General features: G+C 36.3%; 1 protein-coding gene across 4 annotated transcripts; it reads left to right on the top strand.

The window, feature by feature from the left end:
* The first annotated feature begins 33,778 nt into the window (after positions 1-33,778).
* GNAI1 (G protein subunit alpha i1) lies at positions 33,779-119,408 on the top strand. 4 transcript variants are annotated; one of them, XM_078342095.1, is made up of 9 exons: positions 34,888-61,306; positions 61,391-61,459; positions 89,118-89,160; positions 89,257-89,398; positions 99,362-99,519; positions 103,000-103,128; positions 111,245-111,374; positions 112,726-112,879; positions 117,327-119,408. In XM_078342095.1, the coding sequence occupies exons 3-9, from the start codon at positions 89,156-89,158 to the stop codon at positions 117,515-117,517; spliced, it is 909 nt and encodes a 302-aa protein (XP_078198221.1). In that variant the 5' UTR covers positions 34,888-61,306; positions 61,391-61,459; positions 89,118-89,155; the 3' UTR covers positions 117,518-119,408. The 4 variants fall into 4 exon arrangements, with proteins under 4 accessions (XP_002751707.1, XP_078198221.1, XP_078198220.1 ...); XM_002751661.6 differs by lacking the exons at positions 34,888-61,306; positions 61,391-61,459 and adding an exon at positions 33,779-34,205; XM_078342094.1 differs by lacking the exon at positions 61,391-61,459 and having other exon boundaries at positions 34,888-34,988.
* The last annotated feature ends 24,771 nt before the right edge of the window (positions 119,409-144,179 follow it).

Here is a 144,179-nt window from a genome sequence, read left to right as displayed (position 1 = left end):
CTTCCCTTCAAAGTAGTATACTTTAATTATTCTTTCTTTCTAATGCTGCTGTATTCATTGTCTATTGCTGCTGAAAGAATGACTCCAAAGCTTAGGTACTTAGAACGACAATGAATTCTGTGGGTCAAGAATTCAGAAGCAGCTTAGTTTGGTGGTTCTGGCTTGGAATCTCTCATCAAATGCTAGTCAAGATGTTGGCTTGGGTTGTAAGTTACCTGAAGGCTTGACAGGGGCTAGAGGATATTTTCCCAAGTTGCCTCACTTGTTTGAGGTGTGTTGTTGGCAGGCGGCCTCAGTTCCTTCCCACAGGAGTCTATCCATGGGCTGCTTCAGCGTCTTCATAATATGGTGCCTGGCTTCCCTCAAAGGGAGCACTCCAAGAAACAGCAAGGCAGAAGCATGATATCTTCCATGACCTAGGCTCAGAATTCATATACTGTCATTAAAAAAAAAGAAAACACAGTTTAAAAAGAATATATTTCACATGTCATATAACTTACCCATTTTAGATGTATACTTTAATGGTGTTTAGCATATTCACATATGTGCACAACCATCAACACAGTCAATATTAGAGCATTTCCATCACCTGAAAAAGAAACCCCATATCCTTTAGCTATCACCACTATAAACCCCTATCATCTGGCACCCAACCCTAAGTAACCACTCTACTACTTTCTGTCTCCATAGGTTTTCCTGTTACAGACTTTCACATAGATAGAATATGTTTTTATGTGGACTTGTGGACTGGCTTCTTTCACTTAGCACAATGTTTTCACAGCTAATCCCAGTTGTAGCTTGTGTCATACTTCATTTGTTTTTATAACAAAATGATATTTCATTTTATAAGCATACTACATTTTATGTATCCTTTCATCCACTGACAGACATTTTGGCTACTGTGAATAATGCTGCTATAAATATTCATGTACAAGGGTGAGCATGGTGGCTTATGCCGGTAACCTCAGCACTTTGGGAGGCTGAGGCAAGAAGATCGCTTGAGCCCAGGAGTTCGAGACCAGTCTGGACAGCATATTGAAAACCCAACTCTACACAAAATAATAAAAGATTAGTGGGATGTGGTGGTATGCACCTGTAGTCCCAGCTACTCTAGAAGCTAAGGTGGGAGGACTGCTTGAGCCCACCTTTTTGAGACAAGAACTTACTCATCACCCAGGCTGCAAGTGAGCCAAAATCATACCACTGCACTCCAGCCTGAGTGACAGTGAGTCCCTGTCTCAAACAAATGAAAATTCATGTATAACTTTTCATGAGGACATATGTTTTCATTTATCTTGCATAAACACATAGAAATGGAAGTACTGGTAATTCTATGTTTAATCATTAGAGGAAATGCCAGACAGTTTTCTAATGTGACTGGACAATTTTACATGCCCATCAGCAATTTATGAGGATTCCAATTTCTGTACATTCTTAGCAACACTTGTTATTATCTGACTTTTTAAACATGGTCATCCTAGTGGGTGTGAAGTGGCATCTTTCTGTGGTTTTGTTTTGTTTTTTTCTGATGACTAATGAGGTTGAGTAACTTTTCATTTGCTTATTGGCTGTTTGTATGTGTTCCTTGGAGAAATGTGTATTCAGGTACTTTGTCCATTTCTTAACTGGTTTATTTGTCTTTTATTGTTAAGCTGTAAGAGTTCTTTAAATATTCTATATAAAAGTTCCTTATCAATATTATTTGCATACATTTTCTCCCATTCTGTGGTTTGTCTTTTTAAATTCTTGATAGTGTCCTTTGAAGCATAAAGCTTATGAAGTCCAGTTTGGCAATTTTTTCTTTTCTTGCTTATACTTTTGGTGTCATATTGAAAAATCCAAGGTCATGAGACTTACTGTTTTGTTTTCTTCTAATAGTTTTAACTTCTACATTTAAATCTTTTATATATAATATCTTGAATTAATTTTGCATATGGTAGGAAGCATATGTCCAACTTCATTCTTTTGCCTATGACCATCTAGTTGTCCCAGCACCATTTGTTGAAAATGGCATTTTTCCCCATTGAATGTTCTTGGTACTCTTGTCAAAAACTTATTGACTGTGGATATATAGGTTTATTTCTGGACTCTCAATTCTATTCCATTAGTCTATATGTCTATTCTTGTGCCAGTAGCACACTGTTTAATTACCATTGCTTTGTGATGAGTTTTGAAATTGGAAAGTGCAAATCTGCTTACTTTGCTCTTCATACTTCATTTTTTAATTATTTTGGCTATTCTGCATTTCTTGCAATTTCCTATGAGATTTAGAATCAGTTTGTCAATTTCTGCAAAAAGTTTGTTGTTATTCTGTTTAAAATTGCGTTGATTCTGTTGATAAGTTTGGGAAGTACTGCTATCTTAAAAATACTGCTATCTTAATAAATAAATAATTGCTATCTTAACAATGAATAATAATGAATTATGAACATTCATTGTCATTCTTATTATATATCCAAATAATGCATAATTCAAGAATCCAAACAATAAATAAACCTTGCAACCCATAAGTTTAGATTTTTAAAAAATTTTTTCACTATATTTAATAGTTTTCAAAGTATACATTTAGCACTTCTTTTACTTATTTCTAAGAATATTTTTTGTATTAGAGTAATTGGAATTATTTTCTCAATTTCATTTCCAGGTGGTTAATTCCTAGTATATAGAAATAAAATAGATCTTTTTATATTAATCTTCTATACTACAACCTTATTTATTATTTGCTCTTGTAAACTTGTGATAGTTTTTAATGGGTTTCTTAGGATTTTCCATATATATGCAACATCATGTCATCTGCAAAGAGAACTAGTTTTAATTCTTCCTTTCCAATATGGATGTTTTTTTTTCTTGCCTACTTGCCATGGCTTGAATCTCTAGTGTGATATTGCCTTAAAGTGGTAAGAGCAAACACCCTTTCTTGTTATTTTGCATGATGTTGACTATGAGATTTTCGTAGATGCCGTTTATCTGGTTTAGGAAATTGTCTCTGTCAAGAATACTTGACTGGAGCTGTCCATTCTCCTGATCCACTGTGGACAGGTTGCATTCCAGGCAAGCTGCACAGCAGTTGTTCTGGTATTTCCCTTCATTGTCATTCTTAAAATTTTACTGACATTTTTCTAGAATTTATCTTTTTTTTTTTTTTTTTTGCTGAACGCTACCTCTGTCTCTCTTAATTTACTTCCTTATTTGTTCAAGTATATCCTCCACTAACTTCCCATGAATTAGTAACTGACGTATGTTTCTACATTTCTAAAAACAACCTTATTCTCATTTTTTATTGATAATTTGGCTGACTATAAAATAATTCATCAAATATCATTTTCATTAAGAATTTTGAAGACACTGCTCCAAGGTCTTCTATCACTCATTATAGCTTTTGAGAAGGCTGATACAATTCTGATTTCCTGTCTCTTGTAGGTGACCTTTGTTATTTTCTCTGGAAGCTTTTCCTTTATACTTGTTATTTTGAAATGTAATATTTTATGTGATTTGTGAGGTCTTCAATCATTTTTCATGGGCCACTTGTGCTGGACACTTTCAATTTGGAGATTTATGTCTTTCTAAAAATTGTTTTTTTATAGTTCTTGATAATCTATTTTACTTTCTCTTTTCTCTATATATTTTGTATAAAATAGTTCCTGAACTACATGAATTTTTTTCTCTTTCTTTTCTATATTTCCTATTTTCATATTTTTGCATATCTGTATTTGCATGTGTGTGCATTAACTTTTGGTCCTTGGCTTTATGTATCTTTTTATTATGTTATTTATTTCTATCATAGTTTTGTTCTTTTTTACTTTCCATAGCATTCTACTCTTGTAATATCTCATTGAGAATATTAGCTTATTTTCAAATTAAAAAAAATTTCCTGTATTATCAGTTTTCAATGGGTGTCTTTGTTTTTATATTTGTTATAGTAACTCCTTGTTATTACTTTATTGTTTTAATATTGTTTTAGTGAGGTTTGCAGAGGAAGAAAAATGTGTGATCAGTCACTTTTTTTTTTTTAATGTACTGGGTTAAATAGTATCCCCCTATAATACCTGTCTTCTCAGAACCCATGAATGTGGTCTTATCTGGAAATTGCAGAGGTAATCAACTTAAAATTACATCATACTAGAGTAGAGTGAACTCTAAATATAGTATGACTGGTGCCATTATAAAAAGAGGGTAGGTCAGGCACAGTGGCTCATGCGTGTAATCCCTTTGGGAGGCCTAGGCAGGTTGATCACTTGAGTCCAGGAGTTTGAGACTAGTCTGAGCAACTTAGGGAAACCCTGTCTCTACTGGAAATAACAACAACAACAACAAAAAATCAGCCAGGCCAGGGCATGGTGGCATGCATCTATAGTCTCAGCTACTGAGGAGGCTGAGACAGGAGGACTGCTTCAGCCCAGGAGGTTGAGGGTACAGTAAGGTGTGATCACATCACTGTGCTCCAGAGCCTAGGTGGCAGAGCAAGTCCCTATCAGGAGAAGAAGAAAAAGAGGATGGAGAAGAAGGAAGAAGAAGAGGGTGGCAGCAAAGAGGAGGGATATTGGGACACAGAGATACATACCCACACAGAAGAAAAGGAAGGAATGTGAAGACAGAGGCAGAGATTGGAGTGATATGTGTATAAGCCAAGAGACACCAAAGATGGCCAGCAATCACCAGAAGCTAGAATAGACAAAGAACGATCCTGCCCTAGAGCCTCAGAGGAGACATGGCCCTGCTGACATCTTGTTTCAGGCTCCTATCCCCAAGAACTATGAGAAAATAACTTCCTGTTGTTATAAGTCACCTGGTTTCTATACTTTGTTAAGGTAGTCTTAGGAAACAAATACACTCTTCCTCATTAAAGATGGATGTAGAATTTGGCAGACACAGAAGTATTCACTTGCTTTTTAAAACATTGTCTCAGATTAGTTCTTTTCAAACCTTCCTTTTTTTGAGAAACAGAAATTAAGACAATCTAGAGTCTAGCACCTCTTCCCTATAATCATTACCAATGTTGTAAAAGTTTGTCTGTCCCGCCCTGTTCAGTAGTTTCTCCTGGCCTCTCAGTTCAAGCAACACTAGCAATATTTTCCACCCAATGATACGTGAGTAGAATCTAACAGTTCTTCCTATGGTGCTAATTGAAAATAAAGTTATAGTTTTATATATTTAACTAATTGGAAATGTAGCTAATGACTACTTTGCATATAAAATTTTGGGGTCTGGGCAGTTTGATGGCTTTTTTTTCTAAATCAGATTGGCATTCATTTTTCTTTTATGTCTAAGAATTTGTTCAGCTTTGCTACTAATTTACTTAAATATTTTTATTTCGAGACTAGTGAGAGATAGAAGGAAACATAGAAAACAAAAAAAAGAAGAAAGCCAAAAAAGAAAGTTTAAGAAAGAAATACTCAACTCTCTAGCAAATGCCACATAATCCGAGTTAAATATTATCTAGAAACTGTTTTACGTGGAGGGAATTAATGTCATCTTTGGTGTCTTAAATGCTGTGAGAGGCCAAATTGCAGTAGGCTAATGATGGCATTGGAAGTGAGGAAACAGAAATGTGTAGAGTGCTCTACTCTATCAAGAAGTTTTGTTTCAAAAGGAAGGGAGCAGGGGCAGTTATAATGTTTTCAGAACACAAGTGACCAAGTGTTTATACTCAAAAGAAAGTGTCTGAAAGAGCCGGTAGAGCTGAGGAAGTTGAAAATACAGGACAAAGGGAAAGAGAGAGATAAGATAAAGAGTTGTAGCAGTAGCAATAGAGTTAGCTGATAAAAAGGAAGAGGGGAGAGAGAAAGAAGATTGGTAGAGAGATTTTCTTGAGTAAGAGGGTGTACAAATATCCAGAGAACAACAACAATTAGCATCAGCTTTGGACATAAATACAGCCCCTGAGGCTAGAAAGAGAAATAACTGATGTGGATGCAGCTTTGTTTTCATAGAGTTAAGTGAGAAGGGACAGGAAATTGAGAACTCTTGACTTTCTGTGCAATTAGAAGGCAAAATCAGGTGCTGAGTGCATTTATAGAAAGAAACTAAATTAGCTAAAATTCTTATTTTACCTCGAAGTCAAAGTAGGAATAAAATGACAAAATAAGCAAGTGCTCTTAGAGCTCTCTTTAAAACAACGTGGAAAGAGAATCATTGAGTAACATCCAGTGTCCTAAACACATGCTTCTTAGTAGGCCATTAACAGAATTTATGGATTTCACACAGCCCATCCATCTTTTATTTTTAGCTCATTTACAAAACAATAAATGACAGGTACAGACTGTGGTTTCAGATGCTAAAAGACTGGTAGGTTCTGCTATTTTATCTCTGAAGGCTGTAAGTATCCTGTTTTGGTTGGAAAAAAATAGTGCTTCCTCTAAAAGACATCCACTGAGGATGTGGCTTTTTGAGGCACAGTTTTACTTTTATTTGCCTAAGTGCTTATTCTTCAGAATGTAAGAAAAAGCTGCATGGAAATTACATTTGACTTCATCTTGTCACACTGTCTTATTTCAAACAAAAAATACAAGATGTAGCTCCTGTAGATAAAAGTTCTGACATAAATTTCTAAATTCAGTAAAATACAGATAAGTTACTTACTGAAGTATTTTATATCAAACTGCTTATTTAGAAAAGAAAGTGCTTTCATCAGCTAAGCATATAATTTATTCAATCCTCCCAATTAAAGGAATGCATTCATAATGAACATGGCACAAATGTTTGCTAGAATAGCAAGAGACACACAGAATAAGACGCTTGTTTACACACAAAAAATGTATAGAGATATTTGTAAAACACAAACATTCCAGGAAGAATTGAAAAAGTCCTTTTGTAAGTATTGCTGTTTGTATTTCTTCTTGCTTTTACTATGTATGTAAGCATATTCTAGACAAAAAGAAAGAGTAATGGCACAGGTGCAATTTTTGTATTCAGCTTCGGCACAGCTACTTGTAGCTGGTTCTGTTTCCAAGTGATATCACACAGTAATCGGTATGAGCCAATCCAAACTTGAATAACAACTCCTGTCTATTTCTAGCAGGTTAATCAATCCTATCATTATGCTGAACTACATTGTGATGCTTTTCTTCCTGTCCATTGGGTTAATATGAAAGAGCAGAGTTGCGTTAAATGCAGTATCTGGCTGGGTTTGGTGGCTCACACCTGTTATCCCAGCACTTTCGGAGGACAAGGTGTGTGGATCACCTGGGGTCAAGAGTTTGAGACCAGCCTGGCCAACCTGGTGAAACTTTGTTCCTACTAAAAACTAAAAAAATTAGCCGGGCTTGGTGGCAGGTACCTGTAATCCCAGCTACTCAAGAGGCTGAGGCAGGAGAATTGCTTAAACCTGGAAGGTGGAGGTTGCAGTGAGCCAAGATTACGCCACTGTACTCCAGCCTGGATGACAGAGTGACTCTCTCTCAAAAAAAAAAAAAAGTGGTATCTGTCTTTTTGGTTTTTGTTTTTTCTACCAGTGGTTATTTTTGAATGCATTTTAGTTCTGCAAATTATAGCACAATGTCAGGATCAAGAATGTTAAGGTAAGATGAAAAATACAGAATCATGGAAATGATTTTAGTCACACTTAAAGACTTTTATTGTACTTACGCAAATAAGACTGCTTTAACTCAAAAATCAAATAGAAATTGAGCATTCTGATTACCATCAAAAGAGAAGAACTGAGTATTTTAAGTGCCCATATTCTTAAAACAGCAGGGTAATATCAAGGCATTTCGATGTTTACCGGGAGGTGGAAGAAACAGTGTCGGCTGAAAGATCTTATATAATGCATTCCACATATTAATTGATAATAAAACATTACATTCATGATATTTTATAATTTTCATTTTATATTAGATTTATTGTTTTTCTTTAAAAAGAAACTATAACAAGTTATTTTTTTCTTTAAAAAGAAACTATAACAAGTTATTTTTACACAATAGAAATTTTCTTTTAAGTATGTAATTATAAAACCAAGTGGAAAGTAACAAATATTTATCATAATATATTACATAGTTTGTAACCATACAAAAGTACATACACATTGGATATCAATAATGTTATTGTTGTTGAATTCTTAACTACTTTCCATGTTTAAAAGTAGTTTCACACACATGGTATGCAAACTGAGTTTTGTGTTCACAGCCAAGAAACCTAGACAAGCCATAAATGTGTCACTTATGTTGATTAACACAATTGTACATACCTAAATACCTGGCAATAATGCACATAAAATTATTAACTTACTGGTTTGTAATAATTTGGGTACACTCTCAGTTTTTAAAACAGGAAGCTCATTTTGGTGGTCCTGCATTCCTGGGCAATGCTGGACCCACTGATTACTCCTAAGAGCACATCAGTATATACTACCAAGAGTATTTATCAAAATTTGTATGTTTTGATACATTCATAAAACATTCCAAATTATTAGCATTTTGGTTTGTCTTCTAGAGCCTTCTTATTCAAATATGTTCTCTGAATCAGCAGTATCTACCACTTTTGGGAGCTTGTCAAAAATACACAATCTCAGGCCCCACCTCAGCCTTGCTGAATTGTGATTTACATTTGAACAAGATCCCCAGCACAGGTGATTTGTGTGCACATTAAGAGTTTGAGCAGAGCAAAGCAGAGCAGAGCAAGGAATTTAAAACCTAGTATATTGGAAGGTTTAAAGGTCTCAGGTGGTGTAGAAAATAAATACATTTCAAGGAAAGGTATCCCAAATCATATTCAACTTTACTTTTTCACATCTTAAATTCTCTTTAGAATCCATATGTTGCAATTTGGCCATTGAACTGAGTCAGTTAAATGAACAGGCACAGTTCAGAATTTTGTAGAAATAAGAAACTATATTATAAAGCACTGCAGTTTAGAAAATTGTTTTGAAAATAGAAAAAGATATGAAAGGATATTAGCAATATGTTTTCTGGTTAATTTTTTCAGCATTTTAAATCACAATTTCAAGAATATTCAATATGTCACTGAATCAAAGGCAAAAATTTCTAAATAATGAAGTGATTGAGTACTCCATTCACTTTCTTTGCTGGAGTTGAAAAGATTTCCAAATCTAAAGAAGCTGTAATTCAGTGGAAAGTACACAGGACTTGGTCCTGTTTCAACAATTGTCTAAACTTATGTGCTGGAAGTTTTCCTACCATCAGATACTGAGTTCTCTATAAACATTCTTTGAATTAATGAATTAGTGAGAAATCAGAGACAAAGACTATATTTTCTAGAATATACTGTAACAGGAAAAGATAGAAGGCAATATCCCAAAGGAAGATATATTCAAAATATTTTTGATTGTTTATTAATCCAAAGAGCCAATTTGTTATTTTAAAATAAGAATTGCATTATCAAGAAGAAAGCATACTCATATTTGTTAATCAGCACATTTTCTTGCTGGGGAAAATATATGTCAGAAACAATGTTACAATCAGAAAGTTACTGTGAAACCAAAACATTATATGAATGATTATAATGGCTAGTGAAAAACTGATATATAGCTTTTTGCCTAAGATTATACTAAACCCACAGAATAGATGCTTGAGTTCAGGGCACCTCTTCATCAGTTATAGAGATATTTTGTTACTATTTGCCCTCTGATTCTTGTTGTTTTTTTCTTTAGGAAAAAATGCTTGAAATGAAAGCAAGAATGGATTAAAGGAGGCCAATTAGGACCCAATTGCCACTGTGTGTGTGTGTGTGTGTGTGTGTGTGTATACAAGTGACCTTGAGTACAAATTTGGCTTGGACAAGCTTCATTTACTCCATTTAGAATTTGTCCAGGATTTTTTATTTTTATCAAAGTATTTGTATTCATATTTGCATTAAAATAATCAGAGATGAGTTTATTAGATCTACTCTTTGTATTCTCGGCTTCTGTAAGGCATATGGTTATATCTTTAAAACAATATGCAATAACTGCCTATCTTTTCTAGAATCTTTCCATATTTAGTAAAACTAGCATCTCCCTTCCAGACAGCATATAGTATGCTCACTGAGAAAACCAACCACGCTTGGAAGTGAGTGGCTAGGACATTCAACTCTGCAGTTTCAGGTGGTGATGGGAGAAGTTTTGAAGCCACAGCCTCTACCAGATGCTTGGTAACTAGCCAGCTCTGTCATAGCAAATGCCACAGTGCAGATGATGCATGAAGATACCAGTCAACAGTCAGCAGGGTGAACAGGAAATATGGCAAATGAAAGGCTAGCTATACATGATATTTCTACTGTATGATGTAGAGACTACTTTATAATCTCTTGCTATAGTAGTTTTGTCATTTATTGTAAATCTATAATTTTATTTTATTGTTTGGTAAAGCTTTTTTTAGTTTGCAATAGCTTTTGGTAGCAATGAACTCAAAACATAAAAAGCAAGTCTTATAGTTTACATATTTGACTCTCCAAATCTTATGTGGAAATTTGACTCACAATGATAGAAGTGGGGCCTAGTGAAAGATGTTTGGGTCTTGAGGGCAGATCCATTATGAATGGCTTGTTGCGCTCCTCATGGTAATAAATGAGTTCTCACTCTATTAGTTCCCAGGAAAGCTGGTTGTTAAAAAGAGCCTGGCACCTCCTTGCCGTTGATTCCTCTCTTGCCACGGGATCTCTACACAGCAGCACTGCTCTGCCTTTCAGTATGACTGCAAGCCGTCTGAGGCCCTCATCAGAAGCAGATGCTGGCGTCAGGCTTCTTGTACAGCCTGCAGAACTATAAGCCAAATAAACTTCTTTTCTTTGTAAATTATGCAATCTCAGGTATTCCTTTATAGCAACACAAATAGACTAAGACAACAATTGTTTAATAAAAAATTTAGTACTGATACCTGTAGTTCCAGCTACTCAGGAGGCTGAGGCAGGAGGATCACTTGAACTCCCAGGAGACATGAGCTATGCTTATGCCATTTCACTCCAGCCTGGGCAACAGAACACACACACACATACACACACACACACACACACACACACACACACACACAATTTCTACTGAACATCCATTTCCACTTTTAAAACACGTGAGTAATATAAACTTGCATAAAAAAAGTCTATCAATGATTACCATTCGCCGTAGGGACCACAGCAAAGTCAGTAGTCATTAGAAAACCAGAAAATACAAATCACTGAGAAATCATCAATATCTATTTAAAAGTCAATCATTATTTTAAGAAGAATGTTTCCAATGACAACAATTTAATACCTGTGGCTGTTACATTCCATTTTTAAAAGCATGCATTTTTATTTACAACAAATGAGTGTTCTTCTAAATAATGTATTTTCAATCCCAATTTTTAGGCACATATGGAAAGTAAAGCAAATAACTCTGACACCAGTTTTATATAAGTGTAATTATATGCTTCAAAGAAATTTCGTTAGTTGAATCCAATAATGCTTAAGAATTTTTTTCCAGCCAATTCATGAAATCAAAATCAAATCAATAAAAAATTTTAGAGAAGGTGAATATTTGCCATTTACAACAAGATATAAACGTAAATCAGTTTAAAAGTCCAACATTTAAGGTACATTTAGATACATTAAGATCCAGTTTTTAAAGGTTCATTTTTACAGCTATAATATGAGTATAAATTTTGGTGGAGCCAGGTTCACTGCAACTGGACAATGTTGCAGCTAAGAAAATTATTGTATTAACAGGCCATGCCACATTAACACTAATGCTCCGTAATGAATCACCCCCAAATTCAACAGTTTAAAACATTTATCTTCATGGCTGTGTGATGACCAGCTAATATCTGAATCAATAAGCAAGAGTGAGATGATGGTAGCTCAGAGGAGGACAAGAGTAAGGACTTGGGTGGTAGTGGGAAGTAATTGAATTTAAATATATGGGTAGGCTGCGCATCAGACTGTAGCAGCTGAGTCCATTGATCTGAGCTCCATTCAGCTGACATGATAGTCCATGTGTTTGTCTTTCTTCTCATGGTACCAGTGCTCTAGACCAGGACCTGTTCTTCTCATGGCGATAGCAAAGGCTTAAGAGAGCAAGAACAGTTACTGAAGACTTCTTTAAGCCTAGGCTCAGAAATATCAATAGCACACTGTCACATCTGTCTATATGCCACTAGCCAAAATAAACCAAGGGATGGGGAAGTACAATCTGCTTAGGATGCCAAGGGTGTGGATACAAAGAAGGATGCAAAGACTTGAGCTAATCTAGTTCAATCTACAAATTCCTCAGGCAACAATGAGCTCAAAAGCAGACATATACTGTATTTGGGGCCAGGTGCTGTGGCTCATGCCTGTAATTCCAGCTCTTTGGGAGGCTGAGGCAGGAGAATTGCTTGAACCTGGGAGGCGGAGGTTGCAGTAAGCCAAGATTGTGCCATTGGGTGCCAGCCTGGGCCACAAGAGTGAAACTCTGTCTCAAAGGAAAAAAAAAAAAAAGACATGTAAAGTATTTGGAAGTGGTTGTGGTAGACACATAATTAATTGTAAACTGAAAAAGTACAATGTTCTATAATTAACAGAGAATGTAGGTGTCAAAACTTACACATTTTTATATGTTTACAGAGTAGGTAAAGTACAAAATTTTTGTGATAAAGCTGATCTTAAGTAAGTTGTAACATACCTCAGCGTGGCAGTACATGCTTTTTCCCTTTGCTCCTCATCATCAATAGGAGTTTAAGAAATATTTGAGACTTGGAAGAATTAGTTTGTACAACAACCTAAAAGGCCTACAGTGAATTGAACTTCTTTAAAAAAAATGCGAAGTCTCTAAATTTTGGCTCATTTTGTTTAAAAGTAAATTTGGAAATCTTTAATAAAAATGTTCTGCAAATAGAGCAACAAAAAAAACTGCAGCTTTTTAGGCTTATGGAAAAGTAAAATGGAAAACAATGCTTAAAACAGAAATGTATCTGTATAAGCAAGGTAAAGACTGAATAAATCAAGAAATGAGAGCACAAATGATGTACATAATTTTGGAATACTATAATTATACTTGAAATACTTAAACTTGTGGGATGAACTTTTTGGTGCAGATCTTTTTAACAGATTAATTTATAATTTCTACTAAAATTGAATAAAACACCTATAGATTTAAACTTGGTGAAACAAAAAAGAATAAAAAAAGAACAATTATTTGACAAGTTATTTTCTTATGAAATACATATCAAAGAAAGGTTTTTCAAATGCAGACAATAAGATAAAGCCTGCCAAAATATCTAGGTTGAAATATTTGTACATTTGAATGACAAAAAAAAATAGCCTCAGTTTAGAAAAATTTGCTCAGGTCTTACTGGGCATCTTACCTCTGAAAAGAGAATATCTGTTGTTTTTTGTTTGTTTGTTTTGTTTTTGAGAGAGTCACGCTCTGTCACCCAGACTAGAATGCAGTGGCGAGATCTTGGCTCACTGCAACCTCTGCTTCCTGAGTTCAATCAATTCTCTTGCCTCAGCCTCCCAAGTAGCTGGAATTACAGGCACCCACCACCATGCCCAGCTAACTTTTGTATTTTTAGTAGGGGTTTCCCCATATTGGCCAGGGTTGTCTCGCACTCCTATCTGCCCACTTCAGCCTACTAAAGTGCTGGGATTATAGGCATGAGCCACCATGCCTGGCTAAGAGAATAGTTGCTTAACTCCAAATATAATGGTCCATATAGAACTTCAACCTAAATTGTCAAAAATTCCAAATTAATTAGCTGTAAGATAAAACTTTGAAGAAGATTATAGGCAATTTTATAAAAACTGAAAATAAACAGTTTTAAAAAATAAATCATTAAGAAAAATTTCAGTGGCATTATATATAGAAACATATAACAAACTGCTTAAAGAACATGAATAGTTGGCCAGGTGCAGTGGCTCATGCCTGTAATCCCAGTACTTGGGGAGGCCAAGGTGGGCAGATTGCTTGAGGTCAGGCATTGGAGACCAGCCTGGCCAACATGGTGAAACCACATATCTATTAAAAATACAAAAATTAGCCGCGCATGGTAGCAGGAGCCTGTAATCCCAGCTACTCTGAAGACTGAGGCAGGAGAGCCACTTGAACCCGGGAGGTGGAGGTTCCAGTGAGCCAAGATTGCACCATTGCAATCCAGCCTGTGTGACAAGAGCGAAACTCCATCTCAAAAGAAAAAAAAAAAAAAGAAAGAAGAAAGAAAAGAGAAAATATGAATAGTTTTCAAGAACAATTATTCTGCTTATATTTTTAATATTAATATAAATCAGCAAAGTCAATGTTAAAATTTTTGCTTTATGAACATGGACACATGCCACTTTTCATTTTTAGAAATTATTTTACAGTTTCAGCATAATTTTATGTAAAGAGAGAAATATTTAAAAATACATAATTTCTGGGGAGGCCTCTTTCACACTCATACATTTCCTAGATCGAGATTTAAATAAATGGTCAAACCTGTATTTCGGTAGGCTAGGCATAACATAATAGTAGCAAAAACTGCACAGATGGTAGTTGTCAGAGAGAAATGTAGATAGAGTTTATGATTTTTAAGTAAAATCAACAGGGTATGATGTAGACAACGCTACGTTTTACATGTTGATGTGTGGAACTAGTTGTTTAGTAGAAGGTGTTGATTGTCATCGGATGAAAATTTAAAAGGAGGCAGGAAGAGGTACAGTTTGGACAGAAACCAGTTTTCCAGCCGAGAGATTCAAGAGACATTGACACATAGGTCTGAAGCCCACAGAAGTCAGCTATTGATATAAATTGAACATACAGCATCTTCTAAATAACCATATGTAAGGGTTAATATTGAGTGTCAACTTAATTGAATTAAAGAATGCAAAGTATTGTTCCTTAGGGTGTCTGTGAGGGTGTTGCCAAAAGAGATGAACATTTGACTCAGTGGACCAGGAGAGGCAGACCCATCCTCATTCTGGGTGAGCACCATCTAATCAGCTGCCAGTGTAAAAGCAGACCTGAAAAGACCAAACTTGCTGAGTCTTCTGGCCTCAGTTTTTCTCCTGTGTTGGATGCTTCCTGCCCTTGAACATCAGCCTCCAAGTTCTTCAGCTTTTAGACTCTTGGACTTACACCAATGACTTGCCAGGTGCTCTCAGGCCTTCAGTTCACTGTCAGCTTCCCTGCTTTCCAGGTTTTAGGACTCGGCCTGGCTTCCTGACTCCTCAGCTTTCAGACAGCCTATTGTGGGACTTCACCTTGTGATCTTGTGGGTCAATTCTCCTAATAAACTCCCCTTCATATATTCATCTATCCTATTCTGTCCCTTTAGAAAACTCTGACTAATACACTTTTCAAAGGCATTTCTCTTATCAAATGTACAGAGTTCAATTCATTGAAATCTCTGAATGTAATTATTTTAGGTGTTTTGAAAAAATATTAGGTAAAAGATAATATATTCTGTATTTGCCTTGTTATGATAGACTGGTAACAAGTTAATAAACAAGAAAGAAAAAATACTCACTACACATTTGTTATCTGTGATATCAAGGCAAATCAATGAAGCCCTCAGTAAGATAATATAGAGAAAGGCAATTTTATAATTCCATTTACCCAGCAAACATAATGTATAATTCAACTAAACAATAATTCCACTGAAATTTAGCACACGGATGAAATTAAAAATTAATATATTTGCATTTTATATTGATTTATTACTCATGAGAAAACTATGTTGTCATTTACACTACATACATTTAAATCCAAGCTTATATAATACACCAGTTGAAAATGTATAGATACTACAGATAAACTAAAGCAATCTGGAATTTTTAACATTTAAAAAAGACTGTTTCAAATTTGTCACATGGTTCACTTTGTAATCATCCGATAGATTTAGCAAAGCATTAGATAGTGCTTTAGTACAAACTAGGTTATTCATTTGCATCATCTTATAATTACTAAATCCATGTTTTTGTGTTTTGTGTTTTTAAGATATTTTGAGATCGTATTCAGTTATTTAAATCTTGAAATGAAATTCTCTGTGTGTGCATATGTGTATATTTTGAAAAATCTTTGTGGAAAATATGTTGTAGAATTTTGCAGTAATATAACATCTAAATTTATAGGATAGGAATTGGTAGTTCTAAGACATCTCATTACATCTGAAGAACTCTTTTTTTTTTTTTTTTTTTTGAGACTGAGTCTTGCTCTGTCACCAGGCTGGAGTGCAGTGGCGCAATCCTGGCTCACTGCAACCTGCGCCTCCTGGGTTCACGCCATATTTCCACCTCAGCCTCTCGAGTAGCTGGGACCACAGGCGTGTGCCACCACACCCGGCTAATTTTTGTATTTTTAGTAGAGATGGGGTTTCACTATATTGGCCAGGATGGTCTCAATTTCTTGACCTAGTGATCCGCCCACCTGGGCCTCCCAAAGTGCTGGGATTACAGGCGTGAGCCACCGCCCGGCCTAAATACCTCTTTTTTTTGGAGACATTTAGATATTTAGTCTGACTAGATATCAGTAAGTGTAGGTAATCAAGTGCTTCACAGATAACTAAAAATAAAACAGAAAAACGAGCTAAATGGAAACAGAATCAACTGGATTCTAACAATTGTTAGAAAGCTAATTCTAAAATTAACATGAGGCTTTATTTTCCTGAACCTTTGAAAATATGTCAGTCATACTACTTGATGAACTCATCTTTCATGCCTTGAAAAATAACACATTCATTATAACATTAGAATACATCAGAAACATCCGCTCTTTGCTCCTGATGAGGACATCCCTTTTCCCACCCTACCCCCAGCTACCTGTTACCCAAGTTTTTGTCTTACTTTATATTTACCTCTCCTTTTCCTTTAATTCTTAGGTGGTGCACACCAGACCTTATTGTTCACTGAGAAAAATGACTACAGGGAAACTTACTCACATTTCCTGAAGCAAATCTATTTATTTTCTCCACCATTCCTTCTCATACAAAAGAACTAAACTGTGCTATCAAATCTACCCTCAACAGCATACAGATATTCTCTATTATTTCTATGTTAAAAATCCCTTCCCTAATCCCATATTTCCCCTAGTTATTGGCCTATATTTTATTACTTTCCTCAGCAAAAATTCTTGATTTAGTTGCCTGACTTACTGTTTTCAACTCCATTTGTCTAATTCATCCATCAAACTACACATATTTGATTTTATTCTCGTTTCCACTAACTTTATTCTTTTCAAGGTCACCAACTACTTCAGAGTTGCCAATTTCAATAGGAAATTCTGTGTTTAGCCTATTTGGTAATGCTGTTCTTCCAAAAACTTCTCTCCTGGATTCCTGGATCTAATAGTTTCAGACTTTTCTCCCTACCTTATTATGTGCTCAGACTCAGTCTCTAATTTGCATCCTCCTGCTACTTCTGATTCAAAATTTAGCTTTCTCTCCTCTTTACTGTCCACATCTTCTTCCTAGTTGTCCCTGTCTTTCCTGTGGCTGTAGATGGCATTGTTGTGCTCCCATGTTCCAAATCTCATTCTGAGGTCAGATCTATCTCCTTGGTCTGAATATTAGACTCAGGTGTTCAACTGCCTGACATCTTCTCTTAGATTCCTAATGGGGTTGAAATGTACAACCATAGCTGATTATTCTATTGATCTATTCCTCTGCCTGTTAAAAAAAATGGCTCTGCCAGTTAGTTAAAAAATATATATATTGTATATATATATATATATTAAATATGTATATGTATTGTATATATATACAATATGTGTATATATATATGTGTGTGTGTGCGTATACATGCGTGCGCGCACACACACACACACACACACACACACTTGATTCCTCTCTGTTCCACACCACCATCCCTGATTGATGCCCAATTGACCCTCAGGTACTATTGGTTCTAACTCTGAACTGCCACTTCCCTAATTGTAAGTTATCTTCCTATGTTTTCTAAAATACTGCAAGAACTTTATAACTGTAATCTCTGCTTTCATTATCAATTTTTCTATTCTCCAAATTGTGGAAACAGTGATCTTTTAAAATAAACCAGATTACAACCACTCTCTGTTTAACCTCCTGTAATGGTTCTTATTGTGTCTTTTCACAATCAAGTCCCTAATTCCTCTGCAAACATAGGTCTTCTGTATCCTCTCTTGCTTACACTCCATGCTTCAGTCCCCTGGCCTCCGCTCTGCTCCTCTAGTGTCCACCTTACATTTTTCTACTTGAAGAGCTCTTCTCTCCATCCCTACCCATCAACAGGCTTGTTCTCATGAAAACATCCATTAGATTTCAACTCAAACATCCCCTTCGTGTAAGATTTAAAGTGGGCTCTTCCTACTGTTCTTTATCTTCTCACCCTGGCTATTTTGCTCTACACTTATCACCATCTGAAAGCGCCCTATTTGTTTTCTTGTTTACCATGGATTATTTAAACGTCCACTTGGGTTGATGCTCTGGAACAACAGGAGCATTGTCACTTCAGATGTTCCTAGACCTAGACCACTGCTCACCCTGTATAGCATTTGAGAAGTAATTGCTAAATACATAGACAATTAAATAAATAGTTTCTATAGCATATTTGTTATATACAAAGGGCCAAGGATTTTGAAATTAGATGACATCACAATCTAACTCAAACTAAGTGGTCCAATACCCTCAACTCTCTAGAAAATCTGGAAAACATTAATAATCCATGGAGACACAGAACAATAGCACGGCCGAAAAGAATAAAAGTAAAACAAATATATTAAGTTGGGAGGGACATGTTATTTTCCTTTTCTGAGAAATTACAAAGAATTGCATATATAACTACAGAAATCTTAGAATATATTTATGAGAAAAATAATCAAGAATACATAAAATCCCCTCATTTGGTTAGGACCTCAGTAAATATTTTATTATATAATTTTCAGATTTTCCCATGGAGATCTATACAGTTACTGAACTCTTGAAATGTGTTTAGTGCAAATGAAGAGCTGACTTTTTATCAACCTAAAATTAAAATTGAAGCAATATAAAATATTTCTTCCAGTAAACACTACTTTATTGTTTAGTACGACTCTATTTCACTTTAATTACTGAAAATAAAATGTGTGAATTAAGACACAAAACATATGCTGGATTTTCTTTTTCTTTCTCTCTCTCTCTCTCTTTTTTTTTTTTTTTGAGATGGAATCTCACTCTGTCGCCCAGGCTAGAGTGCAGTGGCACGATCTTGGCTCACTGCAACACCCACCTCCCGAGATCAAGCAATTCTCATGCCTCAGCCTCCTCAGTAGCTGGGACTATAGGCACCTGCCACTATGCCCAGCTAATTTTTGTATTTTTGTTTGTTTGTTTGTTTTTGAGAGAGAGTCTAGCTCTGTCATTCAGCTGGAGTACAATGGCACAATCTTGGCTCACTGCAACCTCTGCCTCCTGGGTTCAAGCAATTCTCCTGACTCAACCTCCTTAGTAGCTGGGATTACAAGCACTCACCACCACACCTGGCTAATTTTTGTACTTTTAATAGAGATGAGGTTTCATCATGCTGGTTGAAACTCCTGACCTCAAGTGATCTGCTTGCCTCAGCCTCCCAAAGTGCTGGGATTACAGGCTTGAGTCACCAAGCCCAGCCCATATGATGGATTCTGAAAAGACTTAATTTTTTAAAAAAAAGAAAAATATTTTACTAATAAATTTTTGATGAATAACATGTTAAAATGATAACATTTTGGATGTAACGGCCTAAACATATTTTTAAAATAAATTTAATCTTTATTTTTATTTTTTCTGTGTGCCTATCAGAAAATGTAAACTACATATGTAGCTTGCATTTCCACAGAATAGCCCTTCTACACTTACAGATATATGTACACACATATATAGGTATTTTATAAAATAACTTTTTAAAATAAACTACTTCCTTGACTTGGCTTTATAGTAACATATTCCTTTAAGTCAATAAATACAGACGTTTATCTAGCCTTTTTGTGTAATTGCTTAGTATTTCACTGTGTGGAATATTAGAGCCATTCTTAGTGTTTAGATGGTTTCTAAATTTTCATTTTTTTATATAATGCTAGGAGAAATGTATTAAGTGAAACTTTTACTGGTGATGGATAGTTATAAGGACCAAGTATCTCTATGTTGAATTTTAAAAGAATTGGAGAAGGGCATGGCAAATTTTTAGAAAGTAATTTTTATAAAGCATATAAAAGTATATAAACTTATGTAATCTATAAAAGCATATACTTTAGACCAGGCACGGTGGCTCAGGCCTGTAATTCCAGCATTTTAGCAGGCCAAGGTGGGTGGATCACAAGGTCAGAAGTTCAAGACAAGCCTCGCCAACATAGTAAAACCCCATCTCTACTAAAAATACAAAAATTAGCCAGGTGTGGTGGCATGCACCTGTAGTCCCAGCTACTCAGGAGGCTGAAGCAGGAGAATCAATTGAACCCAGGAGGCGGAGGTTGCAGTGAGCAGAGATCACGCCATTGCACTCCAACCTGGGTGACAGAGAGCAACCTCATCTCAAAAAAAAGAAAAGTATGAACTTTGTATACAGTTGTAGCTTGGTATCTACAGAGGATTGGTCCCAGCAACCCCCAGTATACCAAAATTCACAGATGCTCAAGTCCTTAATGTCAAATGGCTTAGTATTTACATATAACCTAGGCACATCTTCCTATACACTTTAAATCATCTCTAGATTATTTACAACACCTAATAGAAGGTCTACAGCATCACTTCCTTTGCATGGATTCAACATAGTACTTGGTGCCTAGCAAATTCAAGTTTTCCTTTGGAACATTGCAGAATTGTTTTTTCCAAATTTTTTTTATTCAGGTTGGTTAAATCCACAGATGTGGAACCCACCGCTATGGAGAGCCAAATGTACTTTTATAAAATATGATCATTGTATACAGAGTACATAATATATCTTATAAAGATTTCCATGAACAATTAAAATATTTAAATGCTAAAACATTTATAATTTTCTTAAAAAATACATTCTACGACTATTTCACCTCCCTGAAAACATCTTACAATTTTTGATGAAATACTGCTATTTTAAACAATAGAATACAAGCCCTTCGATATAAGGGACTGAAATATCTGGTCTATTTCTGTTATTTCTGCCTGTCTTTGAAGAGATGCTTTGAGTACAATCTCAGATGACAAAAAGTCAAAAGACTGGTATTCTAGGAGCCCCCCTGAGAAAGTGTGTGTCCTCTCTGGGGTAATATCACCCATCTAGGCTCTCGTGAAGGGTTTGCAAAGGAAATGGAATTGTTCTCAGGCCAATTCAGAGAGGTCTTTACCTTCTGAGAGCCAACCTGTTAGAACCATTCCAAGTAGCCAGAATCTATAATAATGTTGTTTCCAGAGAATGATAATACACTCCACGTTAGAGGAAATAAACAGAGTAGGATTGTCTTGATTTTCCAAGTATTTTGAGTACTTGACCTTGAGTATTGACCATTTGCTCAATATTTCAGTGTTCTATGAATTACATATTCTTAGTGTCCCAGGCCACTATTAGGTTCCTAGACAGCCAAATATTCAAGTTTAATATAGAGATTATTAGAAATACAGAAAAAATTATTTTATAATATATGAAAAAAACTACCATATTTACTAGTCCTAGAAAATCTTTTAGAGTTTGAACTAGTTACGCTACTTACCTTATACATAAAATCATACGACTTTCCTGGGTAAGAGCATTCAGTTTAGTCTTTTTCTTTTTCTTTCTTTTTTGAGACAGAGTTTTGCTGTTGTTACCCAGACTGGAATGCAATGGCACGATCTCGGCTCACTGCAACCTCCGCCTTCTGGGTTCAAGCAATTCTCCTGCCTCAGCCTCCTGAGTAGCTGGGACTACAGGCGCGCACCACCATGCCCAGCTAATTTTTGTATTTTTAGTAGAGACAGGGTTTCACCTTGTTGACCAGGATGGTCTCGATCTCTTGACCTGGTGATCCTCCCACCTCGGCCTCCCAAAGTGCTGGGATTATAGGCGTGAGCCACCGCGCCCGGCCAGTTTAGTCTTTTTCATTTGTTTGTTTCATCAATAAGGGCTTTGCCTTCTATTTCCTACACTGGAATTTACTATCATTTCATTCAATTTATATAGACAATAGTGGGACCTAAACATATTTTGATTTCTCACAGTTACAAATTTTATATAACTAGGTTGGAAATTCAGGTAGAAGGGGCTCCTCTCTACATAATCTCTGTAGTGTCACAGAAGCATCCAGAAGGTCTGTCTGCTTCCAGCCCTGCCATGTATTGATTATGCATCCAAGGACCTGCCACTAAATCTTTCTGGAAGTTAATTTCCTCATCTATAGTATGAGGAAAATAAATCCTGTGCTACCCACCTCACAAGACAGCAATGAGAATCAAGTAGGGTAAAACATACAAATACATTTTGGAAAAAAAAAAGAGAGAGATACCATTTCTGGAAACCTAGAACAACTTTAACAGTAATAACAATAACAAATCCTCGTTTTGTAACTACTTCTTATATTAGCAATCTTATGACTGCAATCAATAGAAATCAACTCAAACTAGCTTAAAAGGAGGCAAAAAGTGGAGAGAGGATTGCAGTATAGGGATTCAATAGCATCCTGGTGTCTGGAACTAGGAGCACATCAAGATCTCAGGAAAGAACTGGAACCAGTTACCTTTCCTCTCTTGTATTTGTTATCTGAAACGTTATTTCTAATATCTAAAGATATATTTATTCTGCTTATCCTTGAATAAAAATGTGGCTGCTTGCACATGCAGAGCATGTATTTTACAGATTCAGCCACTTCGAGACACAATCTCTATTTAATTTCCAAATACAAATTCCCTGGGATCTGGTTATATTTCAATTGTGTGCCCACCTTTAGTTATATATTGTGATGATGATCAAGAATAAGATGTTTAAAATGGCTGTTGGGTGAATACTGCTCTTCTCCAATGCATTAGAGACCTTTGATTTGTTTTATTTTTCCTCCAGAAAAAAAGGTTGTTGAATCCTTTAGGTATAAAATCCCTTAGGTACCCACTATTAAAAAATCCCTTAGGTATCCACTAATATAAGAATATATTAGGTATCCACTAATATAAAATCCCCTAGGTATCCACTGTTCCTTCTAACTTTCCAAAGCATTTTCACATGTGAATGAAATGAGAAAATGTATTATCTTAACAGATAGAAACAGAATTTCTCTGAGGGATGGAACTATTTTTGTTGAAAGGGGGAAAAAAAGATACTTCGGTAAGCCATTTGAAAGAGAAGAGAGACATCTGGAGGGCATAGGTGCCAGCTGAGTCCCAATAATAAAAGAGCTGCTTAGGGTGCTCCAGTTTAGGAAATGAAAGCCATTGGAATTTGCTCCTAAGAGGACTGGGGAAACAAAAGAAAGGAAGGAGGAGACCAGGAGGCATAGAGTCCAAGAAATGTGGCGCATCAAAGCGGCGTGGGGCAAGGAACTTGTAAAAATCTTCCAAGGGGTACAGTGGCCCCCATCCCTGCAGCTTTACAACCCCCAGCCTACACAAACTCTTTGAGAAGAAAAATATTCAAGATGGGATTTTTAGTTGTTTTTATGCAATTTAAATTATTTGTTCATTCTGTGGACGTTATCAGAAGTAAGAGAGACAGAGAGAGAGAGAGAGAGAGTGAGTGTGTGTGTGTGTCTAAATTAAGCATGTCTGGCCTGAACAGTGTGGAACAGAGAGAATGTGTGTTAAAGCAGAAGTGGAGGCAGAGCAAACACCACCCAAGATGTCAAGGGCAGGGAGGGAGCAGCTGCCTTTGGGTTATAAATGCATTATCTCCTATGCTCCCTCCAACAACTTGCCAAGTAATTAAAACAGATATCATTACTGTTTGACAGATAAGCAAACTGAAAACAATCATTTACACAATGTCTTACAGCAAATTGGTCTTGGAACAGAATGAAAATCTGTATGTCTTGTCACTGGACTCGTGTTAACTGCATTGAACTGCCTTCAAATGCTATGATAGAAACAGAACAATGGTAGCATACCTTAGTGGCAGGAATCAAGAAGACATTTCTTTAAATGAAATGCTTTCAATGCTTTTAGTGAATCCACCAAGATTACCTTTTAGTTATTCTTCCATTCATTTAATAGATATGTGTTGAATTCTTGCTCTCCAATTAGCATTATGATAGGTGATAGCCTTTTGCTTTTGAATAAGAATCATTTGACCAAAGTGAGTCTTATGAAAGAAAAAAGGAATGAGAGGACCATGAAATTCACAGCATCCTGAGTAGTTTTTAAAAACTTTTTTAAAATTTCTGGTTCTTTTTGAAATTGCAGTGACACAAAGTCTGATCTAGTTTCAGCACTAGAAGTAACTAATTTTGAATCCACAACTAACCATATTAATCCTCATCCACTGATAGTGTATAACTGAATGGTATAGCACTTTAGAAAACAGCTTGGTAGGCCTGGCACCACAGCTCACACCTGTAATCCCAGCACTTTGGGAGGCTGAGGTGGACGGATCACCTGAGGTCAGAAGTTTGACACCAAACTGGCCAACATGGCAAAACCCCATCACTACTAAAAGTACAAAACTTAGCTGGGTATGATGGTGGGTGCCTGTGATTTCAGCTACTCAGGAGGCTGAGGCAGGAGTATCGCTTGAACCTGGGAGGCGGAGGTTGCAGTGAGCTAAGATCAGCCACTGCACTTTACTCCAGTCTGGGTGAGAGAGTAAGACTCCATCTCAAAAAAAAGAAAAAAGAAAAAAAGAAAACAGCTTGATAGTTTCTCCAAAAGTTAAATACACAATTAACATATAACCCAGGAAAATCATTTTAAATACTCCTAAGATTAAGAAATGCCTGGAAAGTGCTTTGCCAGCCCAAACACTCTCCCTCATCCAAAAGTCCCCAAGGAGAAGGCTATGTTCTGAATGTCTGTGTCCCTGCAAACTTTGTATGTTTGACCTAATCCCCAATTAGTATTATGAGGGTAGGCCTTTGGGAGGGGATTAAGTGATGAACGCAGAGCCTCATTCATGGAGTAGTTCCTTACAAAAGAGGCCTGGGAAACCTGTTTGTCCCTTCCACCATGAGAGGACACACAGAAGCCATCATCTATGAGGAACAAGCCCTTGCCACATTTGCTGGCATCTTGATCTTATACTTTCAAGCCTCCAGAACTATAAGCAATAAATTTCTGTTGTATGTAAGTTTCTCAGTCTAAGGTATTTGTTATAGCAGCCAGAGTGGACTAACACAGAACTGTTTAGAAAAGGGGCGGGAGCACTTTGTGAATTAAAGCACCACTCTAGCAATAGCTGTGCAGCCTCAGATCTCCAAAGAAGCGCCTCGGTAAAAGAACAAGGTTGAATTTACAGCTGAAGTTTGAGAGCTAAGCAGCACTTTTTAATTAACACAAATTAAAAACTGGTGGGCCAGTATGCTCAGGCTTGCTTGTGGAAAAACAATGTTTAGCTCAGCCAGGTCCCAAACCCATTGACCCATCCAGGTGCATTGAAGGGAAAAGACAAGCTCCTGCAGAGGTTCTGTCTACACGATGGAGGCTGGAAACAGATATGCAAGCAAAGCATGGAGAGCAGAACATTGCTTTTAAGATAAAACACAGTGTTCTGAGGCTCATTCCATGTCTGAAACTTCTGCCTGTTGAGTTTTTAATGTATCTTCTTCAGTGTTAGAGTAACAGTGAGCTGGGAATAAAGCAGGTAAGGATAAGCCAGGCATGGGAGAGGTGACCAAAGATTTTCTTTCAATGCGTACACTTTCCCCAGTCACTTTTCTCAAAGATTTAGGATCTGATCTTGAGTACTTGGCTGACTGAGCCTCCATTTCGCATGATCTTGTAGTTGGGTATATGGAAGATCTGGATAATTTCATGTCCTAAAGCTCCTCCTGTGTATTTTTTCCCCCATTTAATGGCCCTGAATTCTTTTTTTTTTTTCTGAGATAGGGTCTCACTCTGTAAACGGAAGTGAAGTGCAGTGGTGCAATTACAGCTCACTGCAGCCTCGACCTCCCAGGCTCAAGCAGTCCTCCCACCTCAGCCTCCCAGGTAGCTGGGACCATAGGTGCATGCCACCATGCCGGGTTCATTTTTAACGTTTTTGTAGAGACAGGGTCTCACTATGTTGCCCAGGCTGGCCTTGAACTACTGGGCTAAAGGGATCCTCCTGCCTTGGCCTCACAAAGTGCTGGCACTACAGGTATGAGCCAATGCACCTGGCCCCTGAACTCTTATACAGAGATAATTTCTTAAAAACTGAAAACATATTTTATTCCTTTTGGCCCCTAATCCATATGTGGCCTAATAAACTACTGATATTCAACAAATGTTTGCTAAACCCTTTAATACCATTATTTGGAATAATATTGCCACTGATAGTAATTAGAACAGAAAAACACTGAGTGCTTCCCTGAATCCCTTTGGCCTGCCTCCTACTCCCAGTCCTCTATCAGCCCTTCTGCTGCAGTTCCTGCAGAGCTGAACAAGAGACACACATGTCAGCCTCACAGCTTAAACAAAGAGCTACAGTTAAAGAAAAACAGCTGAGCCAGCAGGAAGCATAAACAGAGGGGGAGGTGTCAAGATGGCTATTTTTAAAGCTGATGTAGTAAATAAACCCATAGGCCTTAATAAAGCCAGGTAGCTCTTTTCTTGAGAAGTTGGCCTATGCTCTAAACTTGTCCCAAGGTTTGCTTGATCCTCTTAGAACAGCATATTTGAAATTTGGTAAGGGCAAACAAACACTGGGGCAGGGGAAGACACGTTCTCATTCTTAGGTTTTTTTCTCACAAAGACAAATAGGAAGCTTGAGAACCACGAAAACACAAGGCAGATAAAGAATCCCAAAATATGTACAAAATGTTATTGTTGTCTATCAAGATACAGATGGATGCATCATGAATTTGATAGTGATTCCTCCCCTTTGGATCTTATCTGCATCTCTCCTGCTGGTCCTCAAAGTCCTGAATTGTCCCTGTCACCTTAATCTCTTTCTCTTTCCTATTTTGCTCTTACTCTTGGATCTGACAAAACAGAAAGAAAAATGCTGTATAACTATGAGCATATGATGTGCCTGGAACTGTGTTGTGAGTTATTTTAATCAACACAACACTTCTAATTTCTCCAGTGTTGAAGAGGAAACTGAGGCTTGCAAATTGCAATGCAGAATAAATTCCCACCACCTGAATTGCCTGCATAGCTCTATAGGATCTGGCTCCTGCTTACTTTTCGGCCCTAACATCCCTGGTCTCCTACTGTAACCGGGTTTTCTTGGGGTGTTGGTGAGGCACAGCTCCCCTGAGAGAATGCTGTGGGTTCTTGGTCTCCAGCCTCTTAAAGAATAAGTGATGGGACCACTGCAGGTACACTGTAGGCTCGTACAAGTAAATATCAGACCCAAGAAGTGTTGCAGAAAGATGATTTTATTTAGGTAGAGAAAAGAGAAGGAAAGGAGAAGAAGAGAAGGATTTCCACGAAGAGTGTGGAAGGGGATTCCAGAGGGGAAAATCCGGCCAGGTGTGTGGATACGGAATTTTATCCTGTGAGGAACCCCCACCTTCTCCAAGACCCTGGGCCAATGAAAGGAGTTACTCAGAACTTCCACTGGAGTGATTGACTTTTAGTTTCTTCCCGAGCCAGTGAAATTCAAACATAAACCATTAAATCTCCCGGAGGGAGAAAGATGGGAGAAGGGCATGGTGCTGGGAAATTCTTGCCCTTAAAACTACGCCCCCTTGTGGACCCAGAAAGAGAACACATTCCCTCACTACCTCTCTTGTCCCCACTTCAGTCAAACTAACCTTTGAGTTTCTTGATCATGTCAACTTCCATTCTACCCTAGGAGCCTTGCCCTTGCCCTCACCAATGAAAGACACTGGAATCCTCTTCCTCCAACCATGGTTCCTTCTAGTCATCTGGTTCTCTGCTCAAATGTGTCACCCCATTAGAGTAATCTTCATAAACATTCAGTTCAAAGTACCTAATTTTTCCTTCAGAGTGACTCCTTGTTGTGGCCATGGAGTGCACCATTCAGATGACCCTTCAAGGGAGCACAGTTGGCTGACAATCTCTAACTGCCCCATCTTTAAATCCACTGCAGTGTTCACACATAGGCCTGAGGCTCTCTCTTTCGAGACCTGAGCCTATAACAGAGAAGGGTAAGGGCACTAAAGCCAGCCCACTTTACCACTTCTGCCCAGTGCAGGACTCCTCTAATGAACAATATTTGCTCAGGACTGCGTTGTGGGGCAGAGATCTCATCGGTTGGCCAAGACTTTCTTCAACCTGCATAAGAACCTGTCCCAAATTCCCTCTTTCCTTATCTCCTTGTCCAGATGTCAGAGCTGCATCACATTCAAAGTGCTCCCCGGTTACTCCTGCTCCCACTCTCTCTTACCCTTCACAGGCACTTCTCCCAGTCTCTTGTTTGTCTAATTCTGTCTTGATGTCTGCTTCTCAGGAGACCTGAACTGGTGTACTCTCTTATAAAACAGTGTTTCATTACTTGCATAGCATTTATAGCTGTTTTTATTTTATCCAATTAAACTGATCCACTTACATATGTATTTAATGTCTCCCTCCTACTACTGCCACCATCTCCCCCTCAATGTAATCTGTCTTATTCATCACCTTATTCCCAGTGCTGAGAACAGTACCTGGCTTGTAATTGTTCTTCAGTTAATATTGTAGAATGAATGTATGAATACATTTAGAAGGCTAGATTTATATTCCAGATCCATCACCTCCTCTTTATTCAGTTACTGTGGGTTTTACTATTCTAATTTTTGGACATAAAACAGTAAGCAAGAAAGACAAAGTCTCTGCCATTTTGAATTTATATTCAAGGGAGGGAAGACAGGTAATAAACACATAATCATGAACATATATATGCTATGTGATAAGAGATATAAAGATATTATAGTGTGTAATAAGGGAATAAAAAATGGTTGTTGAGTAGTTAGGAAAGCTAACTCCCTGATAAGATGACATTTAAACAGAGATTTGAATGAAATAAGACAGTGAGTCAAGCAGATACCTGGCTCAAGAGTGTTCCAGGCCAGGGGAATATAAATGGAGGTATTTACGTTGGAGTGTGTTTGGAAAGTTCAAAGAACAGTCTGGAGGTCAGTGAGGCTGAACCACAGACAACAAGGTGAATGGCAGAAAACACTATGGGGAGGCACATGGTATGAAAGGTAAGTCCTTATATGCCATCATAAGGAAATTAGATGGGATTTTCCTCTAAGTGAGATAAAAAGTGAGTGGATAGTTTTCCCTGACATTTTAAAGGATGTATCAGGCTACTAGGTGGGGAACAGTAAGAGATAAAGGTAGAAGTAGAGGGAGCAGAAAGCAGGTTATTTAATATTTCATAAATATCTCTAGTGTCTGTCAGTAAATATGGTGATATTTGGTCAAATGCTGATTATACTTGAAGGCAAAGTTAGTAAGATTTCCTAACAGATTGAATAAATGAGGTTTGTGGGCAAGGAAATAATCTAGAATGACTATTTGGCCTGAGCAAACAGAAAGGTGGAGTTGTTGATTACTGTGTTTTCCTCTGGTTGAGCTCAGCGGAACTGGTATAGTCATGGATAGGCAGAGTAGATATAACTAGATGTGAGGTTTCTCCTGTTGAATACAATAGTAGGAGTGTTTTGAGGATATTGCAAAAGAATCATTATCCTTTTAGAAGATGGGATATAAGTTGCATAAGGAGAGACATTAGCACATGAAGGGCAAGATAGAAAGAGAAAAGGCATCTGGTCAGTAGATGGAAGGTCTCTGTGGGGCTGAAGAATGAAGGACAATGAAAGGGTCTGAAGTGGTGGTCAGAAAGTGGGGTGGCCCTATTTTTTCCTTTGCACCACAACTGTATTAGTCTGTTCTTATGCTGCTAATAAAGATACCCAAGACTGGGTAATTTTTAAAGAAAAAAGTCTTAATTGACTCACAGTTCAGGATGGCTATGGAGGCTTCAGAATCATGGCGGAAGGCAAAGGAGGAGCAAAGTCACATCTTACATGGCAGCAGGCAAGAAAGCTTATGCAGGAAAACTCCTACTTATAAAACCATTAGATGTCATCAGACATATTCACTACCATGAGAACAGTATAAGGAAATTTGACCCCATGATTCAATTATCTCCACCTGGTCCCACCCTTGACATGTGGGCATTATTACAATTCAACATGAGATTTGGATGGATACACAGCAAAACCATATCAATAGCAATCTCTTTTTCTCCCTTGAAAAATAAGAGGAGTGGTGAATGAAATGAAACAAATCCTATACCTACCTCTCCAACTACCATCCCATGTATCTACCCCTCTCCATGGTTAAGATTCTTGAAAAAGTCTTATTCAGCGTTTGCCTTCTCTGTGGTTCCTTCTTAATTTCCTACGGTAAGGCTCCCATTCACAACACAACAAGGTAAATTTTTGTTTGCTGCAGATTTCTTTCAACACCACCTTGAAGCTAGCTAAAAAAGTCATTCCTTTCGATAAATGACATCTCTTCAGTCATTTGTATCTTCTCATTCCTACATTAAATACCCCCAGTTTCTTCAATTATTCCTTATGACATCGTTTGGAGCTACTTTTAAATGTCAGGCTCTCAGCTGAATGTGTTCTAATTTATCTCTTAACGTATGTCTCTAACTCTCTTGATATATAATGTTCAGTATTATTCAGAAATAAGAAGAAATGAAGTACTAGTGGATGCTACACAGATGAACCCTGAAAACTTTATGCTAAGTAAAGAAGTCAGTCACAAAATACTATATTCTATATGATTCCTTTTATATAAAATGTCAGAATAGGCAAATCTAAAGAGACAGAAATTAGATTGGTGGTTGTCTAGGACTGGGGAAAGATAAATGATTGGGGATGATGGCTAAGGAACGTAGAGCTTCTTTTTGTGGTGATGAAAACATTCTACAATTAATTGTAGTAATGGTTGTACAAATCTGTGAATATTATAGTAAAAGCCACTGAAGTGCACACTTTCAATAGGCGAATTCTATGGTATATGACTTACATCCCAAAAAAGCTATTAAAAGCAAACATGATACTGAAAAGAAAACGCAGTACTTTCAAGCAGAGTGCTTTAACCTCTATCATTTCTATTTCACTCTGTATAAAACAGAAGTAAATAATATCTGCTTCACCTCCATGACGAGGTTGTTGAATCACATTTTGCGACCCAATAATTATGTAAGTCATTAGCTTGAGTGACTCTCGCCAGCTTGTATTTGGATTACTAACACAATTCACCGGCTGATAACCCATTTGTTTTACATGTAGAGGTAAGAAGGTTTTTTAATTTTTTTGTTTTTTAACATCTGTTACCCAACTCAGGAAAGAATGTAAGGAGCACTTAGTACCGACTGTATCAAGTCCAACTCTTCACCTTAGCATTTAAAGCTGTCTTCCAACTCTGTCCCATACATCTTATCAATCTTTACCCCAACTTTGACCCACACATCCTATCGTTCTTTACAGCCAAACTACTTTCAATGCTAAAACCATCGTTTTCTCTTTCATGTATCTTGCACATTAACTGTTTAGCTGGTTATTCCCCTCAAACAAAATATACCCTATTACGGCCTGAATGTTTGTGTGTCTCTAAAGCCCTAACCTCCTGAATGTTTGTGTGTCTCTAAAGACACACAAACTCCAAATAGGTATTTGGAGTTGGAACCTTTGGGAGGTTAGATTTGGATGAGGTCTTGAAAGTGGGTCCTTTAAGATGGGGCCTTTATAAGAAGACGAGGAGAAACCAGAATGCTTTTGAGCTCTCTCTCTCTCTCTCTGCCATGTGAGGACACAGCAAGAAGGAGGCCATCTGCAAGGCAGCAGGAGAACCCTCACTGGGGAACTGAATCAGCTGGCACCTTAATCTTAGGTTTACCAGCCTCCAGAACTGTGAAAAATATATTCCTATTGTTTCCGCCACTCAGTCTATGGTATTTTTAGGGCAGCCTGAACTGACTAATATATACTTCTTGAAACTCCCCACCAATATCCTGTTATCACTTGCTTCAAATGTTTCTTGAAAACATTCTTATCTTAAATGCTCTCCCCATACTGATCAGTTCATTACTCTTCATCCTCTTAGGAATTTGGCTACATATAAATCTAATTTGTTGGTCTTATTTGTTTCTGTATCAGATTTAACTCACCTATTCGACTAACTTCAAAGGACAGAAAATAATGTCACCTATTTGACAAACTTCTATTACACCTTCATTTCCCTTAAACACAAGTTTTATAGACATTTCTACCAAAATTCAGGCCCCACTGCTTCTTCTTTTGCTAACCTGTTTTTTTCATGCTCTGTCTGGTCCAAACTTAATAGGAAACACTCATCATAAAAAATAATCCAGAATGGCTTGTGTTGAAATTTGATTTCCTAAAGTTTAATTCCGGAGTTCTGATACACATTCGCATTTAGAGTGCCAAGAATTACAGTGTAGAAGGTGACTAAGTACATTTAAAGATTGTTCCTTTTTGTTGTTATATTACAAAAGGTTATAGTTGAGGCAGATCTTGAAATTGCATCTCATCAGCCCAGCAGGTGTGACTCTCTTAGGAGAACAGGAAAAGACTTGTCCCATAAGGAGGCAACTCACAGTCTCTGCTAGCTCACCAGCCTGGTCTAAGTGTCTTACTCAAAGCCATTCTGCCTGTATCATCAGTTCAGCCTCACCTTGGAAAACTCAAGCTCAGTTTTCCCATATGATTTTTAGAGACTAAGATTTCCAGATGAAAACCAGGGAGGCTTTCCCAATTTTTAATTCATCAAGAAAGATGTTTTTCCTTGCTACCAGCCCTATTTTCTAATCAGTTAACGCTTCCTGTGATGTCTGTAGAGGAAAGGTGTAGTGCAATTGACAGGAAGAGATGAGATCTTAAGCCTCTGCTCATTCATTCGGTGCTGAGTAGAATGCCTCCCGCAGGCCCCAAGAACTTATTTCCACAGACCAGTTAGAGCCAGAAGGATGGGGAGCTAGCACCATAGATCCACTCCTCATTTCATGGGCAAAGAAGCTAAGGCCTGTAAAAATGACTTGCCCTATGGTACAGGAGTTACAAATACAGTCATAAATATTGGCTCAAAATTTGGCATAGAATCTTATGTGCTGCTCTAGAGATCTGCTACGACGTGGATTGGCTTGTGTTGGGGTGTTTTATTGCTCTTGTCATTTAAAAATACTTTTTGATACTTAGTCTCCCATTTTTTCAGGTTCCGAGGAAATCCTTCAAAATGGGTTCTTGCGGAAAAACGTGAGAATGGGAGGAAGGAGGGAGGGCTAGAAGGAAAGAAAGAGAAGCAAAAGCTAGGAAGAAAGTTGACCTTGGTGCCCTTTCCCAATCCCCTCCCCCTACTTTTCTGTTCTCCACTGTGCCCATCTCTGGTTTCACCAAGCTCCATTCCCTCCCCAGCTCTCTGTTTCCCACGGCCCTGAACATCAGCCTACAGGGGTTTGCATTCTGAAAACCCTTGCATGGCTGCCGGCGCTGGGCGTGCTCAAACGCCCAGGACTAGCTTTTTTCGGCAACTTCGGCAGCTCTCCCACCCCCACCCAAAGGGGCAGGTACGCACAGCTCCCTCGGTGTGAGTAAACGGAAAGAAATTAGCCCACTCCCGCCCAGGGCAGGAGGCCACAGCCCCGCCGGGCAGTGCCGTGCTCCGGGGAGGCTGCCAGGGGGCGCCGGCCCCTCGGGGGTGGCGCGGCGCCGGGGTCCAGGGCCAGGAGGGCGCGCGCACCCCTCCGAGGGGGCGCTGTCCCAGGGCACGTGCGCGGGCGCGCGCCCTGGGAGTGGTCGCGGGGTGGCGGGAGGGGCGGGCAGGGGCGGGGCCGCGGCGGCGCGCGGAGGCCGAGCTCGGCTGGGCTTGGCGAGGCTGCGGCGCGGCCACCGGCTGGAGGGCAGCAGCTGCTGTACCCAGAGCTTCAAAACCCCAAATCCGGGACTTGGGGGCGCTGAAACGGGCCTGAAGCGCAGCCCAGCGGTGAGGAACAGCCGCCCATAACTGTCTGTCCCTCCGCGGACGGCGTCGCCCTCGACTACGCTTAGGAAGTGGTGGGGGTGGCTTGGCCCCCGTCGGGAGGCGTTCGAACGCCCGCTCTGAGAAAGAAAGGATTCCCCTGTGCTTGGAGCCCGCACCGGGCGCAGAGGGAGCGGCGACAGGCTCTCGCTCTCGGCACCATGGGCTGCACGCTGAGCGCCGAGGACAAGGCGGCGGTGGAGCGGAGTAAGATGATCGACCGCAACCTCCGCGAGGACGGAGAGAAGGCTGCGCGCGAGGTCAAGCTGCTGCTGCTCGGTAAGGGCGGCCGGGTCGGGGGCCCGGGGGTTGGCGGGGGACCCGGCGCGGCGCTCCGCGGTGACCGCTGAGCGGCCCTCAGCGTTTGGAAACCCGGAGGGAAAGGGAGGAAGCGCCTGAGGAGGCTTCGGAGCGGGAACTGTGTCGGGCGGTGCGGAGCCGAGGCGGGTCCTCCTCTCCGGGTGTCCGACCTCCCTCCGCCCCAGCGGGCGCGTCACTTCACTCGGTTGCTTTCGCGCGACCCAGAGATGAGCCCAGGCGTGGGTCCGAGGCGGCGGTCTCGTGGAAACCCTTTGCTTTGAAGTTTAGCTCAGCCTTATGAAGATGAAGGGGCATTCGTGGCTAGAAAATAAAAGCATCCCCGCGCCCCCAACCCCCTCCAGGAAAACCCTCCTTCTAACGAGGTGTAGGCTGTGTTTCGACTCTGGTTTTCCTTTGCCCAGAGTGCCACGTTTGGTGAAATCGTTGCATCTTTTGTGGGGCCTCTGAGATGGGGCTGAAATGCCTTTCCTGTTAACTTCCTATGGCGACTCCCTAAGTGGTCAAGGAGCACTGATTACATTCACCCTGGGCTGAGGAAAGAGGCTGCGCTGAATGCTTGATTTTTCTTGCTGTGGGGACATGGAAGCCACCCAAGTGGGGTTGGGAAGCTTTGCTTTAGTAGTAGGCAAGGCAGATAGATACTCGAGTGATGAAAACCGCTGTGAAAAGAGCGAGAGGGTCACGCCAGACAACAGGGCTCTGCCTCCGCTGCCACGGTTTCAGATGAATGAGATTTGCCAGGTACACGCCAGGCTTTTTATTTGTTCTTAGCACTGTTCGGTTCGTGAAACGTTACGTGGAGGTCTTTTCCAAATGTTTGACGGGAAGAAACTAAAAAAGAGTAAACCAGGATTTCCACTGAGGGAAGCATTAGGAAAATATTCGCAGGTTAAGATTTGTGAGTTAGGGTTTTCTTTTGTTTGCATGTTTTCTTCTCACACTCTAGGTATTTAGGTAGATGAAAGGTTTCTCAGAATCTTCATTTGCATTTCCAAGGACTGCTTTTATTTTTATACCAGTTATAAAAAAAACTAGAAATGTTGCACAAACCTGTTTTTCAGTAAGCTTCTGTTTCATTGGTTTAATGACTGCAGAAAAAATGGTGGGGTTTTTTTCTCCAATACTAGTAGGCTTGGGAGCAGCAAAGTTGGCATGACTAAAAGTAATAATGATCTGAGTCATTTTGCAAGTAAACTGTGAAATAACTTTGCATTTTAAAGACCTGGGTGAGTTTCACCCTCTCGCCCCCAACATAAATCTTTCTCAGTTAATACTGTCTGCCTAAGTTTTTGCATTAATAAGAAATACTGTGTTTTGAGGAGATTAGTGTATCTGCTCCTCTTGTGAATTGAATGTGAGATAGATATGAAATAAAAGAAGAATTAAAAAGTTCTTGCAGTTTTTGCACTCCTGGTGTGATATATTATTTCAGCGTATTTCTGCGTGACTCAGTTTGAGCCAACCATCCACCATGTTTAAAGCAATTGAAAAATGAATCCTCTGGTGGTGGTGTTTTGGCCTTTAATTAGATGACTGTTAGGGATGCACTAGAATAAAGGTCCCAGGAGTAGGCTTTTGCTTATGTTCAGTAGTGATCAGTGTGTCTTAACCTTAGCCCACTTGGCATTTAGGGTTGGGTAATTCTTTGTCGTGCAGGCTGTTTTTGTGCATTGTAGGATGTTCAGCAGCATCTTTGGCCTCCACTCATTAAATGCCGGTAGCAGCCTCCCAATTTGTGAGCCCCAAAAGTGTTTCCTTCAGGACATAATGCCTGAAGTCCTCTGGGGGCAAAATATAGCCTTAGTTAAGGACCACTGTTCTAGTTAAATATAATTGAATGTGTAATATAGAACCAAAAGTTGAATCTTTACAGTCATCGTAGTGAGTTCAAGAAAAGATGTAGCAGAGACCTCGTTTTCTGAAGAAATTATGGATCTCTTACATCTCTCTACCAGAACTAGTGCTGTTAGAAATATTTCAGAATGATTTGTAGAAATCCTGAGGTGATTGAATTCTTTCGGCTCTCTTTTCTAGCTTTGATCTTTCGTTTTTCCCTGCCTCTCTCTTCTCTGTGGAAATCCTGGCTGTCTTGCTGGCCCAGCACTCTCCTCTGTCTTATCCCCATTCTACTCTACCCTTTTGCCTAGAGTTCCAGCACCCTAGTCCTGTAAACAGAATGCTGGGTTACTTATTCCAGAAATTCAATTCTTGGAATGTTTGAAAACATTGTTTTCCTAATTTGACTTTAGTCATGAATTGTGACCTCTGGGTTTTTTTTTTTTTTTTAATGTTTAAAGCATATGTATAAGCAGCTCAGTGAAATAATTCCATGTAAAACACAGCAACAGAATCAAGTAGAAATGTAAAATCGTTTCTAGGTAACGTATAATCAGTGTCACAGCCATTTACATCAGATCTTCCTCTTCAGTTATTCTGTTTTTCTCATTGAATTATGTTTTTAAAATTTAAGGCATGAAATCCCTAAGGTACTTTTAAGATAGTCTGTTAAATAGATTATATTAAATTTTTTTTTTGTAAGGAATGTATTGTCATTTTAGACAGCTGGGCTGAGAAATTTGGATATAAGACTTGCACACTATTAGTAAAGATTTTGGCACTGAATGTCTACATGATTTAAATCAGAGGTATTTCATTATACTGAGCAGTGAATTAGGCCTTAAAAAAAGAGGACCTAGTCTAATCATTGACCTTAAGGAAATTAGGCCAGAGTTTGGGTTGTCTTTTAGGTTTAGTTTTTATGCTTATTAGGATGATAGTACTTAATGGAGAAACTTAAAGAAGTAAGTAATAATGAAAGATTTTGAAAGTATATGTCTAATTGTTGGGGAAATTATTTTTTATTGTTATATCTTTGATATAACAATATCAAATAAATGTTTTAATTTATCACCCTTGTAAGGGGAGTGAGATTAAACTTATGCTATATTTCAGTAAGTAACTATAGTGTACTACTGGTACTTACTAAATATTTTATGTGTTTTGAGGATATACGAGATGATATACTAATAAGATGATCATGAATTAATTTTCTGTTCCAAAGCTTTTAGCAGTATTCTCCTTTATTCCACCTCACTATCCTTCCTTCCGCTTCACTCACCCACATATACAAAAATCCACAGCCTTATCTGTCCTCCTTTAGCTTGGTTTAAATATTACAGGTTTGGGGGAAAATGAGCTGAGGGATTGGATTTCTTCTGTTTGGTGGAAATTTTTTTATTGCTACCACCAGCCAGTTCTTTGGGATGCTACGTCATTAATCTTCACTCTTTTTGAACTTGCCCTGGGACTTCCCTAGTTGAGAAATTTTGGTGTGCAGGACTTTTGATATTTCATTGGTTGTCTTTCTTAGAATGGGTTTAGGATGTTAGATGTCAAAAAAGCCCATTTCCTTGACTAAATGGACTTGATATTTCCGCATGGGTTGTGTGCTTCTCTCTCATGGTCTCCCTTGTATTAGCAGTTACTTTAATAAGCCACAGGTGGTATAAAAGTATGTTTTGGAAGTGCTGATTTTTTCTTTATCTTCTCTTTTTCATTTTCATGTTCATAGTTCAAGTCCTCCTCTGCCTCTGGCAGCCTGATTCCAGTAGGCTTTCCTGCTTCTTGTCTTTCCCTCTAGCCTGTTCTTTCTACTGTACGTACCATGCTGTTTCCTTGCTCAAAAACCTTTGTTGACTTTTCCATTTCCTGCAGAATAAAATCTTTTAGACTTGGCTTCCCTCTGCCCTTATACTTTTTCCTCAGGGCACTCTTCTCCTCCAAACAGAAACTGTTGGCATATGTTAAAGCATATTTGCACTTGGTTTCTTGTGTTGTTTAGCCTTCTGCCCAGCCTGTTCTACTGCTGTGAGCAGTTTTAAAGGCAGAATCTTTGTAGATTTTCTTTGAATTCCTAACAACCCTTTCATTTTACCACGTGTAAAATGACTTCTTAATTATGTAAAATTATTATCTTGCTGGAGTGTAAACATTATACTCTTCCATTTTTCACTATCAATGAGAGCAAATAACTGCCCAGCCAAATTATATAAATAAAAAAGGAATAGCGAATTATGTTATGACCACAGTGAATACATGGCATCTAAAATCAAATTGTTTGGTTTAAGATTTTTTCCCTCATATTTATAAGAGCTTTTCAGTCATTGTATTTGATAAATTAAAGTTCAGAAAATGATAATGGATATTTATTGGAGGAGGGTCTGCTGTGATGCAGTTATGGCACTTTGCCCTACAGATTCTGTTTTTGTAAAGGTAGATCTCATTTTCTGATTATCATTTTTGGCCCCAATTTCTAATGCGTAAAAAAGTATAACTCTTGTTAAATGTATCAGTGGTAGGAAATATGCCTATCTTAAAGAATTTAATAGATATTACTGAAACCTAAAAAAGACTGCTGTAATTTTTTAAATGAAATTTGTGTATCCAACCACAATCTTAATTTTTATTTTGTTATATGTTTCTAACTGCCTTGGAAAATTCTATGCACAACAGATTCACATGGAAGAACTGAATGTATTTGGCTGTGTTTATCGCAGATTTTTTGGTCACATGTTGTGGCATGCAGTTAACCAATGTATAACTCCTTAGAGTAACACATTGGTGAAGTTCAGATCCCAGACCCCATTTGAGTCTTAAGAACTAAGTTCAGCTCTACCTAATCTTTTAGTGCTCAGACTGCCTTCTGTCATGACTCGTTAAGGCCAATTAAAAACCTTAATGGAAATAGGGCAAAAATAATTTTTAAATGAATGTTCATTACCACAAACTTAGTGACTTAATGCAAAATTTATTGTCATACAGATCTGGAGGTCAGAAGTCAGAGAAGGGTTTCCACTGGGCTAAAGTCAGAATGTCGATGTGGCTTCTTTTCTTCTGGAGATTCTAGAGGAGAATCCATTCCCTTGCTTTTTTCAACCTCTACAGAGACTGTCTGCTTTCATTGGCTGGTGGTGCCTTCTCCGTCTCAAAGCCAGAAATAGCTTGGTGGACTCTTTCTCATGTGGCATCACTTTGCTGCCTCCTCTTTTCACTCATAAGGACGCTTGTAATTGTGTTGGGCCTGTCCACATAATCCAAGTTAATAGCCCCATCTCAAGAACACATCTGCAAAATTCCTTTTGCCCCATGAGGTGACATATTCACAGGTTTCACGGATTGGAACATGCTTATCTTTGGAAACTGTTATTTTGCCTACCATAGTCTGCCCTCTGGCTCCCAAAAGTTCATGTCCATCCTGCATGCAAAATGCATTCACCCTCTCCCAACATCTCCAAAAGTCTCAACCTAATATTGCCACAACTGATTCCAAAAATCTCAACCCAGAATGGGTGAGATTCTGGGTGTAATCCATAGTGCAACAAAATTTCTCTCTGTTTGTGGACCTGAGAAACTAGCAAATAAGTTATCTGCTCCCAGAATATGGTGGGTCAGGCATAGATTATCATTAAATGCATTACTTTTGAGCACTTTCAAAAAACTCCTTTAAATTTCAAGGACTGGGGATAGTTCTGTGTGACTCTTTGCTCCATCCTCTGGGTACTGAACTTCCCTGCTCTTGGAGTCATCCTTTTCTAATGAAGGGTGGTAGCACCTGTATGCTGCTAATGACTTTTATCAGCCTGTTTCTTGCCCGTGGAATTAGGGTTGTCTGACAGTATTATTTTATTTAATATTCTTTGACTTCACTTTTTTCCTCTCCCATTTTACTGTAACCAGCAAGAAAAACCAAACCAAAACAAACAAAAAATGGCCACATCCTCAACACTTGGCTTGGAAATCTCTTCATCTTAATGTCCAGGTTCATAGCTTAAAAGGTCTGCTTTCCACATACTGGACTTAATTCAACTAAGTTTTCTGCCTGTATATAACAAGGATCCCCCTTCCTCTAGTTTCTAATAACATGTTTCACCTTTCTTCCCGTCCAGGTCCTCATCAGCAAATTTAAAGTCCGTGCATCTAGCAGTAGTATATTTATGATAATTTACATATGTTCTAAGATGATACATGTTTTGTCTGCCATGCTCCTCACTTCCTTCTGAGCCCACACTGGGAGAGGCATTAGCATCATATTTCTACTAACAGTATGTCAAGGCCACCTAGGCTTTTTCTATCATGCTTCTCAAAATTCTTTCAGCCTCTGCTCATTGTCCATTTTTGCATGTTGGGGTATTTGTTATAACAGCACCCCACTTCCTATTAACTTCATTGGTATCTCATGTATAACTTTAGAGAGTGCAAAATGATTGTAATTTTACATTCTCCAGTCCTTGATAATTTATGTGACTATCATGGTAACACTAAAAACACCAGTTTTTTACATGTCATACTGAAGCCACGATGTTACTCAAGTCATAATGGGAAAGAATAAAGCTTTTCTTTGCCTCCTCTTTATTGAAGTTTTTTCTGATCATCCAGTCTAAATTAGTCTTCCTTCCTCTCCCTTCCTAATAGCACCATAATAAAATCATCTTGTACTTTTATTTTTTATTGTCTATTGCCTTTCTCTATGGCATTGGCCCCATCAGAGCGTGAATCTCATCAGATTTATCACCTGATGGGATGGCACATAGTAGCCATTTCATAAATGTTGGTTAAATGAATGGATAAACTATTGAACATTAATTTTGACTAGTTTTCCTTTAAAGGTAAAAATTGATACATGTTCTTTGTGTCTTGGTTATTCTGAGTGAATTTTGGCTCAATATATATCTTGCTGGTTTAATGTAACTAAAACCTACTGCATTATTCCTAACACAGTTCCAAAATAAATTAATTTGGGGGACCATATTCTTGTTGAGTGATCAGAAAAATATGACTCTTGGTAAATTAAGTAGTAGAGTGAAATACGATTTTCCTATTTGTATATTCTTGGTATTTTGTTTTTAACGGTATTGTTGCATTGCCATATTATTTTGCTGCTTTGTTTAAAATATTGCTATGAGGCATTTAATATATACTCACAACTGTATATTTTACATAGGATGATGTGAATCTGGTAACCTCAGCTTTCAGGAGCCAGCAGACTGCTCAGAAGCTCACCACCAATCTGTTATGTCTTGGTTGTTCTTATGTGATGAGAATGATCACTGGTAACATTTGTAAAGTGTGTTCTATGCTTTTGGTGTCAAGTTATGCTTTAGCTTTACCAGACCCTTAAGAGAATTTAAGGAAATAAAATATATCATAAAAATAATTCCTCATAACATCAAGTGGGGAAGAAAAAGAATAAAATAGATACTAGGCAGGGGAGGTGAGTATCAATATTGGGACTTCATTGTTGATCTTGCTGGGTGGAGGTGGAGGTAGCCTGCGTCTCAGAAATTACTTTGGTTATAAATCTGTCAATTCCCTTCATGTATTTCTGAGCGTACCATTTAACCCTGATTGGCTGTAAGCTCTGTGTTGTATGGAAACTTATAGTTTAGAAAAGATTTTACTATCTATGAATTCAATTTTCTAACATTCTCCATGTCTAAGGAATTTTTTTTCCCCTCCAGGGTTTATTTAGTTCTGTAGAAAGACTCTACAGATAGGAAAGGGTAGTTGACTTAGAACTCTGGTGGTAAAAGGTTTCCCGTGAGACCTTGGACAAGTCATTCAAATTTTTTAAGCTTCGGTTTTTTCTTCTGTGAATGCTGGGTAATAAATGTATCTACTTCATAGGGTTAGGGACAAAGTAAGCTAATATATCTGAAGTACTTAGAATACTACATGGTACATGCATTCTTAATAATTATAGGCTGTTATTATAAATACTTTAATCAGCCCTCCTTGAAGTTTCATCCATGTATGGTCACAGACATTAAATTCTTTTTATTGGCTTTTCTTAGCAAGGGTGTGTGTGTATGTGTGTGTGTGTGTGTGCGCGCGCGCATGCATATATATATATATACACACTATATATTCACTACATGTATATATGTGTGTATATATATACATATATATATATAGAGAGAGAGAGAGAGAGAGAGAGAGACACAGAGAGAGTGAAGACCTTGAGAAATAGAAATTCAGTTTTAAACATTAAAAATTTCTAATTCCACCATAACTTCCTTGAGGGACTTGGATTTCTGTTAACAGCCTCCTCACTGAGACTAGAGTGGGCAAAAATATCTGTGCTGTGTTAAGAATTTTATAGAGAATGTATTTTAAGTAATCAGAAGACTTTACAAATGTTGTAAAAGTAATATTCACTTCATTTTATTATCTACTTTTAGAATTAGTGCAGTGGTTTCTTGTAAACGTTTTAAAAAAAATAAAGCTGTTTGTGTAAATTATGAAACATTGAGTTTATTAGTTTTATCTTTTAAAAGATGGTGCCATTTCTTAGACGAGTTTATGACAACTTCCCACAAAATATAAAATCTTTCTAAAACTTTCTGTACTCAAAGAGATTCCTATTAGAACTCTGGGATTATAATGGATTTACTTTTAGGAGAAGCATCTCTTGAAAAGTGGTGGTAACCTTGATAGAGAAACAGTGAATCATTGAATCTATGATAGTATTTGTGCCTTGTAATAAATTGTGAAAAGAGTTCCTTAAAACTTACGTCTTGAATTGTATGGAACTCCTCCTGGTACTCTTGCTTTACTAGAGTACAGTCCAGAATTTTTTTTAGTAATTAAGCTATATTATATGTCTTTCTTGTTTGGCATACCTTGACATCCTGTTCTGAAGGCTTACTAATTTTGTTCTTCGTGGTATTTAATAGGGATAGAACTTGTAAGTAGACTGATAGTTAAAATCAATATAATATAGTAGGAGTTAAAAGAAAACTGCCTTCTTATATGGTTCTGAAGTTAATCTAATTTCAAGAATTACATTTATCAGTATAGCTTAAAATTAGTCCGTGTATAGTAGCTCACTTAAGTTTTCACAAACTGAGCCCATTGATGCAATCAGCAATCAGATCAAGAAATGTATGCAAGGTATATTTTGTTACTATAAAAAGTAATGCTGAGCAGTAAAGTTGCTGGAACTGTAAGATGGTGCTCCTCTAAATCAAGGCCAGCAGAGTGCACTTGCCTCCATCCATTCATCCTCTCTTGCCTTCAGCACCTTTTTCCATCCACTTGATTTTAGCATCTTCACACTGCTTCACCAGGACTCCTGTGTCCTGGTCTGCAGTCATGCCAAGCATTAAAAGTGATAAAATCCAAGTAATAAACCCTTTAAGTAATTTTTAATCTATTTTTTTATTTTAAACTTTTCAGAACATTCAGAAAAATATGCAGCATTCTAATTTTTCCTTGTTCACTTTCCAGTCACTCTTTAAATTACTTTTCACTTTAAATTATTGACTTTTTGATTGATACAGAAGTATTGAGTAATAGTCATGTAACAATATCAATCTATATATATTTTTAAAGAGGTAATGTGTCTGTTCCCTTTTCTCCTTCTGGAGTTCCTTTTATATGAAGGTTGAGCTTCTCGTTTGAACTTCTTTGTAACTTCTTTCTGGTTTTTATCTTTTTTGCTACTTACACTTTTTCTAGGTTCATTTCATCTGTTCTACTTTATTTTCTGGCTTTCTCAAAGACATTTTCATTGTACTGAACTTACTTCACAGTCTGAAAAACTATTTTTTTCAGTTCTTTAGCTTCAGCTATTTGTGGTGTCTTAACTCTGTCTCACGGTAAATTGTGTCCTCTTGTAATTTTTCATTTGTGAGCATATATTAAGCAGTATATTATCTGTGTGAATCCTGTATACTCTGGGTTGGCTCTAGTTTTCCTTTCAATCTTATAGATGCTATGGCCCTCTTATTCTGTTTTTCTCAGGCAGCCCTTTCCTGGAGAGCCGGTACAAGGTAGCCAGGTTCTTACCTGTTTTGAGTGCTTTGCCTTCTCTGGTTATCTCGAGCATCAGGAAAATTATATCTTGTATCCGTTCCTCAGACATCCCATAGTGGGGGAAAGGTCAGCTCAGGCATTCCCTCTGCTTAGCCACACTTCATCATGCTGCTTGGATGTATTGCTGCCTGGGAGATTTTCTTAACCCGAACAGGCCCCCCTGCCTGTAGCAATTTCTTCATCTTTTCTGACATACAATTCACCTCTGGTACTTTGGCCCAGAGAGGAGATTAAGATATGGGTCTGATTCTGCCTCTCTTTTCCTGATCTGCCTTCTGCCATTGCTCCTCACTGAATGCCCTGTAGCTCTCAAGCTTGCAGGCTCTGCCATGGGATGCCTGGGAAAGGAAACCACTTGTACTCTTCCATTTTTGTCTGGGTGACACCAGTGTGTCTGCCTCTTCTCCCATTCTTGATAATGCAAAAGAGAATAAAACAGTTTAATAATTTTCAAAAATTTTTCATATTACATTCTCTATTGTGTCTGGCTCAGAAGTTAGGTTTTTTTTTTTTCCCCCATCAGTTATTCCTGCTGTATGTCCTTGCTGCACTCCATGTGCTGACCTTATTTTTTCAGAGCTCCTTCTTTTTAAAGTTAAACTTTATGCATAGAAACAATTTTGAATCTTTCAAAATGCAGATTCTTATTGAGTAAGTCTGGGATAGGGCCTGAGATTGTGCATTTCTCACAGGCTCCCAGGGGTGCTTGTATTGCTGAGCCACACTCCAGTCCATCTCAGAGTTCTAGAGGAGGTGATCTTCTCTGTTTTTTTTTTTTCATTTATCCATTTTATAAGCATTTTTCAAGTCTTATCTGGCCTTGCCACATTCATGAAACCTATCACTTTATTAGTAAACTATTTAAAACAATACCTTGTACAAAGTAAACACTTATCATGTTTTAGATATTGACATGTACATGCACACACATATATCTATCACACTTAATATTACTGCTGTTCTGTAAACCTCTAATGTTGATTTAGAACCTTGTTTTAGTAGTGCATTTTGAGAGAAACCATTTGGTATCATCTTACATGGAAACATCCACTTCCTTAGGAATGACCAAAAACTATAATTAGTGATAATGAATCTTTTATGATTTGGTAAGAGTTCTTTAAGTGTAGTTTTTTTTGATGATATTATTCAGATCTGGCTGATAGAGCCCTGATAATAATGTTTTCCTCTGGTAATATTTGTGATGAGATTCCTTTGTCATGAATAAGTAAAGGACAGTTGCTGCTGCTGGCTGAATGTTTGTATTTCCCCAAAATTCACATGTTGAAACCCTAACCCCCAATGTGATAGTATTTGGAGATGGAGCTTTTGGGAGGTAATTAAGGTTAGATTAGGTCATGAGGGCTGGTCCTTCATGATAAGATTAGTATCCTTATTTAAAAAAAAAAAAAGACCCAGGAGCTCTCTTGCATGTACCAAGAAATGGCCATATGCAACAAAACTCGGTGAGCGCCCTCACCAAGAACCAGACCATTCTGGCCCCCTCATACGATTTCCGGCTTCTTGACCTATGAGAAATAAATGTTATTTAAGCCACCCAGTATATAGTTTTCTGTTATAGCAGGCTTCACTGACTGAGACAGTTGCAAATTCTGATTAAGTTGCTAGTCATTGGACTTGAAATAATCATGCTGCTTTATTATCACTTCAGCTGTTCTAATTTGTAGGTGATGCATACAACATGATTTCCATTGCTTTTAAAAGGAATTCTGATCTTAGAAAACTGCCCTTCATGTTTAGTGATATGATAAATAATTGCAAAATAAGAACTATTTTGTGATTAAACAGCATGTGTTCTATAGTTTATGCTTTCATCATAGTATCATTTACTGGTTGGGCTTAGTTGAAGTTATGACCTCTGGTTCTTATGAAACGTGTAAATTCATTCAACAAACATTTATAGAATGCCAGTTCTGTGGTCTACATTTTCTAAATATATGAGAATGGAAGGCTTTGGGAAGCTGATATATTAAGGTACATAGCAAATTCTTGGAGCATTTCACCGTTAGGTAAAACAATATATTTTTCATCGTTGTTGTTTAGTTACAAGTTTAAACATAAAAACTGGGCTGTGGATTCTTTCTCTCTCTTGTTTGTCTTAGCATGCCTTTGTAGTAAATCATCTTAACTATGTTAGATGAATGCAGTTTATAGGTCAGGTTGAATTTTATTGCTTTTTGTCAAAAACTATTTCAGGCTTTCAGGGCTAAGCAGTAAGTAAATGGACTCCACAGTAATTTATACTGTGCACATGGTGATGCTTAGAATTTTAGAACTAATTTTCTGGAAGGTCTTCAACTGACAAATGTCCATTGTAGACTTAGCAGTCCCATCTGAAACTGTAATTTAAAAAGTAACTAGCATAGAAAAAGTGATTCTGAAAAATATAAAACTCTTAAAGAGATCTTAATAGTGGCCCCCTTCGGAGAATCAGTAGGACTTAGACTTTATAATTCATAGACTTGTGTAGATTTTGAATTGTATTTGGGTATATGTGGATGTTTATGTCCATAGGTGAAAAATATGTTATTTTAAAATTAAAAAAGCAAAACAAAAAAACTTAGAAAATTAGAGCATCTGAATAAGTTTGTCAGAGAAGCAACTTTTAAAAGATACAAGCCAAAAACCATTTTGAAGAATTTCTAGAATGGGTTCATATTCATGGAGAAATAAGTTGAGAATCGAACTTTAATGTTTTAGAATTGAATAGTCTAGAAATGATACACTATAAAGGTTTCTGTGTATTTCCTATCAGTTAGGATTAGCCATTTAGATTTATGATGGTTTTAATAACTATTGTGTGAATGTTTACAACTAATACCTCCAGTTTGTTTGATAGAACTTTTGAAGTAAAATATAGTTATAACTTTCTTATAATGAATCTCCTACATATTTTGAGGTGTTCAGTCTTGAGACTGATATGTGATATTATTAATAGTAATGTAGTCTGAATATCCTTTTTTTTTTTTTTTTGAGACGGAGTCTTAGCTCTGTCGCCAGGCTGGGGTGCAGTGGTTCAATCTTGGCTCACTATAACCTCTGCCTCCTGGGTTCAAGTGACTCTTCTGCCTCAGCCTCCTGAGTAGCTGGGACCACAGGTACGTGCCACCACCCCCGGCTAATTTTTTTGTATTTTTAGTAGAGATGGGTTTTCACCGTGTTGGCCAGGATGGTCTCGATCTCTTGACCTTGTGATCCACCCGCCTCAGCCTCCCAGAGTGCTGGGATTACAGGTGTGAGCCACTACACCTGGCCTGATTTTTGTATTTTTAGTAGAGATGGGGTTCCACCATGGCCAGGATGGTCTCGATCTCTTGACATGGTCATCCACCTGCCTCAGCCTCCCAAAGTCCTGGGATTAGAGGCGCGAGCCACCATGCCCAGCCTGAATATTCTTAATTATATGGAGTATCAGTGTAGGAAGAAAATATAGACATCGCTCTCTTGTTCTAGTATTTAATTATTTTCTAATGCTGCAAAGTATTACAGCTATACTGTAGACATTTAGGAAAGCAAACATTTTAGTTAATTTCTTTTCTCTATACATTTTAAATGGTTGATGTTGTCTTGCAAATGTAACTTTGCACTTTTTCTGGCTAAATATTTATCATTAAACATTTTCTGTAAATCCCACCTATAGTGGCTACATATGTTTTATAGATACTGCATAATTTATTTAATCACACTAATGTTGATAATTGAAGTCTCTCAGTTTTACAGTCATGTACTGTGCTGGAACTATCATTTTATGTATATATCATTGGCTACATTCCTGATTATTTCCTTAAATTACTGGGTTAAAAGTTTTGAACCATTTTAAGGTTTATGGTATGCATATTTAGATTATTTTCCTTCTAAATGGTCCAGTTTCTATCCCTACAGGAGACACGTGAGGCTGCTGTGCTGCTTTGTTTCACCTTACCCTCATCAGCATTGAGTGTTCCTGTAATTATCTGTACTAACTTGATGGGTAAAAATGGCTTCCCACTGTTACTTTAATCTGAAATTTTGGATTTGCTGAGGGGTCCTGTTTTGTAATACTTTGCATGTTTGTATATTCCCCCCTCCCTGTGTACTTTTTGATTTTGTTACTTTTTGACCTAGATAGCTTGTTTTGCTTCATGTTAATGAGAGGATTTAGAATGCCTTAAATTGTTGGCCCATATATCTATTCCTTGAGTGGTTTTAATAAGGCATTTTAAAATTCACTTAATTTTATGTGCCTTCAGGATATACATCCTAAAGTAGAGAATAATTTGTTAAACAAGAAGAAAAAATGGAAAGTAAAATAGAAAAGATTGATTCATTCATGTTAGCATTGAAGACCTACATACTCTAAACAAAGTGGGACCAAACAGCATACAATCTGTATCCCCCATGTTTATATGGAACTGCAGATTACAATGAGATGCCTTGCATACCCATCAGAACCAGACAATACCAAATGTTGACTTGACAGCTTTAATATACTATGGGTTGGTAGCATCAGTTGGTAAAACAGTTTGGGTAAAGCTTTGTCAATACTTAGTAAAGATATGCGTACCTTTGAATCAATAATCCCACTCCTAGGTATGGATTCCAGAGAGAGTTGTACATGTCCCAGGAAAAATATTTACTACAACATTGTTAGTAATAGCAAAATTTTGAGGTAACTAAATTGTTAATCATCGTGAGTGAATAAATATGTGAGCAGTAATGAATAAATAAATGAGGGTATATATATATAAAGTGAAATGCTATGTTAGGACCATGCAAATGAAATACTATACAGAGAAAGTGAATGTATGATAAATCTCAGTGACAATGCTAAATATGCACTTTGTAAAGTGATATGCTTTATGACGCATTCGTATAAAGTTAAATCCTCAGAACTATACCATATGTTTATAGGTACAAACATACATATGAAAAGTGTAAAGAAATGCAGGGAGAGGATAAACATCAAATTCAGAGGGTTGGTTACTTCTGAGGAGGCAGAGAGGGAAGTGAATCAGGAGGATGCATCTAGGGTACTGCAGTGTTTAATTCTCAAGCCGGATGCTAGACACACAGATGTTTATTATCTTATTTTCTAGATATTTTTATATGACCGAAATATTTCATAAATAAACAGAACTTTTGTTATTGTAGGATCCATCTCAATTTTGGCATACTTCCTGTGATTTCACATCCCGTTCTTTCCCAAGCCTTGTTTACTCCTCATTGCATTGCATTGTCCATCCATCATCCTCCTTTTTTCCATTTTTACACAAGTTCCTCTTTTGTAATGTCCTCCTACCTGGTCTTCCTCTCTACATGCTTCCCGCCCTTTAGTCTCTATCAGTCCTCCAGAATGACAGCTTTGATCGTATCAGTAATTGGCCAGAAGTCATTAGTAGTTCTGGTTATTTACAGAATATCTTTCTCTTTATTAGCATGGACTTCAGAAGCCTCTGTGGTGTAGCCTCCACCCTGCATTTCCATACTTCCCATGATTCTCCCTTGCCACAGTCAGAGAACTTCTCCTGCTTTCCCATCTTGATATTGTTGGTTATGTTGTACCTCTTTCTGGGAGTGCACTTCCACCCTTAACCGTTTCTAGATCTGTCCAGGCATGTTCATGAGCAGAGCTGGAGAGAGCTTTTCTCAAAGTTGAATAATATCTGGATTCTTAATAAAACAATTCTTACAGATTTCTAATATTGATTTAAATATATTGCAAAATCACTTCAATATATAAAACTATGAAAACATATAATTAGGTATAAAAATGTTTCTCACTTCTAGATAACCACAAAGCTAGAAAAAATTACACACAAAACCACAAACCAATAGAGTTCTCATTAACATGACTTACTCTGTATTGGTTGTGATGTCAATCAGCCATAAACTGCTTTTGCATGTGGCATGCCTACTATGAAATGCCACAAGATGTCTCAATTCTTTCCTCCTCTTTCTTTAATTGCAAAGTCCTCATTCCTGGGTGCTCCCGCCTCCAGTGGAATAAATGCCTCAATGAAGCATCATCATGAATGAAAAGGCTTAGTAGTGTTCCCCACCAAGTGCCTGTATTTGTACCTGAAAAAAAAATCTGTTTCTTTCAAACTGCCTAAGTGCAGATTCATTTGATAAATATTAAATTCGCTACTGTCTGCTATGAACTGTGTCAAAGGTTGTGTGGATCCGAACATCTGTCAAACATGGATCCTGCCCTCAAGGAGTTTAGTGGCAAAAGAAGCAAAGGACACATTGTTTAGGAAGGGATAAATGCTTGGGGGTGTGATTTGAACTTGTCCAGGGAGGCATCTGAATTTCAGGTTCGGAGCTGTGAATGCATAGCCATTGAGCTATTAAAGGGCACAGGCAAGAATATGAAGTTGACATGTTTATTTTTAATTTTTTTCACTTTGTTCTCCTTTCATGGACTCTTTTCATTTTTTAAATGTACTTTATTTCCTTCAGTTTTCTAGAACTGAGTTAGATAGTATTATCTCATGTTACAAAGCAGGAAATTTTTGACAGATAAAGAATTTGCCCAAGACGTACTGCTAGTAAGTGGCCAGGCTGGGTGTTGTCTCCTTGTGTACTGCCTCTCAGTCCTCTGTTAGGCCTTCTGTTCTTATTTCATGTGCACATCTGCAATTATGCAATTAAATTGTATTTTTCCTTCTGTTAGGGAGACAGGGCCTGGTCAAAATGTCTGTTGAATAAATTAATGAACAATTATATCTTATGATGAAATAATTAATAACTACAACACCATTATTAACTGATATACCCAACAGGTGTTTAAATTAGATCATTTAAAAGACTAAGCCTTCCATGTCCATTGAAAGAGGTCAGTGTTCTGTTTTTACAGAAAGGGGTTAAAGAAATCAACTTAAGGACATAATCTGGGGTTATATTCAGTCTCAGTTCTTCTTCCTACATTATTTATGTCTAAATATTTCAAATGAAAAGTAAAATTTATTTTTAAAAACCTGAGGCAATTAAATATCCTGAATCTTTGACGAGAAAAGTGAATTATACCTAATATACTGTATTTACCGAAGAATGTAGACTTTTATGTTTTAGAAAGGTTTTTTTTTTTAACATCAGTTACTTTCCCATTAACCAAAGTCACTAAAATATTACATTCGTGTTAACGTATCACAATGTAAAAATATTCCTCTCATTCATGATAGGAATAGAGATTCCCAAAGGGTAGTTAAGTTAATCAAGCTTGTCATGTCAGAGATTGTCTTCAAGAAAAATCAACGTGTTCGTTTTAACTTTGTATTCTTTTTCTTTCCATTAATATAGCTATAATATAGTTTTACATCCTTGGTTTTGATTACACAATGTGTCTTAAAAATCGGTAAGCTCTAGTTAATGCTTGTATTTTTATATTAACTTTAAAGTATTTTTAAGCATTGATTTGTCTAATTGTCAAATTGGAAGTAAAACTATTTACAGTTCTAAAAGTTAACTTGGAATAATGTCGGAGGTACTTTTTCTCTGTTACAGTAGGACAAAAACAGTGAGGTGGTTAATAAACAAGACACAGGTGGCTGAGGTAGGATGCATATTCCATCTGACATGCTAAAATAGTGAAACTATACAAGAGAGTGTTTCTGGTGAGTTTATTTTGGGTACTTGTATTAGTTAATGGCCTTAACATTCTGAAACATGGCCCTAAAATACTTTTTTCCTGAAGTCATCAAGAAGGTTTACATCTTTTGTGCCATAGTCAAGAAGGAGAAAATAAATTTAGGTAACACAAAGCGATATTTTTTTTTCTTGCACTTCAGTGATTACATAGTTTTCTTATAATCTTAGTATCTTCTGTAACTTCTGTTTCCTTGAGTATAACTCCTAGAAATATTTCAGGCAGACAATTTACATACATTTCTATTGAAATCAGGCTTACATAGTCATTGAGCTGATTTCTTTTTTGTTTTTTTTTGAGAGTATCTCACTCTCGTCAGGCTAGAGTGCAGTGATGTGATATCGGCTCACGGCAACCTCTGCCTCCCAGGTTCAAGTGATTCTCCTGCCTCAGCCTCCCAAGTAGCTGGGACTATAGGCACCTGCCACTATGCCCAGCTAATTTTTGTATTTTTAGGAGAGACTGGGTTTCACTATGTTGGCTGGGATGGTTTTGATTTCTTGACCTCATGATCTGCCTGCCTCAGCCTTCCAAAGTGTTGGGATTACAGGAGTGAGCCACTGAGCCCCGCCTGATTATTTTTTAAATTAATTAATTAATTATTTTTGAGAGGGCCTTGTTCTGTTACCCAGGTTGGAGTGCAGAGACATGATCTGGGCTCACTGCATCCTCAACTTCTCAGGCTCAAGTGATCCTCTTGCCTCAGCCTCCTAAGTAGCTGGGACTATAGGCACTTACCACACCCAGCTAAATTTTGTATTTTTTGTAAAGACAGGGTTTCACCATATTGCTCAGCCTGGCCTCAAACTCCTGTACTCAAGTAGTCTGCTCGCCTTGGCCTTCCAAAGTGTTGGGATTACAGGCATGAGCCACTGTGCATGGCCACTGAGCTGATTTTTTTGTGTGAAAAGAAATAGAAGATATACTTTTATTTTCATTGTTATTTTATGGTTATAATATCTTGTGTTTAATCTCGTTTGTAAACATTTTGTTAATGGTGTATTTTTAAGCTTCTGTGTGAACTTGGTGAATTTCACACAGTTGGCGTAGTTATGAAAAACTAGGATTAAATTTGGTGCACAGGAATTTTAGAAATAAAGCCCTAATTCCCCCCAAGTTCTTGGTGGGTTTGCTCTGGAAAGGGTGGCAGGAATGAGGTGACAACATGATATTTGAACACTGTGTATACATTAATTTCCAGACTGAGGTTATCTAGGGCTACCAGTTTTTATTTGGGTGTTTCTTACAGAAACAAGCCTCTAGCATACTTTATATTATTTACTACAGTAACTTTATTTAGGTTCATTGCTGACAAATAACAGTTTAACTTTTACATCATCTTTTAGAATTTGTTCTTTATATTAAAGGAAATGATGTGTACATTTTATATTTAAGAGAAAATATAATATTTTCCTGAAAATGGTATTTACATTTGCAAGAAATTGGTTTTGATTATTGTCACTGGAGCTTTGGACTCAGCAATAGCTTTCTGGGCTGTGTTCCAGAATTATATGAGAGCTGTAATTGTGAAAGACTTGGATTTACAATTTACTAGGTTATAGATAAAATATTTTGTAAAATAAATTATTTTTCTATAAAATATGGTTTCAATGAGATATATTACCACAGGAAAGTTACCTATTACATATTCAGAAAAAAAACATACATTGTTTATTTTTTCATTATAACCTCCTTTTGAATTTAAGTGTAAATGTATTGTTTGCTATAAATGTATTTCTAACTGAAGTGATTTTTCAAGATTACTGACTCAATATGTGGGATTATGCAATTTTTGAAGTATTGAGCTCTTCTTGGTAAAAGAAAAAGTTTAATACTTTTTATATTCTCCTTATGTGAAGGAAGTTGATACTAATCAAACCCAGGAATTATTTTGTTATTTGGATATTTTAATCAACATTGAATTGTTTTTTTCTTATGTAAAAAGTAAACGCAGTCATTGATACATTATCAACTTCAGTAATATCTAATTCTGTATTTCTATCCAATAGTACATATGTAGTGCACAAAAATGATTTCTCTGGGTCTCTGTAAGATCTATAATATTAAATAAAATTTTAGTGATTTCAGTTAGGTAGTTAGAGGTTATGTTTTTATTTATTCTGAAATAAAGTGATTTCATCAGGATTAAACAAAACTTCTATGTGCTTAACCTTCTTTAAATATATTTTATGTAGTCTAGTTTTCAAGACTTTGTACTCTTTGTCATTAAGGTGTCAAAGTCAATGAGTAGGCTGGTGCCTTTATTATTGAAGATCAGTGATTATAATTGAAGTTTTGAAATTTTAAGTAGCAGTGGCATTCCAGGAGGAATGATAGCAGAGTTGTGCAGTTAGATGTTTAAGAAAAAAATATACTCAGTATGTCACTGAGCAGGCTATTAGAAAGCTGCCAGGCACAGTGGCTCACACCTTAATCCAAGCACTTTGGGAGGCTGAGGCGGGCAGATCACAAGGTCAGGAGTTCGAGACCACCGTGGCCAATACGTTGAAACCCCATCCCTACTAAAAATAGAAAAAAAATAGCCAGGCATGGTGGTGTGCACCTATAGTCCCAGCTACTCGGGAGGCTGAGGGAGAAGAATCACTTGAACCTGGGAGGAAAAAGTTGCAGTGAGTTGAGATGACGCCACTGTATTCTAGCCTGGGTGACAGAGCGGGACTCTGTCACACACACACACACACACACACACACACACAAACACACACACACACACAGAGAGAGAGAGAGAGAAAGAAAGCTAATGTACATATCAACAAGCAAGTCGTCTCTCTTCCCTGTGAAATTAAAAAACTAAGAGCTGTTAGAGCAGGCATTAGTTTTCTGAGGATGCATTGTTCATTTGCATAATCTCACTTTTCCAGTTCTAAAAAATATGTTATACTCATTAGACATTTATTGTGTGCTTATCATGTACCATGTGTCCTGTTAAAAGAAATGAAAGAAACTATGGAAAGAAAAGGTTCTTATACTCTGGATGTAGCAGTGAATAAGAAATTTAAGATTTCCTTTTGCAAGGTGAATCAAACTCCTCCAGTGTATGTTATGTTATGTCATGTCATATCTACCCTAATAAAGCTTTTTTTTTTCTTTTTGAGATGGTGTCTTGCTGAGTTACCTAGGCTAGAGTGCAGTGGGTGCAGCCATAGCTCACTCTAACTTCAAACACCTGACTCAAGTGATCCTCCTGTCTCAGCCTCACAAGTAGCTGGGACTACAGGTGCATGCCACCACTCCCAGCCATGTTTTTTTTATTTTTTACTTTGTAGCGATGGTGTCTTGCTCTGTTACCCAAGTTGGTCTTGAACTCCTGGCCTCAAGTGATCTTCTCATTGCAGCCTTCCAAAGTCATGGAATTACAGGAGTGAGCTACCGTGCCCAGGTGAAGGAGGGCTTTTGAGTACTGAAATGAGTCATTGCTTTCTAATTCTGTAAACTTTTTAGCAGACTGTATGTTTTAGAGCAGGTTTAGGTTCACAGTACTATTGAGCAGAGAAGGTACAGAGATTTCCCATTTATCCCAGCCCCCACATATGCATAGATGCCTCCATTATCAACATCTTCCACCAGAGTAGTGGATTTGTTAACAATGGGTGAACCTACAGTGACACATCGTCTTTCAAAGTCCATAGTTTTACAATAGGGTTTACTCCTGGTGTTATACATTCTGTGGGTTTGGAAAAAGGCATAATTACATATCCAACATTATAGAATCACACATAGTAGATTCACTGCCCTGAAAATTCTCTGTGCTTCTCCTATTTATTCTCCCTCCCACCTTATGCTAAGCAACCACTGATCTTTCTTTTTACTGTCTCCATAGTTTTCTCTTTTTCAGAATGTCATATAGTTGAAATCATGTAGTATGTAGCCTTTTCAGATTAGCCTTTTACACTTAGTAACATGCACTTAAGTTTCCTCCATGTCATAGCTTGATTATTTATTTTTAGAGCTGAATAATAGTCCATTGTTTGAATGCATCACAGTTTATCTATTCACCTACTGAATAATATCTTAGTTTGTTCAAATTATGGTAATTATGAATAAAGCTACTGTAAACATTCATGTGTAGATATTTATCTGGACATGTTTTAAATCCTTTTGTGCAAAAATGGACAAAATTTCTGGATAGTATGCTAAGAGTAAGTTTAATTTTGTAAGAAAGTACCATACTGTATTCCAAAAAGGCTATAACATTTTGCATTTGCAAAGTGAAAGTTCCTGTTGCTCCACATTCTCACCAGCATTTGGTGGTGTCGGTGTTCTGGATTTTGGCCGTTCTAATAAGTGTGTAGTGGTATCTTATTGATACTTCAATTTGCATTTTCTTTATGACATATGTGAAGCATGTGTGTGTGTGTGTGTGTGTGTGTGTGTGAGACACAGTCTCACTCTGTCACCCAGGCTGGAATGCAGTGGCATGATCTCAGATCACTGCAGCCTCTGTCTTCTGGGTTTAAGCAATTCGCCTGCCTCAGCCTCCAGGGTAGCTGGGATTACAGGTGCGCACCAGCATGCCCAGCTAATTTTTTTTTTATTTTTAGTAGAGATGGGGTTTCACTGTCTTGACCATGCTGGTGTCGAACTCCTGACCTTATGTAATTTGCCTGCCTTGGTCTCCCACAATGCTGGGATTACAGGCGTGAGCCACTGTGCCCAGCCCTGAAACATCTTTTTATATGCTAATTTTCTGTCTGCATATCTTCTTTGGTGAGGTGTCAAGGTTTTTAGCCCATTTTTAAATTAAGTTGTTTTTTTAGTGTTGAGTTTTAAGAGTTCTTTATGTATTTTGTGTTTTTAAAAATACGTATTAGTTTTTGAACTGAAAAATAAAACCTTTGTGTATTTTGGATAATAGTCCTATTATCACAGTGTATTTGGCATGTTTTTCCCAGTCTTGTCTGTTCATTCTCTTGATAGTGTTTTTCAAAAAATATAAGTTTTTTATTTTAATGAGGTCTAGCTTGTTCATTCTTTCATGGATAGTTTGCCTTTGGTATTATATCTAAGTCATCACCAAACCCAAGGTGATGGAGATTTTCTCCTTTTATGTTCTTGGAGTTTTGTAATTTTGCATTTTACATTTAGATCTATGATCCATTTGATTTAATTTTTGTAAAGGATGTAAGGTCTGTGGCTAGGTTATTATTTTTTTTTTTTGCATGTGAATATCCGGTTCCATCACCATTTGTTGAAAAGACTGCCTTTTCTCCATTGTCAAGTATTGCCTTTACTCCTTTGTCAAACATCAGTTGACTTCATTTATGTGGATCTGTTTCTGGGTTCGTTGTTCTGGTACATTGATCAATCTCTCTGTTCTTTCACCACTGCTGTACTGTGTTGATTATGATGGGCTTATAGTAAGTCTTAAGAACAAGTAGTGTCAGTATTCCAACTTGGTTCTTCTCCTTCAGTATTGTATTGGTTACTCTGGATCTTTTCTCATATACAGTTTAGAATCATTTTGTTGATACCTACAAAATAATTTGCTGTCTAATTCCATAACTCTTAATGAGGTTTTTGTTTGCTTATTGAGTATTCTAATATTTAGCAGCGTTTCCACATATTTATGAAATTCTTGTTTTCTAAAGGGTAACTAGTATGGTTTGGCTCTGTCCCCACCCAAATCTTACCTTGAATTGTAATTCCCATAGTCTTCACATGGGAGGGAACTGGTGGAAGGTAATTTAATCATAGGGGCCGTTACCCTCATGCTGTTCTCACGATCATGATTTCTCATGAGATCTGATGCTTTTATAAGGGGACTTTCTCCCTTTAACTCACTTACTTCTCTTCCTGCTGCCATGAAGAAGGATGTGTTTGCCTCCCCTTCTGCCATGATTGTGTTTCCTAAGGCCTCCCCAGCCATGCTGAACTATGAGTCAATTAAACCTCTTTCCTTTATAAATTACCCAGTCTCAGGTATGTCTTTATTAACAGCATGAGAACAAACTAATACAGTGACCTTTAAATAAATAGTCACAGTATAAATGGCACAGTATCACTTGTTTTCTCAGTTTGCACCACACTATTCATGCCAGACTCAGGAAATCCATACCTTTCAAATTTCTCCCAGTTCATCCTGGGATATGTAGGAAGGACCTTTCAGCTATAATCTTTGACCTGTGGCCCTTGGATTCCACATGAACTCTTACCATTTTCTTCTTTTATCACTATGACTCACAGTGGCAATGTCTTCTAAAGCTGTTGATGTTAGAGGTGGCATAGTTTCTGCCATTGCCCACCACCCACCACAAACATGCTGATACTGCTGATGCCCAGGTTGAGTTTGCTGTGTCTATCTTGTGGCCTCGAAGTGTTCCTTGTGATGTTCTCCATGTCAAGCTGAGAGTACCATCCTGGACTACATAGTAAATGTATCTTATGCTGCTGGCTCAAGTCCTGGTGGCTTGTGCTCTCACAGTCCCACAGAGACTTTTGTGAAACAGTTCATTGTGGGATTTACTTGCTTGTTTATTTGCAGTGCCCTTATGCCCTATTTCAGTCCAAGTCCAGATGGACTGGTCTAAGTGACACCATACTCAGAAACACCGATCTGAGACTTGTGCTTTGTTTTTAAGCCAGGCTGTGTGGATTGATACCTTCTACCCCCACCTTGAGAGATGTCTAGAAAAGCCTAATTTCTATGTAAGCAAGCATATCTAAAGTTTAGTCAGTACTCTTATTGGCTCATAGCAGACACTTGAGATATTTAAGTTTACTGTCATCTTTTTTTAAAAATTATGATTGATGCATAATAATTGAATGTAATTATAGGTTACATCATGATGTTTTAATACATGTATACATTGTGTATATGATCAAATCAGGGTAATTAGCATACCCACAAATTTAAACATTTTTTATTTCTTTGTGCTGAGAACATTCAGCAAAATATTCTTTGTTTCCTTTTTGGATGGCGGAGAATCTTTAGTTGTGGTTCTCTCCAGGTAGATTTTCTTGATTTCACTTTTTTGTATTATACTAAAAGAGTCTAGTGTTCAAGCAGGCTGAATTTAGTTTGAATCTCAGCTTCCTTGCTGGTGGTGTGATTGTGACACATTTCCATATTTCTGAGGAACTCAATCTCCTTATCTGTGATATTGACAGAAAACACATCTCATAGGGATGTGTGAGGACTGCAGATATATGTTAAGTGTACTGGGCACGTGCTATATACTCTTTATGTGGTAGTAATGTTGACCTCTCTGAGTTGGTTGTATCACTTATTTGCTGTCAGTAAATAAAGGAATCCCTCTTGTTACTTGGCGTCATAGGTCTGTACTCAGAGGCAACTCTATAGCACATCAGTTCCCTTAAGCCTCTCTGGGAAGATGTCTGCTGCTTCTGTAAATAGTACACCAACACTCTACAAGTGACTTTTGCATACTCTAGGTAGCCTCTCTTCTAAGTTAGTTTATTTTAGACAGTTTTTTTCTTAAAAATGCAGTAGTCAGAAGAGTGTAGATTAAAAAAACAAACAAAAACATCTCATGGAGCCCAGCTTCTCTGTAAATTTTTTGGACCTCATTTTGGTTACTAGAAAAAATGGAAATAATGAGACAAGTGATCTTTTAAGAACTTTTTTGGATTTAAAAAATCCATTATTCTGTAAGAGAATATCTGTTATGCTCAATTTTGTATTTTGGGCAGGTGGCTTCCATATATCTAGGATGTATTCTGGCATTTCCGGTGTGGAATTATCAAGTAAGCATCCAGGAGAAATACAGTATAAGTCAAAGTTTGGAAGTTGACCAGACAGCTTACAGCCCCTTTTGGTTTTAGTCTGCAAAGATTTTCATCACATTTTAAAAGTGAATACTTGCTATTCATTTGCGAATCAAATTCTTCATTTTAAGCTATTTGCCGATGGATCATCTGTAGTGATTTTGTCAATGGTAACTTTTAAGAAGAATATTATTTTGAATTGTTATAGCCCATTATATTCTTCAGGCCATTATAAAAATCTGTTTTATTAAGGAGAATATTTTGGTAAAACAATTTGAGTATTTCCTAAGGAAGACAAAAAGTATATTTGTATATTCTTTTGATTTAATTCCATTATTTAGTAATAGTTCTAATTTTTAGAAAAAAAATTGTACGATATCTTTCAGTCTTCTCCAGAACACCAAATTTCCACAAATCAAGTGGCTCCCTAGTTAATCACATCTAATAAGTGCTGAATGAAAGTATGTTAACAGACTTTCAAAATGTAGTACCCTTTTGATTCTTTAATATGCTAATGTGAATTGCGAATCCTCAAAAAGAACGTAGAGTATACACCTATTAAGCTATGTAGTTTAGTATCCAAAGAACACATATCGGGATTGTTCACAATATTAGTGTTCCAAGGATACAGTTTGTGAGAAGCTCATTATATAGTACTTTGTAGTTTATAAAGTACTGTTGCATTATTACCTTATTTGTTTCTGACAACCCTTTTAGGTGTTTTGTGGGTCCAGGTACATGAGCATCTGAGAAATTGTTGCTACATGTTGAAGGCACATACTTATTTTACTTGGAAATTAATTTGTGTTAAGAAGGAAATTAGAATGTTAAATCAGCAACAATATGTTGTTTTGATAAGCATTTGAGGAGTTAATTGAGTACAGCTCTGGTGATTACCGAGAAATCTGTTAGAGGACGTTGACACAAAGAATGAGAGTTTAAAAATGTCAGCTATTTTACCTCTGGGCATGCTAGTGAAATTTTCCACCCAATTATGTTTGTGTCAACAACAAAGAATTTCTTTAAATGTCATATATTTTTAGTAGTGCATTATGGCTGTGCAGCATAAGCTCTCTTAGTTTTTATTAAATTTAAATATGTTAACCTATAATGTTATTGTTAATGCTGTACTTGTTTCTAAAGTGGGTGCTCTGCCATTCAAAATACTCTGAATCATAGACTGATAGGAAGTTGAGTCCAAAGAGATTTTTTTTTAGCACCTCATGCTTTATCCTCCTCTTCATAAAGCTGAAATTACCCCTGAAACTACTGGATCATGGAATTATACAGTATGATTGAAAGTCACCGGAAAGGTGCTCAATTTTTTATTTACTGGTAGATGCTTATACAGTGCTTACCATTTGCCACCCTATGTCCTAAAGGATCTATAAATATCAGGTTATTTAATTAATAGTTATTGAGTGTCTGTGCTGTGGTCTGAATGATTGGGTCCCTCCAAAATTCTATGTTGAAGCCCTATGATGGCATTTGGAGGTGGGGCATTGGGGAGGTAATTGGGTTGGAGTGAGGTCACAGAAGGGAGTCCTCTTGATGGGATTGGTGACCTTATAAGGGGATGAAGGGACCAGAGTTCTCTACCATGTGAGGATTCAGCAAGAAAGTGGCTGCCTGTAAACCAAGAAGAGGGCCCTCACCAAGAACCTGACCATGCTGGCAATTTGATCTCAGACTTCTAGCCTCCAGAACTGAGAAATAAGTGCTTGTTGTTTAGGCCGCCCAGTCTGTGATACTCTATTATAGCAACCCAGACTAAGATAGTCTGCTCCTGTGCCAGGTATTTAGCCTGGTATTTAAAGCATTTTATGAAATTCTGCAACACCTTACTGAAGAAGTTTGTATTATTTTACTCCGTTTTTAGATGAGGAAACAGATACTCTTCTAGAAATCTCCTGCTTCTCAAACTGAAGGTACACAGCTGTATGGCAAGGTAAATACAAGCAATAGGAAAAGAACTATCCTACAGCTTTAGGATTTGGCTTTGTTGTTGCATGAACAAAATCAGCTGAATTCTTTTCAGCTTTATGTTTTCAAAGAGAAAGTTATTCTTGGAGCTTACCAGTTCAGTATCGATGGAAAATCTCTCTACCTACAAAGAAACCGTTTGTTCCTGGGTTGAATGAATACTTTGAACAACACCTTGAGGTTGGGGATAGATGATTAAGATGCATACCTGAGATAAGTAATAAAATGGTCCTTATTTAGCCACACACTAGGATTTGGTTTTGAGACATCCTGTGGGAAGAGATTTAAGAAAATTGAGGTGGCCTTCAGTGAAGAGAAACAGTAAAGAAGAATGGAAGTATGTGGGTGAAATTGGTAGGTTTCTGCTCTTCACTGTTTGATGTTAATCTTGTTCTTGTCTTCCCACAAAATCTGTAAAGTGTTTGCTTTAAGAAATGATTGTAAAACTGGATTGTTTTAAGGAACGCGGCCAAGTACTGACAATAGCTTCAAGGAAGACTTAGAGGACTTGCTGAGACATCCAAGAGTGGCTGACATGTCTGGGTTTCATCTATCTATCTGGGACTCGTGTTTATTTCCTCTGGCAGTGTGTGTTGGTTCTCTTTTATATAGCATCTGAAGGTTTTACATGTTTGGAATACAGAATGGTCCCTATCCCCCAGAACCCCTCAATATTTTATTTAAGCTACATAATTTTAATTTTGTAGTCATCTTTATCATACACCTCAGCATGCATACTACTAGCCCTTCTGTAGGTAGACTCATACCTGTTTACGAAATGCAGTGTGTTCTGAATGGTAGTGAGTTCTTAACACCTTGCTTGATCTCTACATGTCCTTTTCATAAGATGGTCTGTTCTTATTAGATTCTCCATCACTCCAGTGTGTCTTCAGTGTACTCTTGACTGTTGGGACATTAATTATATTCAACTGAAATTCACTTATGTAACTACTTAGCTCAAACCAGTAACACATATTTGAGAAACTGAACTTTTTGAGTCCAAGTTCTGTATTTTGCATTAATTTAAACATGTGAAGATAGTTTTAGCCCATTTTTGTTGAATTTTTAGATATTTGGAGACAATAGTTTTCCTTTTGTCTTTGTGCCTACTTCATAGTCAATGTGTGAATTCTGTAGCATATAATCCACATGTTGATACTGACTTTTTAATCAATCTTTGAATAGAATTGTCCCACCAGATACAAACCTACCTAAATGAACTAGAAACCAGCCTTGTATTCTTGTATTGAACATAAGAATACCATGGGCATATTGTAACAGTATCACTGAAATTAGACTACTCTAGGCTTCAGATATACTTCATGCCTTTTTTCCTGTATCTAATAGTCTTATCAAAATAGAACTGATCTTTTATAGTGAACCTATGTTACTTTGTCATATTGTGCTTTCTTTTTCTTTTTTTGGGGGTGTGGGTGGGGGGGATGGAGTCTCGCTCTGTCACCAGGCTGGAGTGCAGTGGCGTGATCTTGGCACACTGTGACTTCCACCTCCTGGATTCAAGCGATTCTCCTGCCTCAGCATCCCCAGTAGCTGGGACTACAGGCAGGTGCCACCATGCCCAGCTCATTATTTTACTTTTAGTAGGGACAGGGTTTCACGATGTTGTCCAGGATGGTCTTCATCTCTTGACCTTGTGATCTGCCCGCCTCAGCCTCCCAAAGTGTTGTGATTACATGCCTCAGGCCACTGCACCTGGCTACTTTCTATTTGAGTACTCACATTTTATCTTTTAATGAGTCGCCTTCATAATTGGCAGAAGTTGACTCTAGACTTTACCGAATTTTCTCACTCTTTCAATTTAGGGCATTTGTCCATCTCTGTTTTTCTCTAACATCCTCCATGATTTCCCAAATATCCTTTGATGAGTTTACAAAGATACCAGTCATTGGAGAAGCAAAAACGATGATTTAATAATAGCTGGTTGACATCTCAGAGCATTAGTATACCACTTATTTCTTTACTTGACCTGTTTAATAGCGATGGAGAAGCATCGGGAAAAAAGATATATAAAAAGTTAGAAAATAAACCTATGAGAAAAAAGCTAAAATGGCATTATTTGTCTCCAAAAAAGACAAAGCTCAGACTTTATATGTGAGGATGTATTGTAAAGGCCAGCTGTTTTGCGCGTTCCACCAAGACCAAACTGAAGGAAATTGATTTAAGCCATATTATTCAAGGATTTGTATTGAGTATTAATAGGAGTTTTATGATTCTGAATATTGTTTATTTCTGGAGTGACTTTTTGGTAGAAGTTGTGATTTTTTCCTCCTCTTAAATCTCTAAAAATAACATCAATTTTCATCTCTCAGTAATGTTGTACAGTGTTCCCAAAGGCTAAAAGAGATACTAGTGACCTTTCAAGTCCTTTCTAGCTCAGTGACTTTGTCTTTTCACAGATCTCACCCCATATCTAGAGATCTGTTGCATTAGAGTCACTTTTGTTCTTTCTTTGTTATTTAAAGAGCTGTTAACATTCCATCATGAATCTGCTAATGCAGAGGTGACCCTGCAGTTTAATAAAATATTCTCCATGTAAAAATAAAGATCCACTTTATATGTTTATGTAAAATATAAATACTTTATATGGTATTTCTGTTATTTAAAAAACATGAGCTATTTGATAAATATTATTATTATTATTTTTTGAGACAGAGTTTCGCTCTTGTTACCCACGCTGGAGTGCAATGGCGTGATCTCGGCTCACCGCAACCTCTGCCTCCTGGGTTCAAGCAATTCTCCTGCCTCAGCCTCCCGAGTAGCTGGGACTACAGGCACACGCCACCATGCCCAGCTAATGTTTTTTTTTTTTAGTAGAGACGGTGTTTTACCTTGTTGACCAGGATGGTCTCGATCTCTTGACCTCGTGATCCACCCGCCTTGGTCTCCCAAAGTGCTGGGATTATAGGCGTAAGCCACTGTGCCCGGCCGATAAATATTATTTTTAAAGACAGTGTTTATTTGCAGTTTACCTTCAGAGTTCTGGCAGATATTAATTGAACATGCTATGCATTTATTTTTATTTTTTAATTCAAATACCATAATTTTATGGTTAACATACTCTGTAACTAGAAGTAGTTTTTAGTATAATACTTTCTTTTTTTTTTTTTGAGACAGAATTTTGCTCGTTACCCAAGCTGGAGTGCAATGGCGCCATCTCGGCTCACCGTAACCTCGGCCTCCTGGGTTCAGGCAATTCTCCTGCCTCAGCCTCCTGAGCAGCTGGGACTACAGGCACGCACCACCATGCCCAGCTAATTTTTTGTGTTTTTATATAGAGATGGGATTTCACCATGTTGACCAGGATGGTCTTGATCTGTTGACCTCGTGATCCACCCGCCTCAGCTCCCAAAGTGCTGGGATTACAGGTAGTATAATACTTTTTAAAAATTAGATTATCAAAAGAACAAATGCTATTTGAGAATATATCTCTCAAAATTTCTGATTTGGAAATAAATCATAGATAAAAAATCAAGGTAAGGCCAGGCGTGGTGGCTCATGCCTGTAATCACAGCACTTTGGGAGGTTGAGATGGGTGGATCACAGGGTCAGGAGTTCGAGAACAGCCTGGCCAATATGGTGAAACCCCTTCTCAATTAAAAATACAAAAATTAGCTGGGCATGGTGGTGCACACCTCTAGTCCCAGCTTCTCGGGAAGCTAGGGCAGGAAAATTGCTTGAACCTGGGAGGGGTAGGTTGCAGTGAGCCGAGATCACACCGCTGCACTCCAACCTGGCAACAGAGCGAGACTTCATCTAAAAAAACAAGTAAATATGAATATGTAAAATATTTTAATAGCAGTTACTGCACCATTTAGACAGTATCATCCCATTTGACCTTTGTTACTTTCTCTTCTTTGAGAATTAAAGATAGGGAGGGTAAATTAATATAAAACCTTGGACTCCTGGATTTCAGCTTACAAGTAGAGATTTTGGGCAATTTACTTAATCTTTGTTTGTTAAACCTCAGTTTTACCATTTATAATCTAGCATGGTAATGGCATACTAATTGTTTAGATTGCTGGAAAAATAAATGCAGAATTCTAAGAATAGTGCTTGTCACATAGAGCTATAAAGATTATTATTTTTATACATTAACAACAACAGATTACAGTTTACTAACTGCCTTTCACTAGGCATTGTGCTAAGCAATGAGCATGTAAGGACAAAAATATTCCATTCTTGCATTGGGGAATCTTTCATCCTTGTATTGGAAACATAGATAGAAACAAGTAATTGTGATATGAGTGATCATAGACATGCAATCTTCAAGAAAGTGGAGTTGGATTTGATCATGGGAGAAAACAGAATTTCAAAATTATTTAAAAAAACAGAGGGGGTTACTATTTCTTTAGATTGTTCTCCTGTTAGCAAAATAGATTGATACGTTATTCTTACAAGTAATCACAAAATAGAAATAAACAATTTTCCTTTGCTTGAATTTAAATGATTGTGTTTAGAAGACAGTTGAAATGGAGAGCCTCTCTGTTCAATTTACATACTGATATTTATTCTAAGTTGATTTTAGGATTACTTATAGTGAATTTATAGTCAAATGTTGTTTATTTAACTCTACATGTGATAATTAATTTTTGTCCCTTAAAATGACATGGGTGCTTTGACAATATCTATATTTATATTTTCCGTTTCATTCCCCCACCCCTCACTAATACTGCTGTCATAGAGTGGGGATGACATGTGACAAACGAATCTTCTACATATAATGCTTTATAAAATACATGTGTATATCTGTGGTTCTTAAAAGTGATTTACTCCAGTTTCCCAAACAGGTTCCAGGTGCTCTTCCCTTTTCAGTCTTTAGGTTTAAAGTTGACAAGATGTATAAAGCACTTTTGTCATTTAAGGCTTATTTGGCATGATTAGGGTATATTAGCTAAGATGTCAGACAGCCTGTGAGAGCTGATGAGGTGACTGTCATCATTATAAGTAATAGCCAGTGAGAGTGAGTGGGTTAATGTCTTGCTATTTCCTGGTAGTGAAAAGCAGGTAGTTAGAAACTGAGGTCACCTGAGCAGCGTTGGTGGTTTCATAGACTTCTTAGAATTGGGAAGAAACTTGGAGTTGCCCCTTCAGACTCATAGCTAAGGTAAGAATGACCTTTTTCTGCATTTCTGACTAATGGACATCCAGACTCGAACACTGCACATGCATGCATGGAAGAAAGACAAGAAAGTTTTTCCTTGGAATGCTCAGCATTCTGTAGAATGTAGATATTTGTAGCGTCTGTAGTTTATAGCAGGAGGCATATGCAGTTAGATTCACTTTTTTTATGCTTAAGATGGGGTGGTCAGTGTCCACAAAAGTGAAGATGGAGTCAGCTGTCTGACAGAAGAAAAGGTTTTCCTATTTTGCTTGCCTGGAGTAGTAGCTCCCATCCTGTCAGACCCAATGTCCACTTTTGTAATATAATTTTGATGTCCCCTGTAATATTCTGCAACATTTGTAGATTATAGTAACCTATTTTTACATATTTACTAAAAGCTAGTATAATATACCCAACTGCAATATATTAGAGAAATAAAAGTGATTTATACCATGTTTTTCAGTATGTAAATGCTGAGCCACAACTGTAAGTCTTTATAAAAGTTGGATACTTATTTCCATATACAGAATCGTTTATAGTTTACTGTACATGCAAATGGAAATAGATGTGCCCTTGAGAATATGACTTGCAGAAATGGTGTTCAACTTTACTGAAATTTCCAAATGACAAGGATTACAGTCGTCTCTCTTTTATGCAGTAGTTGCATTGCTGGAAAAAGTCAAAACATGTTAAAATCAGGCAAAAAAGTCTTTGTACTTATGTGGGAAATTGAGCTAGGTTGTAGAATCAGATATTATAAAGTTTTGTTTTGTTTTTTTCACCAACAGAATACAGGTTATTGGAAAATTGTGCAGGACATGGGAACTATTGATGAGATTTTTCTGTATATCACAGTAGTATACCCAGCCACACCAATGACCAAAAATGCTCCCACAAATTCCCCTTGAACTGTTCTATAGTAGCACCATCCTTTTGAGTGTCATTGCCCTTAGCCGACTCCATGAGAACTTCAGCCTGCAAGTTGAAGCCCTAGGAACTGCCTCAGACTAGAGAATATACAAGAAAAACTGCATTTGACAGGTGCTCTAAAAATCTCTAGTCATGTACTACTCCCCGCCTTTTTTTTTTTTTAACCAATTTGCTAGGTTTTTAAAAGATTACTGTGAAATTTATTAGAAATAGGCCCCCCATGCATACAAAGGGCCATAACTAGAACATCAGATTCACTTAAAAATTCTGACAAAATATACATAATATGCACCATTTAAATTATTTTTAAGTGTACGATTCAGTGGCATTAACTACAGTCACATTGTTATTCAGCCATCACCAGTGTTCATCTCTGGAACTTCTTCATCATCCCAAATCAAAACTCTGTACCAATTAAATAAGAAATCCTCATTGTTTCAGTCCCAGTTTCTGACAACCACTATTCTACCTTTCTAAAAATTTACCCTACTGGTTTGTTTTATTACAGGTTTTTTTTTTTTTTGATGATGTGAGATTGACTTTTATCTTATAAGACCTATATATCATTTTCTGTTTCTCAAATGTTGCTTGTTCTGTTCCTTAAATGTAAATAATAAGATTCTTATTACTCTCTTTCTGCACTTCTGTCCCTGATTCTTTTGATTTTGTCATAATCTATGATTTTCCTCTTTAAAATGTTCTTAGACTTAAAATAAGGAGGAGAACCATGCCTTGCGAGATGACAGTTGTACTTAGATTCCATATTCTACACATGGCTTTTGTGGTAGTTTTCCATCCACTTGCCCCTGTTCTCTTTAATGAAGTTCTGTCACGACTGTTAAAAGGCCTAAAACCTTTTAACATTTGCAAGTTGGAGTCTTACAGGCTAAAATTTCCTCCTGAAGGAATCTTTTTCTATTTTTTATCATTTTAAAGTAATCGACATGTATCATTCTCTCATATCAAACACCACCCCATCTGTTAGGTAAAATCTTCAGACATCTGTTTTATATAAAATCACTAGTCTTTCAGCAAATTGTGTATTCAGAAATGCTATACAGTAGAAGAGGAGGTAGAGTGTAGATTCCATTTAGGAACAGTTTGCTCTTAGCAAGTAACTAGGTGTTAGTCATTATTTCAGAATGACTTCATGGGAGAGAAGTCAGTGAAAGTGTCTATAATCAGGTTTTTAAATATTATTCCCAAATTTTCTTTTGACTGTTGATTACCAAATTTTAATATTAAAGACAGTTTTACTGAGAGATAATTCACAAAAATTATTTAAAGTATAATATATATTTCCATAATTTTTAAGTATATGCATAATGTTGTACAGCTATTACCATAATCAATTTTGGAATATTTGTATTACTACCAAAAAGTTTCATGACCTTTAGTAGTCACTTTTCATTTCCCCCAAAATCCACACCCTTACTCAACTACTGGTCTACTTTCTGTCTCTAGATTTGACATATATGGACATTTCATATAAATGGAATCGTATAATATGATCTTTGGCTTCTTTCACTGAACGTAATAATGTTCATAAGGTTCTTCTGTTTTGTCACATATATCAGTACTTCGTTCTTTTTATAGCTGAATAATTCCTTTGTAATTTTGTTTATCTCTTCATCAGTTGATGGACAGTTGTCTTGTTTCCACCATTTTGCTTTTATGAAGAATGCTGCTATAAACATTCATGTATAACTTTTTGCATGTGAGTATATTTTATTTTTCTGGTGTATATATGTAGGATTGAGTGTTTAACTTTTTAAATAAATGTCAGAGTGTTTTCCAAAGTGGCCGTACCATTTACGTTCTTATCAGCAGTGTATGAAGATTCCATAATTCTTCCACATTTCACCAATACCTGTATTGTTTAACTTTTCTATTATGGTCATCTTAGTGAGTGTGAGGTAGTACCTTTATTGTGGTTTTGATTTGCATTTCCCTATGAATAATGTTTTTGAACATCTTTTCATGTTTATTAACCTCTATTAACTCTGAAAACTTAAGTGTATGAAATTCCTAATGAAAGCCATATTAGTCTGTTCTTGCACTGCTATCAAGAAATTCCTGAGACTGGGTAGTTTATAAAGAAAAGAGTTTTTTTTAAAAATTGCATTTTAAGTTTTGAGGTACATGTGAAGAACATGCAAGATAGTTGCATAGGCACACACGTGGCAGTGTGATTTGCTGCCTTCCTCCCCATCACCTATATCTGGGATTTCTCCCCATACTATCTCTCCCCAACTCCCCACCCACTGCTGTCCCTCCCCTATTTCCCTCCAACAGACCCCAGTGTGTAGTGTTTCCCTCCCTGTGTCCATGTGTTCTCATTGTTCAACACCCACCTATGAGTGAGAACATGCGGTGTTTGATTTTCTGCTCTTGTGTCAGTTTGCTGAGAATGATGATCTCCAGGTTCATCCATGTCCCTACAAAGGACACGAGCTCATCATATTTGATGGCTGCATAATATTCCATGGTGTATATGTGCCACATTTTCCCTGTCCAGTCTATCATCGATGGGCATTTGGGTTGGTTCCAGGTCTTTGCTAATGTAAACTGTGCTGCAGTGAACATTCGTGTGCATGTGTCCTTATAGTAAAACGATTTATAATCCTTTGGATATATACCCAGTAATGGGATTGCTGGGTCAAATGGAATAAGAAAAGAGTTTTAACTGGCTCGCAGATCTGCAGGCTGTACAAGAAGCATGGCTGGGGAGGCCTCAGGAAACTTTCAGTTGTGGTAGAATGTGAAGGGGAAGGAGGCACATCCTACATGACTGGAGCAGGAGGAACAGAGAGTGGAGGAGGTGCCTATGTGCTTATAAGCACCCACATCTCAGATAACTCAATATCACCAGAACAGCCCCAAAGGGGAAATCTACCACCATGATACAGTCACCTTCCATCAGCTCCCCTTCTGATATTAGGGATTACAATTTGTCATGAGATTTGGGTGGGGACAGAGACCCAAACCATATCAGAAGCTCTAACCTGGCAGTTAGATCCATTGATGAGGATGGATCAAAGGGACATACCGTATTTTCATTAATTCTAAGATAAGCATTTTTCACATTTGACATCACTAAAATCAGTGCATTTTACACTAAATATATTGTGCCTTTGGTAAAGACAGTTTGGAAAAAGAAAATTCATTGACAGTTAAGAGATTTATTACTCCTCGTTCTGTAGTCCTAGAGCAACTGATTCAACTAGAAACTAAAGTATATTGTTAAATTAGGACCAAATAGTTTCTACTCTTACAGTTCATCAGATTAAAGTTATAGTGTGAAATCTCTTTACCCCCATAAGCCTTTTCTGATTAGTATTTACTTGCCAACTTATTTGATGTATTATTTATCCTCATTAAAAAATAATTCCCTATTTCCTTGTAAAAATTTATTAATTAAAAATTTATTAAATTATTAATCTTAGCTCTACTTCACACACATTGACACACAGAGACCCAAAGTTTAGTTCTTCTTTATAAACTTTAGGTCTCTGTGTGTCAATGTGCGTGAAGTAGAGCAGGGATTTAGTGAAAGCTACACCATTTATCATTGTTAGACGCTTGCTTGTCTGGCAAAGCCAGCTGACGCAGAAAAATATTGAAGGTTTTTCTTGTATTGATCTCCACTGGACTTTGACCCTTCCAGAAACTGGCTATGGCCAGAATGTATGAACTCAGTGTCATCTTTTATTATTGATGCTTATTTTAATTTACATCTTGATGTGAAATGGCATCTGGTGAAACTATGTGCTTCCTATAGTATTACTGAAAACTAAGGTGCAGGGGGCAACAATTCCATTGACAGATGATGTAGTTTTATAGATTCTGGCATCAGATTATTAGGTTATATCTTTTCCAGAACCAAATTTGCTTCTGTATAACTTCTGTTTTTGATCTTAAGTTTCAGTATCTTGATTACATAGTATAACTTCTCTTAAATATGAGGGCTCTTCAGTTGTTTATCAGACATCTTATTTTCACTAGTCTATTTTCCTTCTAAGCATTCCTTCCTCCCTCCGCTTTTCTTCAAATGAAATAGATTGTTTTGTAAACCACATTTCTGTATATAATCCTATTTGTGTGTCCCTCTGGAAAAATGTCTTTAAAAATGGTATTTGAAAAGCTAGTGGTCCAATGAGGTATACTAGGGCTGTAGTTCTTGTACTTTTAGGATTAAATGAACTGGTACACAGTTTATTTGTATCAGCTTTTCTGTAATCTTTTACTGTCATATTCTTGTAATCTGATTGAGCTTTCTAGAATCAGGACCCACCTCGTATTTAACTTTGACTAGATTGCCTAACATTGTCATGGCTATGTGGATTAAATAGATAATTTTGAAAGATTTCTATGGCTAGAAAATAGTTGGAGGTTTGTAAAAAGAAATGAGGCTGAAAGGCCTTTGGATCCAGTCCTGGAAATGCCTGGAATGCCATGCTAAGAAGTTTGCATTTAAGAGTTGTTACAGGCCAGGTGCGGTGGCTCACGCCTGTAATCGCAGCACTTTGGGAGGCTGAGGCGGATGGATCATGAAGTCAAGGGATCGAGACCATCCTGGTCAACATGGTAAAACCCCGTCTCTACTAAAAATACAAAAATTAGCTGGGCATGGTGGCGCGTGCCTGTAATCCCAGATACTCAGGAGGCTGAGGCAGGAGAATTACCTGAACCCAGGAGGCGGAGGTTGCGGTGAGCCAAGATTGCGCCATTGCACTCCAGCCTGGGTAACAAGCGCGAAACTCTGTCTCAAAAAAAAAAAAAAAAAAAAAATTACAGATTTAAACATTTTAGAAAAATAGTTCTGTAAGGAGTATGCAATTTTGGAGATAAAGGTAGTTAAGTTTTGAATATGTAAATATGCAGAAGGAAGTTTCCTCTGTCTGATGGTATCAGATTTTGTCCGTCAGACCAACCTGTCTTAAGGGGAACTTCTAAAAAACAAATTGCAACCATACCTTGCATATTTATTTTAGTCAAAAACATACACTTTTATTCAGGAATCTTCTGATGTAGAGTCATGACCTTTTTTTTCCTTGAAGTATTGTTCAGTTATCTTTTTCACATAACCAAAATGGACCCTTTATTTCCAGTTACTGTTTCTTTCAAGTGAGAATTTAAAGATACCTGAAGAATCCTTCCAGATTGTAAAATTCTTTTTCTTCCTGACTTAACAATTGTCTCACCTTTACCTGTTCAGCAGCATTTTTTAGCAGCTTACCTTACTTATTTTCTTTCCATGACATCTAGTTTTCAGGAGGAAAACCAAAACAAAAATTGTAAATGTTTTATCTTGCTTGTTTATTTGCATGTTAAAAGTTTTTTAAAACTTAAAGATGAAACAGAGGTTAGAGGAAAGGAAGGATTAGGTTTATGGAGTGTGACAGAGACTGACAGTTATTCCCCAATATCTAGTATCTTTCAGTATCTGTTTTCTGGGCACATGGCCACAGTGACTATATTTCCCAGCATTACTTCAAGGAAAATGAGGCCAGAAGACAAGCTTCTGGCTATGGGGATGTGAGTGGAAGTGACACCATGATGGGTACCATTTTTGGGTTGTGCCCTTAAGGTGAAAGCGCACTTCCTCCACTTCCCCTACTTATTTTCTACCCCCTGCTGACTGCAGGGTTCACGTACAGGTGGGATCATGGACATGTATCTTATATCTGAGATGGAAGCCATGTCATGCAGATGGCAGCGCTAGAGTATAATGTCTTTTATATATTGTCTAAATATACTTTTAAACTATGCTTAACCTGTTGCTTATGTATAATAAGATTACAGTAATGGTTTTGAACTATAGCTTAGATGTCAAGTAAAAAAAAATTATTTTACCTTATTCTGTACACAGCCTACCTCCTGCTGAGCCGCTATATTCTGATAAGTACAGAAAAACTACAGAATGCCCCAAAATTGCAAAATGCTTGAGCCTTAGTCCTGTCTGATAATTTAAAGAGTCCATTTATGTAGTGTTCAGATAAAAATGTTTCATCACTTGCCATGCTCCACTCCTGCTCTGCTCCCTAATTGGTGTGGGGGACAGCAGGTGGGTGGGAAGGGAGGGAAGAGTGGCTTAATGAAGCAGGAACTGTCTGATCCCATAGATATGATGTTCTCTGTCTCCCTGGTCTCATAGGTGATGGCTTCCACCTAGGTATTCCTGGCATCACAATTGAAATCTTTGGTGCAGTAACTCATGGCTTCCTTAAAGCTTGCTTGCTTAAAGCTTACCTGCTTGAGCTCCCTCTAAGGACAGTCCTCAGTCTTTCACTAAGTCTTAGTTGTCTCTCTTACTGCTGTATTGGTCCATGTAGCATCCTAGTGTCTGTCAACTCAGTTACCACACTCTCTGAAAAGTGGAGGTGCCTTGGTTGTGAAAAGTCAACCCCAGAGGCTCTCCTGCCCAGATGTGGTATGGTCATTTTTAGGGCACATGTTGATAAGGGGCTCAACTTGGGAGAAAGTGTGGGGAAGGAATTGAGGTAGGGGTTATCAAGAAACTTTTGAGTGTTAGAAGTAATTTGCTTTGACTGGGATGTGAGATTTATGTATATGAGTGATGAGATGAGAAGATGGGTAGATGTAAAGGAAATTAAAGAAGATGATTTTATTCATCTTTAACCATAGAGATACAATTTTTCCTAAATAAATTGCATAATTTTGATTTAGTGTAAAAATGTGGAAATTACAGAAATATTCAAGAAGTAAAATCACATTACTTCGATATAAACACTTTTTTTTCTCTCAGAGATCATTGTTCTGAGTTTTAATTTTTTTATTTTTTAAAAAACACTTCTTCAGTATATTTCTTCTCATGTACTTGTCTTGTATGAATAAACATATGTCTTTATATATAGCTCTAAAATACACTATATATACTTATTTCCCTCTATGAAATTGTTTTTGTATCTTTTGCTGTTACTGTTTTTCAGAATATTGGTATTCTTGTCAATTAGTGTTCATTGCGTTTTAAAGAAAACTATAGTTTGATACTCATTAATTATGAATATTTTTTTCGTGTTCTGTAGTTTCCCTTTCCATTTATGATGTTAATTTTTTTTCAAGTAGGTTTTGGGGCTTTTTATTTTATGTATTAGGTCTACATGTTTATATATTTGTTTGTATATTCAAATCTAGCTTGCTTTTAAAAAATTTGTCAGTGCAAATTTTTCAGGCTCTTGCATCACATAAACTAAACCTGACTATGGCTTAAAAAAGGCAGATGTTTATTTCTCCCATGTCACAAGTCTAAAGTTAAATAGTCCTGAGGCACTCTACCCCATGTGGTCATTCAGGGATCCAAGTACTAGTAGTCAGTCATTGATTCTTCACCACTGTGCACCTGTAATAAAAGAAGAAGCTAAAGAAGCAAAAAGTATTATTTTCATTAAACCTTGAGTCATAAAAATACACCTCTTTAATATTCCATGTGACCAAATGGAAAATACATTTACAGTACTTCTGTATACCAAAGCCTGATGGTTGGTTATTGTGAGGGAAAACAGTTGTATGAGTGTTTGAGTTGTGAACTGAACTAGTTCTTTTCTTGGAAAACCATTTTTAATTGATAGACAAACTACAGTTAGTCCAACTTGGGATTTCGCTGAGTTAGTCATTCACTTCAAGGAAAATAGCTGTGACAGTGTTTGTTGTCAGCAATAAAATTTGAACTTTCAAGCCAAATAAAATTTTAAAAATAAAAGTATTTAAAAACTTATTCTTGCTACTGGTATCTTGATGTGTTTACAAGACTGAAATCCTTTTCTGATGAGATTATGGGTAATTCTGAAAAGGAAATTTAAAAATATATGCTTGTATATTTATGTGTGTGTATATATATGTACAAAAATAATGAAATGTGTCCTGCAAAACTTAGTGAACTGATTTCTAAGTCAAATATGGGCAAAAGATTCATCCAAGTACAAGATAGACTGATGGAGCTAATGTACAGGCATACCTTGTTTCATTGTTCTTCTCTTGATATTAATTTGCAGATAATTGCCTTTTTTAATTAACTAATTTATTTTTTAAAAAATTGAAGGTTTGTGGCAACCCTGCATCCAGCAAGTCTGTCAACATCATTTTTCTAATATATGTGGTCATTTGTATCTCTGTGTCACATTTTGGTAGTTCTCACAATATCTCAAATGTCACACGCCTCTAAGTTTAAGTCAAAAGCTAGAAATGATTAAGCTTAGTGAGGAAGGCATGTCCAAAGATGAGATAGGCTGAATGCTAGTCCTCTTACACCAAACATTTAGCCAAGTTTTAAAGGAAAAGTTCTTGGAGGAAATTAAAAGGGCTACTGCAGTGAACACACAAATGATAAAGTGAAACAGCCTTATTGCTGTTTCGGAGAAAGTTTTAGTGGTCTGGATAGAAGATCAAACTAGGCACAATATTCCCTTAAGCCAAAGCCTAGGCCAGAGCAAGGCCCTAATTCTTCAGTTCTGTGAAGGTTGAGAGAAGTGAAGAAGCTGCAGAAGAAAAGTTGGAAGCCATTATAGCAGAGGTTGGTTCATGAGGTTGAAGGAAAGAAGCCAACTCCGTAAGATAAAAGTGCAAGGTAAAGCAGCAAGTGCTGACGTAGAAGCTGTAGCAGGTTATCTGGAAGATATAGCTAAGATCATTGATGAAGATGTCTATGCTGAACAACAGATTTTCAATGTAGTCAAAACAGCCTACTATTTGAAGAAAATCCCGTCTAAGACATTCACAGCTAGAGAAAAGTCTCTAGCCTTTCTCTCAGAAAAGACACTGAAAAGTCAGTGTCTGGCTTTAGAGCTACAAAGGACAAGCTTATTCTCTTTTCAGGGGCTAATGCAGGTGGTGACTGTCGAAGTCAGTGCTCATTTAGCATTCTAAATATCATAGGGCCCTTAAGAATTATAATAAATCTTGGGTAGGCACAGTGACTCATGCCTGTGTTGCCAGAAATTTGGGAGGCTGAGGCAGGCAGATCACCTGAGGTCAGGAGTTTGAGACCAGCCTGGCCAATGTGGTGAAACACTATCCCTACTAAAAATACAAAAATTAGCTGTGTGGTGGCATACACCTGTAATCCCAGCTACTCAGGAGGCTGAGGCAGGAGAATCACTTGAACCCAGGAGGCTGAGGCTGCAGTGAGCTAAGATCACACCACTGCACCCCAGCCTGGGTGACAAAGGGAAACTCTGTCTCAAAAAAAAAAAAAATACTAAGTCTACTATGTCTGTGCTGTTAATAGAAGAACAAAAGCATGGATGACAGCACATCTTTTTAGAGCATGGTTTTCCTAGTATCTTAAGCACAGTGTTGAGACCTTACTGCTCAGATATAAAGATTCTTTTCAATATATTACTGCTCATTTACAATGCACCACATTATCTAAGAGCACTGATGGAGATGTACAGGAAATTATTGTTGCTGTTGCTGTTTTTAGGGACCAGGTCTTGCTCTGTTACCAGGACAGAGTGCTGTGGCATGGTTATAGTTAACCTCAGCCTTGAACTCCTGAGCTCAGGTGATTCTTCCTCCTCAGCCTCCCAAGCAGCTAGGACCACAAATGCCTGGCCAGTGTTTTTTATTGTTATTTTTTAGTAGAGTTGGGTGTCTTATTATGTTAGTCCAGGTTGGTCTTGAACTCATGGCCTCGAGCTATTCTCCTGCCTTGGCTTCCCAAGGGGATTATAGGTGTGAGCCACTGTGCCCAGCCTAATGTTTTTATCCCTTCTAACACAGAATTTGTTCTGCAGCTAATGATCAAGAAGTAATTTCAACTTTCATGTATTATTATGTAAGAAACACATTTTGTGAGGCTATAGCTGCCATTAGGTGCTGATTCCTTTAATAGATCTGGGTAAATTGAAAAGCTTATGAACAGGATTAATCATTCAAATGTTTTCATGCCATGAAAAACATTTGTAATTCATGAGAAGAGACCAGAATATTAACATTAACAGGAATTTGAAAGAATATCTGGGTTCATTCTAACTCTCATGGATGACTGAGGGGTTTAGGACTCTGGCAGAGGAAGGAGCTGCAGTTGTGGTGGAAATAACAAAAGAATTAGAATTAGAAGTGGAGTCTGAAGATGTGAACGATTTGCTGCAGTCTTATGATAAAACTTTAAGGAAGGAGAGTTGCTTCTCATGGATCAACAAAGAAAATGGTTTCTTGAGATGGAGTCTTTTCCTGGTGAAGATGCTATGAACATTGTTGAAATGACATCAAAGGATTTAGAATCTTACATAAACAGTTGATAAAGGAGTGGCAGGGTTTTAGAGGTTTGGATCCAATTTTGAAAGAAGTTCAGCTGCTGTGGGTAAAGTGTTATTCAAAGAGCATCACATGCTGCAGAAAAATCTTTCTTGTAATGCAGCAGACTTCGTTACATTATTTTAAGAAATTGACATAGCCACCTCAACTTTCACCGACACTAGCCTGATCAGTTGGCAGCCATCACCATGGAGGCAGGACCCTTCTACAGCAGAAGCTCATGACTCACTGAAGGCTCAAATGATTGTTAACATGTTTTAGCAATAATGTATTTTTTATTAAAGTATGTACACTTTTTAGACATCATGCTATTGCACAGTTAATACAGACCATGGTAGAGTGTGAACCTAATTTTTATATGCACTGGGAAACCAAAAAATTCATGTGAATTGATTTATTGTAATATTCTCTTTACTGCAGTGGTTTTGAATAGAACCTATAATATCTCTGAGGTATGCCCGTACAAAAATAGGAAAACTTCATAGAAATGGTTTCAGATTCTACACTGTAATCAAACTTAAGAAGTTACTCCTTCTTAAATTATGGCATAGAGTAAGACTATCCATAATTATATTTAAATGCTGTTGAATGCTCTTCCCTTTTCTAACTAAATTATGTGAAAATAGATTTTCTTCATAGATTTCAAGCAAAGTATAATATATTACAATATATTAAATGCAGAAGTTAATATGAGAATCCAGCTGCCTTTTAATGTGCTATTTGCAGAAATGCAAAACAGTGCTACTTGTCTTACTATTTTGGGGAGGGATGGGAAAATAGAATGATTTCATTTAAATTGTGTATCTGTTTTTAATAACTAGCAACTTAATGACTATGTATGATCATTAATCAAGAAAAAAAGGAGGTGACCTTTATTTTCTTTTTCTTCCTTATTGGCTCTCAATCTTTAGCATGAATCGGAATCACTTGGCGGGATTGTTAAAACACAGATTACTGGACCACTTACCTCCAGAGTTTCTGATTCAGTAAATGCTGGATGGGGCCTGAGATGTCTATTTCTAACAAAATTCCCAGATGATACAAATACTGCTATCATAGCTTCAGAGCCACTGTTCTACTTACTACTTTGGTTCATTAGGCAGACTTGTTTTACCTGCCATTTGGGAAGGAAAAAACAATACTAGAATTTTAAATAGACATGTAGTTCAGGTATAAAGATGCTGAAAGCGTAGTGTCCTTAGTTGCCAGAAATTTGAGAATTAATGAAAAATTAAGCAGAACACTTTGTCAGGAATTATTCAGTGTCTAAGACTTTTCTCTACATACAAGCTAACAATTTACTATACCACTATTTCATAGATGCTGTGAAAAGACATGAAATTCCTGGTTTAGAGACAAATAAATAACTTTAATAGAGCATTATGCCAGAGAATCAGCTTTGGTGGTGATTTACCAAGCCAGCCCATAAGGGCAACATGAACAGTGCCAGGTGATAGGTGCACAAGCAATGGGTTGTATTACAGTAGAGGAACCGTGGCCTTAGGGATTGCAGTTTTTAAAAAATACGTCAGTCTGTCTGTCCTTTGTCTCAAAGGATGCAATACCTTTTTTATACTGGACAGTAAACCTGTGTTCTGCTGCAGAGGGATACTGGACAGTAAACCTATGTTCTGCTGCAGAGGGATACAATATCTGTATCTTGTTGTCTCTACAAATATTTTTGAAAAGATAGGAATAGTTCCCCCATAACTCTGCTCACAAATGTGAGAGAGGCCAATGGAGAATTGTAGCTTGGCATAAGAAATGTTGAAAAAGTTTGTATATGTTAATTATTTGCCAGTCCTTAATAGAAAACAGCTGAGCAAAAACATGAGAGCAATTAGATTTGAGCTTTAGACAAAGTGTAGTGTATGATTTCCTGATGAAGAAAAATACCCTCCTCTTGTATGGTTCTAAATTATTTTCATACATGTGTATGTATAATTGTCATAGGAAGTAAAATTTCTTACCCTTATAGGTCTTACATGAACTATAAAGCATTCTTATGAAGTGTGTGCATGTGTGTGTAAAGTTTAAATGTGAAATTAGTATGAGAAATAATGGGATGTTAGCCACAATAAATTGCACTTGCAATATAATTCTTTTGATTTAGCATACCTCTTCTGCAATGGGCTGTATAATGACAAATTTTCCCACATCTTTTTCTACCTAAAATTCTGTAACTTTCTTTTGTGCCACATACAGTGTTTGTTTATTTGCACTTGGTGCAAATGTATCATTAACCTCCTTTGTTTTTCACTCATTAGCTCAAGATGATTAAAGTATGAGTACTTGGTAGAGGGGCTGTCCAAACTCTTTGGGTTGATGTGACAGAAAGCAACCTCATACCTGGCTCTCATAGCTGGGAAATCAAGGTTGATTTGTCTGCAGTTATCACTAGAGCTCAGGTTTCCTACTTTGCTCAGGTCAGTCCAGTTGAGCTGTGTCTACTTTAACTCTCAAAAGTTCCTACTTGGAAGATAGATTATATGTTCTCCCTGACTGTGGCTTCATTTAATGGTTGAAACAGTACAATAAGGCTTCTCATGTCCTGGTCTTCATTCAGTGCTGCTCCCCTCTGTTTTCGTCCCATCCTTTAACGGCATCCTCCATTATGTGATCATCAAAAATGGCTTTTGTGGACCAGATTTCACATCATCTTTTCAGTGCTGTGATCTTTCTTGATAACTTTACATAAAAGGAAAGGGAAAGAATCTGGCTCATTCCTTTGTGGGAGGGAAAAAAAATCACTGTATCTTAAGTGATTGTTTTATAAGTTTTATATGTATTTTGCATGTATATATCTTATATTAATTTGTAAAATATTTTGATTGTTGGTTGGCATAAGATCTATAAGCATAGGGAATTTTATTCGTAATGACACCACGCTGATGGGCCAGAAAAACATGACCCTTCTTCTTTGATCAATTGGGTGATTGACAGTCAAACCAGATAGAGTGGTGGATGGAAAGGTCCCTCTAGCACAGTATTTGACATTTGCTTAAGTGTCTTAGGGACTTACAAACACAAACTCAAATAAAGACCTTGAAACTCTGTGACCACCTTCAAACATATGGTGTGATCAGAGTGACTTTAGAGTTTATTTTATCACTATACAAATAAAAATACTGTATTACAAATTTTTTGCAGAAAACTTATAGACACCTGAAAATATGCCTGTAGCCTCCGGTCCTCCACACTTGCTCATTAAGTGGGTGTGTAGATTGAAATTTTAGAAACATTTTGTCTGTCAGTTCAGTTAGCTGAATGGTCTGTTTGACGGGGATCTCAGAAAAGAGCCTTCAGTGTTGCACACAATTCTTTTGTCCTGCCTTTCTAGGGTAGCTTTGTGTGTGCATTCATTCATTTTTTTTAACCACATAAATGTATTCTTTCATGATTCTGCAGCTAAATTTAAAAATCAAAGTGTCAGCAGGGTTGGCTGCTTCTTTGATATATAAAAATCACAGATATTTACAGTTTACAAGGTGATGTTTTAGTACATGGGTACATAAATAATAAGGCATTAACATATCCATCACCGTACATACATACCATTTTCTGTGGTAAAAACATTTAAGATCTACTCTGTTAGCAATTTTCAAGCATACAATATGTTGTTATTAACTGTTGTCACCATGATGCGCAGAGGATCTCTGCAATTTATTCATCCTAACTAAAACTTTGTATCCTTTGACCCCATCTTCCTTCCTCCCCTTCAATTCCGCCAACTAATCCCCCTGGTAATCACAGTTCTATGTTGTTTCTGAGTTTGACTTTTTTAGATTCTACATGTACCTGTATAAGCGAGATTATGTGGTGTTTGTCCAGGTTTACCCATGTTATTACAAATGATAGGATTTCTTTTTTAAGGGTGAATAGTATTTCATTGTGTATATATACACATTTTCTTTATTCATCCCTTGACAATTTAGATTGATTTAATAAGTTGGCTATTGTGAATAATGCTACTGTGAACATACCTTGTCAGTATACTGATTTCATTTCCTTTATGTACATACATTCTTACTCATTATAATTGTATGATGCCTATCTCAGAAGTGTATGGCTCAGTGTATAGTTTTATATGGAGTTAAGATTGGGGAAAATGGGTCATTTTGAAGGTCTAGATTTTGGATTTTAATGTTTACAGTCATAATTAAATTATTCCTTTATCCTAGAATGTCAGATATCTATTTCCCATATATATGTAAATATTTATTTAAATATAAGTTCAGAGCTTCCTAGAACGAAATATAAAAGATTTTTAGTTAACTGCTCCTGTTGGGGAATGATAATTAAAAACAAAATCTTTTCCCAACCCAGAAAATAGCAGAGAAAGAAAATACTTTCATTATTAAATAAGCATTAAACCATATTGTGATGTACATCGGCTAAGAGATTGTAAAGACAAAAGAAGACCCTTACCCCTTTATAAACTGAAGCCTATTCAACCCATTACATGATAAACAGTATGTCTTCAAGTAAGAGGACTTCAGTTTTTGTCACGCACGGTTTACCATACCTTTACTATGGTAATTGGAATGACCATCATGTTAGCTAATTGGCCTTATTCATAGGTGAAAATGAAACAATGAAACTTCTATCTTTAGAACAGTAGGTAGTTTTGCATCTTGGAGCGAGCAAGGTGCCCATGGAAGTCTAGTTCCTACCCTGCCATGCAAACTGGGAGATAGGGATGCTATCTCCCTTGATATTTACATTTCAAAGAGATGGCTCCTAGGTCCTTGAGAAAGACATTCCTGAGTCATAAAGCTGGCAAAAGGCCTATTTAGTTTTCAAAAGAATATATTATATACATTTCAAAGAGAGGGAGAAGTATTTCCAATTACAATTTACTAAAGTAAATGCTCTAAGAAAAAGGGAGGGAAATATTTTTCCTTTCAACAGGGAGAATTGAACATTTTATTTTTAATTTATATTTGCCCTTGCACCCACTTTATCTGCTTCTCACTTACATATAAGGACCTTGATCTTGTTAATCTTACAGTAGCATTATAATAAACAGAATGGATTTTAAATGCATTTGTAATTTAGTTTTATTTCATTTGCAACTAAATTATAGTTTAGTTTTATTCAGTGTTAACATTTTAAATTGTTAAATTCAACAGAAATATTAGGATTTCATAAACAGAGAGTAGTGGTATGAGGACTGCAGCATAAGATAACTTGGCTAAATACCCATGTTGTAGTTAAACAGCCTGTGATGTTGGGTACCCTCCATCCTTTAAGCCAGCAAATAAATAATATAAATGTGACCCTAAGCAAAAAGTTGACTAAATGATTTTTTTCTTTGAAAGAAAAAAAAAAAAGATGCTTGTTTCTGAGATCAGAAGTGTGTTTTGTTTGTTTTGTTTTAAATATTGCCAGCAGATAAAACTAAAATTTCCTGTGCTACCCCCGGCCAAATCAGAGGCGGACATTGTTTGACTGTCATATCGATAGTGCTAATTATATAACTTTGTTTAGGCAATTAGAATCTAACAAAGGGTTACCTTAGATCGATTGGTTTTTCGTTTTTTGCTCTTCCTCCCACCTTTTTCTTATTGTGACTTGATGCATTTTTCTTTTCTGGATCTTGCTGGTAGGCTGCTGTATGTTTAAGACCCCAAACTACTGGTGAGTTCTCTCCCTGGTGTTCCTGTGGTGGTGCTCCTTTGCCCTCAGCACAGTCTTATTTGCTGGGCTCCATATTTTCTCTCAGAGATGCAGTTTTTCGTTAGCCACTTCCTCCTTAAAGGAGACCCGCAGGCGGAGGACGGAGTGGGGAGAACTCCTCTGTGTCCCTGTTACCAGTGGGGAATCCAGTGCATCTGCAGCAACCTCATTTCTTGCCTCCTCAGAAGAAAGAATTGGGCCAAGGGGCATAAGGTAGAAGGAGGGACTGAACAATTTTTAGAGCAGTAAGGAAAGTTTATTAAAAAGCTTTAGAGCAGGAACAAAAGGAAGGAATGTACACCTGGAAGAGGTCCAAGCAGGTGACTTGAAAGGCTCTTGTGCAGTCTGACCTTTTGGCTTGGGGTTTTATACATTGGTGCACTTTCGGGGTCTTGTGTCCCTTCTCCCCTGTTTCTTCCTTTGGGGTGGGCTGTTCATACACAGTGGCCTCCTAGTGCTTGGGACAGGAGGCTGGGCAGTGTGTTTACTGGTGTTGTACACATGCATACTTGTAGCCAGTGAGAGAGAGCGGGGCATCGGGAAGACGCTCCCAGTTTCTCCAATCTCTTGTGCCCAGGTCCTTGACCTCTGTTACCTCAGGAATGAGGAAAGGGCCCCGGAGGCGTGCTGAGCTTACCTTTTGAATAAATACCGTGGACCCAAAGAGTTTAGTAGAGAAGCGATTAGGCAGAGAGAGTCAGAGAGAGAGGAGAGAGAGCTCCCATGCTGCTATGGGAGGGGATCCAAGGGAGGAATCCGTATGGGTAAAGAGCAGTGGGGGGCACCGGTTTAACTTTGGAGTTATTCCCACCCCATTCATGTTCTCGTCCAATGAGAGGAGTTTTTTCAAACTTTCCTTGGAGTGATTATCTTTGACTTTGATACTGGATTGGCGGCTACAGAGCCTCCTCCTCCTCCCAGAGCTTTCCGCTTTTCAAACAAAGGAGCACACCTGGATTTTCCACCTAGCCCGCACACAGGAAAGTCACAAAGAAGTCTAGGATAAAGGCGTGGCTCTAGGAAGCTCCCGCCTTTGAAACCACGCCCCTTGTGGACTCCGGATGGTAAGTTTTTTTCCTTAACACAGTCCCTCATGTTCACTTGAGACGCTCTTCCCTTACCAGTCTAGCATTCCTAGAGGAAGGTCATATACCAGTTAAACTCCTCCATTTTGACTCTTAATGTGCATACTTGAGCTCGCTCACCCGTCTCCTGAGATCTTAGTGAGAAGATGCTGATGACTGTAAGGCCAATTGCCTAGGGAGGTCAGACACACCCACCTCTGCACTCAGCACCAGACTCTGCACTCAGCACCTAGCTCTGCCGCATGACTCCACTGGAAGGGTCTGACTGATGCAACCCTGGCCGGCTCTGGCACTGGAAAACCCGCCCAACAACCCGCCAACCAATAGCGGCCCGCCTTGTCCCAATCCCGCTCCCCTGGAGCCAATCAGAGCACCCAGCTGTTACTCGGTCCTCATAGCCATAAAAACCCCACGCCCCAGGAAGTCAGCGTGACTTTTCCGGCCCCTTGTGTCAGACCGCAGAACCTCGCCCAGGAGCCGATTAAATTTCTTTATTTCAATAACTGGCCTCAGTTGCCTCATTCTAATTGCCTCATTCAAACCTTACAATGACCAGTTGCAGGTTTTTTCTGTCTGTGGGGAGACTGCCTCTCCCTTTCACTGGCTGTGACCAATTACTATTTTAGAGAGACAGTTAACCTCCTGACCATCACCTGATGGTCTCCTGACATGCCTGGTCAGGAGGAGCCACGTCCTGCCCTGCTCATGCCAGACTAGCTAGCTACTGTAACATCACAACTTTGGCTTTATAGCCACTGGCCAACCATAACCATGGCACACACATTCTCAGCCTTCTGAGTCACATTTTCTCGTCTAAACTCTCATTCACTCCACAGTGATTAGCTTATTGACAGTTCCTTTGTGGGCCTCTTAGTCACCTTGACCAGTGAGGACTTGTGACTACAAGTGGTCACGCACTTTGATCTTTCTTGACTGACACATGTTACAGATTTCTGTTTCTTCTTGAAATTGCTCTTGGTAGATGGGAGCACTTTTCATCCCACTCTGGATTTAAGTGAAAAGTAACAGCAACTTAACTGAATACTGCTGGAAAAAATTTACCCCCAACCCCATTTTTTCCTTTACAATATTGCTTCCTGCTGAAGACATCTGCACAAGGTTAGCAAGAATTATGGGCAGAAATATAGTTATAATTCAGCATTAATCAGGCTGTACTTTGACCCACTTCCTTGTAACTGAACATCACATAACAGTTATTTGCATCCCCATTCTTCCTGTAGATAGTATTTCTGGCCTTAGATTGGATCTCTGATGTTAGAATCGTGAGGCTTTTTTGTAAGAGTTATTTAAGTAGATCCTGAATTTCAGGTTAACAACTGAGGCCACCCAGTTTAAATACACTCACAGAAGAACCAAATCAGCCTGAGAATTTCTTGATCTCCTTGTGCTATGACTTTACCCTGCATTTGTTGACCAGTCAACGTTCTGTACACTTCAGCCCACTCCAAAACCCTTAAAAACTGTAGCCCCAAACTTCTCAGGCAGGTGGATTTGAGGTTTCCTGCATCTCTCTTTGGTGGCCCTACTACCATTAAACCTCTTTCCCTGCTGCAGCCCAGGGTCTCAGCATGTTGACTTGGCATGCACATCAGGCAATGATGTGCAGCATTACACTACCAGCCTCCCAGAAGTAACTGTGCTGTCTGAGATTTGAAGAGAACAGCTATTTACTCTTTCCTGTATACTGTATGGAGAAAATACCACTGTTCAGAATGTTGAAACCCTAACCACGTGGCATTTGTAATTTTCCTGTTAGGAGACTCTGTATGAAAGTGAGAGTTGAAAACTAATTATGTAAATTGCTAAGCTTGGAAAGGTTTTTGCAAAATTTCTGCCTGCAGCTATCTATTCCACAAAGAGTAATTTGTGACTAGTAAAGAAAGTACAAATCCAGTTAATAAGACTGCCATCCCCACTCTTTAATGTTAAAGAAATTTCAGGATTTTTTGAACCACAAACCATTGACTGGATGTGCAATGCAAAGTAAGCTAAGTGTCCCATGTCACCATTTATTTGAAGGGATAAAAAGTGAATTAGAATGTAGAGATAATGTCTAACATCAGGAAAATTTGTTTTTTTCTTGTTAAGGTCTAAACATTCTCATTTGTACATATTAACTGGAAACGATCTCATTCTTTACTATTTCTGATTTTCTTTCTTTTGTGGATCTCAAAACTCACGAGCTTACATCACTTGAACCTTTTTCTGGGCTTTTGAGTTGTTTTACTAATGGAATGGACCATTAGTGAAATAGGTGGCTATTCATCAAAGCTCACTATACCTGTGGAATCACCACCCCCATGTCTGAATCCTGAGACCTAGAGTGTCCCATCATCACAGCATGGCAGCTGCTGACTCAACTTGCAGTACTCTAGAAACCCAGAGTGGTTTCTTAAAGACAGCCCTGCGGGAAACTGCCTAGGTTGTATTACTTGTGTGGGTGGCCCCTGGATTAGAGAAATGTGTGAGCTAGGATGCCTGCAATTTTGCTTTTCATGGAGCCAAGCACGCTGTTGTTGATTAATAAATAATGGGTTGTTTATCTTGGAATTGTTTTTATTGGCAGATACCCTGAAAGATTCAAAGGCTGTCTGTAAATGAAGAATGCCTTTATTGTTTATTCAGTGCCTGCTTTTCTATTCAGTGTGAGGGTATTTTGGGAAAATTTCTTGAATATCAAACCACAAGTAAAATTTAGGAAGTTTTATTCTAAGATTTTCAAATAGGCCATTTAATTATGACCTCTTTTCAGATGCCTCTGATGATTTGTGTGTGTGTGTGTGTGTGTGTGTTTATGTGTGTGTGTATCTGTGTGTCTGTCTGTCTGAAGAGGGAAAGAGCTAAAGGGAAAGATGAAGCCCAGAATTTGACCATCTATTGTATCAGTCAGAAATAGCTTAAATAAATTCAAGTACATTTCTGGTTGGTTGATTTTGTGTATAGCACAAACTAGCTTCTGAGAATTCAAATACAAACATGTGCAAAGTGAGAGGCAGCAGGAGTCCCATGCAGAGTGGATAAGGAGATGTTGACAAAGGAGATAAGTTTGATAGTTGATAGAGAATCACCAGGGTGGCAAGACCAGAGCAAATTGCATTTTGACAGGGGAAACAGTGTTTGAAGATGTGTGGCATGAGTAGCAATGGGTGTTTCTGGAACTGTAAGTTGTTCGGTAATGCTGAACATAAAACTCTGTAGGAATGACCCAGGGAAAATGGGAATATGGAGCCTAAAGTGAAATGAAAATGTAATGAAAATCCTGGCCCCCGTCTCTCAAATAGTCATAAATTCCTCCAGGATATTGTAGTATTGGCCAAAGAGTATGTGAAGCCAAATGATAGACTTGTCATATCTTCCATGTCTTGTGTCTTGTGCTCCATGTTCTCAATATCCAGCAATCAAGGGAGGGAAGCCTGACAAATATCTGAACCACTTTGGTATAAAGATAGCAGCGGTTGTTAAGTAGAAAGGGTGTTTAAGAAGGCCCTGATTTTATAAGTGGTCATTTCCTTAGTAGTATTTTCATGTTAGGATAGCATAGCACTAGGAACTCAAATCATGAGGAGACCCTGTATATATAGAGAGTGAAGAAGAGTTTTGAGAATGGCTCCTGCTATATGACTTACACGACAATGAAGATGAAAAAACACTTTTTATTTTATTTTTTTGTACAGCACAACATTGAATCCTCAGTGTTAGCAAATCATGTTGGTTCTGTATTAGGCTTTTAATAATGGTGATCGAACACATATTGCATGAGACATAGTTATTTGAACATCTGATATTTTAAAATAGTTTTTCATGTGGCTTCCTTGTGCCACTGTTGCCTATTTCACAAGAGCCAAGGTTAAAATTAAGATAATTGGTCAGACAGGTAAAACATCTTCCAGTGGGGAGCAGATTCTTAAACAAAACAAATTTATACAGGTTTAACTTAGAGAGGACTGAATTTTTTTTTAATGCTTTAGAGAACACATACAAACCACCGTAGAAGCATGATTTTTCCATTGGGTTTATTGATTTGAATAAGTATATGAAATAATAAGTAGAGCAGACTTATTTCCCAGAACTTTTCTGTGTTTGGAAACCAGTGAAGCTCATTGTATTTGTTTTAAAATAAATTTTATTTTGTATATTTAAAGTATACAACATGATGTTACAAAATACATATCAATATGGTTACTATAGTGAGACAAATTAACATAACATAACATTATTTTATAGGGTTACCTGTTTGTTGCCTGTGGCTAGAACAGCTGTCATCTCTTTTAGCAAAAATCCTGAGTATATACAGTATTACTAACTACAACATGAGATCATATCTCATGTTGTATGTTGGATCTTGATACTTATCCTACATATTTACTGCCTTTTATCTCATTTTTAGTATAAAAATTCAGCTCTAAAAGATAGACACACAAAAAGACTGGGTGTGTGTATGTTGAGAGTTGAATAATACTTAAGTGATTATGATGAAGTTAGAAATCTTTTATGTTTTATTTTTTTAGGCGCTGGTGAATCTGGTAAGAGTACAATTGTGAAGCAGATGAAGTAAGTAGATTTAAACATTAAATTTGCTGTTTATGTTTAAGTGTACCCTTCTACCAAAGGTAGTAAATTTTTTTTTTTTTCCTTTTGTCTCGTTAGAATTATCCACGAAGCTGGTTATTCAGAAGAGGAGTGTAAACAATACAAAGCAGTGGTTTACAGTAACACCATCCAGTCAATTATTGCTATCATCAGGGCTATGGGGAGGTTGAAGATAGACTTTGGTGACTCAGCCCGGGCGGTAAGTTATTAAATTTTTTGGAGCAGACCTGATGAGTAAACAGAATAACTTGTATGCTAATACCGTACTACGTAACATAGTCTTGTCAACTATCAGGACCATTTTATAAAAGGAGTCAAAAGGATAGAAGTGAGTGAAATCAGGAGCATTAGAAGTGAGTGAAATAAAACTATACAGGATTGTGTAATCTCTCCTTTATGCTTTCCTTATCCATTAGATAATTTGGACAACTGAATGTAATCACCACAGTGTCTTCTGCATAGCATGCTGTGTTGGGTATTCCTGTATTCCCATAACAATTTTTGGTACTGAGTGAACTGCTTACACTGGCCCTCTTCAAAATCTGTTTCTGTAATTTGGAATATTCAAGTGATCTAGTTATTTGTATTCATGCCTAAACTGAAAAGCAATTTAATCTTGAATAATGAAAACAAAATAAAAGTTTGCTTATCTTTAGAATAGGAAAATATCGGCTATTAAAAACCTCGTATCAGAATTTGAGATCTAAAAGAGATTTTTGGAGACAATCTAGTTCTAACTCTTTATTTTGCCAAGAAAGAAACTAGCACCCAGGAAATTACATGATACAGAGATTGCCATACAGCTCAAGGTAACCAAGGCATTATGCCTATGCCTCCTCATGTGGCCTAATAACTTGTTTGAGTTGGATTGGAAGCAGCCCAGCTCCAATCCATAAGGTACTTTTTTTTGCTTTTTTCCTCTCATCTTCTGTTTGATTATTTAATCTATTTATTTCTAGTAGTTATATTATTTTTACTAGTATCTATCTTTGTATTTCTGTGTGTTCAGTATACGTGCTGTCTCTCTAATAATACTATGAAGATTTTGTGTATAGAGACTATAGATTTTTCTTTTTTTCTTAATATCTGCTAGATTTTATTTTTTAAACATGAAGGTTCAATTCATGATTAATAGCGAAGAAAAATAAATGAAAGCAACATTAGGGAATACATATTGGAAAAATCTGTAAAAATAAGTCTAGTTTTTAAAATGTTACTTTAAAAATTCTCTTAGTAATATTAATTTCTGTTTTTTAAACTTTTTTAAAAGGTTAGTGTCAATTAAACTTTTCAAGTAGATTTCAATATTTTAAATAATTTATACATTGATCATTTATTCATTCGGCAGACTGAACTCAGAAAGCATTTGCTGAATGAATAAATGATAAATGCATAAATTACAGAGTGATTTTTAAGCAACATATATGATCAAATCTTATTTCAGAAAAGATATTTTAAAAGAACATAATAAATTATTATTGAAAATAATATTGAAATCTACTTAGAAATGCTAATCATACTAAGCCTTTTTAATCTTTGTTTAAAATAGACTGTACAGTAGGGAACCACTCTTAAATTAAGCAAAAAGAATTCTTGAATATTGTACCTTACACCAATTCCAATTATAGTAATTTAAATCTTTTACCAAAGTCACATATACAGCATTCTGCATTTGGATCTTTTATGTGCTTATAAAAGAAAAAAGTGTTGTAGCCTCTATTTTAGGAGATCATGAAGGGTCAATACAAACAACTTTTCATGAGTTCTTTTTATTTTCAAGTTTTTCTTTCAAGGAATGTTTTCATTTTGTCTTTCTTTTTTTAAACATGACTTGGGCATAGTTTCAAGACTGGAAATAACTACTCTCAAGCTCTTTTTTTTTTTTTAAACCACCGTTTTGATGCTTTGGAATCTTTGGACCTGCTTTACTCATGTTTGTTTCACTATTGCTGGTTTGACCCACCCTTTTTAGACCCTCTCTAGCGATACTTCAATAACTGTCTTCTTCCTACCTTCAGATTATTACTTCTGTTTGCTTTAGCCATCATCATTAACTCATTCACACAAATGCCTCATGTCCTCCCATTGCTTCTCGTTGGTCTACTCCATGATTTGTGTTGCCTGTCTTTACATAAGCTTTCAAAACTATGGGGCTTTTGCAGTAGTACTGAGGAATACAAAGATGAATTAAACATGGCCTAGACATGAGGAAGGGACATTGAGTGTTGAAACATGAATAAGGGTTTTCTAGGCAAAAACAGAAAAAGCATTCTAGGAATAAGAAACAGTATATTATTATTATTTTATTTATTTATTTTTTGAGACAGAGCATCAGTCTCTAGCCCAGGCTGGAGTACAGTGGTACAATCTCAGCTCACTGCAACCTCTGCTTTCCGGGTTCAAGCAATTCTCATCCCTCAGCTCCCAAGTAGCTGGGACCGTGGACATGTGCTACCACACCTGGCTTATTTTTGTATTTTTAGTAGAGATGAGGTTTTACTGTGTTGGCCATGCTGGTCTTGAGCTCCTGGCCTTAAGTGATCAGCCCGCCTCCCAAAGTACTGGGATTACAGGTGTGAGCCACTGTGCCCAGCCACGAACAGTACATTCAAAAGAAGTCTGAATGTATTTCTGTTTCTGGAACTCTAACCCTGAGTTGAAGGATAACTGGATACTGAAGTTTGATAAGGACCACAGGTTTGCTTTCCAAAGAAAAGCAACATGAATTACCTGTCTCCTAACCATTCAGCAGTGTCTGTTGTACCATAGTCTCACCAACTTAGATGTTATCAACATTTCAATTTTTAACATCTGATAAATGAGCAGTATTATCTTTTTCTAGTTTTTCTGATTTTTAATGAATCTGAGAATTATTTTAAAACATTTTGTTCATTTGTATTTCGTCTATGAACTCTTAGTTTTACTCATTTCTGTTCAATTACTTTTCACATTGATTCTTTTTAAGTATTAAGAATATTAACCCTTCTTTGCCTCTTGCAAACACTTTGCCTAGCATATTTCTTTTAATTTTTGAAATAGTACTTATTATAGAACTGTTAAGATTTTTTACAGTCGATTCTGACTTCTGTATTGTGTGTCTTATTAGAATGGCATTCTTAACCTTATAATTTTTTTATTTTCTCTTATTTTTTTAGAACGTTTGTAGTTTTATTCTTTGTACTTCTCTATCTCTTCACACACCTTTAAGTGTTATTTGTGTTTGTTGCTAGCTAAGATCTAAGTATATTTTACAATGTGATCGTCTTTTGCCTAACAGTCATTTATTCAATATTAAATAATCAGTCTATTTCTCAAGTGACTTCAAGTGGCTACCCTTATTATTAAATTGGGTATGTTTCTGGACTCCAGTTTTTATTTCTATTGATGTATTCTTTTTCCCCACATCTGTCACTTACTAAGCTATTTAACCTCCTAAGCTTGTTGCCTTATAATACAGGGAAAATAATGGTAACATCTATGTTGTAGGGCTTTGAAGAATAATGACATTATGAATATTAAACACTTACCACATGCCTTGGTCATAATACATGGCCAGTAAATGTCTGTTGCTGCTATTGTTGTCTTTTGCTTTTTTTGTTTGTTTTTTGAGGTAGAGTTTTGGTCTTGTTGCCCAGGCTGGAGTGCAGTGGCATGATCTTGGCTTACTTCAGCCTCTGCCTCCTGGTTCAAGCGATTCTCCTGCCTCAGGCTCCCTAGTAGCTGGGATTACAGGTATGCGCCACCATGCCTGGCTGATTTTTCATATTTTTAATAGAGATTGGGTTTTATCATGTGGGCCAGGCTGGTCTCGAATTCTGGAATCTCAGGTGATCCATCTGCCTTGACCTCCCAAAGTGCTGGGATTATAGGTGTGAGCCACGGCACCCAACCTTGTTATTACACTACTGTTATTCTTGTGAGAATCACATTATTTTAATTTCCATGGTTTCGTGGATTAATTGGCATCTGATTGAGTAAATGCACCCCATTTCATTCTGTTGTTCTTTTACCAGGTATCAAGGCCATCATGATTTCTCTCCCAGATGGACTTGAGAGCCAATTTAATTCTCCCACAACCCTGTTGAAATACAATAAACCAAAACAGCTTGTTGATTTGGTTGGGATTACATCTTAGTATTTAGGTTGATTTGGGAAGAATTGAGTAAGAAGATGTAAAATCTTAAGAAGTGGTGACTAATTTCCTGTGGTTTGCTTCATATTTGGTAGTTACCAGATTTGCAAACCTGATTACACACTAGTTATTTAAAATGAGAAGAAACAAAATTGTTTCAAGGCTGGCATAAGGCAATCACATTTTATGCCTAATATCATTCCAGAATGTTCACAGAATGAGGATAGTCTATCTGTGAATGATAATATATTGATAATTTTAGGTGATTATGTTTCTAATGAAGTAAAATTTTAGATGCTTTACATAGGGGCCTTTTAGACTTTTTAGGCACTGGTCACATAGAGGAGTGTTGCTCAAAATGTGATTCATGGACCAGTGCCTATTTACAAGCGTGTGCACAAAATGGATATACAATATAAGCATTGAATTTATAGCAATTGACAGACTAATATATGTGTTAACTTGAGTAGTTTTAAAAACACAAATTTATATTTTGTATGTTATTTAATTTTATTTTTCTACTAGTATTATGAAATAGATTGGAAACAAATGAAAATGAAATAAAGCATGACACTGGTTGTTCATTACAGTTTGAGAAGCACTTATTTAGAATACTTAAGGCTATAAGGGGTAGGAAACCTTATCTTAAATTGACTTAAATAACTTTCTCCCCCCAAGCCTCATATATGCTCCTGCATAATGGCCATTTTTCTGTTCCAACAATTTTGTTATTTACTTTCATTAGTTAGTTTGTCCATGTCTGTCTGCCAGATTTGCTAGATTGTTTTTTAGAAAGGTTGTATCAGTTTACCTTCCTCGCAGCAATTTTTGGAATGCCTTTTCTTAGCACTCTGGGCAGCCAAAATTTAGGAGTTTTGTATTTAAAAAATCTTTGCTAATTTGTTGGTAGTAACTCATGTATTGCTTTAATTTGAATTTTTCATTTTTAATTTCGTTGAACAGTTTTCCATGTCTATTGATTATATTTTTATTTTCTCTACGTGGCTTTTGCACTTTATTCATTCACTTGGAATCTTGTGTTTTGATGATCTATTTGCTTTTTATATGTACATACATACTGACCCTTTGTCCACTAATAAAAATGTTTAGTAAGTCCCATTTTACTTAACTGCCATTAATGTTAACAGTATATTTAAAAATATTTTTTATCTTCTTGTTACTTCTTCTTTTGTGTTTAAATGTAGAGCATCCTCTCTCAACAAAAGATTTACCAAATATTGATTCTCTTTTTTAAAGCAAGAGGAATTTCAAGGGAGTGAATTTTAATATTTGTTTATGCTTTTGATTTTGAATCTGTCTGAAGCATGTTTTGTTATATTTATGGAGTAAGGATGTACATTATTTTATTTCTCTTCAGTCGGCTATCTAATTATCACCAGTGTTACTGGATTAATTGTATCTTTTCTGACTGATTTATCTTACCACATTTATCATGTAATGAGTTCAGATTTGGGATCCTTTTACCCTATGGATCTGCCTTCATAGTAAACTGTTCTACATTGTAGGCTTTTAATACCTGATAATATCATCTCTGTGCTCCTAGTCTTTTTCAAAATGCTCCTGGTTACTTTTACTTGCTTTTTCCACATGAATGTTTGAATTATTTATAGAAGTAGTCTGGTTTATGTTTGAAAACTAACATGAAGAAACTTACAATTTTGTTTTGATTCTGAGAAATACTAATAAATATGTGGCAAATCATATTAGCTACCACTTGAAATAAATGTGTGCTTCTAGCACAGTGTTTTCCTACTCTCCTTTCACTTATCCTACATTCCTTATCGCTTTTGACAAGTTCTCTTGTCAATACAAAGAACACTTAAATGCAGTATTTCTCCATTTTACCAATTTGAAAAAATGTATCTATACATGTATAAGATAAATATGTATATGTTTATTGATAATCCCCCTTCTTGACTTAATGAAACCCATACTTCATGCTAAATTCACTGCAATTAGTCAAAAATTTTCATCTCTGCATTTTAGTTAAAATTTAACTTTTTACTTTAGGCTTTTCCCCCCTTATAATAATTCTTATGGGGAAAAAAGAAAAATGACTTCCTATTACATTGCCTTAAGTCATTCTTACTTTGATTACATTTGTGCTTTTAGGAAGAAAATGTATTTTACATTTATCTATTCCTTAAAGCAACTCTTTTAACAACTGAGATTGGTGCCTTGTGCTGTGGAGTGATGAATCCACTAAAGTTCTTATGATTTCCTTAAGGGTATGCTAACTTTGGTAAGAGCAATGTAGCTAACTTAAATGTATAGGAGTTATATACTGCATATTATAGAAATATAGTAGATAAAACATATAAGTTCACATTGTATGTGGTAGTATCATTGGCTAATGTTATTAATGAAATAAACTAAACCACTGAAACAGAATTTCCATACATATGTTAATTATGACATAAATATATATTATCACTATGACCAAAATTTCAAAGGTATCACTATTTTTAACCCTCTTTACCATATTATTTAGCTCCTATTTTAGAAAGGCCTGCTGATGTTTTTAAATTTAAACTCTTAATCTCATACATAAATTCTGTCTGCTGTATTACATTAGTTATCTGACCTTTGCTTTAAAACCTCAGTCTCTCATTCCCCTTCCCTCTTTTGTTTTTTAGGTGGCTTTGATTGTTAAAAAAAAAAATGCTCTTATTGAGATGAAATCTGATGTCTTTTGCTCTAAGAATGCTCCTTTTTCTGCCCTGTGCCTAAACATGAACTCTGTTCTTTCTTACCATTTGATTATGTCAGGTGCCAGCCATCATGCTCCCTCAAAGTCTTCTCCTCCCATCCTAGGCGGACTCTTCTGAATTTTCATAAAGTGGGTGACAGCTTTAAATGAAACGTGTAGTCACTAAATAAGTACAGCATGCTAGATATTCCCTGACCCCTGCTTGGAATGAGGACTTATTATTTGTCTCTTGACAAAATAGTGTTTCATAGCTCCTTTCTGAGTTCTCAGAGCACATAGTTGTATGAACTGGAATTTACATTCTCTAGATCGTCTTATTTTTATTTGGCTCTTAGTAATTTTAAAATATTTTAGCTTTGCTACATCCAAAGAGTTTTTCTGTCAAATAATTGCCTGGCAAATAATGTTTCTTTCTTTTCAACACCACAAAGACTTCCCATAAACTGCTTCATTAACCTGTAATTCTTCTGACCAAACTCCAGTCTTAAGTAATCCCTATTCATTTTCTACCCTGTATCACACTATTTTGGTACACTTACATTTATGTTTATAATGTTAAGTAATTTTCTTTCTCATAAATTTTGCAAAGACTTCATTCCATTGCAAGATAAAATCATTGTCATCATTCTGTGTTTTTAAAATTTATCCTGTTTTAGATAATGACCACTGATGAACCAGTATATCACCTGTATGATTGGGTGACTAGCCATGGAACTTTAAATAAGTTGCTTCACCTCTTTGTGCCTTGGGTTCATTTTATGCAGAAGATTAGGTAGAATAATTTCAGCAGTGTTTTCCTGCTCAGATTTATTGCCTAAAAGTTCATCTACAGACACACCTGAATGTCCTGGTAATGATGTGGAAATGAATAATCTCAGTAAGTTTTTTTTAAAGAAAAGAGGCTTAAAAAATTATTTGAGCTTTACAACTTGATGTTATGAGATACAAATAGATAATAAAATGGCTACTACAGTGGAGCAAATTAACATATCCATCATATCACATAATTACTTTTTTTTGACGAGCAGTTAAAACCTATTTAATGAAAATCTCTAATACAGTACATTTTAATTAGCTATAGTCCTCATTATTGTACTTTAGTCTCTACTCTCTAGACTTTGTCATCCTGCATATCTGCTACTTTGTATCCTTTGAATATATCTCCCTATTTTCCCTTTATCCTCCCTCCTCTCTTCCCCCACCCCATAACCATAACTACTGGTTTGTTCTCTTTGTATATTTGACCTTGACTTACTTTTGTTTCTGTGGGTTTTGTTTTTTTTGTTTGTTTTTTTTGGTGGGGGATGTGGGGGAGACCTGGAGGCCATTATGCTTAGTAAAATGAGCCAGAAACAGAAAGAAAAATATTGCATCATCTCACTTATATGTGGAATTGTGAAAAAGAAACTTTTTTTTTAATGCCACAGAAAGAATCCAGTTTATAATTACAGCTTCCAGAGTTTCTTATGTCTTTTCTTCAGACCTATTCCTGGAAAGTTTGAAAAGAATGTGATCTTATGCCCCATACTGGAAGGCATTAGTCTTTTTTTTGTCACAAAACTTTATTGAAATTGAATCAAGACATCATAATGAAAGCTCATTTAAAAACCTACTTAAGCGAAAAGTACTTTCCTAAAATAGGTTATGTTTGATGTAATTTAATAAATAAAAATGATCAGATTCAGAAATTTCTTATATATAGGTAATAATTTGGGTAATTGAATAATTGTTTACTGGAATTATGCTAATGGTGCTAAGAATGACTTCAAACCATGTTATGTGAGGTTTATTAAAGATATCATGCACGTGTTGCTTGCTTGCATGCGTTACTCTTGTGATTTGCTAAAAAGGGAAGCATATGCTTGAATAATATGTTCTCATGCTGAGAGACTTAATTATTTTTCATGATGGGTTCCAGCTGAAAATAAAATGTTTCACAAATTGGCAACAGCATGAATGTATATTGTCAGCTAGTACACTCTGCTAGCCTGTGTCACCAGATGCTGCTTCCCTTCTATACCCCTTATAATAATGTGTGCCATCACTTTATAAGCATCTGCTACAGAACTTTGGAAGAATTTGCCTTGAGACAAATTAGGAATTGTCCACCCAGTTAAGTTTAAGCTACACATCTCAAGTTACAGAGAATCTCTGTGAAGAAAGAAGCTTCATATCTGAGTTTTTTGTTTATTGTTTTTTTTTTAAATTAACTATGTTATTACTTGGAAACTAGAGTTATATTATCCAGTGTGGTAGCTACTATCCGCATGTGGCTATTGAGTCCTTAAAATGTATCTACTGTGGTTTTGTAATATGTATGAAAACTGTGAAATATAATAATTGTATATTTATTACATATAAATGAATTGATATTTTTATACATAGGTTATGTATATTATTAAAAATCATTTCAACTAGGTTTTAAAAAAAGCTTTTTTAAAAAAATGTAGCTATTAGAAAAGGTAGATTGTATTAGTGGCGCACATTATATTTCTCTTGGACCACACACTGAGTTAAGAGTAGTTGATTACTTGTGGATCAGAATAACCAAATATGAGTAGCCTCAAATTTTAAGCAAAGTTTAATTAACTTTATATAAAGTATCTTTTCATTTAGAAATTTTTACATACTGTGCTCTGTGTATATCATGAGTATTTCTACTCCAAAGCTGTAATTATTTTGTTTTCTATGCCTGGATTAACAAAACATCTGCCCCCAACTTCTGCCCCATTGATTTTAATGCATCTATTCTTGAAGATCTCCTGAAAATCTCAGACCATTATATGAAACAAGGCTTCTGGTCTTGCCCACTCCACATTCATATCCCTCTTCTCTGAATTTATTTTTGCAACTACAAAGTATGTAAGAAAGCTAACACTTAATTCATGTATCTCTAATCTTTAAAAGCTGTGTTTCTTAGTTTAGAAACATTTTGAGGAGGGAGGATAGGTTCTTCTTCTGTTTTCCCTAAAATGATCATCTTAAATACACAACAAACTACTAGTGGATAATTGGTTAATGTCCCTTTTATGAGCTGGAACCTTAGTCATTCTTTCAGCTTCCTGGCACCCTGACAGATACTACTAACACTACAAAACATAGGTGTATGATATATGATTATCTTTTGGTCAAGCCAATTTTTAAGTGGTGCCTTAGAGAACGAAAAGTGCTGACACTTTAATAAAAACCAAGGAACTTAACTTTTGCCTTGTTTTAAAAACTCTGTAATGGTCTGCTTTGTACTTTTTATCTCTAACATATCCCTTTTTACTTAAAAAAAATGGCCTTTGAATGTTCAGGATGATGCGCGCCAACTCTTTGTGCTAGCTGGAGCTGCTGAAGAAGGCTTTATGACTGCAGAACTTGCTGGAGTTATAAAGAGATTGTGGAAAGATAGTGGTGTACAAGCCTGTTTCAACAGATCCCGAGAGTACCAGCTCAATGATTCTGCAGCATAGTAAGTAATCATAACTTCAGAACTAAACTTTCATGAATAATTACTTGCAAATCAAATATACCTCCAAGTCAATTTTATTGCAGAATTGGCTAACACATTCTTGTACAACTCAGGTTATTCAAGATGACAGTATTTTAAAACTTTTTCTGTCTATGTGTGGTGTGTGTGTGTGGATAGATAGATAGCAATGGTATTTCCTATATGTTCAATAGTGTCTCGAGACTCACACTATGTAACTCTAATTGAAACATGCAGAATGGTCAAGAAAGTAATTGGAACTCTGAATTGGGTTGTATTTCTAATTTACTTTGAGCTATCTTAATGAGAGTGTAACTGATTTGAGTTCTTTTCATTGTGCTAGTAGTGCTGAGAAGCGTTAGTTGTTCAATGACAGGTACTGTGAGTAGTGATTTTTTGAAGGCGTGCAAGGTGACTCCAAGATATTTTTCACTAAGTAGAATAGCTCTGTATATGAAAATTGTCAGTTGTGTGTGTGCCCTGTTGTATTTGATACTGTTTCTAGCTATTTAAGTACAGTTTTTTGGAAGAAAAATCTGCCCTGATTTTTGAGGTGGTAGCCCCAGAAAGTTTGCAAAGCAAGTTGTGATAAAAGCTAATCAGGGGGACTGGGTGAGGTGGCTGCTCATTGCTTGTAATCCCAGCACTTTGGGAGGACAAGATGGGCAGAACACTTGAGAAGTTCAAGGCCAGCCTGGGCAACTTAGTGAGACCCTCATCTCTACAAAAAATACAAAAATTAGCCAGGCATGGTGGTGCACACCTGTGGTCCCATATGTTGTGTGATTTAGTGTGTTTATTTAAGAAATAATGAATATTTTATCACTGACATCAATCTTTATAACCTGTATAAAAAAAATCTACATTTTAACATTTTACACTAATACATTAACCATATATATTATGCAGTTTGTACATGTATATATAACATATACATATAGAATATGTATCATATTGCAAATAGTATCATACCCTATGCAAAGAGATATTCCTTGACACACTGAGTTGGTCCTTGCTTTCCAGTTTTAGATACTCCTAATGCAATGTACTTTTTCTTCAGCTTTATATTTATTCTGAGATTATTTTATTTCTTTTTATGTTGTGAATATTTGATTGTTTTCTGTCTCTGCCATGATGTTGTAAATTCAGTAATGTGTTTTTACCTAATATTGTATTCCCATAGCCTGACACAGTCATCACTCAATATGATCTTGTTTAATAGTGAATGAATTAATAAACCAGACATCACAGAAGCTAGAAGACCAATTAGAAAGATCACTTAGAAGAAGAGCACAGCTCTTAGACCATATTTGCTTTGATACCGCCAGCATCTGCAAAGGTTTAAATGGGAATCACTATTATGAGAAGATTGCTTTGAGTTGAGCTCACCAGAAGGAGCTCTTTAATAATTATGGGGTGCTACTTGGGAATGACAGATTGAAGTTCTCTTTCTTACCATGTGGAGAAACTTCCAGACGCTCTCAGTCTCTTGTCCAAGACCTTCTGTCCTGTGCACACTACTTGGACATGAGTTAACAAAAACGTAGGCCAGGCACGGTGGCTAATGCCCTTTAATCCCAGCATTTTGGGAGGCTGAGGTGAGAGGATCAGTTGAGTTCAGGAATTCCAGACCAGCCTGGGCAACATACTGAGACCTTGTCTCTACAAAAAGTAAAAAAAAAATTAGCCAGGCATGCTGGCCCATGCCTGTAGTCCTAGCTACTTGAGAGGCTGAGGCAGGAGTATCGCCCAACCCCAGAAGGTTGAGGCTGTAGTGAGCCATGACTCTGTCACTGCATTCCAGCCTGGGCAACAGAGCAAGACCATGTCTCAAAGAAAAAAAATTAAAATTACAAAATGAAAAATATGTTGTTTTGGTTTTTCATTATTATATTTCTAGTGGTTGTGACCTTAAGATGGCACTAATGTGGCTGATTTTTAGGAATGAAGAAAGTCGTAGAAAAACATTTTTCTCTGAAGTGATTAGAGGGTATCTTGATTTATGAGTTCTTGACTAGGGATGGTAAGATGTAGTCAAATTGCCCGTTAGGACTGAGTAGCCACCAGTTCACCTTTATATTTGTAATCATTTAAAACAGAGTTTCTCACAGTGCCTGCTTTTCTTCTTTGTCTTACTGAAATATTATTTTTAGAGATTTTTTGAACTGTAGCAGTTTTGAGCAAAGAAATCTGTGAGTAGTCAGAGTACATTTTAAGTAAGAATAGCTCATCATTTTAAAGAGACAGTAAAATCTTGCTATGGCTTGTTTGATTTGTTAAATTGGATTTTCTTAGAGTAAACATTTGGAATTAAAAGCACAGAGAAAGTACTGGAGGATTATCAACCATGTGAAAATAAGATTCTCTTAAATTCAGCAAATAGAATACAGATAACTCAAGCTGTCATCTCTCTATGTATTGTAGTATAATGAGCACATACATGCACTTAACTGTCTAAAACATATTTTTATTTCTACGTTATCAGTCACCTTACAGCTCTCATAATAAAAATGCTGTAATGATACTCTGTATATATTCAGCTGACCTTAGGATTCATTCCAAACTCCTTATTTAAGGTTCTGTGTAGCTTACGAGTGGCCTTACTCTCCAAGAAAGAGTAAGGAGTTCCCTGTTCCCATCTCCATACAGATTTACAGCTTCTGCTGGGGCAATGTCATTCCTTTTTGCCCATCCCATTATTTACATTTCTGTTTACACCTCTTACTATCCATGAATCCTTCTTTAATCACCTAGGTCCACATTAATCTCTCCATATTGCACTTTCTGTGAATTACTGACTGTACCATACAATTTGACAAAAAATTAACTTATTCTCTTCATTGAATAGTATGATACCACTACATTCTTATACCACAACATATATAGCACCAGTGGCAGAAAGTATTACATGAGTTACTGAAATGTGTATTGACTTTCAGAGCAGTAAAGGAGTATGTGCTGTTTTCCTGTATGTAAGTTAAGACTGGTTGAAAAGAAACTCTTATTCAGCCTTTGGGTAGAGTTTTCATCACTACTTGCTCCAAAATTAAGATTTAAAAAATCTTCAATAAAAAAGAGTGACATCTGGATCATAAACACAGTGCTATATCCAAAAAGTGTGATAAGGAATCTAAGAAACAGACTTACAGTGTGTATTCGTTTTTTGTTTTTTTTTTTAAGCTAGTCTCTTTTCTTTGAATTACTAATAACTGTCTCTAAGAAATAAAGTACACATTTAAAAAATACTAAAAGAGCTTCATGGTTGCAGAGGGGTAAACAGTTTTATTTTCATTGGAGTTATATGAGATACAAACTTAAACTGGTTTATGTCTTTACCCAGAAATTTTACACCTTATTGGTTTGAGATTATTCCATGTATTGAAATGTGTTTTAATTTTTGTTTTGGTTTATCTTTATTGGCTGTATTTACTATTAACATGTTGTTTTGTTTAATGTTTTCAGCTATTTGAATGACTTGGACAGAATAGCTCAACCAAATTATATCCCGACTCAACAAGATGTTCTTAGAACTAGAGTGAAAACTACAGGAATTGTTGAAACCCATTTTACTTTCAAAGATCTTCATTTTAAGTGAGTAGCTTTGAAACATATGATTTCTAAATTTAGATATAAAACATACTGCTTTAGAAATAAAAGGTATTTTAAAAACACCATAAAAACCCTAGAAGAAAAACTAGCCAGAATCATTCAGGACATAGGCATAGGCAAGGACTTCATGACTAAAATACCAAAAACATTGCCAACAAAAGCCAAAATAGACAAATGAGACCTAATTAAACTCCAGAGCTTCTATACAGCAAAAGAAACAATCATTAGTGTGAACTGGCAACCAACAGAATGGGAAAAAATTTTTGCAATCTACCCATCTGACAAAGGGCTAATATCCAGAATCTACAAAGAACTAAAACAGATTTACAAGAAAAAAAAAACCAAACCCATCCAAAAGTGGGGGAAGGATATGAACAGACACTTTTCAAAAGAAGACATTTATGAGGCCAACAAACATATGAAAAAATGCTCATCATCACTGATTATTAAAGAAATGCAAATCAATACCACATTGAGATACCACCTCATGCCAGTTAGAATGATGACCATTAAAAAAATCTGGAGACAACAGATGCTGGAGAGGATGTGGAGAAATAGGAACACTTTACACTGTTGGTGTGAGTGTAAACTAGTTCAACCATTGTGGAAGACAGTGTGGCGCTTCCTCAAGGACCTAGAAATAGAAATTCCATTTGACCCATCAATCCCATATACCCAAAGGATTATATATCATTCTATTATAAAGGCACATGCACACATATGTTCATTGCAGCACTGTTTATAATAGCAAAGACTTTGAACTGACCCAAATGCCCGTTGACGATAGACTGGACAAGGAAAATGTGGCACATACACATCGTGGCATACTATACAGCCATAAAAAACGCTGAGGTCGTGCCCTTTATATGGACATGGATGAATCTGGAAACCATTATTCTCAGCAAACTGACACAAGAACAGAAAAACGAACACCACATGTTCTCACTCATAGGCAGTTGTTGAACAATGAGAACGCAAGGACACAGGGAGGAGAGCATCACACACTGGAGTCTGTTGGTGGGGCCAAGGGAGGGATAGCACAGTGGGATATGGGTGGGAAGGTCAGGGAGGGATAACATGGAAAAATGCCAGATGTAGGTGATGGGTGGATGGAGGCAGCAAACCACATTGCCATGTATGTACCTATGCAACAATCCTGCATGATCTGCACATGTACCCCAGAACCTAAGGTACAATAAAAACAATAAATAAAAGGTATAATAAAAGTTTACAGCATTTTACAGTTGGTAATTACAGTTAGAAAAAAAACTTTCTTCAGATTATTGGACCAAAGAATTTTGGGGTAAAAGAAGTCAAAGCAATCCTGAGAGGAATATTTTTATTTAATAAAAACTAGCCAGGCAAATTCCTTTATGCCTGTAGTTTTTACAGTGACTCAAAGTAGTTTTCGGTTTTTGTTTCTAAACAGAAAAATCTGCTCTAATATACTGTGTTTCCATTAAGTGTTGCCATCTATTTTTAGGTAAAAAGAGAGCAAGTTTTATGGATAGCATAAATACTTATTTATGGAAATGTTAAGAAAAAAGAGCACCTTTAAAATTTTTTTCATGAAAAGTTTTCTTTCATGGAACATATCTTTCCTATGAAGAAGCCAGTTTATGCACTATTTCATGATGAGAAATATTCATTTAATTTAAGGTGTACTGAATATCAGCTTAATGAGGTCTGTGCAGAAAAGCACTGAGTTGTAGCCTTTATAAATGCAAGGGGTCTTGGAGTGCATGTTCTAGTTCCCTCATTTTATGATGAACCAGGTTCAGGAAGGTTTAGTAAAATATCACATTCAAATTTACAAAACTGCTTTTCTTTTTTTCCATTAAATAACAGTTTCCAAGGTATGAGGAAAGTTGTTGGACTTAAACACGACTGAATATAATGTTTTCATTTGCTGATTCTTGTTTTATCTCTACAGCCGTCATGGTCAGTTACTTTAATCTGTTTCCCTTCCAGGTCATCTGCTAGTGATTACTATAACTTTCTTCTAAAATGCTGCACTTATGCATTTTATTGTTCACTCAAACAAAATTGCCTAAATTAAGTGTATACTGTTATTTGTCATTTCTTAAAGTAATAATTAAATCGTGGAAAAAGAAATTATGTAGCCCGTGTAAAGATACATACGTTAATAACCTCACAGGATGATCTACTGAAACAAAACTTCTGTATTTTTCATAGAAATCTAAGACCACTGTAGTGTTACTTGATGTGAAAAAATTCCAATTAAAAAATGTAGATGTTTCTTTTTTGCTTCTTAGTATTATTTGTTTCAGTACATTGAATCTAAATAAAGAGGTTGGCAGAAGTTCTTTTTTTAAATCTGCTAGTTTTTTATAATTCACATTCATTTAAAATGTCACATGTCCTAAGTGCCAGTGAGTGTTCAGTTGAAGGAACACCAAGCACAAAGCCCTTGATCAGCGTTGGGAGGCCCATCTGAAGTCAATGCCTAATTTTTATGAATTCGCTAGTAAATAGTCCTGGAAATGAAAATAACAAAAATGCTAGAATGAAATGAATGGTAACAGGATTTTGTTATTGTTGTTCTTTTAAGTTTAACGGGTAGGGATTTTTCTGTTTGTTTTTAACCCAACAAGGTTAAGGTTGATTTTAAGGAAGATTGCCACTTCAGTCATGGGCATCAGTTAGATCCCATCTCACAGCTGCAGAGCTTTATAGATACATTGACCCAAATTGAGCACACTCCAGTTGTCATCACAGAAAATTGATTAGAAAGGTGTTTATGATCTGTTTTTCAAGGAAAATTTTACTATTTTATGTTTTTCTAAATTTCAGCTTTTAAATACAATGATTAGATAAATCATTTATCAGTTTGTGAATTTTTTAAAGATTATGTTTAGTGGAGGTTATTGGTTTCTTGGTAGAAATTTACTCTTTACAAGACTGTGTATATATCTTCTTAACCCAACTCCATCCCCACAATACCAAGAAGAATTTTTTTTAAAAAAGATTACAAAAGCAAAAATAACAATAAACAGCTATGTCATTCTAATGTTTGCTGAAAAGTAATTTATCTGCATTTGGTTTGCAAACGGAGTGTCCCATATCTTTACTGAAATTATTTTGTCTTTTTTTTTCATTAAAAATTATATGGTTCAACATAATCATTCTAAATAAATCTTTATGAATTATGGATTAGGCTTTGCTTCAGTTAACTCTATTGCTCTGAAATGGTCATGATATTAAAGCAAAATTTCTAAAATCATCTTGGAAAAAAGGTTTCTTGTGAAAACAAATATTATCAATGCACCTCATAAAGAAAGCTCACTGTTACAATTAGTGAGCACTGTTAAATTATATGCAATGATACTTCTGATTGCTTCCATTAGTATTTTAAATTTAATACTCTTGTTACTATCACTTGTCACTGATATATTAGTAGTTCATGTAATTGAATTTACCAGACAACTAAAGCTTTATTTCAGTTTTTCAGGCTACTTCTCCTGAAAAAACAAACATTGACCTGCTTTCTTAAACAAAGATCTAGGTCATAATTAATTTATCTGGCAACATTAGCTTTGTGCTTTATTGCATGCTGTGGTTTTGCATATGCTTTCCCCTTCCCCCTTTTCATTTTTTCTAAGAAAAGCCCTTGGTGGACATTTTATGCTGCTGTCATTAACTCTTACTGAAAGCATTTACTTTCTTTTAGTCTGTACATTACTATTTCTATAATATCAAATAAACAAACTCAGTACTCTGATTTCAGGTAATCAGATATGTCTGATCTGGAGAATATTGTCATTTTATCTTAAAACTGTAAGAAGTCATTTTATTGACAAAGAAATTTACTATTAGATTGGGCCTTACAACTTTTTTTTTTAACTTGGTATACCCTAGATTCTGATTTTGGTTTTGCTCACTTTGTTTTAAATATTATGTTCTAAGGCAAACTGAAATTATGTTCAGGTAATGGCTTAAGTAGTCTCCCCTTATTTGAGCATACGGTCAAGAACCCCCTTGAATGCTTGCAACTGCTGAGTTACCGAACCCTACATACACCATGTTTCTTCATAGGCATGCATACCTATGATAAAGTTTATAAATTCTGCAGAGTAAGAGACTTACAACTAATACTAAAATAGAACAATCATAGCAACATACGATAATTAAAAGTGATGTGAATGTGGTCTCGCTGTCTCAAAATACTGTAATATTTTTGGACCTTGGTTGACCACAGGTAACTGAAACTGCAGAGAGTGAAATCAGGAATAAGTGGGAACTACTGTATTTCTAACCAATATTATCTCAGGAGAAAATGTGTGGAGTTGGAGATAGGAAGTAAAGATTCTAGATCTAGGTTCCCCTAATAAGTATTTGGGTAAACCTGGTTAAGCTTCTTAACAGGCTATTACAGTTTTGCTCTGTGTTAGAGGCTTAAAAATAAAATGAGTTATTGCCTATGAAAAATGATGTATAAGTGAGAACTATTCTCTAAATGATAATAAGTGGCAGTGGCAAATGTTAAACTCAGTTATTTGGTACTTAAGGCAGTCTGACTATATAAAATTCACTTTTCATCTTGGTCAGGTGCACTCTTAAACATTTATTTCTGAACCATACTTTCCACTTCCAGCCTAGGTTTTCAAACTTGTCATTTCAACATTCAGCAAATACTGGGATTCAGTAAAGTTGACACTCAGCATTATCCTTCTAGAAGGTTCATTTATCGTACTCCATTTAAGCTTCTTGGTTGAGGTTGATGTAATTTAGTTGCTGTTTTCATTTGCTGACTTAAAGATAAACACAGGTTTGTCAGGAACCTTAGATAAACTTTGTCTTATTTTGGATTTTGAATTCTGTTAATTACTATCATTGCTACCATATGGTTTCAACTTTGCTTTTTATAGGTTAAATGAGCCTCAGATGAGTGAGAGCAGAAATGCGTTTAGAATAATTCTACTGGGAATACTTGAGTATGGTCATCTTGTGGTTTTTTGGTGCTCTTCATATTGTAATCATTTGTTTAATTTTAACTGCTGAGTAAAATTTCAGTTTCACATTGAAAATATTATTGGTATTAACAAATTCAAAATGAGGCAATACAGCATCATCATTTAAGAATTCTTATTATCCCTATATCTAGGTATTTATGGCCAGTGTCTATGTAGATTATTTTGCTTTAATTAAAGAATCAGCAATTTCATTTTTATTTTTATTTTTTTTGCCAGATATAGAGTTAAAGCATTCTTTCTACCCTAAAATTATGAGATAAATTTCTATTTCATTTCTGTATTACTATAAATGTGTTATGGATTTTGGAATACAACATCCAGTTTATGAGTTTGATATCTGTATATGGTTAGCTAGCTTTGTACCAGTTGGTTTTGGTGACAGGGGTGTTAAATGCTAGTCTGAGGCATAAATCAGCACATCTCAGCATGTCCAACATCTCCTACCACTCCACCCTTCATAATCCCTAAGAAAACTCAAATTCATTTCCTATGTGATGTTGGTTTAAACTCTCATCATTTCATATGAGAGAGAACATGCTATATTTTTGCTCTTTTTTAATAGAAGTTCAGGACTTAACAGTATATAAAATAAGATATTTCTAATATAGGTGTAGAGGAATGAATAATGCGTGTACATTTTTATCTACCATTATATGGAAAACTATAGTAGTGATAAAATTTAGTGTTTCCTCTGGTTGTTACCTTCATTTAGCTCTCTCTGAATTCCAAAACACTTTAGTAGTTTGATCATTTGTAATATCAGTTCTTAGTCATTGTTGCTTCTGGATTAATTAATTGGCTTGGGAATTAATTGATTTTCAAAATGATGGTGCCCAGACTAGTAACATCTGACTCCTAATATTCTGAATCACACCAAAGTTTGCGAACCACTAGCTTAGACTTCGAGTTCTTTCCATGACCGTTCTCTGCCTATCATCTCATGTCCTCCTTCCCTGTGTGTGTCTGGTTCCATTTTGCTTATAGTTCATTTTTTAGTTTATCTCTTCCACTCTCATTTTACTATAAGCAGGAAAGAGGAAACTGCAGCCTTCTATACTTTGTTTGCAAATATCCTCAGCTAAATGTTGAAGTTCATTGCTTAGAAGTTGCACCTTCCACCCAGCACTGGAATACAGTTCAGCCAGCTGTTTGCCGCTTTATTGCAAGGACTGTCTTTCCTGTAGTATATAATAACATGTTTTCATTTCCTTCTGAGGACTCATTAAAAGTTCCTTTAACATTCATATATCTACCAACATTCTGTCCACAATGATATGTATATTCTCGAAGACAACAGAAGCTTCTTTCCACTTGTATTTCCATCTGAGCTCTTACGTTTTTCTCCCAATTTCTACCAGCAATCTTTTCAAGACAGTCTAGTTTTCCTGTCTGTCAAATGCTTAAATTTTCTTCCACCTCCTACATATTACCCAATTCTAAAGTCATTTCCATGTTTTTAGGTATTTGTTAGAGTAGCACCTCACCCTCAGTGCTAAAAGTTGTAATCAGTCAGTATTTGCCAGAAAAGCAGATCCATTAGGTTATGTAGAGTGATTGAGGCCTGTTAAATTATTGAGGACAGTCTCCATTACTTAAAGTTAACTGATTATAGATGTTAACCATTTCTATAAAATACCTTCACAGCAACATCTGAAGTGTTTGATTAAATAAAACCTGGATAAATGTATGATGGTGTAGCCAAGTTAACACACAGAACTATACCATCACAGAGAGAAAATGCAAGCTAGGGTCATTTGGGTTGTTATTTATATCTGTTATTGGATGGACAGGGTATATGTAACATCTAACCAGAGAAGTTATCTAAGATATGCTATCTTTTCAGTCGAGTTATTTTCAAATTGTGTTCCTGGGCATTTTAGAAAGCGGTAACCCAATTTAAATCATTTTAATTTACTATCATTTATTTTGTTCTTGTTAGATCTTTATTACCAGCTATGCTTTTTACATCTTAACTCTTTGATTTATTTTGTGGTAGAAACATTTTGTTATATTGCTTACCTGAATTTAATGAACAATTTACCAGCTAAACCAAAAGAATGAAGCCCACTTAAATGATGATAAAAGTAACAAGACTAGTTGATGTACTCAGATTTGGTTTATAGGCCAGTACTGCTCTGTAGGGAAAATTCTTTTTGCCTGGGAATTAAATAGGAACTATTTTAATTAGTGCACCATCTAGATAAATGGAGCCTTTAAAAATGTACCAGTTCGCATAGTGTTTTCATTATATAAGTGGTTATTTCTAGGTTGCATAATGTAGTCTATGCAAATTTTAACTTTTGCTTAGCTTTATAAAGTCTTACAAGAGAAAAAGAATAGACTATTGTCTTTATATTGTTTGATTTTGCTGCTACTTTGTTCACTAACCTACAGTGGTTCACTATTGTATGTTGTATAAAAATTGAGGTTTTTTTTTTAATTCTAAATGTTAAGGCCATTCAATAGGATCACTCATTTATTTTATATTTCAGTTCTCTCATTTTGTAATGTATCATGATTTTACTTTTTATGCAAACCTGTTTTACCCTATCTGAATTTTATTTGCTTGCCCTACATTTTCTTACCTGGAATGATTTCTTCTTTACATCAAAGCACTGCTTATTACTTCTGAGCCAAAAGGACATATTGTAGTAGGAGGAGAGAAGGTCTCTGTTCTCTGCCTTCACTGTTCCGTGACTGTGGCAAATGGAATATTTACTCTTTGATCTCTGCATTCCCCAGTTGCTTCATGTGACTTCTCAGTGTTTACACTTAGTGCAGTCCATTCATTTGTGTTTGCTTTAATGTTCTAAGTGTTCTCATGTGTGTTAATGTCTAGTTTTTTTTTTTTTTGAGGGTATTTTTGTTTTTGTTTTTGTTTCAGAGATACCCTCCCTTCAATCAAAAACTTTAAAAACCAGTAGTTCCTTTTCCCCTTTTGAGAAGTCCAGTTTGTGACATTGTTTTCCTCCCATAAAGTCCTTCTCTCCTTCCTTTCATCACACATTTCCACAACTATTTGGAGCTTTTTTGTTAACATTAAAGAACTCCTTGGAGCTTTTTGAACATTTAATGTGATGTCAACTCGTTTCTTCTCTTAACAGAATGTTTGATGTGGGAGGTCAGCGATCTGAGCGGAAGAAGTGGATTCATTGCTTCGAAGGAGTGACAGCGATCATCTTCTGTGTAGCACTGAGTGACTATGACCTGGTTCTAGCTGAAGATGAAGAAATGGCAAGTAGAACTACTTTAAGAGTTGAGCTTGAAACATGAAGAGCTGAAGATGCTGCCAAGAATTTTTCTGAGAAAAATTCTTAAGAAATTCTTTCTAATGTCTATAATAATTTTAAAGGACAGGGTCTTTCCTCTAACTTTTCTATTTGTGTAATGAAAGAGAAATACTAGAGAAGCACAGGTGGATCTTGAGGAAAAGGAAAACATGGAGAGTCAATGTCACTTGAACCCTGTAAGCTTAAGGATGCATTTCTGTATCTAATATCTATGTAACAAATGGAAATATAGTTATATAGTAGTCCAAGGTTTCCTTTTCTTAATTTGTTACTTCTGTTAGTTTAGTAAATCTTTAATATATATTATGCTTTGTTGCTGCCCTGTAAGTTTTAGATATGTTTCAATGTACCATCAACATGGGGAAATGATTTTAAATAGAAATGTGTAAAACTTTGTCATTTTAAGTTAACTTTACTACATAGTGGGGAAAAAGGAGTAGAAATGTCAGTTTTGTACAGCTGACCCTTGAACAACGGGGGTTTAAGCTGCATGGGTCCACTTATTTGAGATTTTTTTTCAACCAAGCACATTAATGGGATGGGAACCTGAGTATACAAAGAGCCAGCTTTTCCTATATAGCAGGTTTTCCAACTACTGAACTTGAGTATATGCAGATTTTGGTACCCCTGGGGGGGTCTTTGTACCAATCCCCCTGAGTATACTGAGGGACGATTGTATTTTTAAAAGCAAGTATATGAATTATAGTGCAGTAGGTGCAGTACAGCACCACATGTTCATTTCTCTCATTTCAGCACTATAAAATGTATTAGTGCCCTCTTCGAGCACAGATCCTGGAAGGTCAAGAAACAGGAATTGGAAGTGTCCTTCCAATATTTATATTTAATATAATATTTAGAGTATTGGGCTAATTGGGTCTTAACTTGTTCAACTTAATTTTATTAATCTTTAAAATTAATAAAGATTATTGATTTATCTTTTAATGGAAACTAAGACGAAATGAACTCTATGACAATGCCATTTCTTTTCACATGTTCACACTTCACATCCCTAGATTATAATGACCTGTAGCAGGATGTTCCCTGGCACAGTGCATGACATGTAGTTGGGCACTCAGCAAGTGAAAGTTGAATGCAAAAATCGATGAAAGTTGATTAGACACTTATCTCACCTAAAGTGAAAGTGTGTTTGTTCTGAAATGGCAGAAATGTATTTTTGTGATATGTTATATATTTTTCAACAGACCGAACTCTATTTTATTACAACACCTATTATTTTTTAAAATAATCCTCAAAAATCCTTGCCGTTAGTCACAAATTTTTTTTTTCTGTTACAGAATCGAATGCATGAAAGCATGAAGTTGTTCGACAGCATATGTAACAACAAGTGGTTTACAGATACATCTATTATACTTTTTCTAAACAAGAAGGATCTCTTTGAAGAAAAAATCAAAAAGAGCCCTCTCACTATATGCTATCCGGAATATTCAGGTATCTTACTTTTCTGGGAATAACTTGTCAAGTTACGTATTTCTAAGTGAAACTTCCCCTAAGGCAAGAATTCAGTAGTTAATTTGAATCTATTGGCCTAGTGATTATTACAACTTTAAGGGATATTATTTATCAAACTTCATTTGAGCACAAATATTTCCTTAAGATGTGGATGAAATTACTGAACATAATGTATTCATTTTATGGAAAAGCTGTTAGATAATTTTTAGTGATGACTCCAAGTTAAAATATTCTTTTTTTAAATCCAGTTAACAGATTTTATGTCAGGTACTGTGTGATGTACAATGAATAAGACATGTCTCTGTTCACCATCTAATCTCAGAGACAGACACAGTTAAACAACAAGCAATAGTAGTGCAATCTACTGCTAAAATAGAACATGAACATTATTGTAAGGGGGAAAATAAAGATGGAATCAGTGACGCAGCTAACTCTTCCAGAAAGGCAGGCAAGTTTTCACAAGAAGCCTGATTTGGTAATGAGACTGTTAATGGTAACTTTAATTTTACTACGATGGAAAATTCCCTTGAGTGAGAAAGGTAGACCTGAAGCACAGTCCTCACTTTTCCATAATTAGCTTTTTGATCTTGAACAAGGCAGTTAGTTCACCTGGGTCTCAGTATTTCATCTGGGCACTCAGGAGTTGGGCTGAAACATTGGTTTTAGTTTAGTTCCTTAGAGCACCTCCTGGGTTGCTGTTGAAGATGGAGATGAGGGAGGGAAGAGAACTAATTACTGCCCCCCCACCCACCACCTTATCACTTTTTCATTAAAGCAGAGTAACTCAGTTTTCATCTGGTTTGCGTATCCAGCGGAGTAAGATTTTATTTTAGTGAAGAGCACTCAATATGCCTTAAAAAACAGGGAGTTTGTCTATCACTGGTTAATGTAATCTCCAAATCTAGATAGTTTGAAGTGTTTACTTACTCTCACCTCACTCCTCCTTTTTTTTAAAAAGCCTCAAAAATTAGTTTCTTCATAAACAAAATTTTCCTCAGTCTTGTGTTGAGTAAATTGTAAGATGGGTATTTACTGACATTTACAGGAAATGTTAAGACAATACTCTGGTGTCAGTGCTCTGGTATCCCCACCCATACAGATGAGAATCCCAGGGGTTAATGAAGCCAGAATTCCATTCCAGACCCAAGTCCATTGTCTTCCTGCTCCTAGACCATTAGGCTACATTTAATGAAATATTCACTGGAACCAAAAGGGAGGGTTATTTGGTAAATATAATCATGTTACTTATTGTTATAGCTCTTTTTGTGTACTGTGAAGTTATGCTTCCAGTTCAAAATAATTTCACACAGTTGCTTACTTTAAAACTTGGCTTTCTTTTTGAAAGTCATAGTCCTAAATCACCATACTCAGGAACATTTTCAGTGCTAATATTAGGAATAGATTGAAGTTATCCAGAATCAAGATGGCTTAATTTTTCCCTTATTTGAATATATTTTCAGTGTATTTTTATCATTTTCTATGATGTAGCCATTTTTGTGTTAATTCATATTACTAGATTCTCCAAATGCATCCATAAATATTGTATACTTACAAGGATTTCAGAGCAGCTAAGGATATACTTGTTAGCTCTTCCCTTGCCAAGTAGGCAGTGTGTTTAGGAATTTTTGCTTGTGCTTTGCTTAAGTTAATACGAATATCTGATTTCAGAATCTTTGCACAAAAAGAATATTACATAATTCTTTCACATCCCCAGAGTTTGGATTATTATTTAAGATCTCCATTGCATGCCCGAAGTATGGATTCAGTGCCTTCTTGCTTCAGCCTCAACTCTGCATTTCCTGTGGCTATGGAAGAACCCTGTGTAGCCCTTAAACAACTCACTTGATTTATCTCCTGTCCTTCTGCTCCTGTGTTGTCCTTCTCCTCCTCTTTTTACTGTATGTTGCCACTTCACCAGTTTCATCTGCAGTCATGTCATCTTAGCTCTCTATCCTTTCATAGTCATATCTGTTCTCAATAGGTTAAATGTTGTGATCAGCCCTAATTTCTCTCTGGAGCCTTAGGTTTGCATTACCAACTGCTTGAACATACATGCTTTGTTGTTTGTTTTTTTTTTAGCACCCAAAACTCAAACAGAACTCTTTTTCTTTTCTTTTTTTCCCCCCTCAGCTTTCCTGTCTTTCCCTTTTGATTGTGTCATCAGCCTCCCAGTTCTTCATTTCTGAACCTGGTTATCACCTACTTACCTTTGTTCAGGACAATTCTATCACCTGTTAAAAAAAAAAAATCTATCATATTTAATCTCTTGTCCTTGCTTTCCCATTCTTTTCTTAAGACTTACAATCAGATTGAAGAATGTTTATTCATACATGTTGTAGCTTTTAGGGTAATCTGGCTAGCTGCCTAGGATATATAGAGCAAATTGACGTATGCACTGAATGTAAGCTGTTTGGCTGAAATGCATTTTAATTTAGCAGTTGCATTAGCTGCCGTGCGCCAACAAGATGCTGTTGATTGCTTTAAAATTTTGGAGAACAAAACTTACCATGATTTAATAAAATTTGATTTTTAAAAGTATATGATTGCTAGTGATATACAGGAGTTTAAAATGTAAACTTACTCAAAGACTATAGCTTTATTACTTTTTTATCCCTAATAAAAATCTCATAATCTATGCTGTCATAACACATTCAACAACATTCCTGTGGGCATTGTTGCATTGTATTATACTGGATTCTATAAGCTAAAAAGGAGTGTAGGGGCTGGTGGGGTATGATGTTTACCCTTAAGAGTTCACATTCTAGTTTAGGAGACTCAACACTGAAAAATAATTTAAGTCTCTATAAAGCAGCATAACAAAAACTGAAATAGTTATTTCTAGGAGGAGGAAAAAGTTTTTAAGTGATAGGGAACCCAGCTAGATTTGATTAATTAGGAAAAGTTACATGGAGTGCCAATTTTGAGCAAATGTGAAGGCAAGCAGAGATCCCAGCTGGTGAAGTAGAGTGAAGAGGAAGTACTGCAGTATCACAGCTGGCAGTTTGCATATTGGGTCCTCACGACATGGACTGAGTGCCAGTGTGGAGGAGAGGATCTTAGAATGGCACTGCAGGGTAGGCTGGGTAGTAGAGGACCTTGAAAGCCTGGCAGATAATTTTGGATTATTACTACAAAAGAGGAGTTTAGACAGTTATTTTCCAAATGAAATTTGATTTCTTTTCATTGAAGCATTACACATACTATTACATTATATACATTAATGTATATTACAGTATTATGTACATACATACATACATACACACACCCCCTCAGCATAAGTGCATTTTTAAAGGTGAGCATGCCAATATCTACCACTCAGGTCAAGAAACCAAACAGCTTCAGGACCCCAGAAAGCCCCATCATGCCTCCTCAGTCTTAACCAGTCAAACCCTCCCCCCAACACACACATACACACTCACACCCCATATACACACAGAGAGTAATCACTGATTCCTCACAGATAATCAATGAAGACCTTAAAAAAGAAAGCACACAAAGGAAATATACACCCACTTCACATATGCCACAGATAATATTAATTGGTGAAGCTTTTGTCCTTACCAATTCATTTTCAAATATTGTTGGATCATACAGTATATGATCTTTTTGCATCTAGCTTCTTCTGTTCAAGAGTATGCTTTTGAAATTAATTTATGTTATTGAGTATAGCCGTAGTAGTTTTATTCTCATTTATTATATGTCTTTAGTGGTATACAGTTCTGTCAAGTGTACATCCAGAAACTGAATTATGGGGTCAGAGTGTGTGTGTGTGATTATCTTTAGATATTGCCAATTACTGGAGGGTTTGTACTCAGAGGAAGTCCTTAGTCAGTAACCTGAGAGCTGGAGTGTGTCATTCACTTTTTGGTAACCTCATACTCCTAAACATTGGTACAATTTTTGAATAAAGACCTTGGTGCAATTGATTGTAGACCTTGGTACAATTTTTGAATAAAGAAAAAGAAGCAAAGAATGCTAATTAATATATAGAGAGAGAAGGGAGGTAAAAATACTGATCAGCATTCAGCCAACATTTCTTGATCTACCATTGGGCCAAAACTGAAATAGCATGCTGTCATCAAGCAGCTGAATTGGGGTGTAGAGAACAAAGGGTAAGAGGGAAAAAGATCTGGCATTTGGAGATCGAGGCAGGAACAAAGATCATGATGAACATGAAATGCCATGTAGAGGAAATTTTTTGTTTAAATTTAGGGATAACTTACAGTCATTAAAGGTAATTAACATGGAGTATTTTTCATTTAGAATAGTCTCTCCCATTCTAGAAGGGAAAGTACAGTTAAGGAGTCCATGAATGAAAGTATATGAAACTGACTTCAGTTTGATATGTATGAAACTGAATTCAATATTTTAAGCAGTATACTTGTTATTTTAGCTTTTTGCATTATGTATCCTTTTTCTATCTCAGGATCAAACACATATGAAGAGGCAGCTGCATATATTCAATGTCAGTTTGAAGACCTCAATAAAAGAAAGGACACAAAGGAAATTTACACCCACTTCACATGTGCCACAGATACTAAGAATGTGCAGTTTGTTTTTGATGCTGTAACAGATGTCATCATAAAAAATAATCTAAAAGATTGTGGTCTCTTCTAAGTTTTGCAGTTAATGGTAAAATGCATTTTCAAACCAAATGAGTACTTATATATGGATCTCTGTAGACTAGAGTCTTGCAGCAACACAGAATGTAATATAAGGCAAATGCATCTGGGACCTGACCAAAGTTGTTCTGTTTTTGTTTTTTTAACTGAAAGTAACAGAAGGACCTTTCTTAAATGTGACAGATGGTCCTGCAGTGTGAAACTGAAGGACAGTGTTAAAGCTGGGCTCTAGTATATTGATGATTTCTGCATAAGTGTAAATATGCAAATGTATGTATACATGTATTTATGATTTTAGTTTTTGATATTATTTTTAGGTTATAAGAGTGGCAACTTAGGATTCTAGGGTGATGGCTTTGGAAAAAACATAAATATTCCTTGTACTGAATGACAAACTATTACTATGTTTGCCAGTTTTAAGCAGCTTTATTTATGTTCATGTCCTGTAAATTTTTAAGTACAGTAATTAATATTAGGAAACATTACAGGAAAATTATCTTGATTATATGTATACTTGTATTAATAAAAATGTTATTTGTACAAACATTGCACAGACTATTTTAATAACATGATTTGTTCTTTAAACTCTATGTGTTTTATTGAAATGTTCTTAAGATGAATATACATGCCTTGGATCAATTATTTAAACATTGTATGCATTTTGATTTTTCCTACTTTAAGAAAATAAAATAATTTAATTTTACATTAGATTCCACATTAGATTTGGTTTGAAAAACTAAAATTTCAGATTTTTGAGGATAGACTCTCTTAGACTTACTGTAAACCCTTAGTTTTTATTAACTTTTCTTCACTCTGAATTTTAATATTTGGCTGATATTAATGCGTCGCCTCAAAGGTGATGTCATATTAATTTTTATACACTTTAAATAACTACATTTTTGTTTTTAACTAAGTTTGGAGGGATCCTAAGAGCATTTTTGTGGGTAAAAAAACCTGTCGGCATAATGAATTTTGAGACATTCATTTGTGTATTTCCCTTGAGGAGTCTCTTGTACCTAGCATACATAATAGTTCCTGTTTAGAAGATAATAAGAAGGATCTTTGAATACTCTATTGCTAATGTAATGCAATATTTAAATTCATACATATAACTAGTTTCAAATGTAATTATCACACTATGTTAAAATTAATTTTTCCCTTAGATTTTCAAATTTCTCCACTTGCTTGAGTTTTTATTTCTTTTTCAATTATACTGTCATTTCTGAGAATGAAATGGACAATTACACTTAGAAAATGAGTAATAGTATTTAATAAGTCAGTGACTATATGTATGCTCAAATAAGTGTTACATATCAGCTAGATATTGAGCTTTAATAGAATAATTTTCTTTTGATTATTCATGATGTATCATCTCTGTGACCTTGTTTCAGCGAAATGAACAGCACTCCCCACCCAACCTCCCTTTTTTCACTCATCTTGGAAAAAGTTAGTCTTTCAGTACACGTTGTTGGTAAGTAGTTTCTAAGTTATGTGTTGTCACTGGGTTGAAGTATATTTGTTAAAGTATGTGTGTGTATGTATGTAACCATAAACTATAGTCATATCTGTTTCATTTGAAGGATTTTCTCCTTTGTAATGTAAAGAAATTCAAAGTTGTCAAAGTTCCTTAAATGTGTTAGCTTAGATTCTTTATGTGCCTTTCATGAAAGATATGTTTTCATTAATTTTACTGATGGACCTGTAATATCCATTGTGAAACTATGTATGAAATTCAACTATAATATGAATAAATTTGAATCATGAGAAATATGGGTTAAAAAGCCACAAAGAAGCACATATTGGTGACCATCGTTAATGAAATCCTGAACTTTATTCTGTGTAATTGTGTTAACTAATCCTAATAAATTTAAATTTTTAAAATTTTACAGACCTATTGGCTAAGTACATTTTTGATTGGAATTTAAGTATCAGTCTGTTTTATCTTCATTTCTTCTTTTTCTATGCTCTGTTTACAACTTCAGCCACTCCAGAAGCTCCAGTTTTCCCTGCTACAAGTTATGAGATGTGATGCCACATTTGGAATTGCCTGCTTGATATCCCTTTCTGAGAATTCATTCCCTGCTTTAACTCATTATATTCAAAACTAAATTTATCATCATTCTCCCCTTAAACTAGTTCTCACCCTTGACTTTGCCATTTTACCTACTAAGTACCATCATTATTTATTCCTTCATTGAGGAACTTTTTAGCCATTTGGAACTTTTTTTTTTTAATTTACTTTAAGTTCTGGGATACATGTGCAGAACGTGCAGGTTTGTTACATAGGTATACATGTGCCATAGTGGTTTGCTGCACCTATGAACCTGACATGTAGGTTTTAAGCCCCACATGCATTAGGTAGAACTCTTCCAATTCCTCATCTCCATTTCAATTTACTGACAGTTCTACAATGCCTTACATCTGTTTTTTGTTTGTTTACCTTCCTATTCCTGTTACTACGTACTGAATTCCAGTCTTTGCTAAACTTCTTCTTGAAAGGGTTTATTAATTAAATTCCTCATCTCCCATTTCTCTCTTCTCAAAAAACCCAGGTTAGCTATCCCAACATAGAACTGTGGCCCTATCGCCTTCTGTGCCTTGATCTGCATTGGCTCTGATTTGTCAATAAAATTAAACATAAGTTAGCCTCCCATTTAATGCCATCACCTGTGGTCTCTTCACTACTTCCCATTCCTTTCTACACTTTATTCAAATAGTGTCCTGTGCATAGCCTGTGCTTTCTTCCAAGTACTATATTACATACTACATGTGATATGCTTATAGCAGTGCCTAGACTGTGGGAAGTGTTCATTTGTGTCTGTCAGTATTATTTTTATTAGCCCACTTTTAAAAGTCTGTGTAAAATTCATTGGCACTTTTAAATCTGTTTATGATATCTCTTTTAGACTCCTCTGCTATCTGTTCTTCAGGGTACTCTTTTGGGAACTACATGGTTCTGGTAGAGCTGCCAATCACATTTCTCACTCTGTCTATAGGCTCGGACCTGACCAATCCAAGTACTGCAGCACTGGACAGGTGAACCAATCATCATCCCAGTTGCCATTCTTAAAGTCACTAAAGCATTTGTGGTTTCTAAATTCCCTTCATTCATTTCAGTACCCTTCTAAAAGTCTGCTTTTGTGCTTGATCTAGTTCAATCAAGTTCAGTTTGTTACTGAAAAAGTACTGATTAAAATGCATACGTTCTCATTGAATACTGACAATAACTAGCTAGATAAGGAAAGGCTCAAAAAGGTTAATTAACTTGAGCAAGACCAGATCAGGTTTTAAACCTAGGGCTTCTGACTCCATGTCTATCCAAGGACCCCAAAGATGCTACCTTATTTCCAGAAAATGTATAATTAGTCTTTTACCTATCCCCACTCTGCCCTTCTGAGTTTCTCTGAAGATACTTACTAATATCTTTCATCAAAGCTATTTTTTACTTCTTAGATTTGAAGCTACTTAAGAGCATGAACAGTTATGACTTTTTTATATCATTGGTTGTTTGCAGAACTTCCTTGTGTAACTGAATTTAGTTGACAAATAATCATTATTATAGATGGTAGCAACGTCATTACTTAGTGTGTTATGTTAGTAGAACATGATGGTGAAAATCCTAGGCTTTGGTACCCAGTCTGGCTTCAAATCCTGGCTCAATATCTTATTAACTGGGAAAACCTGGGCTAATAATTTAATTTTGCTCTGCCTCCATTTATAGCATCTGAAAAAAAAATTAGGATTAAATAATCCAACCACTAATCTTAATGGTTATTGTCACTATTAAGTAAGTTCAAAGTATATGTTAAGTACCTAGAAGGGAGTGTGGAATGTATAAGCCCTCAATAAATTTGATTGTGAAGAATAGTTTTATGGTGCCTTTAAAATCACAGTCAGTGCTTAACAAATAGTTATTGATACAGGCTTTGAATGAAAAGCCTCAAAAACAAAACTCATAATTTATTTTCATAATGAAAACTAAGTGTCTCACATTGATATTGATACTAGAAAATGAATGAGAAAACAATGCAATCTCTTTAATCACCTTGGAGGATACTTTTCTGTCATTTTAATATAATCAATAATATGGGAGAGTTGATATTTTAATGTTAAAGGTTGGAATATTGTCTTTTTTTAGTTCTTTGCAAAACGCTATCTTAACAGTTGAAATGCATTTATATAAAGAGGTTTACATTCCACAATCCCACTGGCCTGTTTCCCAGGCATTTTTTTTTCTTAACCAGTAACTGTTAGCTTTGGTGTCTGTTATGATTTCTCTTTAATTACTTGGATTTTGTAGTTACATTAAAAGTTATGAAATTTCACATTTCATCAAGTCTAGAGGCTGGAGACACCCAAATATGCACAGAAAAGAACCAGCTGCAATTGTCCAAGCCAGAGCTGATGAGGCCTCAACTGAACAGTCCCATCATGTAATAAATCTTCCTGAGTACTGTGTATAAGGTCAAATATTTCCAGCATATTTGATTTTACTGCTCATCTTCCTAGGTCTCCATCCATAAAGTGGATGGAAACACTGTCATTGATGGAAGCTAGTTCTTCACATTTAAAATATTTTTAATTGATTAAAAAAGAAAATTTGAGGAAAACATGCATAGAAGACTAGGCAGAGACTTTTAACAGATGATAAGAATGCCACTTTTAATAAAAGGTGTCACCTAGAAGAAAGTACAGGTGCTCCTTGACTTAGCATGGGTTGTGTCCTGAAAAACCTACTATAAATTGAAAATACCTTACACTGAAAATGCATTTAATAGACCTAATCTACCAAACGTTGCAGTTTAGCCTAGCCTGCCTTAAAGATGCTCAGAACATTAGTACACAGTTGGACAAAATAGCACAAAGCCTATTTTACAGTAAAGGATATCTCATGTAATGTTCTTGGATACTGTACTGAAAGTGAAAAACGGACTAATTGCATGGGTACTTGAAGTATGGTTTCTAACTGAGTGCATACCAGTTTCACACCAATGTCAAGTTGAAAAATGGTTAAATTCGACCATCATATGTTGGGGATTATGTATCTGTACATAGAGTAAGACTTTTGAGAGCCTAAGGGCCACAGAAATTCCTTTCCAACTGTAGTGTCTACGGAGGGATTCTTATGATTCTGTTTCTGTGCAAACACACTGTATTCTTTCTTTTACCAGGATTTTCTGTGTAATTTTGCAGTTATTTTTTACTAAATTGATAAATGTACAGTTTCAGTGTAAAGCTAGTCTTCAAAATAAACCACTGTGAAGATTGGATATTACCTTGGATTTCCTGTCATGCACTCTTGAATTTTAATTATGTTCCGTAGAAACTTCACAGAGTTTTAACTTTGATCCTTCCTTCACTTTTGAAAATCAACAGTGAAGTAAGACAAAGCTACTTCTAAACAACTCTATGTTTAACTTCTATTAAATAGTACTGAGGTATCACTTTGTAGCTTGTGGAATGCAGCCTATCCCAGCAGCAAATTCATTAATATAATTTGTATAGGACTCACTTTGCAGCATTGCATTTTAGTATAATGTATGTTTTCCTGTTTACAAATGTAAGTAATTACCTTTCCATTTTAAGTGACCAATATTGTCCTAGCAATCTATGTCACAAGAAAATTTACCTGTAATAAGTAGAACTTTTTTGCAGACTTCAGAACACATTTTACACCATTCTTAAATTCCTTAATATAGTAAGTTACAGATTTTAACTATGAATCTTTTTTTTTTTTTTTTTAAGGAATCTTGCCTAATCTAAGAAAGCATTTTTTTCTGGCTGAAGCTGCAATGGAAAGCTTCAATATGAAGCTGGCATAAGGAAAGCCAGTATAAAGTGTGCTTTCTTCTTTCTGAGAGCCCCACCTCTGATCCTCCTACATTTAAAGCTTCTAGATGCAGATTTAAACAATAGTTCTAAATCAAGATCTTGAAAAACTTACTAACATAGTAGGATTTACTGAAAACCACGAACTCCTACATTATTTAAAATAAGTTAGAGATACATTGTTCCTTCTAATAGCATAAGCATAGAGAGAAAATGCATACATAATTTATTGAGTGCCTATGGTGTACCAGATAATTTCTGGGTGCTTTACTAATGCTCTCATTTAATCGTCAGAGCAGTCCTGCAATATTGGTAAAAATTTCCATTTTCTATATAAGGAAACAAATTTAAGAGTTGGCTACCAAGGAAGTGGCAGAACTGGGACTAAAATCTAGAGTTAAGTCGTTTGCTAGGTGTATCTTCAAAATCCAGTGTCAGTTGTTAGCCATATCTTCAAAATCCAATGGCATAAAGAAGTTTTCCCCAAGGGTGCCACATGGTGTAGTGCAGCATGTCCAGCGGTATTGCCTGAACAGATGTTGGTAAGTATGCATGATGCACATTAGCATGTCAATGGCTATGAAGAGCCAGTGCAGTAAAGAAGTAAAGAGCTCTATAGATGTGTTAACCGTCTGTTTTACAAACATAGGAACTGTACGGACACTACCCAGGTGTGAATATAGAGCACTTGAAATGTAGCTAGTCCAAAGTGAGTTGCCCTATTAGTGTCAAAATCAAGAGTTCATATATAAAAAACAAAAAATTGTACATGTTGAACTGATTTTTGGTATATTGGGTTAAATTGTATAAAATTTTAAAATTCTATTTTCACGTTTTTAATGTGATTACTGGAAATGTCTTTGCATTCATTATATTTGTATTTGGGAAGTGAAATGCTTTTTTTTTTTTTTCTTCCACAACAACTCTATTTGCATTCTGTGGTAAAGTTCCCAAGTTTTAGAGAAGAACATACAAAAAAAAAAAAGGGTAGAATGCTAAAATTTGAATGTGGAAGATCTGGGTCTTGGTGTCTTGAATAAATCACACTTTCAGTGACTTTCTTGGAAAATGGTGGGCCTCAGTGAAGACTTGGACTATTTCAGTTTTAAATGCTATCGTTTGGTGTAATATAGCCTTTCCTGTGGGGGGAAAACCCATCTCATTTTCACTTTAAATATGTCAGCTATAATAAAAAAGAGACATACACATTTTAAGATCTATACTCTAAAACAGGGCTTTGAAATTAGCAGTTCTCTTTATTTTTAGTTACAAATACATGGTGTGGGAGTTGACCCATGAAGATACTGGAAAATTATTAAATCCCAGTTTACAGACCCATCTCTTTAACATTCTGCAGCCAAATCAAAAGATTAGTGTTTTTTTATATGTTGTTATTGTGTTGTGCTGTGTTTTTTAATATGTTTCAATTCCTCAGCCAAATTCCTTTCTTTCTCCACACCTCCCACAGTACTGGGCTGAGCATAGTCATGCATTAAAAAAGCTTCCGAACTTATTTTGGAAAGAGTAGCTCCCTGGAGTGTGGAGAAGAAGGACAGGAATTTGCTATCTGCAGGACTTAAATCAGGACAGAGATCAAATATTCCAAATATTCCAAGGCCTTACATACATATTTTGTTTTTTGATAAGAACAGAAGACTGCAAATGGGTTGCTCTTTAAAGGTCAATAAAATCATATCTACTAATCTGTGTAATTGAAGTTTACTAGATTCTCAAACTTACCGCAAGATTTGAATTCATTCGTTTAATGGGATCAGTCAGAGAAAAACTATATTTATGTGCAGGTTTTAGCTATCCTTGTCCTTAGAATGTATACACACACACACACACACACACACACACACACATCCGTGAGAATGATTTTCTTTTTGGTACAGTGTGCATCAAATAAAAGTTTACTATATTGGAATATGGGAATACATTGATAATTAGTTGAAATTGTTCAGACACATATTTTAGAAAAATATCTCATTTTTGTTTTAAGTTTGGAAGTACCTGAATGATTAAACCTGATTTAAGTCCCTCTAACAATTATGAGGAAGAAAAAGATTAGATTTTATATCAACTCGTCATTTGGTTAAACAATTATATATCCAATAAAGACATTTAAAAAATAAATTTATGTCCGTATTATTTTTAATAAAAAACCCAACGTTTGAAAAAAATCAGTTTTTTATCACCTCATCATGTTCATATTTATATACATCATTCAGGTAATTCTACCTATTTTTTAACTTGTATTAAGTTAGACAAATGAACTTATCTTTATTTAAATGAATTATGATTCACATGGAAAGCAGAGCTTTCCATGGAAGAAAAGCAACATCAATCCTGCTACCTAATTTCTTAGAATCCAAGTTTATTTTTTAGGACTGTGATTTTTCTTGGCATAAGTTTGGGGATAATCAAAATCAATGGTTATTCTGTTTATTCAGTAGCAGAACACCACATACTTGGCTGGCAATCTCAGGCCTGGGCTGTTTTAAACATGACTGACCTCAAAGTTAGCAAAGGAGTTCACTTAAGTCATAAATGTTTCATCTTTTCTAATTAAGTGTTATCTCTCTTTTCCATGAACCTTTGGCAAAAATGCCCTTTGTGTTTAGCTACTGTCAAGGACAGTTTGGAAGCATTTAATCTGTTAAGGAAAATACAGCTGCTAGCTCCACTTAACAGACATTGTGGTGAAGTTCTAATGAAAAGGCAACTTTAAAAATGTATGTGTTTCTTCTAATAACTCATTTCACCAAATCAATGTAATGCTTTTAGGGCTGAAAAGACTAAGGAAAACATTTGGTGTGGATAGGTTTTTAAAAATTTTGCCACAAAGGTTTGGACAGAACAAAAACTATTATACTGACATGATTATTTGTATTCCAAACTGTTTTTCCACTAGAATTTAGGGATAGGAGTGTAAGTGTGTTGACACTGGTGTCATTTACTTTTCAAATGACAACTTAGCACCTTCGCTGTGAAAAGTCCTATTTAGGGACACAAGCCAGGAATAGTATTGATGAGGCCACACTGTCTAAAACTGAATCCTGGCCCTGCCGCCTGCAATTACGTGACCTTGAATAAGTTACCTGGCCTTTCTATATCTCAATAAGTTCTCTATAAAATGAGGATAACATTAGTGCTGTCCTCCTGTAGTTGTTGCAAGGACTCATGAGTTATTAATGTAAGGTGCATGATGGGTGCCAGACACAAGGTAAATGTGATGGAACTTTTAAATATTATAATTTTCATGATAATGGTGGTGGTAATGACGATGAATATATTACTCAGAATACAGAGAAAGAGAAACCGGAGATAGACATTTCTATAACTAATTGTAATTTAAGGCAAAACAAAATGGGTATGGTGACCACCTCTTCCAGCAGAGTTTCAGTTTATCCCTGTTGTCACAGCATGATTATTAACTTCATGCCATAGCAGTGTCAGAATGGATCTATGGTCCTGTAAATAAGAGCAACCTGATATGAGAGGTCAGAGGACAGACTTCAGCCCCCATGAAGGACAGGACTATTGAATTGACCCATAAAAGAAACAGGGATAGAGAGGGAAGGTCATTTCTCGGTCTGTTCCCGGGCTCTTTATGAAGGTGGGGGGCTAGAAGGGTGAAAACTACATTTTCCTTTAGTTTTCAGCAAAGTGGAAAAAATTCCAAACAAGACTATATTAGCCTTTTATTCCCGTTGTAACAATTTACTGCAAAATTAGTGGTTTAAAGCAATATAAACTTACTCACTTAAATTCTGGAGGTTAAAAGTCTAAAATGGGTCCATGGGACTGTACATCATCTGGAAGCTCTAAGGGAGAATCTGTTTCCTTGCCTTTTCCTCTTTCTAGAGGCTGTTCACATTCCCTGGCTGATAACCCCTTCCACTGTCTTCAAAACCCAAAGCCTAGCCTCTTGCCTCTGATCTCTGCATCTGTCCTTACATTTTCTCTATATGCCTCTCTCCTATAAGGACCTTTTTGATTGCACTGGGCTCATCTGGGTAATCTGGGATAATCTGCAATTTAAGAGCTTTAATTTAATCACATCTGTAAAATCCCTTTCACCTTATAAAGTAACATGTCCACAGGTTTCAGGAATTAGAATATAGACACCTTTCGGTAGGGGCAGTGTGTTATTCAGCCTACCACAGAGACTCATATTCCTAGTATCAACAGGATAGTACTTAAAGTCAAATGTCATCCTATTAAAGATGAAAGGTTCAATGTTTTAACAGTCTCAGGCACAGGGCTGTCAGCTAACTGCAGTTTTCAAAACCAGATTCAGGAACTCATTGAGAAAACAGGGCTCCAAACTTTAACATGAGTTTTTAGATATATGTTTAGGAGAATATCAGTACAGGAAGTCCTCATTATCTGAGAGCAATCGGTAATGGAAAGGGGTTTAAAGTAAGCCACCTTAAAATAGGAAGAGAAATTCACAATAAATAATAGTAAATAAGGTTGACTGGTTCATTTTTTGACAAATGAAGTGTAACATTCTAAAAACATGCTCTTTGTGCTTAACAAAATTTAAATTACAATTTCAATTGTGCTCTGATTTGTTGAACAAACGGTAAAGTAAGTTGATTCTTTTAGTATGGTATTTTTCAAAAATGATACAGCATGACTGCCTTCGTATTTGGCCTTCATAGAATGATCATAAAGAGTTATTTCTGAAAATACATTTGAGGGCTTTCCAGGATTTTCAAGGACCTCTCTTAATAATTCACTTCCGGGCACGGTGGCTCAAGCCTGTAATCCCAGCACTTGGGGAGGCCAAGGCGGGTGGATCACGAGGTTAAGAGATCGAAACCATCCTGGTCAACATGGTGAAACCCCGTCTCTACTAAAAATACAAAAAATTAGCTGGGCATGGTGGCACGTGCCTGTAATCCCAGCTACTTGGGAGGCTGAGGCAGGAGAATTGCCTGAACCAAGGAGGCAGAGGTTGCAGTGAGCCAAGATCGTGCCATTGCACTCTAACCTGGGTAACAAGAGTGAAACTCCGTCTCAAAAAAAATAAAAATAAAATAATTCACTTCTGAATAATTTTGTTATCATTCTTATAACTATTCTTTATTTTTTAACAATTCTCATTCAACGTCTTCATTTTTTATGGGCTTTGATCACAGAATTTCTCCAATATTACTTTCATCAATTACATTAACAATATATTCCCAATATTTCTAATTTCACTAATAGTTCATTTGAATTACATTTGCACTGAACATCAGACGACGCAATGCAAATAGAATAATAAAACTTGGTTGGGCAAAGATGTTGCCGTCTTTGTTAGGGCTGTGTACTCCTATTTATAGTAAAGGACTGACTGAGCAGAGACTAAATCAAAGGTTCTGAATGAATTTTTCATTATGTGATGGCTTTTTCTTCCCTACCCAATTTTTTTTTTATAATGGGTAAATCAAACAATAAATACCCAGGTAACCAATCTAGCCTTTAACTTGAATAGAGATGTAATAATTTGGGTAAATAAAAGTTGGGGCTAAAAACTCCATTTAATTTGTAAGAATTATGTTTTTAATGTTACTATTATAATAATTACATGCAGTAGAGTGGTGATTAATTTCTGACAATATTTTTTGTTACCTATAAGCTCCATGAGGGCAGTAATTATGTCTTTAATGTTCACAATTTTGTCCCATACACTAAGATAGTATCTGTTAATAGAACAGGCAGTCATTAAATTTTCAAGCAGGAAGCAAGATGTAAAATGTTTTAAAAGATGATTATTTTGAGTGAGTACTCACTTATAGCTGTAGTATTTACTATAAAGAATTTGATATCCATGTGAACCTAGAATTCATTGTAGAAAGTGGGAGAATTCAATAAAAATGTTTTGCAACTAAGTAGAAAGAAGTATAATTGTAGAAAGAAGGATAATTTCTTCTTCTTATACTTTGAAGAACATTCTTGGTGGTAATTCAAACTCAGCATTTCCCATATTTTTTCCACTGAACGTAGTATTATCCAAGATGAGTATTGGAGAACAGGGAAATTGTTTCATCAAACAAATTTGTAAACAAACAACATACTATAAAGTTCTCTACATCTTGCTGCGGAAAAAGAAAATTGTTTCATTGGCTATATTTATTTCATAAGGAAACTTCAACTCCCCCTGCCCTCCAAATACCAACAAGGACACAATGAGTATGCTTAGAATAGTTTTGATGTGCTTCCTGCATTTTTCTCCTCTTCCCACGCCATTCTATTATTTGGAGCTTTGAGAACTTGGCGAGTAGAGAATGAATGGAAAAAATAGAAAAGTAGGTGAAGAAAAGAAGAGAGAAAAAAAGATGAAAGAGTAGAAATGTTCAATAAATACAGATGGGTGAACAAGAGGCTGTACTCTGGAGCCAGGGTTGCAGAGAGAGGAGAGACTTAGTCAAACTGCTGGAAGAAGGGGTGGGTGGTTGTCACCCACAGGAAGGCTTTTTCAGGAGGAAGCTATCCAGTGTTTAAGGATATGGTCATAGATGTCTGTGGTTTGCAGAGAACAGCTAAGAAAGAGTTGGTATTTTGGTCCTTCCTCTCAGAAAGCTTCTTGGATTCTTATCCAAATGAGTCTTAACCCCTCTAGAGTTTTGTGAGCCAGGGAGTTAAGGGAGATCCATGGAAAATTATGGACTTGCACTTATATAACTAACCCCACTTCAGTGAGTCTTTATAGAAATTGTTTTTGAAATTGTATATGTGTTTGTGAATGGGTATGCAGAACACATAATATGTAAGATATGTGCGTATATTATATATATATATATTTATATATATGTATGGAATAGAGGTACTATATGTATGTATGCCTTAAAGAAGAAAAAAAGCAAACACTTGTGTTCTCTATGATATATAAGGTTACAATATCTGGAGTCCACCATGTGTCTGTCTGTGATCACAGCTCTCTGTATCCCCTACAGCAGGAAGCAAGATCCTGAAGTTTGTGTTCATCATTCCCTTGTGGGTTTTTAAAATTTATCAGGTATGTACCCTTTATATATTTTTCTTTTATCTTCTTTCTCTCTCTCTCTCTCTTTCTTCTTTCTTTCTTTCTTTTCTTTCTTTTTTTCTTTTTCTTTTTTTTGTCCGTGTCTTTCTCTGTCATCCAGGCTGGAGCGCACTGGTGCAATCTCAGCTCATGGCAACCTCTGCCTCCCAAGTTCAAGTAATTCTCCTGCCTCAGCCTCCTGAGTAGCTGGGACTACCAGCATGTGCCACCATGCCTGGCTAATTTTTGTGTTTTGTTAGAGACAAGGTTTCACCATGTTGGCCAGGCTGGTCTTGAATTCCTGACCTCAGGTGATCCACCCACCTTGGCCTCCCAAAGTGCTGGGATTATAGGTGTGGGCCCCTGTTCCCAGCCCTATTTTTCATGTTTGAACTTTAGATATATGACCTCCAATGGTAGGTGTCCCCTACAACTTGCTTTTCTTATTGTTCAACATTGTGAGATTTATCCATGTTGGTGTGCCTTGCTGTTCATATACTTCCACTGGTAAATTTTAATCCATTGTATGGTTATGTCATAATTTATTTGGTAATATTCTATTGTTGGACATTTTGATTATTTCCCCTTCTTTGGTCAGTACTGCTGTGAATCCACCCAACTGGAGCATATACTTGGGGAATGGAATTATTGGATACAAACATACCTATTATCTTGAACTTGGCTAGATGTGAAATTACTTTTCAGGGTAGGCATAGCAATTTATTTTCCTACCCACATTTTATAAAACTTGCTGTTTATTACTATACTCAAGAACACTTGGTATTTTTAAAGTCATATCCAATTTGCAGCAGGGCAGCAAAGTTTGCACCAGCTGCTAGGAGACAGCTTGTGAAATTTTGAGCATATCCTCTAAAAACACATCTGTACTCCGTCTCTGTGAGTCAGCATGAGTTCAGCCCCAGCCAGTCTGTATGGTGTCCTGTCTTAGGAAACAATGTTTGAGAACAGAAATATTTGCCTAAAATCTATCTTTGAAGCTGAAAGATGGCCACCACTCCATCTTGTGCAGATATCTGGACTAGCAAGGGCATCCCTGCAAGAGGGGAAAAACCTCTGACTATGTGAGATGCACATGATCAAATCCATGGTGGATGGGACTCTTCTAACTTTACAGTTCCCTTTTACTGTTTGGTATTTGGAAACAGAACTAATCTCCCTTTATGTATATTGAGTTAGCCCCTTGGTTTTTGGACATTTCACTGCGGGGTGGGAGTAAAGGGGGCAATCTCAAAAAGGGAAATAGAGAATCTCATGTGGTATAAGGAAGGAAACTTGAAAGCTTAAGTGACTATCTGAAAAATTTGAAATGTATTGTATTTATGCTGCAAACAAATTAAACATGTGCTGCTAAGTTCACATTAGGTGATACAGAAACCCTCTGTCTGCTTCGTGTTTCATTCATCCTAAATCCAATTTAAACTTCTCTGATAAACTGTACCCTAACCCAACCCTTTCATAACTAGCCAGTTGTGTTTCTCACAACTCCCTCCAAAATTTCATCTTGTCTCATCAGTTTGGTATCAAAGCCTTGTGAATATGCCAAGATTTATTGTCAATATTTTCCTTTCTTTGGGAGGACCTTCTCACTTCTTCTATAATATAAGTAGTCTGAAGTTATACTTAACAACTGTTCCTTAAATCACAATAGCTACAACAATCGACAACCTTTCTTATAAAAATTGTAATAGATGTAAGGACCTCCCTTTTGTGAATATTCCCAACATCTTCTTGTGAATTATGAAATGTTTCTCATTGGTCTTACCCTTCATGATTCCAAGGAAGCACCTAGAGGTCAAACTTCATTTCCAAACCCCTTTCGTCCAACAGTTGACCATGATCCATGTGGCATTCCTGGGGATTTATTGCCGTTCTTCCCAGTTTATGTCCAGTTTATATTACATAGACTGGACATAAACTGTCACTGATAACTTTGCTGGAAGTCCTAATAATTCTGCAAGTCTATGACTCACCTGAATACCAATCACCTCTTTCTGAATTTCTAGTACCACTCCTGTCTCATCTGCTCTCCAGGTCCCTGAAGAAAACTTCTGTCAATGGCTCCATCATCTCCCGGCTCCTTTCTGTGAAAAATGGGGTGGCTATCCATTAGTCAACACCCTCTTTGTAAAAGAAACCAAACACAAATTCAAGACAGCTTAAATAAGCAAGTATTGACTCCTATAACTGGCAAGTCTGAGCATGGGGTAGACTTTGAGCACATTGTGATCTAGAGTTTCTAACAAAGCTGTCATTCAAACTGTTTTTCTATGACTCTTGGCTCTGCTTTTCTCTGTGTGATGGCTTCATTCTTATGCAAGCTTTTTTCCCACGTGGTGAGAAAAATGGTTCCTGTCAGCCTCAAGTTATTATTCTCTGTAACTTACTAACCAAGAGAAAAAGAATCTCTCTGTTTCCCAGTTTCTAGCTAATCTCATGAGGGACTCAGACAGGTATTTCTGGGGTCATATATCTAGCCTTTGGACTATCACCCTTGCTGATAAGGAAGGTAAGTTACTATGATAAGCTAGGCTGGGTCTCGGGCAGAACCCTGTGGCTAGCGATGGTAGAACGATGTAATTGATAGGCTCCCTCAGAATCACATCAGATGGAAAAGGAACATTTCCCCATGGAAATCGTGATGAATGAAACATGCATGCATGCGTGCATGTGAGTACACACAGACACATGTATCCACCACATCCACTGGAGTCTTCATATTATTTTCCCAGGGCCCATTTAGATTCCTCCTGTATCTTTAACTTTTCCATTGTTTATTTCAGCTGACATTGCTATACAGTTTCCCTGAACACTTAGGCATTTATAGTCTTTACAATTCAGAACACTCAATCCAGCACAGTGATTGTATGTTCAACAAGAATATGTAGTTATCAAAAGAGCCATACCTTATACATGCATTATGGCATACTGTATGTGTTCAATACATACTTTTTAATAAATACTTTAAAAATAGTCTTAAAGGCGTATAAATTGGTCACTCATTTTATATATAACTTTTTTAAGCTCACAAAGTTCACATAGTTCAGAAGAGAATTCTGACCAGTTAATTACCTGCGAGATAGGGAAAAGCTCCCTGCAACACTCCCCATGATTTTCCTCAACTTTCTTGGAGTGATGTATTTACTGATTCATTTAAACTAATGCTTTTCAAACTGTTTCACTGACAATTAATTCTGCAAGATGTATCTCAAAATATTTCCAAAGAAATGTTTACTATTTCTCCCTTTGGGGGATTTACAAAGCACATTACCCTAATAAAGATTCTGAATAGGAAAGACTGCATTAAAGAAAGCTACTTAATTTAACACAGCACCTCACACTCTTACTCCACCAGAGAAACAAATTTATATGAAATATGTATTAACATCTTGTACATTTAGTGCTTGAGGAACACAGTATGAGAAGTACTGATAAATTAGGAGATGTAGATTCTATTTTTAATGAGTCAATTGCATCTCAAATGTTTTGCCAGAAAACAGTTACTTAATGTAAGATGGAAAGAAAGTCATTAAAGTGTTAGGATGGTGTAAGAAAAAGGACATTTACCTGGGAGATCAGTTTATCTGGGCCCTATGTCTATCATAGCACATTTAGTGTACAATTTCACTCCTGACCCTTTATTACCTTATTGATTTTATTCCTTGGTTCATTTCTTCTTTTTAATTTGTTATTTGGTTGTATTACCTGTCTTTAGGTTGTTTTAAATTCATCCTCTCATTTACTCAATAAAAGTATACTGAAAACATGTAACCTCTCTGCTAGCTATAGTAATGAAAAATTAACAATAGATATATGAAAATACCTTCTCTAATTTTCCAGTTCATTGGGAATTTCAGTAAGTAATTACTGCAAGCTATAAACATTCTAGGGTTTTCCAGAGAATGTTATCTTAAGCTCAAATAATCAGGTAAGTATTCTTGGAAGAAATCATATCAAAGACTTGAAGGATGAATGAGTGATGGTGAGGTGACCATCTGTCAGGCGGCATTCCAAGTAAAGAGAACAACATGTGTTCTGCTGATAAGAAGAGAGAAGAAACATGCTGGGTTCAAGAAACCTAACATTTAGTATGGCTACATCATTGAAGGGATTCAGGGAGGAGAAGAGTAGAAAGATAAAGCAGGACTATTACACAGAGCTTATGTAGTGCTTGAAAGTCATTTTTAAAAAGTTTGGACCTTATCGGATTTGCATTTTAGAAAGATAACGTTGACTACAGTGTCAAGAATGGGTTGAAAAGGGATAAAACAGAGCAAGAAGATCAGTAGTAGAAATGTGTTTAATAATCCAAGGAATAGTGAGCTGGTTTTTAAATTGAATATACAAGAACAGCTCATATAAATGCCACTCTAGTAGCTGGGCGTGGGAATAAAAAAGTACCAACAGATTTATGAAAATATCTTCTTTATGTTCATCCTTTTTCTGGCTCTCTGCACCTTCAGCGAATGAAATAATGAGGAACAGCAAGAAAGCAGGGTCAACAAAAAAAGGGGCAAAAGTTATCACCACACATTAGCATGTGCTTAAGACTTGGTAAGTAGTTGATCCATGGAATAAATATGTGCAGCTTATACCAGTGTCTCTCTATCCTACCTGCTCAGCAGCCAGATAGCTTTTGAAAATGCTGATACTAGGGAAAGATTCCGATTCAGTTCAACTCTGATTATCTGGTCTAGGGTCTTATAAACATCCCCAGGTAGGATCAGTGGGTGGGAGTGAGATCCAATGAGAACCAATAGTCTACGGATAAATTCAGGCCTATTTTAGCTTTGTTAATCTAAATTCCCTAGTCAAAGGCAGTTTTCCTCAAACTTTAGCAGGTATTAGAATGACATGGGAGGCTTGTGAAACTCAGATCGATGGGCCCTCCTCTGAGAGTTTATGTTTCAGGAGGCCTGGGTGGGACCTGAGCACATGTATTTATAACAAGCACTCAGGTGGTACTGCTACTGTCCCAGAAACCAAGATTTCAGAACCACAAGTCCAAGAACCACTAGTCATTTTGGAAATAAGAACTTCATAACGTCTTTTTTGCTAGTAGAACAATATTTTCTTATTTTATTCTTTTATTTATGTAGATATTTGGAATCTCTTCAGTTTCACACCTGTGCACTGCATACCAAAATGGAAACAAAATTGAGAAAATATGATATGCTTTTATTTTATTATAAACATGAGAAGTAAATACAGAGCTTAGAAGAATTTCCTCAAAATATTTTCTACACTGAAATTTCTTTTAAAAAATTTATTCTGATTCAAATAAGGAAACCCACATTTTAAAAATGATGCATATGCAGTGAGAGAAAATACAAAATAATCTGATGATTCACCACTGTTCATGACTTAGCAAAAGCTTGCCCACCATAAATAATAGAGTGTCATGTCTGCCTTATGTTTCTCTCTGAAATGAGTCTACAGCTTATGGCAACACCCAGTACCTGGGGCTGGCTGGCTGGCTCATAACTCACAGTCAGAATCAACTACATCATAGTGTGTGCTAATGAGTTATTTTTTATGTGACATTATTGTGGTTCTGATTTGTTACTAACCTTGGTTGGTTTATAAAAGAGTCTTTTTTAACAGCAAAATATTACCAAGAAAAATTTGATTTCATAGTCAAATCTGACATGTTTCTCAAATGCACACAAATCATTTCAAAGTTTTCATTAAAAGTAATATCTATGATAAAAAACTGCATGAATTAATCACATCAATTATAATTTAGAAATTACATACAGATATGTGTTGCTAAATTGGGGAAAGTTCTGAGGAATGTACTGTTACGAGATTTTGTTGTACAAACATTATAGACTATACTTCCATAAACCTAGATTACCTACTATGCACTTAGGTTATGTGGTATAGCTTATTTTTCCTAGACTACAAACCTGTACAGCATGTTACTGTAGTGAATACTGTAGTGAATATTATAGTGAATACTGCAATTCTAACACAATGGCAAGTATTTGTGTGTCTAAACATAGAAAATGCATAGTATAAATATGTTATAAAGATAAAAAATGGTACCCCTGTGTATTGATCTGTTCTCACACTGCCATAAAGAACTACCTGAGACTGGGCAATTTATGGGAAAAAAAAGGTTTAGTTGGTTCACAGTTCCACAGGCTGTACAGGAAGCATGGCTGAGTGGCCTCAGGAAACTTACAACCATGGCACAAGGCAAAGGAGAAGAAAGCATGTCTTATCATGCTGAAGCAAGAGAAAGAACATGAAAGGGAAAGTGCTACATGCTTTTAAACAACCAGATCTCATAAGAATTCGCTCACTTTCATGAGAACAGCGAGGGGGGAATCTATCACCCCATGATCCAATCACCTCTCACTAGATTCCTTTCCTAACTCTGGGAATTAAAATTCAACATGAGATTTGAGGGGGTCACAGATCCAAACCACAACAATCTATATAAGGAACCTATAAATGAAGCCCATAGGACTGGAAGTTGCTCTGGTAAGTTAAGGAGTGAGGTGGGGCACAGTGGCTCATACCTGTAATCCCAGGACTTTGGGAGGCTGAGGCAGGAGGATCACCTTAGGCCAGGAGTTTAAGACCAGCCAGGCCAACATGGTGAAACTCTGTCTCTTATACTAAAAATACAAAATTTAGCCAGGTATGGTGTCATGTGCCTGTAATCCCAGCTACTCTGGAGGCTGAGGCAAGAGAATCACTTGTACCCAAGCGGCAGAAGTTGCAGTGAATAGAGATCATGCCATTGCACTCCAGCCTGGATGATAAGAGTGAAACGCCATCTAGGAAAAAAAAAAGTTAATGAGTGGTGACTAAATGTAAAGGCTTAGGACATTACCGTACATTACTGTATACTTTATAACTGTACACTTAGACTACACTAAATTTATAAAAATATTTTTATTTCTATAATAATGTAACCTTAGCTTAGCTTATAAAATAAGTTTTAACTGTATAAACATTTTAATTTTAAACTTTTTACTCTTTTGTAATAACACATCTTAAAACACAAACATTGTACAGTTGTAGAAACAATGTCTTCTTTCTTTATATTTTTGTAAGCCCTTTTCTATTTTTAAATTTTAATTTTTGCTTTTTAAACTTTTTTGTTAAAAACTAAGACATAAACACAAATTATCCTAGGCCCACATACAAGATCAGGATCATCAAGAGGTCACTAGACAGAATTTTTCAACTTCATTGTAATGTCATGGGATCACTGATGTGGATGTCCCTCACTGACCAAATGTCATTATGTGGCACATCATCATTGTAAATTATAATACAAATTATTATAAATTTAACTTTTTGAAATAAAATTACTCTTAGGGAATGTAAGTGCCACAGTATCTAGCATTCCTCTTTCTGCTTAACATATGATATTTCTTGTGTCTATTGGTGAATGAAATCTTAAGGATAGGAAGAAATTTTCATACTGAATAATTTACCATAAATACTTTTTTTCAGAATAAGTTTGGCATGTTTTTTACATACCATACATTTTTCTACCAGTATCATTTTTAGCAGTAACAAAATGAAATCCACTCGATACCCCAAAACATAATGATCACTATAGATTTTACTTCTAAAAATATACCAATATACCACAGGAACTATGAATATAAAAGAAAAACTCCCAAAATAAAATGAAATGTTGCAATTTTGAACTTAAAGAGCCAACGGACTTCAATTAGAAAAAAATATCTGGCTAAGCAGATGGATCCTGTTCTGAGAGCCCCAAGGCCAATAGACTTGGCTTTATTGGACCATGACCATTAGCCATGGCTTTGCCCTTTTCTTATCATTAACTCATAATACTTTACCAAACTGGAATATTCTAGAAATAAGGTAACTAATATATTAACTTTAGGAAGCATCATAAACACTGACAGGAAAAGTCAACGAACCAATACTTTTTATTTCCTTATCATTCCAGATTGTCATTAAACAACATCAGAAGTTTTCATCAATTTTGGATGCTTGCTGAATTTCATCTTTACTTCAATTTTTCTTGATACACCCTTCTTTAATAAGATGGTCCCCATATCCTCCAAAATTCCATTATGAAAGGAACAATATTGTTTCCACAATCTCACTATTGTGAAAACATGTACTTAAGAACTCATAATTTATCCAGAGCAGTTTCAAAATGTCAGGATAATAGGAAATTATTTTAAAATACATTAAAATTATGGACAAAAACCCTGTAACCTCTGTAAGCCCCTGGAAAACTATACTGTTGAGTATTTGAATTGTTATTTGTGTCAGAATTTGTGGAGTATTCAATTGCCAGCCAACAAACATTTATTACCAGTACCAGTATAAGACATTGCACTAGATAGTTTTCAACATAGATTTAATTTCATTCTAAGTATATACATTATTACTTATTCATGGCTTAAGAAATATTTTAACTCAATAAAAGAAAGCCTCAATTTTTAAACATGTACTCCAAATTAGCCATTAATAGAACATAAAGATTGCATTTTTACAATAAAAAACAGAGAAAATCTATGACTAGAAGTAGACATTGAAACAAAACAGGATGTTATTGGATATTACTGACTTTTTGATGTTTTAAGTTATTTATGCCAACAATGGTGATAAACTTGAAGTATTTATCTCCAGCCAATGCAACAAATGCATAGTGAAGCTGGAGTCCCAAGTAAAGCTGTATAATATTATTTATGGTTTTTGGAAGTGGCTATAGGTTGATAAATAAGTAATTCAATCATAGCACTTTAGAACAGGAAGAGAAATTAGAGATAACCTACAATCTACTTCCACACTGTTATTTTACCCGTGAAGCCCAGAGCTAACACCAGTAATGCTTGTAGGTGTACTTTTACCCCATTTATGCTCAAAGTACAGAGAGCACATCTGATGACACATTCTCATAAAGTATAGCATAAAGTAGGAAAAAGTTTATTCTTGACTTTCAAGTTGTTGTGTGCTGGTGTGTTTGTTAATGCACAGAGATCCCATACAATAAGTCTGAATGGAACCCAGGTATTTGCAATTTGAATAGACACTCATAGTGATTGTGAGGCAACTTATCTTTGGTTAGTACTTAGGAAACACAGAACTACAGAATTTTAAAGTTCTGAAAAGGGATTTTATGTTGAGTAAGCACACTTTTCCAAACAACTCATAGTTATTTTCTTATTCAAATATGATGCTTTTTCTCTTCCTTTGTCAACTCTAAGGAAAAGGGAATGTTGTATAAACACGAAGCCTGGGAGACCACAGAGCAGTTCATGTGACTCACTCCCCACCCTTGGCAAATCATCAGAATCACTTGTAAACATACACATTCATAAGCCCTTTTCTTAGAGAGTCTTATTTATGGGAGGATATATGGTGGGATATACAAATCTTTAATTTTCAGAATCACTCCCGGTGATTTTGTTAACTCATCCAATTTGAAAGCTCTGCCGTGATCTGTTATATTAGAATATGTTTCAGAGATTTTCAACTTTGGCATTTGGGATTAACTAAGGGACTCTGTGAAACCTAGAGTGCTAGATTCTAACTCCAGAGTCTTTGAATGTGTAGGTCTGGGGTCAAGAATTTGCATCTCTCCCAAGTTCCCAGGCAATGCTGCTGATGTTTCAGGGATGACACTTTGAGAACAATTGGGCTAGATGATGCTGGGCTGAAGCAGATAAAACAGGAAAGAGCCTAGAAGTTGCTGCAATACCTCTGCCAAAACCCACAATCTGCCTATTGTTGCCTAAGAACAATAATGCCCTCTACTTCTTTTCTTCCAAATCTCAAGCAGGTGTTTCTGATTAGTGGAACCCAAACTGAAACTCCTGGTAGAGATTCTGGTGCATGTAGTTCCCAGGATTCTAGCTGTTATAATGTTTGGGTACAGCTGGGGCTGGAGTGGAGGTTAGAAGAGGGAAATTGGTGTTCAGTTGTCAATATATAATGTGGCACAAATCTGCAGGTAGGTTTTTGTGATAGTTGATCCCAAGCTAAGGAAGTTAGTTAATTCCTGACCATATTCCAAATATGAAAGGGCTAGTAGAATCTGAGCATCTGGAAAATGAAAAAAAGAAGATAAGACACTTAAGAGAGAGAAAACAATTTTAGAGCTAGGTGATCAGGATGGGACCAGAATGCCCATTATGACTAGTAATATAGACCCAATCAAGAGAGTCGGTGAGGCCAAAAGGAAATCTGATCAATGAAGACAGGCATTACACTTTTGACAATGCACCCAAATGTAGAATCCTGCAAAAGACCTGGACATCTGCAAACTATTATTATATATATACATGATCAGAATCATTAATATGATTTTCAAGCACAAGGTTTTTTCAACTTTCTCTTGAATCTTTATCTTAGTTTTATTTTAGGGAGAATAGGAATGGAAGCAAAAACAGATCACAAGAAGGGCCGAAGATGTATGTTAGGGAAAAGGTATGCGCAGAACATGGCAAGTGAGAATACAAGATAGAAAAGAAAACTGAAATCTAATCTGAACATACAGAGGTCTCACATTCACCAGGCAAATGAATGCATTAATATGCAATGACAAAAATGAAAATAGGAAAAAATATTTCAGGACATAGAAAGAAATGAATGTTAAAGGTATAACTATGGGGGAAAACAGCAGGTAAGTCAGGAAGCATAGTGTTTGCAATTAGTGTCCAGTGAGTGGAAAGAAATAAATTATTAAGATTCTAGTTAGCTTGACTAACTGCTGCCAGGCCTTCATCTGTACACACACCATTTTAAAATCAGGTATTAAAACAGAGAATAGTCCTGAGATAAAAGATTCAGTTTTATAAATGAAACTAAACAAGGACATTGAAGCTGTCATTGATTTGAGTAGCCCAAGGTAACCAGATGCCCACGTTAGCACAGAACAAGATTTTCAAGCACTAGGTTCTTTTCAATTTTCTCTTGAACCCTTATCTTAGTTATATTTTAGAGAGATAAAAAAGCAATATTCTTTGCTTTCTGCAAATGAAATAAACACCCTACAATGCTGCAATATCTAAACACATTTTAGCTTTCGTTTAAGCATTTAGAAATGCTTAGGTAGAAGAAATCACAAAATAATAAACATAGATGTGACCACATTAAAATTTAAAACTTTTTAATGCTAAAATGAAAACAAAAATGATATGTTTTGGAAGGGACGGGTGCCTAGGGTAGCTACATTGTGGGAGAAAAGCACATTGCAGCACAATATGGATGTTTTACTCACCTCTTTGAGATTAATAAGTGAATATGGAGAGACAGACCTTACACTGTGAAGTGGGTACATCTGGGAATGAGGCATGAAAGGGAGGAAGGGGGCTTATACTTTTTGCTTAATAGTTTAGTTCTACTCAAATATTTTATAATGAGCCTTTTGTTTTACAAATATAAGTGATTGATCACTTAAGTATTAAATATTAAAATATTGGATTGTGGAATGTTGGTTATTTGTGTATTTTCATGACTCCCCTGGCTTTTGAATCTTCTCAGTAGCATTTTGTAACAAAAAGCAATTGAGTGATACTGCTGAATTATGAGGAAAAAAGTTCCTTCTCAAAAATGTCATAATAATTCAAGGCATCAGACGTTTTCTGATGAGAAAGGACTCAAGAAATACATTAAGTGTATACTACTAAATAAGACATCCATCCATGCATACACACACATATATAATTCATTAATTAGAAGTTGCTGGGCAGAAGACCCATGATGAATGTAATCCATTAGAACATGGAAATAATGCTAAAATAATATAGGCTGTCATTACAGAAAATAACATAGAAATTACAATTCTTGAAATAAATCTACATAACAAAAATAAATTATCTATCAAAAACTAAAACAAAAATTATGCAGTGTCTCCCTAAAGTAGTAAAATTGATACGGGAAGAAGCATAATCGTGAAAGTGTCCTCATCTTTAATGCATGAAGTGCGGTGAATGCTGTGATGTGCTACCAGATCCCTCTTCAGGAGTGACACACATTTTCTCAGCTGCCTGGAAAGTTGCTGCGTGCGCTGCCTGGTCAACGACTCTCAGTCTTCAGCTGTTGTCAGGCATTGCCTCATTTGAAGTGTCACCTGGCCCAAGGTCGTGGCCCCTTCTAGGGACAAGGCAGTATGCAGTGACTGGTCATCTGGGTCCCCTTGCCAAAACTCTGAAGGGTTGATTGGCTAAGCTTCAGAGCTCCTTGTGGGTTGCTAAGGACTTTACTGCAATTGCATAACAACCCAGCGTTTCTGATGCCCAGTCCTGTTTTCATCTCTTCCTTCTCACAGGTATTGATTTTAAGAGCAATTCCCCCAAATCTTCCTGCACTCAAATCTCCATCTCAAAGGCTGTTATGGTAGGTCCTGACTATTATAATAAGGTTAATGAGAAATAAATTCAATATAAATTAATAAAAGATTACTTTTTTAAAAAAATAAGGAAAATGAACAAATGTAAAAAATCGTTGAATTTCATAAAAGGATCAATAAAAGAGCAATAGAATAAAACCTTTAATTCTCCCATTTTAACAACCAAAACTTTGAAAATGTAACAGAATAATTCTGAATAGCAACTACAAGTAAAACATTATGGTAATAAACTTAAAAAGAAAAGTATGTGATGTTGAGAAACCTTAAGTTTACCCTGCCCCCTGGCTCCCTTGTGGAGAATACCTTTTAGTTTGCAATTAGTGGTAAGTGGGTAACAGCTGCCTAATGGGAATCTTTTTGAGTTACGAGTAAATACAGAACACTTGTTTATTAGTAATAATCACCTGTTAAGAGAGAATTAAATGCGTGGATCAGAATCTGCTCAGGGCCTTGAGCTTGGGTTGCTATCAGTCCCTGAGGCTTTCAGCTTAATAGGCTGCGGCCCCTCCCACCCCCTCGCCCCATATAGACCCACTCTGTTGTTCTATCTGGGTGTCTGCCTCTCATTCCTTCAGCGCTGCCTGGGTGGGGGTCTGTCTCCTGGCTGAGCTGGTATGTAATAATATGATATATAGAAAATAAATTTAAAATTGTAGAAGAGGAGGACAATGAGAAAGAAGCTTTTACCCTGCCATTGATCAAAATGTTATATAAACCTATGGTAATTTTATCAACTTATTATTGGATGAGGGATAAGGAGGTTATGAAATAGAAGAGCCTAAAAATATGCACAGGCACATATAGTTTGTGATATAAGGAGCAATTTATATAAGTGGGGAAAGAAGAAACTAGTCAAGAATAATGTTGAAATGAGTGATCATTTGTGAAACACTGTCATATTTTTAAGTCATCCCATCTAAACAAGGTGAAGCCTTAACTTTCCACTTGAGCCTTTGATTCCAACCCTTCCTGTTGCCTCTGTAACCTCATACCATTCATTTTTTCTCATGTTTTTTATGTATCTTCTGTTCCTCCCCCTCCATTCCATCAAGTGTAAGCAATGTTTAAGCCTTTTCTATCTTAAACAATCAACCAACAATAAGGAAATAAAACCTCTCTCAACCCCTCTAGCTCCTGGAGATTCCACCATGTTTCTTTCCTCCTCTTGGCTGGAACAGCTTCCTGTTGTTACTGTCTCAGCTGCTTCTCCTACAGTCATTTTGCTTATAGTAGCTTGTTGTTTGCCCCCATGTCTTAGACTCAGTCCTGGAGACAGATTCTGAGACGGAGAATTTGGGTCAAAGGGTTTTGGGACATGCTCTCAGGAGATACTCTAGTAAGGACACGAGGCAGGCAGGATTAAACAGCGGGAAGGGGATCTCCGGTGTGTTTCCTCCTGAAGCCCCAGTTGATCCTGTGGGGGAGGTCTGGAAT

This window comes from Callithrix jacchus, chromosome 11 (genome assembly GCF_049354715.1).
Source record: "Callithrix jacchus isolate 240 chromosome 11, calJac240_pri, whole genome shotgun sequence".
NCBI lineage: Eukaryota > Metazoa > Chordata > Mammalia > Primates > Cebidae > Callithrix > Callithrix jacchus.
The sequence above is the reverse complement of the archived record's forward strand: the minus strand, read 5'-3'. Positions and strand labels throughout refer to the sequence as shown.

Excerpts from the sequence above, each read along its gene's own strand:
- GNAI1 (XM_002751661.6), top strand. The coding sequence starts at position 34,088 with ATGGGCTGCACGCTGAGCGCCGAGGACAAGGCGGCGGTGGAGCGGAGT. Across the intron at positions 89,399-99,361 it reads TTGGTGACTCAGCCCGGGCG|GATGATGCGCGCCAACTCTT; the intron begins GTAAGTTATTAA and ends TTGAATGTTCAG. Across the intron at positions 99,520-102,999 it reads CTCAATGATTCTGCAGCATA|CTATTTGAATGACTTGGACA; the intron begins GTAAGTAATCAT and ends TAATGTTTTCAG.